Here is a 144,179-nt window from a genome sequence, read left to right as displayed (position 1 = left end):
CACAGACCTGAAGCAATAATGATCTATTTCTACTTACTTGTAATGCCTACTAAGAGTACAGAAGTGCAACATCAGTAGCAGGTATTAAAATGAAAACATAAATAAATCTTGATCCGTCCATTCATCAAAAACCCCCTCCGAGGGTGAAAAAGTGCATGTTCTGAGGACAAGTTTTTTGACAAATTTCCGGACCCTTCTCCAATGCAACGAGAAGGGTTAAATACTACTAACCGGCTAATTTTAATTACACAAATTCAGGGAACAACTTCAAATGACCGCCCTTTTACTAAAACAAATTTATTTCTAAAAACTGAATCTAATTTCTAACCATTTCTGTATCTGCTCCTTAGTGCTGTAAGCGATGCGTTGTTCACCGTGAAAGAGTCGGTTGCTTGTCCTTTCCTTTTGTTCAAGCTTGAAAATTAGAAATAACAAGAGCTGGCACCTCTTTCTGACAAACTAGAAGATATTTTTGAAAGTGTTCTTCTGGAGGAGTGTCTTCACGGCGTGTATACTTAGTACAACTCAGATTTCTTTCAAACTGATTGTGTTGTTGCTATTTTTGTTTCCGGCCGTGCGAATGACTCAATGAGCTAGGGATTTTGTTGCCTGAACGATTTTCTCAATTGAAACTTGTTTCCATTCTTTGTTCCAGGCTTTTCTGAGACGTCTTTCCCCTTAAGCGTTTTTCTTTTTGCTTTACCCAATTTGGGATTCAGGATTTTTCATAAACGGTTTGCTTTTGTGCGCCTTTGACTCTGAGTCCTAGATAGCCTATTTCCATCAGCATTTGTTGAGTGATACTCTGGGATCCGTGGTCCTTCTGTATGCGGTATCCATCTGCGAAGTCATCTCCTCTCTATTCTTCTAGTTCTGGCGCTTTTCCTTAGATGTTTCCTGCATATAGATTTATATCAGTTGTCGACTTATAGTTCACGTAAATGAAAAGAGACAGAAGAAAAGATTGACATGAAAGCAATTAAGTTCTAATGAATGCATAATCATGTCACCCATTATGAATTGACTCTTCGAAAAATGCAACATAATCATCTTTGGATACACAGGCGTACAATCATTAATTTCCCGTAAGGTGCGCGCCTAATTTTAGGCTCACAAATCATGCCGAGGAATGCCTGCGACGAATGGCTTCTGCGATTTGCATCACAGCATCGAAGATTGTGATGTAAATAGGTGGCATCGCAGCGATTGATAGTCTCATTTGTCGCACACCATAGATCGCAGGTCGCAGCTTTGCATGGTCGCAAATCGCATATCGCAATATCGCAAGGTTTTTCGCTTTGTCACTTTGTGCTGCTTATGCGACATTGCGACGTGCAACGTCGCATATTGACCGTCGGCGGTTCTTTAGGTTTTCCCCTTTTGAGCGCTTTTAATGCGCGCGATGCGATGAGTTCTCGCGTCGTTCCTCCTCAGTGTGTTTATGCGCTTTGGGAAAGCGCTCCTTTTTCCTTTGCGACGCGATATAGCTCTTAGGGAGTTAATACAAAAGATTTTTTAAACAAAAATATTTTTTCGATTTTTTTGGTTAAGGGTCCCCCTTTGCTTGATGTTATTACTAATATCAAACAAAGAGGGGGGTTGTTGGTGACCACAACAATGTCGATTCACTGTGAAGAACCAGTTATCTACGCATTTCTATTGACCGTTCACTTCCGAAACAACAAAATTTTTTATATGTCTAAATTTTGTTATGGACAGATAGAGTAGATTGCCCCTCACCTTGTCGACGATATTTTGTCTCAACCCTTTTTATATCCCAATTTCTTGCTTCCTCAGGTTTTTTCTTGCATTCGCATCAGACATTACTTGGTCTTGATAAAAGATAAAATAAGGTCTTCTCTGCGTACTGGCTTAAAAGTATGCTCATTTGTCGTAGGTAGAGCCTCTGCTGCCCGCAAGCGTCCATAGCCTCGACAGGGTTACCATGTTATCCAGTAATGATCCTTTTTCCTGCTTGAGGTTACTCGCAACATTCCAGAGAAAAATCCTTTTTGACACACTTTTCCTTTTTTAATTCTCTAAAGAACAATGTCTTGGTTTGGTGGCCAAATTATGACACAGTCATTCACCTGATTTACACTTTTGCTGAACAAGCCGGCTCGTGATGAGACCTCTTGTCTTTTGATTGCAACAATCTTAAGTCGTTGCCCTGTTTTGATAGACAGTATTGGCAAAGTCAGCAAGTTATAATATCTGTGATCATGATAAGCCGGCTCGTGATGAGACCTCTTATTCTTTGAGATATAGTGTTTTGTTTGGATTGTTTCTCTGAATGCTGTAATTTCCTTTTAGCAGGGAGGAAGTCATTGTTTTTCCTTAAGAAAGCTCCGGACGACAATAATAGAGTTTTTGAAAACAATAGTTTTGCAGAGAATGCTTATTTTATTATTGATGATACCTTTCATGGTGCTGATACAAAACAATTCTTTTACCAGAGGTTGCTTTTGTCAAAGTTTTTTTAGAGGTTGAAACGAGTATCGTAATCAAAGTGAAGTTAACTCTATTTGTCAATAATAAAATTCAGATTTTTCAAAAATTTTGCTATTTGTACAAGCGAAATCAAAATCTGATAGAGAATTGGTGTGCTCTTTCATGAATCCTTTTTAAATGATCATTTACAACGGGCTTTATTCATAAAAAGAGAAAAACAAAACAAAACAAAAACTAAAAACTAAATCTATCCTACAAAAAATAGAAGATTTCTCTTCTATGGAAAGTATAATTTAAGAATCAGTCCATTGACAGGTAAAGAATCTCTCCTTCCTGCCAGATCCTGCAACACGAATGTAGACGGGCCTACGACTTCTACAATCTGAAAAGGGCCAAGCCACAGCTTCTGAAATTTCGTATGTTTGCCCTTTTCTTCATGAGCCTTATCCCATTTCAAAACTAAATCACCCATCTGAAAGTTTTTTCTGGTTATGACGCTTGAGTCAAAAGAAGATTTTATTAGCGCTTGGTGATGAGCATGGGTTTTCCTAGCTTGTTCTCTTTGTTCTTCTAGTTTGATTATTTCCATTTGTCTTAATTGTAAAGAGGAAGTAGATATTTCATCGATATATTGCACTAAAGACAAAGAGGGAATGACTAGGCGAGTCGGAAGAACCACTTCTCTCCCATAAACTAAATTAAAGGGAGAAGTGCCGATTGAAGCTTTCTTTGTGATTCTATCAGCCCATAAAGCATTTACCAGCGCTTTGTGCCAATTCCTTTGGTTTTGGTCGACTGTTCTTTTGATAATTCTGATTAGGTTTTTGTTTGTTGATTCAGCCAATCGATTACCTTGCGGATAGTAGTTGGCAGAATATTTCAGTTTGAAACCTCTTTTAAGCGCAAACTCAGTCATAATATTTCCAGAAAAAATATGAAGCGTTATCAAACATTAATGCTGTTGGCAATCCAAACCTAGTGATGATAAATTGATCTATGAATTCAATAATATTTTCAGAATGAACTGTCTTGAGAGGAACTGATTCTACCCATTTGGTAAAATAATCAGTTGCCGTAAGGATATACTTATGCTACTTAGAAGAGTGAGGAACGATCTCACCTATTATGTCCAAGCCCCATTGACTGAATGGTTGGTCGATGATGACTGGTTGTAGCGGCATGGGCGATTTCCTTTGTTTTCCTGCAGTAGTCTGGCAGACTTGGCATCTCCTTACATGATTGTATGAGTCTTTGAACAGCGTGGGCCAATAATATCCTGCAAGCAAGATTTTATGTGCAGTCGCATCTCCGGCATAGTGTCCGCCCGCTGGTCCATCGTGGAGTTCCTGCAAAACCTTTTCGGCTTCAGTTTTATCAAGACACCTAAGAAGCACAGAATCGTAATTCCTTTTAAACAAGACATCATTTATGAGCTGGTATTGTTTAGCTTTTAATCTCAGAGCTCTTTCCTTGGTATGATCCAGAGATGATGGAGCATACCCGTTCTTAAGAAAATAAATGGTGTCAGCATATGATGATTCCGCATCGTTTAGGCTTACCTCATACGCTTGTACCTCTTCAGATGAGTTCTCTGGGATTTGTGATGCTCCGGCTAACATCTTGCAGAAGCCTTGACCTCTTACGATGTTTGCTGGTTTGATCTCGAGATCATATTCTTGTAAAGCGGTAATCCAATTAGCTCTCTTTTCGCCCATGTCTTTCTGCACCAAAAGATTTCTTACCGCTGGAAACGGTACTATGACTTTAGTGTGGGCTTTAAGCAAGAAAGGTCTGAAATATTTGATCGCTTTGAAAACAGCATATGCTTGTTTCTCTACGTCTGAGTAATTAATTTCAGCACCTTGTAAGTTTGAGCTAAAGAATGCGATTGGAGCCTCCGCTTTCTCTTGATTTGCTTGGGTCAAAATCGCGGCATAGGATTTCTCTGAGGCGAAAGTGTATAAGGTAAAAGATTCCGAAAAATTTGGGGTGGCCAAAGATGGAGCATTGATGATAGCTTGTTTGATTAAGTTGAACGCTTCGTGCTCATCTAGACCCCATTTGAAATTTGAATTCTTTTTTATCATATTTTGTAAGGGAGAAATAATACGTGAAAAATCCGGGACAAATGTTTTGACAAAATTGATCTGTCTAAGGAAGGATTGCATGGCTTTCTTGTTATGGGGTATGGATATTTCGGAAATTTCCTTGATTCTGTCGGGTTCTATATGAATACCAGATTTCGACACTATGAATCCGAGTAATTTCCCTTCGCTTAACGCAAAGAAAGATTTCTTTGGGTTGAGCGAAATCCCATACCTCAAGCATCTTTGAAAGATTTGCTTCAAATCTTTGAGATGGTTGTTTCATTTTTTGGAGTACACTGTTATATCATCCAGGTAAATCACTACTGATTTATTGACTAACTCTTTAAACGTGATGTCCATGGCTCTCTTAAAGGTAGCTCCGGCATTGATCAGACCAAATGACATCTTTCGATATGCATAAGTGCCCCATTTGGTTCGGAACGTATTCTTTAACTGATCATCGGGATGCACCAGTACTTGATTGTATCCTGAAAATCCATCCAGGAATGACATTAATTCTGAGCCTGCTAACGCATGTAATATTTGCTCCATAGGTGGGAGGGGAAAGTTATCTTTCTGACAGGCTTTGTTTAGATTTCGGAAATCGATACAGATTCTAATGTCTCCATTCTTCTTCCTAACGGGCACCATACTGGATACCCATTTAGAATGCCTGACGGGGAAGATTATTCTGGCTCTCAACAACTTATTAAGCTCAGTTTTTATCTGATTTTCTAGGTTAGGGTGTATTTTTCTGAGCTTCTGCTAGACAAGTTTTTCATTGTCAATCATAGGGATAACATGTTGAATGATAGAAGTGTTGTATGCTTTTAGCTCATCGTAATTCCAGGCAAAAACGTTTTTGTATTGTCTCAGAAGACGGATATATGCTGATTTCTCTTCAGGGGCTAGGCCGTGACCTAGGTTAACGTTTTGTGGCTTTTGATTGGTCCCTAGGTTTATTAATTCATAGTTCAGGGTAGAACTGCAAAGTTTAGCATTGGCAGACCTTTTAAACCGACTTTTCAAATCATATAAATCTTCTAACTTGACCACCGATTTCGGTATAGCATTGTCAGAGCCATTTTGTTGTATTTGATGATCATGATGGTCTTCGTTGATTATCTGATTTGAGTAGGATCCTTCAGAAGTAAGGAAATTTACGATGTTAGGGTTGTCGTTGAACACTCTCCAATTGGTGATATTGTCAGGGATGGATGGTCTAAAGATTAATTCTATTGAAAACGTATCAGGACTAAAAGCTTCAGAAGGGATAAGTCTAGAGGCTACTTTAGCTAACAGGTCTGCGCTCGCGTTTTGAATTCTTGGAATTGAAGAGATGTTGAATGCTACGAAATGTGCAGTGAGATCTTGAACTAATGATTGATAATGCTTTAAATGACTTGACAGGCAATGTATGGTGTTACGTACCTGTTTTACGACAATCTCCGAATCTACGAAGACTTGAAGATACTTAACATTTAATCTGATTGCTTTGTATATGCCTTGAACCAAGGCTTCATACTCCGCTGTGTTGTTCGTGCAATCGAACTCAAGTCTGCATGTGAGCATAATCTTGTTCCCGTCTGGGTTAATCAGAACGCATCCTGCTCCTGCTCCCTCATTGGAGTTAGATCCGTCAAAATATAATTTCCAAAATAAAGATGTATTTACAGAATTATCTAAAAAACTAAAACATTTTGAGTCATCAGTTTGGGATAAATTTTCAACTTGGGATAAAACTGAATTCTCTAAGTATTGTGAAATATGAGCATTGAAATTACCTAGGAAAGAATCTATTGCGTAATTGCCTACAATGTTGCTATTGTACGTTATGGCCTCATTTTCTCCTTCCAGTTCTGTCACTATGTATTTTTGGTGCAATTCTCGTTCAACCTTTATCTGATTTGGTTTACCATTGTATGGTAACCACATGTGCGACCAATCGGTTGAAAAATATCCGTGGAGTTTTTCCGACCAATCCCTGCTAAGAATTAAACCATAGAATTCAGGGATATCAGCTACTAGAATGTCGATAACCTGACACACTTTTGGGTTAGACGACAATCTTATGGTCACCTAATTAAGTTCACCAATCACTTCGAATTGGGATCGATCAAGTTGAACTATACGTACTGCGGATTTTTGAGGTTGCACATTCAATTTGGCACATATTGACCTGGCTAAAATATTCGTTGAAGCACCAGAATCGACCAAGCAATTGTGCACGTTTTTGTTGAATATTTCATATGTGAGAAGAAAAGGAGGAGTATGAGATCTTGATATTCCTCCAATCAAGGCGATGTCATTTGGATCAATTTTATTGATCGTGTTGGTTGGAGGCCTTCCCAGATTGTGAGAAGCTACAGCTGTAGGTAAAGATGTAGTAGGCACAGCATGTAATTCTTTCATCATTATTTTCTGCTGATGTTTCAATTTACTCAATTCGTACAGAGTGATATTAGCCCTAGTCTTCTTCATATCATCAATGATGTTATATTCCATTTCATCCAACACTATTAGTGTTCTTGATGGAGGCGTTTGATCAGATTGGACTGGGCTAATCTGGGTCACTTTAGCAGTTGTCCTTTTTGTTGCGACCTTTTCTTTTGTTGCAGGGCTTGCGCCCTTTTGTTTTGGGGTAGTTAGGGGAGGATCAAGTTGATTTTTGCTTCTCGTGCTAACATGAAATGCTTCCTGATCCTCTTCTTGTGGGAGGATGAAGTCCCACATTCCTTGTAGTTCTACGACCTCTTCCTCGTCGGTCTGCCCTTCAGTGGTATTCTCTTCTTCTTCGTCTTCTTCAGATTCAACGTTTGAGACAACACTATGTGGTCTTACCTCCATGGGAGGATTTCTTTTAAAAGTCCTAAAGGGCTTTTTGGAAGAAGTCTCTGCTACTTGTTTCTTAATATCAATCATCTCATTTGACATGGCTTTCAACACTTTTTGTAATCCTTCCAAATTGAAAGGATCTTTCGTTTGCTTCTTCTTAGTGTCTTCTTTGAAAGAGATCTTCTTAGATTTGCGTTCTTCTATAGCAGATCTCTTTTCTAGGGCTACCACGCGTTTTTCCACTGCTAACGCTTCTGTCAAGTTGTCGACTAAGGTGGTCTTGTTTGCCCTATCTACGAAGATAGCCAAGTTTTAGGTAAAGCCGTGATGTACCATTCACATCTTACTTCCTCGCTGGGTTGTGAGGCAGCGGGGATTTTGTTGAGGATCTTATTGAACCGTAAGTTAAAATCTTTAATGGTTTCTCTAGCCTCAGCCTTAATATTAGATAGGTCATTGATCAATGTCGTCGTGGATCTATCATCACCAAACTTGGAGAGGAATTGACTTTGAAAAATGTCCCAGCTTGTGATTGATCCAGAAGGTAACGAAAAGTACCATGACCCGGTTGTTCCTTGCGTTGTATAAGGGAAAATCCGGACAACAGCGTCTTCGTTAGTGACTCCGTTGAGATTAATAGAAAGCATGAAATTGTTGATATGTTCCTCGGCTAGCGTGTCTGCTTCCGGGTTGAATTTAGGCAGCCATTTCTCAGGATGGGCCGGTATAGGGCTCAGGGGTGGAGGCATTAAAACCGCCCCAGGATTGTTCCATGGAGACTGGGCCATCGTTGAGCTGCTAGTTAATGGAAGTGCAGAAGACGGTCCCTGATGCTGAGAAGATGAAGATATTAAGATCTTTGATGTTTGAAGAGGAAGGTTTGTAGAAGATGGGTGAGTGAGTTGGAATGAAAGAGTGGGTGGTTGACTTCGCGGTGAGGGAGTTGATATGGACGAAGTGGATGAAGGAGTCCGGCTGTCAGACTCTGGTGGTGTTTTCCTTGCTCTTTTCCTGGTAGGGAGAGGGAGTTCACTTGGTTGTATGCCAAATTTTTCACTCTTTGATCTGGTAAGGGGATGAGCAGGGTTGTACTGCGAAGTCACGATGCTTTTAGATTTATCAGACTTCTGGTTAAAAATAGAGAATCCCTGGAGTTTACGAATTAAAGTTTGAATTTCAGGGGGTTCAAAGATAGATTGGTCTGATATATTCGAATATGTAGTAGTGGTAGATACTCGAGCGACTTCAAATTTCGGGTTTAACCGTGTTGGAGAAGTCGAGGGAGTTGATGAGGGTGTATTACTCTCAGAATGGTATTTAGATGTTGCTTTAGGTGCCATTCATAGTTCGTGCCCTCCTTCTAGCGCCAAATATGTTGAGGGCCCTGAAATCGGGTCAACAACAAGGGGGATACCCACCCGGTTGGGAACCTGGTTGGCGGCTCCGTGCCCGTTTGGTGTAGCGGGTCCGACTGGGGATAACGGGACCAGCTTCCCTTTCTAAGGGGGTGTGTGTGTGTAGAGTTTGGTGATGTGTGTGTGTGTAGAATTTGATAATGAAAATATGGAATTATTTCTAATCTAATCTAGTTCTAAACTCTGAGACTGAATTTTATACTACTTTAATCTATCAAGAACAACACATCTAATCTACGCTAACCCGGGATAGAACTTTTTCCATTATGCGATCTAGAAAGATTTCACACAATAACTGGTAATGAAGATTATTCAGCTATTATGAGCATATAAATCAATTAAGATGAACCATCTTGCATAAAAAGTTAAGCAAAACGGTTGTGAACAGCATATCGCATAATCAGTTATTCATGTATTAAGCACAAATCAATGACTCTACCGTACAAAAGTGCCAAATGGTAGTCCACTCATTCATACGTTAACATATAAACAACATCAACTGTATATTACTCTAAGAATGCAAGCAGAAACTCGTCAAGAGATAAAAGTACCATTTATGACTGACTTTATACTCACAGACCTGAAGCAATAATGATCTATTTCTACTTACATCTAATGCCTACTAACAGTACAGAAGTGCAACATCAGTAGCAGGTATTAAAATGCAAACATAAATAAATCTTGATCCGTCCATTCATCAAAAACCCCCTCCGAGGGTGCAAAAGTGCATGTTCTGAGGACAAATTTTTTGACAAATTTCCGGACCCTTCTCCAATGCAACGAGAAGGGTTAAATACTACTAACCAGCTAATTTTAATTACACAAATTTAGGGAACGGCTTCAAATGAGCACCCTTTTACTAAAACAAATTTATTTCTAAAAACTGAATCTAATTTCTAACCATTTTTGTATCTGCTCCTTAGTGCTGTAAGCGATGCGTTGTTCGCCGTGAAAGAGTCGGCTGCTTGTCCTTTCCTTTTGTTCAAGCTTGAAAATTAGAAATAACAAGAGCTGGCACCTCTTTCTGACAAACTAGAAGATATTTTTGAAAGTGTTCTTCTGGAGGAGTGTCTTCACGACGTGTATACTTAGTACAACTCAGATTTCTTTCAAACTGATTGTGCTGTTGCTATTTCGGTTTCCGGCCGTGCGAATGACTCAATGAGCTGGGGATTTTGTTTCCTGAATGATTTTCTCAATTGAAACTTTTTTCCATTCTTTGTTCCAGGCTTTTCTGAGATGTCTTTCCCCTTAAGCATTTTTCTTTTTGCTTTACCCAATTTGGGATTCAGGATTTTTCATAAACGCTTCGCTTTTGTGCGCCTTTGACTTTGAGTCCTAGATAGCCTATTTCCATCAGCATTTTTGAGTGATACTCTGGGATCCGCGGTCCTGCTGTATGCGGTATCCATCTGCGAAGTCATCTCCTCTCTATTCTTCTAGTTCTGGCACTTTTCCTTAGATGTTTCCTGCATATAGATTTATATCAGTTGCCGACTTATAGTTCACGTAAATGAAAAGAGACAGAAGAAAAGATTGACATGAAAGCAATTAAGTTCTAATGAATGCATAATCATGTCACCCATTATGACTTGACTCTTCGAAAAACGCAACATAATCATCTTTGGATACACAGGCGTACAATCATTAATTTCCCGTAAGGTGCGTGCCTAATTTTAGGCTCACAAATCATGCCGAGGAATGCCTGCAACGAATGGCTTCTGCGATTTGCATCGCAGCATCGAAGATTGCGATGTAAATAGGTGGCATCGCAGCGATTGATAGTCTCATTTGTCACACACCATAGATCGCAGGTCGCAGCTTTGCATGGTCGCAGATCGCATATCGCAATATCGCAAGGTTTTTCGCTTTGTCACTTTGTGCTGCTTATGCGACATTGCGACGTGCGACGTCGCATATCGGCCGTCGGCGGTTCTTTAGGTTTTCCCCTTTTGAGTGCTTTTAATGCACGCGATGCGATGAGTTCTCGCATCGCTCCTCCTCAGTGTGTTTATGCGCTTTGGGAAAGCGCTCCTTTTTCCTTTGCGACGCGATATAGCTCTTAGGGAGTTAATACAGAAGATTTTTCAAACAAAAATATTTTTTGGATTTTTTTGGTTAAGGGTCCCCCTTTGCTTGATGTTATTACTAATATCAAACAAAGAGGGGGGTTGTTGGTGACCACAAAACTAGGGTAACCTGCAGTTTTTACAAACTCATAGCAATGTTTGTCAAGGTGGAAGCAATCGTCTACCCAGTTTGTTTGTTCATCTCAATTTGGTGAATTGGATGCACATCCTTCACATTGAACTCAAAATAAGTATGTTTTTGATATTGAGCAGCAGTTCTAGGTTGTGGAACTTGGGCTTGCAAGAAAGCCATCTGCATCTTCCACTTATCAGAATCAAAGACTGAAAGAAGCCTAGCTTGAGATCTGGATTAATGCTTCCAGAACTGGGTGTAGGTGTTCAATTTTAATTCTTCATTCTTCATTTTGATTTCACTGAAGAGAAGAAAAATGTCTTCCTCCTTATCTTTTGGAATGCCTCCACTAGTTTGAACTACCTGTTGTTCATGAGAAGTAGTGGAATGAGTTGGGGACTGTGTAGACTGTCCACTAGACTGTGTATAAATCATAGTCTCTCTGAGTCCATGAAATGATGTCTTATGAGGTTCATTTGTGGCACTGACAATCACAGAGATTCTAGGTCTCCTTTTCCTATGTACAATACTAGAGCCCTAGCTTGCTGCTTCAGTTGTAGGTGAAGATTGTTCTTCCCTCCCTCTCTTGGCTGTCTTCTCTTACGCAAGTGGAGGTTGCACATTAGATGTAGAAACTGGCTAGTCTTCAGCCTCTTGGAAGGTGGTCTCTGTCCATTCCAACTAATTTTTATATTGTTCTATCCGAGGCCTGGCTATGTGATGATATGATGTAAATTTTTTCTCCACCCTGAGTTTGGAAATCGCTCCCAATGGGTCATAAGACCAAGTGAAACTGAGACCAAAATTCATCCCTTTAGTAATTTATCTCCTTCTTCTCCTGCTGCCCTGGTGTTATAGATGAATGGACCAACTTGGGCTTTCAACTTGAATTTTGATTTCTTCTTAGTAGGCACAAAGTGTACATCATCTACATTTAACCTCTACATTAAGTATTCTAGTGCAAAGATTTTGATAGGGAGGTACTTGGGCAGTTTGTAGGGTGGAAGATCACAACCGTAAACCCTGATCTCTGTGTAGTTTTGGTATCAATACCAATTGACTGTTTTAGCTTGATCAACCAAATGTAATTCTTTAATAATCTGGTCACTGATCCTTGGTATTGGAGTGCTGCTCATAAGACTGATGGCTGGATGAATAAACAGTTCTATGAAATGTTTATATTTGAATTCTTGGTATTGAATTTTCGAATATCATTGATTTTTTATTTCCTTCCTCATCTAACTTATGTAAAGAAAATGGGAATTTTTCTCCCTGAAAATATATAAAAAGGTAAACAAGTACTGAAGCATACTTGAATACTTCTTCAATATTACACATGAGAAATTTCTGACGTGTGGCTTCAACAATGAAATTATTGAAATCATAAATAATAGTGGGTTTAGAATGAGTGGAAAACATAGATAAGAAACCAAGGATAGATTCATTGACAAACTGTTCAAAGTTATAACAAAGAAAATAGTACAAAATAGTGGTAATTTGCTTGGTTCTATCAGGAAACATGGATGAATCATAAGGAGGATTTCTTTTTGGCAGAGGACTATCAATAACTAGAAACAGTTCAAGGGTTTGGGATCTTTTAGTAAAGTCTAGTTTTTGATAAGCTTCTATTAGGTTTTCAAGGGAAAAAGGATGGGTTGGTGTAGCAGAAAGGGCCTGCAACATTCTCTCAATGGAACCAGAATTAATTGAATAGAGGATCTCCTTTGTAGGTGAAACAATTGCTCTCTGGCTGTGATCATAATATTCATGGCATTTTCTTAAAAAGTCAGGTGCTCTGTTAGGTCCCTATAATACTAGTGATTGCCCCATTACTATGGTAGTTGTATCCCTTATTATTACTTTTTTCCCCCTATTGTCCCAATATTTTTATTATTGTGCCCCATAGAATCCCTCTATTGTTAGTTTTGTGCCATTATATTATTATTGTTAGGTCGGCTGGGTTATATTGTGACACCTGAGCTTCCTATATATAGAAAGGAGGTTTTGTCATTTGAATCATCAAAGAATCATTCATTTGTGTAATGTAAAGGATGTTTCCCCCTTGAAGAGGTTGGATTCGAAGGCGTTGATTTATCTTTTCTATCTTTTTGTGAGCTGGTTTCATAACATTTGCTATCAAAGCTTTGAATTCTAGGGTTTCGCTGCTCCAAATAGGTCATCGTGGCATTTGCATTATAACTTTTTTCTGCAATGTTTTAGACGCTAAAAAAAACCCATTTGAGCTGAAATTGTTCTAAATCGCAGGTTAGAATTTTAGAGCTTTTCGCAATATATTTGCGGAGATATGATCTGAGGAAGTTGGCATTTTTGCAGACTCTCGAATTACATTCCAAACAGGTGACCTGGGGAAATTAGTCATAACTTTTGTTTTCAGTATCAGATTGAAATTTTGTAAGAAGTTACAGAAAGAGGACGGACTATAGTTTCCCATTTATATTTTTCAAATCCTAAGGTGGAAACAGTGACACGTGGCACTTCCTACAAGTTCGCTCTTCTAAAAAGGTCTATAATCAGGTCATCTTGGTAGATTGTACATAACTCTGCCTGGAGAATCTAAATTTGATTATACTAGTGGAATTGGAAAGAGGACACAGAGGGCTACCTCAGGTCATAATTTCAGAATTGGATGATCTGAAATTACAAAGATACATCAGAGGCAATATCGAGCTCCTACAAATTGAAAAAAGGTGTATAGATTTTTTTTTTTTAATTTTTGCTTAAGCTTGGTTTGAAAAATTGTTTTCAATGAATTCAAAGGGCATAGTAGAGCATTATTATCGGTAACTGATGCCCTGAGGGAAGAAAATGCAAACACTTAGTAAGTAACCTGAAAGCTCTAGCATGACTTATGAAGAAGAGGAAGAAATGCAATATGATATATCAAAATTACGGGACCAAGTGTAACAAATGTCACTCGAACAAAAAGTAACAAAATCTAAGATGGATGGTTTAAAGAAAGATGTAGAAGATAATATGAATGACGTGGAAGCTAAGATGGATGAATTGAAGATAGATTTGGGGACAGATTTGAAGACATGCATGACAGATTTGAAGACAAATTTGACAAATTTTCTACAAGAAATACTTACTAATGGTGAAAGGGTAGTAAAGGAAACTCATGATGAGAACAAAAGAAATATTAATCATGATTTCATAGACTCTAATGTTGGATCGAAGACCCACCATATTCCAAAAATCAATATGAGGAAGTTTGATGGCAAGGATCTTGCAACATGGATATTACAAATGGAGCAACTTTTCGATCTCAATAATGTGAAAAACAAACAAAAAGTACGTATTGCAACTTTATATTTGGAACCAAATCAGTTTGCATGGTATCAATGGCTTTGCGCTAGTAAACAAATTATCACTTGGGCAATTTTTATGGTAGAATTGATAGCACATTATTAGGATACAAAAAGCAGCACTTTTTTTAGCCAATTGATAAGTCTCAAACAAAAGGGTTCAATAATGGAGCACATTGAGGAGTTCCAAAAATTGAACATAAGGATAAGAAACATTCCAGAGGAGCATAGGATTGATGTGTTCATAGGGACTTTAAAGGATAATATCCAACATGATGTTCGCCTTTGGGAACCTGATTCATTAGAGAAGGCATTCAGGTTAGCAAGAAAAATGGAAAGCAAAATTATGGCAACTAGGAAGCATACCACTCACAACTATAATGATGGAAGTGTTGTTGCCCCTAGCCTTCCACAACCTATAAGCTTGACACCAAAACAATTGGAAGAGAAAAGAGCAAGAGGGCTTCGTTACAATTGTGATAGCAAATACACTAAAGGTCATAAGTGTGATGAGAAGAAATTATTCTACATAGATTGTGAAGAGGAAGAAGAACAGGAGAAGGAAAGGTCAAAAGAAGAGGATATACTCCAGGAACAAAGCCTATATAAATAAGAAATGAATCCAATCATATCTTGTAATGCAGTGGCTGGAATTACCATTCCTCAAACCATCAAGATAGAAGGACAAATCAAGAAGAAAAAGGTAATGGTGTTGATTGATTCAGGAAGTACCCACAATTTTATTCATTGTAAGATAGCAAAAGAATTGAATTGCTTCCTATATCCAGCACCAGAGTGTCAAGTGATGGTTGCAAATGGAGGAATGATAAATTGCTCTGGAAAGTGCCATAATATCAAGCTATCCATGGGAGAATATGTATTGACTAGCCCAATGCTTTCCATTCCAATGGGAGGTGTTGATGTTGTACTAGGAGTCCAAAGGCTACAATCCTTGGGTACAATAGCTTTTAATTTTCAAGAATGTTTCATGAAATTTTCTACAGAAGGAAGGGAATTTCGATTAAGTGGTATTGCAGGGAAATCGGGAAAGATAATCAGCTCTAACAGTATGACAAAGCTTTTAAAAAAGGAACAAAGAGGTGTAATTGCACAATTATGTTTCCTAGATGTTTCCACACCGAAATCATCTATTTCTCCAGATCTCCAAAAAGTCTTGGACAATCATTCCATGTTATTTGATACTCCCAAAGGTCTCTCACTTATTCGTGATCATGATCATGTTATTCATCTAATTCCAGGAAGTGTTTGTTGGGTCCCTATAATACTAGTGATTACTCCATTACTATTGTAGTTGTACCCCTTATTAATATTGTTGTGCCCCCATTGTCCCCATATTGTTATTATTGTGCCCCATAGAATCCCTCTATTGTTATTTTTGTGGCTTTATATTATTATTGTTAGGTCGAGTAGGTTATATTATGACTCCTTAGACTCCTATATATGGAAAGGAGGTTTTTTCATTTGAATCATCCAAGAATTGTTCATTTATGTAATGTAAAGGAGGTTGCCCCCTCGAAGAGGCTAAATTTTAAGGCATTGATCTATCTTTTCTATCTTTTTCTTGAGCTGGTTTCATAACATTTGGTATCAGAGCTTTGGATTCTAGGGTTTCGTTGCTCCAAATAGGTCATCGTGACATTTTCTCTATAACTTTTTTACTGCGATGTTTCAGAAGATTAAAAAAAAACCCATTTGAGAAGACATCATGCTGAAGCTTGGATCCAAAGTTCAGAGTTTTTTGCACTATATTTACGGAGATATGATCTGAGGAAGTTGGTAAATTTGTAGACTCGTGAATTACATTCCAAATAGGTGACCCGGGGAAAATCATCATAACTTTCTCTCTGAGCATCGAATTGAAATTTTGTAAGAAGGTACAGAAAGAGGACAGACTTTAGTTTCTTGTAGATATTTTTCAGAGCCAAAGGTCAAAATAAGGACACGTGGCATGTCGTACAAGTTCACTCTACTTAATTAGTCTATAATCAGGTCACTGTGGGAGATTTGGTATAACTCTTCATTGGAGAATCCAATTTGAGTCAGACTGGTGGTATTGGGAAGAGGACATAGAAAGCTACCACAGATCACAAGTTTAGAATTGGATGATCCGAAATTGTAGAGATACATCAGAGGCAATATCAAGCTCCTACAAAGTGAAAAAAGGTGTGTAGATTTTTTGAAGTTTTGCTTAAGCTTGGTTTGAAAAATTATTTTGAAAGAATTCAAAGGGCATAGTAGAGCATTAGTATCGGTAACTGATTCCCCCAGGAAAGAAAATGCGAACACCTAGTAAGCAATCTGAAAGCTCTATCATGACTCATGAAGAAGAGGAAGAAATGCTACATGATATATCAAAATTACAAGACCAAGTGCAACAAATTTCACTCTCACAAAAAATAACAGAAGCTAAGACAAACGGAGTGGAATCTAATATAAAGGGTGTGGAAGCCAAGATTGAAGATTTGAAGATAGATTTGAAGGCATATTTGACAAATTTTCTACAAGAAATACTCACTAATGGTGAAAGGGGAGGAAAGGAAACTCATGATGCAAACAAAGGAAATGTTAATCATGATTTCATAGACACTAATGTTGGATTGAAGACGCACCATATTCCAAAAATTGATATGAGGAAGTTTGATGGCAAGGATCCTGCAACACGGATATTACAGATGGAGCAATTTTTCAATCTCAATAATGTGCAAAACACACAAAAGGTACGTATTGCAACTTTGTATTTGGAATCAAATAAGTTTGTATGGTATCAATGGCTTTTCTCTCATAAACAATTTATCACTTGGGAAATTTTTACGGAAGAATTGATAGCACATTATGAGGATACAAAAAGTAACACCTTTTTTAGCCAATTGATAAGTCTCAAACAAAAGGGTTCAATAATGGAGCACATTGAGGGGTTCCAAAAATTGAACATAAGCGTAAAAAATATTCCAGAAGAGCATAGGATTGATGTGTTCATAAGGTCTTTAAAGGATAATATCCAACATGATGTTCGCCTTTGGGAACCTGATTCATTAGAGAAGGCATTCAGGTTAGCAAGAAAAATGAAAAGCAAAATTATGGCAACTAGGAAGCATACCACTCACAACTATAAAGATGGAAGTGTTGTTGCTGCTAGTATTCCACAACCTATAAGGTTGACACCACAACAATTGGAAGAAAAAAGAGCAAAAGGGATTTGTTACAGTTGTGATAGCAAATACACTAAAGGTCACAAGTGTGCTGAGAAGAAATTATTCTACATAGATTGTGAAGAGGAAGAAGAAAAGGAGCAAGAAAGGTCAAAAGAAGAGGATGAGAATTTTATACAGAAGCATCCAAAACTACTCAAGCATTGAGGACAACACTTTTTTGAAGGAGAGGGGCATGTTGGGTTCCTATAATACTAGTGATTACCCCATTACTATTGTAGTTATACCCCTTATTAATATTGTTGTGCCCCTATTGTCCCCATATTGTTATTATTGTGCCCCATAGAATCCCTCTATTGTTATTTTTGTGGCTTTATATTATTATTGTTAGGTCGGCTGGGTTATATTGTGATTCCTTAGACTCCTATATATAGAAAGGAGGTTTTGTCATTTGAATCATCCAAGAATTGTTCATTTATGTAATGTAAAGGAGGTTGCCCCCTCGAAGAGGCTGAATTTTAAGGCATTGATCTATCTTTTCTATCTTTTTCTTGAGCTGGTTTCATAATAGTGTTCCTCCAAACATCAGGCCATACAGATATCCCTATGCCCAAAAGAGTGAAATTGAATATATGGTTGCAGAAATGCTAAAGGCGGGTATAATTCAACCTAGTCAAAGTTCTTTCTCTGCTCCAGTAGTATTGGTGCACAAGAAGGATGGATCATGGCACATGTGTCCGTATTATAGGGAGCTCAACAAGCTCACTATTAAAGATACATTTCTCATTCATGTCATTGATGAATTACTGGATGAATTGCATGGATCAATTTACTTCACCAAGTTGGATCCTCATTAAGGATATCATCAAATTAGAATAAAGACTGAAGACATTTCAAAAAACAACATTTAGAACTCGTGAGGGTCATTATAAATTTTTGGTCATGCCTTTTGGACTTACCAATGCACCTTCTACATTTGAAGGTTTGATGAATTCCATTTTCAAACCCTTCCTTAGAAAATTTGTGTTAGTACTTTTTGATGATATACTGATCTCAGCAAGTCTTGGAAGGATCATGCTAAACATGTTGACAGGGTGCTACAACTATTGGAGGAGAAAAAATTATATGCAAAAAGATCCAAATGTTTCTTTGGAGTGCAAGAGGTGGAATATCTGGGTCATATTGTATCTCATGGAGGAGTTAAGGTAGACACTAGAAAAATTAAAGCCATTAAGGAATGGAAAATCCCCACATCCATAAAGCATTTGTGAGGATTTCTCTGGTTGATAGGGTATTATTGCAAGTTTGTTAAGAATTATGGGAGAATAGAAGCACCTCTAACAACATTATTGAAGAAAAATGCATTTTCATGGACTCCAGAAGGAACAAATGCCTTCAAACATCTTAAAGAGGCAATGTGCCAAGCAACGATTTTACCTGCACCAGACTTCACAAAAACCTTTATTGTTGAATGTGATGCTTCAAGAAATAGAATTGGTGTTGTTTTAATGCAAGAGGAAAGACCCATTGCTTTTGAAAGTCGTCCAATCAAGGGAAAGTTTTTACACAAAGCTATTTATGAGAAGGAAATGTTGGAAATACTACACGCACTTAAGAAATGGCGACCCTACCTAATGTGAAGACACTTCAAGGTAAAAACAGATCATGATAGCCTTAAATACTTTTTAGAATAAAGATTATCCTCTAAAGTGAAACAAAAGTGGGTCACAAATATGTTAGGTTATGACTTTGAAATCATCTACAAAAAATGGAAGCAAAATGTGGTGGCAGATGCACTCTCAAGAATGGATGAGGATGTGGAAGCATTGTTGTGCACCATTTCTATTATCCAACTAGATTGGATAAACGAAGCAAGGGATGAATGGAGGAATGATGAAGAAGTGTGGTCACTTATTCGAAAGTTACAACAAGATTCCAGTACATCTGATACATTTAGCTGGCAAAATGATTCATTATGGTACAAAGATCACTGATACCTCTGTAAGAATGCCCAACTCAAACAAAAGATTCTTATGGAATTGCACACTTCTTCCTCAGGACGGCACTCAAGATTTTTAAAAACTTACCATAGGGTTAAGAAGGAAATTTTTTGGGATGGCCTTAAATTGGATATTCAAAATTTTGTGGCAGAATGTTTGGTTTTCCAACAAAATAAAGTTGAAACAATTAATACCCTGGGTCTACTACAACCTTTATCCATTCCAAGCCAATGTTGGGAGGAGGTTTCAATGGATTTTATCACAGGTTTACCCAAGTCTAAGGGAAAGAGTGACATCATGGTGGTAGTTGACAAACATACCAAGTATGCACAATTTTGTGCATTATCACATCCATTTAAAGCCAGTACAATTTCTACTGCATCTATGGAAACAATTCGAAAGCTACATGGAAACCCAAAGATTATTGTAAGTGACAGAGATCCCATTTTCACTGGAAATTTTTGGACAAAATTATTTTCCTGTCTTGGTACTCAGTTAGCTCATAGCTCATCTTATCATCTTCAATCTGATGGGCAAACTGAAATAGTAAACAAATGTTTGGAAGGATATCTTCTTTGCTTTGTATCTAATAAACAGACACAATTGGTCAAATGGTTTCCTCTGGCTGAATGGTGGTATAAAACTTCCTTCCATACAACAAAAAAAATGACCCCATTTATGACACTTTATGGATATCAGCCACCATCCATCACATCATATTTAAGAGAAAATTCTAAGGTTCAAGTAGTGGAACATCACATCGAACATCAACAACTAGTCTTCCAACTCTTAAAGGATAACCTCGTGTTGGCGCAGAAAAGAATGAAACAATAGGTAGATCAACATCACAGCGAAAGAGGTTTTGATGTAGGTGATTGGGTATTCCTACAGCTACAACCATATAAACAAATGTCCCTCAAGCAAGCTAAGAAGGATAATAAATTATCACCAAAGTACTACGGTCCATACAAGGTGTTGCAAAAGATTAGTACTATGGCATACAAATTGGAGTTCCCTGCAGCTTCTTGAATGCACCCAGTTTTCCATGTTTCATGTTTAAAGAAGGTTATAGGCAACAAGCTCCCAGTTCAAACAATATTTCCCGAACTTGACGAGGAAGGAAAAATTATATTGGAACCGGAAACAGTCACAGAAACAAGAACTCGATAGCTACGAAATAGAACAATTTCAAAGTATCTCATGAAGTAGAAGAACTTATCCACTGAAGATTCCACATGGGAGGATGAAAATTTTATACAGAAGCATCTAGAACTACTCAAGCATTGAGGACAACACTTTTGTGAAAGAGAGGGGCATGTTAAGTCCCTATAATACTAGTGATTACCCCATTACTATGGTAGTTGTATCCCTTATTAATATTGTTGTGCCCCTATTGTCCCCATATTGTTATTATTGTGCCCCATAAAATCCTTCTATTGTTATTTTTGTTCCTTTATATTATTATTGTTAAGTCGATTGGGTTATATTATGACTCCTTAGACTCCTATATATAGAAAGGAGGTTTTGTCATTTGAATTATCAAAGAATCATTCATTTGTGTAATATAAAGGAGGTTGCCCCTTCGAAGAAGCTGAATTCTAAGGCGTTGATCTATCCTTTCTATCTTTTTGTGAGCTAGTTTCATAACATGCTCTGTGTATCTCAGGGAAAATATAGTGAGGCTATTGAGAATCCCAGAGCCGTATTTCATTTGTCTGGTCAATCCATTGATCTTCCATCCAGCAATAGATTTCATATAATCAAATTTAGAAGAAGTTTCTATGATTTTACAATCTTTGTCGTCCAATGGGTTATGATGGAAGTCGGCTTGTGGGTGAATCAAACGATTTGGGACTTCTAGGATTTCTTTTCACTTAGGAGGCATTTTGTCAAACAAATTGAAAACTATAAATGACAAAAATTGGTCTAAAAGAGAGTGATTATAGTAAAAACAGATAACTGACAAAGATGTTAGTGGACCTGGATGTCAGATTTGTGAATAGGACGAATGATTGCTTTAATGTCGGACAATGGTTGGGTTGTAAGCTAGAAAACTTCAATGATTAATCTGGTTGCAGGAATTCACTCTGTAACCATTCTCATGGATAATACAATGTTTATAAATGAAAAAGTTGAGCGGGGGTGGTACTGAATGTTTGAATTTACATTAATTATCCAACGGATTAATTAGTAGATGTTTGAGTCATAAATTCATGGGCGCTGAATTGAATGGCCAATGGATATATGATAGTTGATAGGATTAAAGACATGAGATGGAATGTGACATGGAGCATGATGTGGAGCAGCAGTAAACAGTCATTTAATATACCGTATTCAGGGGTAAGGTGAGGCAGTAAGTAGTTTCAGGATTTTATGTCCCGAAACAATAAAAGTGGAAAAGGTTGTTTATGTGGGTGGTATAGGAAACTGCCCATTTCGGACCGCCTCCCACCAATAAAGTTCAGACGATGTATGAGGGCTGAGGAGGACCGTGGGCCATCAGAGTATGGTAGAGTGTGTGGGATGAGAGGTGAGGTGGTGGGTATTTAACATATGAGCGTAAGTGATGGTGGGGTCACAACTTCGAGGGCGGATGTGACAGTTGTGGGCCACGATGATTAAATGAAATAACGTTGGCTTATAAAACTTTTGGTTAATTAAAACGAGTCATATATACTTTTTCCTAATGTTACAACGTAGGATTAAAACATTTAACATTTTCACTTATTTTTCAAAGTTCATATAACCTAGCAGCTCAACATTTTCTTTTTATGCCTAATCTACCACTATGCCATATTTCCACCATTGGTTTAGATTAAACTGTTGAACCAATTTTATTTTCTACCTATGACAATCAATTTAAATCAAATTCAATCATTATTAAACTGTATAATTGGATCAAATAAACTAGTGTGACATCTAAACAAACTGCACACAACTATTGTTTGTAAAACTGAATTAGACTAAAGTAGTGGCATTTAGATTTGCAGCACTTTCAGAGTTTATTATTTTTTGCTTTTATTTGTAACCTATCATTTTGTTTTTGCCTTCATTTTTTAGGGCATCTATTCTAACATTTGCTTTGATATGGACATATTTATGAAAATATTTCCTAACATTTTATTCAATTTTCCTCTTTCTCCATATCCTAGCTTAACATTTTTTTAAATATATTTTCATTTTTTGACCAATTAATTTTAACTTACCAAAACCAAAAATGATACAACACACACCATGCAATGTTTTGTACGAGGGGTTATAATTATTATAAGTAAATAGTTCTACAAAATCTCTTCCCAGAATTGGAACTTGGTGAAGAAATAAGTGGAACAGTTCATATTTTGGAAATTTCTACAAGCTGACGGTGCTAGGAACGCTCCTCGTAAGGGAGAATAGAGTGGCGGGCCCAGGAATAAAATCTCCCATCAAAAGGCCACTACATCTGTGAACCTGGAGCACAGGAAAAAACCAAAGAACAATAGCGAGGAAGAGAGGGTTTGACGAGGGAAACACAAGAAATAAATATATTTCCATCTGTGCGCAACCTGTCAACTAGCATTTTGCATTCAGCTCAGTATAATCGTTACCTAGAATCCTTATCAGCTAATCGTTTTCATTTAACCTCTGAATTCTTACCTACAGTGCTCAAGGTCAAAACAGTTACATTTCAGCTATCATATTTCAATGAACGTGTAAAAGTGATCCGGTGCTTTAGGACACATAATTTTCATTTAGGCTGCAATTTTTTACACTAGTGAGTAATTATTTCCATCTAATTTTGAGGATACATGTAACTTCTTCATTTAAACTGTGATTTATTTTGTGCTTAAACTTTTCATTCCACGTGTAAATATTCATATCCTGTGCTTACTGGAAGATATTTTTAAGAATTAGGTAGCGAAAAAACAAACATTCTTGTGCAGAGGACGAAAGAGGCAATCTGGAGCTCATCTTTGTCTACAAAGGACATAATACACGGTTCGACCGAAGACAAAACAATGTCACGATTTTTTCCAATGAAACTCTTCTTAAATTAACAAATATTCCTTGGTTGGTTCACGCTGAAGAAAAGATAAAATATCGTATCACAATTAAAAACCCTAGATTTCACAACAACTAGCCAACAAATATCTGTACTCTACTCGGAAAACATCGGACAGTGTAATATATCATCCACCTCCATCGTCTGACGATGCTGGGTACTAATACCCTAAGAAAAAACGTGGACTTGTCAGAGGCCATTGGTGTACGACGCAGTAAGTCCTTCCCAACTAACTCGTCACCTTGTACGCTGGTCAGTTTGGATTTCGTCAGGTATAGTAGTTCTAGAGGCAGTACGCAAGTCGGGTAGGATCAGGAGGTGGGAAAATAGGATTGGGTCGGAGAGACGGATAACAAGTTGGAGCATGTGGATGACATATGCATGAATAAGAAGTTGAACCCTCTCGCGGATGTTGGAGGAATAACGAATTACCAGTTTTGGTGTAACCTCAAACCTTTTATTTTGGGATCTTAGTTATATGTTTGGAAAATTTAACCACACTTACGGATTTTGATGTAACGTTAAATCTCTTCATAGTATCAGAGCCTGCATCCAAGTTTAATTCCGCAACGTACATCAAAGGAAATGTTCAAAAAATCAGGGCACCTTTTATGAAATCCATAATTTCCGGCTGCACCCAAGTTTACTTCCGCAATGTACATCAAAGGGAATGTTGAAAAACTCAGGACACCTTTTATGGCATCCATAATTTCCACTTTAAAAATCCTAGTCCGTTATCTAAACCTACTACTATCCCAATGGCATAGCGAACGAATGGTACTGATCACCTATAAAACTGATGACAATGCTTGTGACAAATACCCCAAGAAAAGTCACGGATGGCTCAAAGGCCAGTCCATTGCTGTTGAACGTAGAAACGTCTTCGAAACCAACTCATCACCTACTACGATAACCAGACTGGGTTCTTCCCTCAGGTATACGGCTTCTCCTCTAAGAGAGAGCAGGCAAATCAGATCCGATCAGATCGAATTGAACGGTACGAAAATAGGAATTGATCAGATCGAATTGAGGCAGATAGATCAGAGAGCCGGGGACAAGACGTTGAAGCATATAGCTGGCATGTCGTAGTCTGTAAATAGGTTGCATACAAATGGACGGATGTTAAGGATTGTGGATTTCAAAAGCTTAGTGTTCTACGACGAAATTGGGAAAGAAACCACACTGTTCATTGTCTATATATTGGGACATCTACATCAGCGACCGGTGGTAAATGTACATAGAGATTGATTGATTCTATAATTTCTTCCGACACGATATCCTTTTCTAAACCCAATTTGCTTCCGATGAAAGATTCCTTGAGTTCCCTTTGTAGTACTTCGATTTGACCTTTGACTCTGTTCAACTCTGTTGGATGTGAACTATCTACTACTGACTTCATAAGCCTTAACTCCTTGACTTCATCCTTCAGTTTATTAATTTCTCCTGTCTGAATAGACAGGTTCTAAACAACTACAACAAGTTGTTCATCTACTTCTGCTGCACCTGTAGTCACTGTCGTAGTTGAAGTGGAAACTTTGGTGGTGGGCATCGCTGTAAAGGGGACTATGTCCATTGGATTTTGAGCCTTGTTAACAGCTTCCTATTTTTTCTTTACCAGTTTCTCCATCTACTCCTCCATTTATTTGATCTGCAGATTTTGTTCTATGATGAGCTTCATCATATCAGACTTTTGAGTTCCTGCTTCTTCAATTCCTTTGGCCATTAGGTCCTCTAGAGTTGGCAATTTCAGCTGCTTCTTTAATGCTGCAACTTTAGCATTGTTTTTCTTAATAAGCTCTTCTGCAACGTTTATGTTTGAGGGATTACATCCCATATTCAGCACTAGATTCTCCAAGGATTGGATCATGGTATCCTTTGCTAATGAGGAGACTTTTTCCAACTTTAGCTGTGACTAAGTGTTGGCTAGGGTAAACTGCATTTTTGACAAACTCATGGCAGTGCTTGTCAAGGTGGAAGCAATCATCTGCCCAATTTGTTTGTGCATCTCAATTTGGTAAATTGGATGCACATCCTTCACATCGAACTAAAAAGAATTTTGTTTTTGATATTGAGCAGTAGTCCTAGGCTTTGGAACTTGCGCTTGCAAGAAAGCCATCTGCATCTTTCCCTTCTTAGAATCGAAGACTCGAAGAAGCCCAGCTTGAGAGGTGGAAGAATGCTTCCAGAACTAGGTGTACCTGTTCAATTTTAATTCTTCATTCTTCCTTTTGATCTTACTAAAGAAATGAAAAATGTTTTCCTCCTTATCTTTTGGAATGCCTCCACTAGTATGAACTACTTGTTGTTCATGGAAGTAGTGAAATGAGTTGGGAACCGTGTAGACTTTGTGTATAAGCATAGTCTCTCCCAGTCCATCAAATGATGTCTTTTGAGGTTCATTTGTGGCACCGACAATCATAGAGATTCTAGGTCTCTTTTTCCTCTCTAAAATCCTAAATCCCTAGCTTGTTGCTTCAGTTGTATGTCAAGACTGTTCTTCCCTCCCTCTCTTGGTTGTCTTTTCTTGTGCAAGTGGATTTTTCACATTAGATGTAGAAACTGCTTGCTCTTCAACCTCTTGGAGGGTGTTCTTTGTGCTTTCCAGCTCATTTTTATATTGTTCTATCTCAGGCCTAGTTGTGTGATGATATACTATAAATTTGTTCTCCACGCTGAGTTTGGAAATCACTCCTAATGAGTCATAAGACCAAGTGAAATTGAGACCAAACTTCATCTCCTTCAGTAATTTATCTGCTTCTTCTCATGCTTCCCTGGTGTTATAGATGAGTGGACGAACTTGGGTTTTCAGCTTGAATTTTGATTTCTTCTTGGCAGCCACAAGGTGTACATCATTGGCATTTAACCTCTACCTTAAGTATTCTAGTGCAAAGATTCTCATAGGGAGGTACTTGAGCAGTTTGTAGGGTGGAAGATCACAACCATAAACCCTGATCTCTATGTAGTTTTGGTAAGAATACCAATCCACTATTTTAGCTTGATCAACCAACTGTAATTCTTTAATAATACGCTCACTGATCCTTGGTACTAGAGTGTTCTCCTTCATCCCCATTAAAGTCCAGAATATCACTAATTATTGATTTCCTTCCTCATCTAACTTCTATAAAGAAAATGAGAATTTGTCTCCTTGAAAATATATAAAAATGTAAACAAGTACTGATGCATACTTGAATACTTCTTCAGTATTGAACTTGACAAATTGCTCATGTATGGCTTCAGTAATGAAATTACTGAAATCATAAATAACAGTGGGTTTAGAATCAGGCGAGAATATATATAAGAAACCAATGATAGCTTCTTTGACAAACTGATCAGAGTTATAACCAAGAAAATAGGACAAAATAGTGGTAATTTGCTTGGTTCTATCCAGAAACATGGATGAATCATAAGGAGGATTTCTTTTTGGCAGAGGACTATCAATAGCTAGAAACAATTCAAGGGTCTGGGATCTTTTAGTAAAGTCTAGTTTTTTATAAGCTTCTATAAGGTTTTCATGGGAAAAAGGATGGGTTGGTGTAGTAGAAGGGGCCTGCAACATTTTCTCAATGGAATCAAAATTAATGGAACATAGGATCTCTCTAGTGGGTGAAATAATTTCTCTCTCAGGGATCATAAGATTCATGGAATTTTCTTACAAATTCAGGTGCTCTATGTATCTGAGGGAAAATGTAGTGAGGCAATTGAGAATCCCAGAGCCCTATTTCATCTGTCTGGTCAATTAGCTGATCTTCCATCCAGAAATAGATTTCATATAAATCAAATTGAGAAGAAGTGTCAACGATTTTAGAATCTTTGTCGACTAATGGGGTATGATGGAAGTTGACTTGTTGGTGAATCAAAGGATTTGGGACTCCTACGATTTCTTTTCCCTTCGTAGGAATCTTGTCAAACAAATTACAGACTATAAATGAGAGAAATTGGTTTGAAAGAGAGTGATCACAGTAAAAACAATAACTGACAAAGAGGTAAGTGGACCTAGATGTCGGACTCACGAACAAGATGAATGATTGCTTTAATGTCGGACAATGGTTGGGTTGTAAGCGAGAAAACTTAGATGATTAATTTGGTTGTAGAAATTTACCGTGTAACCATTCTCATGGATAATAAAGTGCTTATAAATGAAAAAGTGGAGTGGGGTGGTACTGAACTTTTGAATTTACATTAATTATCTAATGGATTAATTAATGGATGTTTGAGTCATAAATTCATGGGAGCGGAATTGAATGGGCAAAGGATAGGCAGCAGTTGATTGGATGGCAGATATGAGATGGAGTGTGACATGGTGCATGACGTGGAGAGGTGGTAAATGGTCCTTTAATATACCGTGTTTGGGGGCAAGGTGAGGTGGCAAGTAGTTTAGGATATTAAGTCTTGAAACACTAAAAGCGAAAAAGGTTGTTTATGTGGGCGGTATAGGAAACTACCCATTTCAAACCTTACCCCAGCCGATAAGGTTAAGATGGTGTATGAGGGCCGACGAGGACCATGGGCCATCAAATCATGGTAAAGTGTGCGAGATGAGAGGTGAGGTGGGGGTATTTAACATATGAGCATAAGTGATGGCGGGCTCACAACTTCGAGGGCGGATGTGACAGCTGTGGGTCATGATGATTAAATGAAATAACATTGGCTTATAAAACTTTCAGTTAATTAAAAACCATCGTATATATGCTTTCCCAATGATACAACTTAGGATTAAAACATTTGATGCTTCAATTTGATTTCACATCTCTACCTACCCTTTTACTCCAAACATTTTTACTTATTTTTCACAGTGCATATAAGGTAGTAGCTCAACATTTTCTTTTTATGTGTAATCTACCTTTATGCCTCATTTCCACCATTGGCTCAGATTAAATTGTTGAACCAATTTTATTTTGTACCTATGATAGTCAATTTTAATCAAATCCAATCACGATTAAACTATATAATTGGATAAAATAAAGTAGTGTGGCATCTAAACAAACTACACACAACTATTGTTTGCAAAACTAAATTAGACTAAAGTAGTGGCATTTAGATTTGTAACACTTCCAGATTTTATTGTTTTTTTTCTTTTCTTTGTGACCTATCATTTTGTTTTTGTCTTCATTTTTTAGGGCATCTATTCTAACATTCTTTTTGATATGGACATATTTATCAAAATATTTCCTAACATTTTTAGTCAATTTTCCTCTTTGTCCATATACTAGCTTAACATTTTTTCAAATATGTTTTTCATTTTTTGACTAATTGATTCTAACTTACCAAAACCAAAAATGGGACAACAATGGCTCCAACTGGGGACTCATTGCTCCTGTAGAATGTTGATAACCTGTAGATGCATGTGCCTTCTCCTTGTGCTATGGAGTCTTTGCTCTAAAAAATCACACTAACAGCTTGAAAAGTAAAATAAACTAGATTTTTACAATGGTAGTAATGAACTCTACTTCAACTTCTTAGTACTGAATGTAATTTTTAAGAAACATTCCATTGATAGGATAAGTGGAATATAGTCCCTCACGATTTTTTAGTACAAAAGTGTTGTTTCCCTTTACTTCAGCAATTACTAAAGGTCCAAACCACACGTTGTCAAACTTGCCATGTTTTCCCTTATCTTCTCTTCTGGCATCCAACCTTAAAACTAGATCACCTTCCTTGAAGTCTCTTTCCCTGACTCTTCTGTCAAATAGGCTCTTCATCTTATTCTGATACTTTTCCAATTTGTATTGAACTTCATCTTTGTTTTCATTTAGTTCAATACTCTGATTTATTCTCCTTGAAAAATCATCAAGTTCATCTGTTGAATCTTGCAGGAATTTTAAAATAGGAAAGGCCAAATAATTCTGTATATATTTCGGTATATCTTTTTGGACTAATTCTGTTTTCCCATACTGCATAAATTAAATGAGAGTCCCAAAACTTTTTATGATCTGCTAGAGCCATTTTGATTACCTTTACCAAACTTTTATTTGAGGATTCTGCAAGGCCATTACGTTGAGGGTAATATGGAGTTGAATGATGTAGCAAAATCTCATATTTCTAGCAAAACTCAATCATTTTAACACTATAAAAAGTTGTTTCATTATCAGTGACAATTTGAGTTGGGCAACTAAACCTAGATAAGATATTTTCTTCAATGAACTTAATTACCACTGCATCAATAACATTTCTTACTGGAATTTCTTCTAGCCATTTAGTGAAATAGTCCATCACTGCGAGGATCCATCTATGATTATTACTTGAAGTGGGATGAATCTCTCCAACAAAATCTAATCCCCGTTGGATAAAAGGTGTTGAGAGCATTGATGGAATCAATGGAAGAGCTGCTAATTTTTGCTTACCAGCAAACATCTGACATGGAACACAACCTCTGACCTTTTCTCCTACTTGTAAGAACAATGTTGGCTAATAAAATCATGCCCTTAATATCTTATATGTTGTTGCTCTCCAAGCATAATGCCCTCCACAAAATCTTGTATGAAACTGATCAATGATTCCCTTAGTTTCTGATTCTGTTAAACACAATAACAAAATGTTTAGTGGATCTTTCTAGTACAAATTTTCATTTATGATACAGTACTTGACTTCTTTCAATTTGAGAGTTTTACACTAGCTTTTGGAGAAAGATGTTGGACATTCAAAATGAATCAATAAATTTACAATGTCTTGATACTGTTTGACAACAGAAATTTGTCATCAATGTGTAAAGGGCTGATCTGATCTAAAGGTAAAGGTTCTTATGGATTCTTTTCTTCAGGATGAAGGGAAGGTTCTTGTGGATTCTCCCCTTCTGGAAGGACTGAGGTTCTTGTGTATTCTTCCTGTCTGAACTTTGAGAAGGTTCTTGTGGATTCTTCCCTTATATTTCTAAAACAAAGTTTACTCCGAGCACTTTACAGTTGGATTCAGTTAGAAGCTTAGCTAATCCTTGACCTTTTACTAGTTTTTTAGTTTTGATAGTTAGATCAAACTCCAGTATTTGAGTGATCCATCTACCTCTCTTCCCATCAGTGTAAGGTTGGGTTAAAACAATTTTCACAACACTGTTAGGGACATAAGAAGTAATAGGTGAATGTAGGACATAAATCCTGAATGATTTCAGGGCTTGAATAAGGGCATAGGCTTACCTCTCAATGATGTCATACTTAAGCTCCACATCTCTCATTACCTTACTAAAAAAGGCTATGTGTTCATCATGAGAATCTTCATTATTTTGTAATGGAACAACAACAAGGGTTGTTTCAGAGGAAAAGGAAAAGATACTGGATGGTTTGGCATAAGCAGGGTTTGCCAAGGTGGGAGCTTCGGCGATAGCTTTCTCGATCTAATCAAATGCATGCCTAGAAGAGATAGTCCATTTGACCTATTGATCCTTTCAGAGCATATCAGTTATATCTTTTACAATCTCAGCATAATTTGAAATGAATCTCCTTAAAAAATTAATCTTGCCTAGAAAAGCTTGAATTTCCTTCTTGTTTCTAGGTAAGGTCAATGTTTACACACACTTGGGATCAATCACCACTCCTTCCTTTCAAATTATATGGCTCAATAGTTTTCCTCCTTTGATAGAAAACATAGAATTTTTAGGATTCAGTGATATTCCAAATTTTCTACACCTGTCAAAAACTTTGTCAAGTGCTTTAGATGTTTCTAATCAGATTTAGAACAAATAGTTATTTCGTCAAGATAAATAACCATAAATTTATTTACCTGACCCACAAAAGATGTGTCCACACCTCTGTAAAACGTTGCTCCAACATTGGCTAAGACAAAGGGCATTCTAGAATACATAAATGTACCCAAAGTGTAGTAAAGGTTGTTTTCTCTCTACCTGCTGGATCAACATTAAGTTGATTATAGCCTAAAAAACCATCAAGCATAGAATGCCTTTGTGCTCCTGAAACCATCTGAAGTAGTTGATCTATTTTGGGTAAAGTATATTTATCTTTCAATGATGCTTTATTCAAATTTCTAAAGTCCACACATAGTCTAATTTCTCCGTTCTTCTTTCTAACAGGAACTAGATTTGCAACCCAATTAGAATTCGTAAGAGGGAGAATAATCTGCGCATCCAACATTTTCTTAATTTCCTTTTATACAGTTGGTAGAAGAGCTGGATTTATCCTCAATTTCTGTTGATGAGGTTTTTCCTCTGCTTTTAAAGGAATCTTATGTTGTATCAATCAAGTGTCATAAGTATTTAGATCAACATAAGTCCATGCAAAAACATCCTTGTATTTTTCAAGTAACTTGAGGTATTGAGATTTGATCTCTGGATCTAAACATGCACATATTTTGATGTTTTTAATATCATCATTTGTTCCAATGTTAATTTCTTCTACGTCATCTTTTGAAGAAAGGGACTTAGGGTTTCTGAGGAGATCATTTCGGTCAAACAATTTATCTAAAGACATGAGACCTTTGAGAATAAAATTGTTGGATAGTTGAATGATATAATGATCAACAATTTATGAATTGAAATTTGAAGTATCATTTTCATTTGTATTTTCATTTATTTTTGTTTTATCTTCATCAATTTGTAGAATATAAAATTCATCTATAACCTGCAGAAAAGATTTCAACTATTCATCATCTTCAAATATCTACCAATATTTGAGATTATCTAGAATAGATGGTCTATATTTGACTTGTATTTGATAGAGTACATTAGTCTGATCATGAATTTTAAATGAAATTGTAGAAACAACTAAGGAATCTGCATGAATATTTTGATCTCTTGGAATATAAGTCAAATTAAAAGCATTAAAGAAATTTTCAACTGAATCCCAAACTTCATTTCAGTAAGACCTAAGCCTAGGATGCTTGGTCTGGAAAATATTTCTCACTTGTTTCACAATAAGTTATGAGTCAGTAAAAACACTTAAGTTTTGGAGCTTTAAGATTTTGCTAACTGCAGTCATAAAAGGAAAGATTCATATTCAACCACATTATTTGTAACTTCGAAGTCGAGTTTGCATGATTGGGTAGTATTTTTATTTTTCTGGTGAAATTAAAACTACCCCAACTCCTACTGTATCTTTTTTACAAGAATCATCAAAGAATAGTTTCCATACATCAGTTTGATTTGGTATAGGACTTTCAATTACATATTCAATTCTAACTTGAGTTTCATGAGTTTGGTTTGAAGAGAGTTGAAAACAACCAAAATATTGATCAATTTCATAAATGGTGTGGTTCCTTGGTTTGTATGTTCTTAAAACAGTGTGCACAAATCTTACCTCTCAATATAATCTTAGTTGTTCTCCCCCATTGTTAGTGTCAGTACTTGTAGCCTTCGACCAGTGACCAAACATGCTCTTCCAAAGTTGTCTTAGGGTGTCAAAGTGAATTTTCTACATTTTAGTGAGTTTTCAAGTAAAACTTTGGTCAATGGGTATTAGGCTAGGATTGTTTTCACTCCTTCCAAGGTTTTCCAAGTATTGTCCATGTCACCCATCGACTAGGTGTACCATCATTAAAATATTTGTCATCATTATTAGAGGTTCCAAATTATCATTTGTAAGTGAGTGGGTCATCTTATACCTTGTTGCCTCGGTTGTTCTTTCGAGGCTCATTTCCCTCTCCTAGGGTTTTGAGGTTATTTTTCTTGGTTCCATGAATCCCATGATAAAAAAATCAACAAAACTTATATCATAATCCTCATATACATTCCTCTAGCCTTCATACACATTCTTAAACACTTACCATCACTTATATCCCTCAAATTCAACATTTTCCCACAAACCCTAGCCTATTGTTGCAATTTGACACTTTTTTTAGGGTAGGCCTATGGTTCCCTTTTGGACCCCTTACCCTCACTCAATATTTGAAATTCCACTTTCCCCTATTTCCTAACATCCTCCCTACCTCCCAAAATTTTCCTAGGAATTTACAATCCCCCATCCCCTTCATTTCCCTTCATTCTACAAATCCCCTATTTTTCCTTCACTAAACCCTAATTTCCTCTCCCACTGAGATAGGGTTTGCTACGGAATCAAGGATATCTGAGTAGAGGATGCATAAGGGATATCAACAGGTATGAGGCCATTTCATATCATCAACATCATGTCTCCACCATTTTTCAGGAAGTCATTCCAAGGGACAGCTCATTTGCCACACATAGGGCTGGGTTTCCTTCAAACTATGTTTCAGACCAAACAGGGATGAATTTAGCAAAAGTGAGAGAGGGTTTTTTCCATCATAGGAAAAGGATAAAAAATCTCCTTCACTTTTTACATAGGTGTCATGTTTTTGGAGAAATGTAAAAAATACAGTTGCTACAAGAGATTTACTGCACTTCAGGATTGACTTTCGAGAAATCACTTTTTCTTCTATCTGGAGTGTCCCAATGAATTTCTTGATGAGTAAAATGGTAACTAGACAAAACTATCTTTACAATGAGCTATCATTCACCCAATTTGGAGTTGAGTAAGACATACAAAAGTTTCCTACAAAAGAACACTTCATTTTTTCACCCAGGTTGCTGCGCGTTTACTAGTGTTGGGATATTGGCATTTTGACAGGGAAAATGACCTTCAAAGTGAAAGTGAAAAGTATATCTAGAAATTAGACTCGAAGGGATTTCCAGCAAGCTATCGTGGAGCAAATTTGAACATAGGGAAGGCCTCCAAATGTAGCCCTGAAACGTTTGACACTATGAGGGCGCTCTTGACAGTGAAATGGTCAAACACACAACACCTAGGATGGTGCACTTTTGTTTGGGGCATCCAATGAGAAAATGGTTAGTATTTTTGGATTCAGAATGATGAGGAAATTTATCCTATACTTTTTCTAATAATTTGGAGAAGAACTGTTTAGCCAAAAGGATCTAAGCCTACCAAAAAATCACCTTTTTGCCTCTTGTCTGGCCTGGTCGCTGCGTGTTTGAGCAGTATTGGGAGATTGTAATTTTGGAGGGGTAAATGAAGCCCATTTTGAAAACCAAGTGTATTTTTGGAAACTAGATGGGATAAGATTTCCAATGGTCTATTCTGGGCTAGATTTGGACATCGGGAAGAAAGTAAAAAGTCATCTTGAAGAGGATGTTGCGCGTATGACGAGGGTCGCTACATGTTTGACATTTTTCCACAATTTTCACTGTTTCATTCCAGGTTGACTTTTATCTATGGTACATTCAAGTTTTATCTATGTAATTGATCTAGATGATTTAATTATCATGTTTTTACTTTACCTAGGGTAGATACATCAGTTATATGGCTTATGTGGCATGTAATGAATCGGTTTGCTAGAGTGAGGGATGAGTCACTTTGGCCACCCTACACTTCAACTATCAATTCATAATTTCAAGCAACTTCACCTCCAATCATGGATTGAACCCATGATGCCTAGGATGAGTTAGTTTTTGGCCTGTATTATGTATTTTCTTAGTCATTTTACAGGTTGGACTTATTTGGATGCTTAGGTTTTGAATTAGACATCATTTTGTATCAATTTTCAGTAGGAGATTAATGAAACGTTGCAGTTATTTCTTTGGGATCCATGTACTATGATTCTCAGTTCAGTTTTCTCTATTTTGATCATATGTTAATTTTTTTTTGTAATTAATCAGTCATTTCATTGCTTTTAAGTGGATTTTTTCAAGTTGATAGGCAAAACCTAAAATATTTATGCTCTGTTTTGGGAAAATATTCATAGTTTATTTTTTCTTCAGTTTAGGAAGAATCCATGTTGCTCACATGCTATTTCTAGTTCCTCACCTATCTTGAATCACCTCACCCATCAAACCCTAGAGCGTTGAACCTTGTGCCTACCTTGGCCCATTGAACACCCTGCAATTTTGACATAATTTCCTTGCCCTAAACTGTTTGGCTCCTCCTGATCCAACAAAACCCTTCAATTAAATCAAACCTTGTGCTACAATACCTAGCCTAATATCATTTTCTCAATCCAGTCATCTTGGCAGAGATCCTTACGGAGAGAGGTCTCTCCTGGCCTAGTAGGGCTAGCTACTTGGATAAGCATGGTTTGTGGTTACCCTGGCATTGCCTTCCTTCGGCCTGAGGTTCAATCTAGGTGATAACGCCCACAAACTTGAATATTGGCATAAGGCATATCCATCTGAAGAGTTCCCCCTAATTTGGCACAACAAGACCTATAAAGGATAATTACAAATTTGGGAGGGATATCTGTGACAACTATATCAAGCACCACACTTTTCACTGGAATCTGGGCAAGGGTGACTACTAAATCCTTAATCAATCCTAAGCAAGGCACCCTTTTGGAATCAAAGGTGTACAAGTCATGATAGGATCTAGTTATGCCAAGTTTCAAATGGCCCATAATAGTTTTTTTCCCGAGGTTATGTGATGCTCCATAATCAAGAATACAATTGTATCACATGAAATCATTTGTCTTAAGAGTTACATAGAAACGAGGGACTATTTCATCTATCATATCTGATCTTGGACCAAAGAAAACTGATGGTTTTTCATCTTGCAGACCAATGATATTACTTTCAACATCAACTGAGGTGTTTTGTATTCATTTGGAGACTTGTTTTTTATACCCAGGGTTTTTGGAAAGTTTTGAAATTGGAATTGGGATTTTAACTCTTTCTAGCTCTTTTTCAACATTAAATGTTGTCAAAACATTATTTTCATTTTGAGCAGTATCAATTGACTGATTTAATGGTCGAATAATAATTGTTTAAGTTTCAACAGCCTTGGTTCAAGGTTGAATTATTGGAGGTTCCTTGGGAGGTCTTCTAGGGCCAGGTCTAGGCCTAAGTTCATACCTCTTATTTAACTCTACAATTATAAATTTAGAGAAGGCATGGTATTTAGAAACCTATGAGAATTCTTGATCTTCTTGAACCTGATTTTGCTGTGAGAGAGGAATAATGATTGTTTGACCAGAGGAAGTATCCATATTATTAATGTCTTCAGTGATAGTCATAGTATTTTCATCAGGTTGTTGATCATCTATAAGTAGAGGAGATGGAACCTGCTAATCATTACAAGGTCTTTGAAGAATTTGTAACTGTGGATTTCTTTGGTACTGACCTTCATTTTGATTGTGGGGTCTCTTTACTATTTTTTGAATTGTCCTAGGTTGAGTCTTAGTCTTGGAAATCCTATTCGACAAATTTCTAAGAAGTGGAGTTATTTCATCTATTTTAGAATCTTCATTTTTAGTTTTAGAGGAAGTAGAGGCCTCTTGACTAGTTTTAAGTTTTCTCTGTGTCTTTTCCTCTTTAGCCTTTAAAGTGGCTGAAGTAGCTCTATTTGCTTCTACCTCTATAGCATTAGTTTTCATATCTTCAAGAGTTCTTAAAGTTCTTTCTCTTAACATAACAACAAAATCATCTTCAAAAGCTTTTGAAAATCTTCATTTGGTTGCTGCTACAGGGGGTTTACAATCAACAAGCACCTTATGGTAAAGTTTGTTGAACCTTTTGATAAAATCAGAGACAGGTTCACCATACTTTCTTTTAAGTTCATAAAGCTCATTTAAAAAGTAAACAACATCTTTCTTCACTCCCCATTGATTCTTAAATATATTTGTTAGTTCTTCCCAGTTTCTAATGGAATTTGCAGGTAACTACCTAAACCAAGTTTTTACATTTCCTTCAAGAGACTGAACAAACAACCTCATGCAAACATTTTGTTGTTCTATGTTCATTTGTCTACAAAGTCTAGGAATGCTTGAAGATGGTCTCAGCTGAAGGACCAGTTTCTCCATTATACCTAGGGAGATGTTTCAAGTATCTATAAGGGAAAGCATCAAGAACTTGTGGTAAAACTAAAGATACATATTTTTCCTGTACAATGGGTTGGAATGCCATAGTAGAAGATGATATATGATATTTTTGTGAGGATAATGAAAAAGAAGGCTAAGATGGTCATAAAGAAGGGGAAGATGGTTAAAGAGGCAGTGAACTACTATGTGGAGGTGAATTAAGAGGAGATAAAGAAGGTGGAGACTTCCTGAATGATTTTAAAGGAGTTTTAATTACAAGCTTGTGGATCTGAGATTGAATATCCTCTTTTGTTTCAAAAAGTGGATTTGAATATATAGAAAAGGTCCCTTCAGGTTGTCTAGAGGTGGAAGATTCGGGTTGTTCAGAAGTGTAATGAAATGAATAAGTGGTAGGGGAAATAAAGTCTATAGGTGTGTATTCAAGTAAGTGAACACCCAGGTCAGACTTAGATTTAGGAGATCTCGGTGGAAGTGGGGGTTCTGGATGAGATTCAAGAGAATGAATAAGGAAAGCTGATTTGAAATCAACTACCCTATCTAACAATTCAGCAACCCTAGGTGATAAATGAGTGGTATCTGGATTAGATGGAATGTTACTATAGGGATCAAAATGTATAGTATCTTCAGTGTGTAAAGCTGAAGTGGAAGAATATGGTTGATGTCTTCTTTTGGAACCTGTCCTTTTCAAAATTTTCTCTGGATTTGATAGAGGATTAACTTTGTCAGACTCAAAATGGGATTTTGTGTGCTTAAAGGTGCTAGTTTTCCATAGTGGAGTTGTCGAGTGAAGGATTTTGACCTATCTAAACCTTTAGTCACCTTAAAGGAATAGAATTAATATCGTTGTCTAGGGAAAACTTAATGAAATTCGAATCCCAGGTAATAGCGCAATATTTATGTTGTATCTCTAGGATGATAATGGTTATTTGTCATGCTAGGGCATCTAAGATGATTGTTTTGGAGGTTTCATTTTAATTTGGAGGACCAATGTATGCAAAAAATGTGACACTGTAATGCCTACCCTTTTGAATAATTTTAATATTAAAAGAGAAGGCTACTATTAAAATTCACACAGTGACATAGCTTGTATGGTAATGAATAGAAACAGAGAAATGATATTATTATCATAGTCTTCAGATTGAAAATTAGATAATCATAACTATGAAATCTTTAAATGATGTTCAGAAGGTTTAACAAAATACGGTTAAAACTTGAAAAAGATGTTGATGATTTGTTGAGTTAGAGGGAATTAATTAAACAAACAATTCATTAATTCATTCTCTTTATAAATTATCACTTCAAAATCTTATAGGAATATATTGAAACCAAAATATTCCTACCTAGTTATCTTTGCAAGACATAAGAATATGAAGAAAAACATAATGAATAATGCTAGAAAAACTTGCAGCAAAAACAAAACTGGGTAAATCAGAATTCAAAAACCTTTGCTTTTATATTAATGATGCAAAAAAGTCAAGTACATCAAATGCTTAAAAATGCATCTTCAAAGGTCAACCTATAATAACTTATGAAGGGAGTTATTTATACAATAATAGAATTGAGAAAATATCCTAAACTACTTTTACAAAAATAGATTATTACAAAATCAAAATAAAAACTACTAGTTGATCTAGCACTATTTTGGTGTTGATGTGTTGATGACTGTTGTTGGAAAAATTAAAAACTGTTGAAGCTAGCTGAGAGTTCCTCCAAAAACTGAATGTTGTTAGATCACCCTTCAGTGAAGTAAACCTTTCAACTCTTCCCAGCATTTCTTTTTTGCAATAAATGTCTTAATTACTCTTCTGTAGATTTCATCCATCTCTGTATATTTAGTAAAAGTTGGTTTTACTAAAAATATGTGTCTGATTTCATTCAAGATAAAGAAAGTATCCCTGAGTGTATTTAGTATTAGTGTTGGTGTTGTTGAACCTCTGATGTTTGAAACTAAAGCTATATGTTTTCCCACCTATGTCATGTTATGAACATAATCCTCAGTTTCCATCAATTTGTCATTGATCAGAAGCATAGAGGGTAAACCATTGCTGGTCAAGAGTTCTATTTTACTGAAAAACCTCTGAACTATGGTATTGACAATGGTGCAATTTTCTTGTAGCTTAAGGATGAGGTTTTTCTTAGTGATGATCTTCTTTATCTCTGATATAGTTGTTGTTCTGTCACTTATGCCTAATTCCTCAAGCTCATAACTGTCTTTCGAATTTAGGAACTTGATTATATCAGAGGAAATTTTTGGCATATCCTCAATTTGTTTGGTAATGGTTTCAACTATTTCCTGAGCTTTCTCTAAGATATCTTTCTAATCAAGCCCTATCTTGATAAAGGGCCAAATATCCTTGATTAGTTCTATAATTTCTCCCCACAGGATTTCCTTTGGTAAACCCAATTTGTTTCCAATTAAATATTCATTCACTTCCCTTTGTAGTACTTCGATATGACCTTGACTCTATTCAACTCAACTACATGTGAACTATCTTCTAGTGACGTCATAAGCCTTAACTCCTTGACTTCATCCTTCACTTGATTAATTTCTCATGTCTGAATAGACAGGTTCTAAACAACTTCACCTCTTTCTACTGCACCTGTAGTGGATGTCATATCTGAAGTGTAAACTTTGGTGGTGGGAATTTCTATAAAGGGGACTATATCCATCAGAGTTTGAGCCTTGTTAACAACTTCCTCCTTTTCCTTTACTAGTTTCTCCGTCAGCTCCTCCATTTATTTGATCTGCAGATTTTTTCTATGATGATCTTCATCATATCAGACTTTTGAGTTTCTGTCTCCTCAATTTCTTTAGCCATTGGGTCCTCCGAAGCTGGCAATTTCAACTACTTCTTTAATGTTGCAAGTTTACAATTCTTTTTCTTAATAAGCTCTTCTGCAATGTTTATGTTTGAGGGACTCTATCCCATATTCAACACTAGATTCTCCAGGGATTGGATCTCGGTATCCTTTGCTAATGAGGAGAATTTTTCCAACTTTAGCTATGACTGAGTGCTAGTTAGGGTAACCTGCAGTTTTGACAAACTCATAGCAATCTTTGTCAAGGTGGACGCAATCATCTGCCCAATTTGTTTGTTCATCTCAATTTGGCGAATTGGATGCACATCCTTCACATTGAAATCAAAAGAAGTTTGTTTTTTATATTGAGCAGTAGTGCTAGGTTGTGGAACTTGGGCTTGCAAGAAAGCCATCTGTACCTTTCCATTATCAGAATCGAAGACTGAAAGAGGCCTAGCTTTAGAGCTAGATGAATGCTTCCAGAACTGGGTGTAGGTGTTCAATTTTAATTCTTCATTCTTGATTTTGATTCCACTGAAGAGAGAAAAATGTCTTCCTCCTTATCTTTCGGAATGCCTCCACTAGTCTGAACTACCTGTTGTTCATGAGAAGTAGTGGAATGAGTTGGGGACTGTGTAGACTGTCCACTAGACTGTGTATAAATCATAGTCTCTCCGAGTCCATCAAATGATGTCTTATGAGGTTCATTTGTGGCACCGACAATCATAGAGATTCTAGGTATCTTTTTACTATGTACAATACTAAAGCCCTAGCTTGTTGCTTCAGTTGTAGGTGAAGATTGTTCTTCCCTCCCTCTCTTGGCTATCTTTTCTTATGCAAAATGAGCTTACACATTAGATGTAGAAACTGGCTGCTCCTCAACCTCTTGGAGGGTGTTCTCTATCCATTCCAACTAATTTTTATATTATTCTATCTGAGGCCTGGCTGTGTGATGATATGATGTAAATTTGTTCTCCACCCTGAGTTTGGAAATCACTCCCAATGGGTCATAAGACCAAGCGAAACTGAGACCAAACTTCATCCCTTTAGTAATTTATCTGCTTCTTCTCCTGTTACCCTGGTGTTACAGATGAATGGATGAACTTGGGATTTCGACTTGAATTGTGATTTCTTCTACATTTAACCTCTTCCTTAAGTACTCCAGTGCAAAGATTCTGATAGGGAGGTACTTGGGTAGTTTGTATGGTGGAAGCTCATAACCATAAACCCTGATCTCTGTGTAGTTTTGGTAACAATACCAATCGATTGTTTTAGCTTGATCAACCAACTGTAACTCTTTAATAATCTGGTCACTGATCGTTGGTACTGGAGTGTTGCTCATAAGACTCATAGCTGGATGAATAAACAGTTCTATGAACTGTTTATATGTGAATTCTTGATATTGATGTTTAGAATATCACTGATTGTTGATTTCCTTCCTCATCTAACTTATGTAAAGAAAATGGGAATTTGTCTCCCTTAAAATATATAAAAAGGTAAACAAGTACTGAAGCATACTTGAATACTTCTTCAATATTGAACATGAGAAATTTCTCACATGTGCCTTCAACAATGAAATTATTGAAATCATCAGTAATAGTGGGTTTAGAATCAGTGGAAAACATAGATAAGAAACCAAGGATAGCTTCATTGACAAACTGTTCAAAGTTATAACTAAGAAAATAGGACAAAGTAGTGGTAATTTTCTTGGTTCTATTAGGAAACATGGATGAATCATAAGGAGGATTTCTTTTTGCCATAGGACTATCAATAGCTAGAAACAGTTCAAGGGTCTGGGATCTTTTAGTAAAGTCTAGTTTTTGATAAGCTTCTATTAAGTTTTCATGGGAAAAAGGATGGGTTGGTGTAGTAGAAGGGGCGTGTAACATTTTCTCAATGGAATCATAATTAATTGAATAGAGGATCTCCTCTCCAGGTGAAACAATTGCTCTCTGTCTAGTATCATAATATTCATGGCATTTTCTTACAAATTCAGGTGCTCTGTTAGGTCCCTATAATACTAGTGGTTACCCCATTACTATGGTAGTTGTATCCCTTATTAATATTGTTGTGCCCCTGTTGTCCCCATATTTTTATTACTGTGCCCCATAGAATCCCTCTATTGTTAGTTTTGTGCCATTATATTATTAATATTAGGTCGGCTGGGTTATATTGTGACACCTTAGACTCCTATATATAGAAAGAAGGTTTTGTCATTTGAATCATCAAAGAATCATTCATTTGTGTAATGTGAAGGAGGTTTCCCCCTCAAAGAGGTTGAATTCTAAGGCATTGATTTATTTTTTCTATCTTTTTGTGAGCTGGTTTCATAACATTTGTTATCAAAGCTTTGAATTCTAGGGTTTCCCTGCTCCAAACAGGTCATCGTGGCATTTGCGCTATAACATTTTTTCTACGACGTTTCAGATGCTAAAAAAAGAACCCCATTTGGACCAAAATCGCTTTGAACCATAGGTCTAAATTTTAGAGCTTTTTGCATTATATTTGTGCAGATATGATCTGAGGAAGTTGGCATTTTTGCAGACTCTCGAACTACATTCCAAATAGGTGACCTGGAGAAATTAGTCATAACTTTTGTTTTGGGCATCAGATTGAAATTTTGTAAGAAGTTACAGAAAGAGGATGGACTATAGTTTCCTAGATATATTGTTCAGATCCTAAGGTCGAGACAGTGACATGTGGCACTTCCTACAAGTTTGATCTTCTGGAAAGGTCTATAATCAGGTCATCTTGGGAGATTGTGCATAACTCTGCCTGGAGAATCTAAATTTGATTAGACTGGTGGCATTGAAAAGAGGACACAGAGGGCTACCTTAGGTCGCAATTTCAGAACTAGATGATCTGAAATTACAGAGATACATCAGAGGCAATATCGAGCTCCTACATAGTGAAAAAAGGTGTGTAGATTTTTTAAAATTTTTTGCTTAAGCTTGGCTTGAAAAATTATTTTGAAGGAATTCAAAGGGCATAGTAGAGAATTATTATCGGTAACTGATGCCCTGAGGGAAGACAATGCAAACACCTAGTAAGCAACCTGAAAGCTCTAGCATGACTTATGAAAAAGAGGAAGAAATGCAACATGATATATCAAAATTATGAGACCAAGTGCAACAAATGTCACTCACACAAAAAGTAACAGAATATAAGATGGATGCTTTAAAGAAAGATGTATAAGCTAAGATGAATGACGTGGAAGCTAAGATGGACGAATTGAAGATAGATTTGACGACAGATTTGAAGACAGGCATGAAAATTTGAAGATAGGTTTGACAAATTTTCTACAAGAAATACTTACTAATGGTGAAAGGGTAGTAAAGGAAACTCATGATGAGAACAAAAGAAATGTTAATCATGATTACACATACTCTAATGTCAGATCGAAGACCCACCATATTCCAAAAATCGATATGAGGAAGTTTGATGGCAAGGATCCTGCAACATGGATATTACAGATGGAGCAATTTTTCGATCTCAATAATGTGCAAAACACACAAAAGGTACATATTGAAACTTTATATTTGGAACCAAATTAGTTTGTATAGTATCAATGGCTTTGCTCTCGTAAACAAACTATCACTTGGGAAATTTTGACAATAGAATTGACAACACATTATCAGGATACAAAAAGAAACACTTTTTTTAGCCAATTGATAAGTCTCAAACAAAAGGGTTCAATAATGAAGCACATTGAGGAGTTCCAAAAATTGAACATAAGGGTAAAAAATATTCCAGAGGAGCATAGGATTGATGTGTTCATAGGGACTTTAAAGGATAATATCCAACATGATGTTCGCTTTTGAGAACCTGATTCATAAGAGAAGGCATTCTGGTTAGCAAGAAAAATGGAAAGCAAAATTATGGCAACTAGGAAGCATACCACTCACAACTATAAAGATGGAAGTGTTGTTTCCCTAGCCTTCCACAACCTATAAGGTTGACACCACAACAATTGGAAGAAAAAAGAGCAAAAGGGCTTTGTTACAGTTGTGTTAGCAAATACACTAAAGGTCATAAGTGTGCTGAGAAGAAATTATTCTACATAGATTGTGAAGAGGAAGAAGAAAAGGAGAAAGAAAGGTCAAAAGAAGAGGATATACTCCAGGAACAAAGCCTAGATAAATAAGAAATGAATTCAATCATATCTTGTAATGCATTGGCTAGAATTACCACTCCTCAAACCATCAAGATAGAAGGACAAATCAAGAAGAAAAAGGTAATAGTGTTTATTGATTTACAAAGTACCCACAATTTTATTCATTGTAGGATAGCAAAAGAATTGAATTGCTTCCTATATCCAGCACCAGAGTGTCAAGTGATGGCTGCAAATGGAGGAACGATAAATTGCTCTGGAAAGTGCCATAATATCAAGCTATCCATGGGAGAATATGTATTGACTAGCCCAATGCTTTCCATTCCAATGGGAGGTGTTGATGTTGTACTAGGAGTCCAATGGCTACAATCCTTGGGTACAATAGTTTTTAATTTTCAAGAACGTTTCATGAAATTTTCTGCAGAAGGAAAGGAAGTTCAATTAAGGGGTATTATAGGGAAACTCGGAAAGATAATCAGCTCTAACAGTATGACAAAGCTTCTTTAAAAGGAACAAAGAGTTGTAATTGCACAATTATGTTTGCTAGATGTTTCCACATCGAAATCATCTATTTCTCCAGATCTCCAAAAATTCCTGGACAATCATTCCAAGGTATTTGAGACTCCCAAAGGTATCCCACCTATTTGTGACAATGATCACGCTATTGATCTGATTCCAGGAAGTGTTCCTCAAAAAGTCAGGCCGTACAAATATCCCTATGCCCAAAAGAGTGAAATTGAACGTATGGTTGTAGAAATGCTAGAGGCGGGTATAATTCAACCTAGTCAAAGTTCTTTCTCTGCTCCAGTAGTATTGGTGCACAAGAATGATGGATCATGGCGCATGTGTCCAGATTATAGGGAGCTCAACAAGCTCACTATTAAAGATATGTTTCCCATTCCTGTCATTGATGAATTACTGGATGAATTGCATGGATCAATTTACTTCACCAAGTTGGATCTTCGTTAAGGATATCATCAAATCAGAATGAAGACTGAAGACATTCTGAAACAACATTTAGAACTCATGAGGGTCATTATGAATTTTTGGTCATGCCTTTTGGCCTAACCAATGCACCTTCTACATTTCAAGGTTTGATGAATTCTATTTTCAAGCCCTTCCTTAGAAAATTTGTGTTAGTATTTTTTGATGATATACTAATCTACAGCAAGTCTTGGAAGGATCATGTTGAACATGTTGACAGGTTGCTACAACTATTGGAGGAGAAACAATTATATGAAAAATATCTGAATGTTTCTTTGAAGTACAAGAGGTGGAATATCTGGGTCATGTTGTATCTCATGAAGGAGTTAAGGTAGACCCTAGCAAAATTAAAGCCATTAAGGAATGGAAAATCCTCACATCCATAAAGAATTTGTGAGGATTTCTTGGGTTGACAGGGTATTATTGCAAGTTTGTTAAGAATTATGGGAGAATAGCAACACCTCTAACAACATTATTGAAGAAAGATGCATTTTCATGGACTCCAGAAGCAACAAAGGCCTTCGAACATCTTAAAAAGGAAATGTGCCAAGCACCGGTCTTAGCTACACCGGACTTCACAAAAGCCTTTATTGTTGAATGTGATGCTTCAGGAAATGGAATTGGTGTTGTTTTAATGCAAGATGAAAGACCCATTGCTTTTGAAAGTCGTCCAATCAATGGAAAGTTTTTACACAAAGCTATTTATGAGAAGGAAATGTTGGCAATACTACATGCACTTAAGAAATGGAAACCCTACCTAATGGGAAGACACTTCAAGGTAAAAAGAGATCATGATAGCCTTAAATACTTTTTAGAACAAAGATTATCCTATGAAGAGAAACAAAAGTGGGTCACAAAGATGTTGGGTTATGACTTTGAAATCATCTACAAAAGAGGGAAGCAAAATGTGGTGGCAGATGCACTCTCAAGAAAGGATGAGGATGTGGAAGCATTGTTGTGCACCATTTCTATTATCCAACCATATTGGATAAATGAAGCAAGGGAGGAATGGAAGAATGATGAAGAAGTGTGGGCACTTATTCGAAATTTACAACAAAATTCCTATATATCTGATACATTTAGCTGGCAAAATGATTCATTATGGTACAAAGATCATTGATACCTATGTAAGAATTCCCAACTCAAACAAAAGATTCTTATGGAATTGCACGCTTCTTCCTTAGGAGGGCACTCAAGATTTTTAAAAACTTACCATAGGGTTAAGAAGGAATTTTTTTGGGATGGCCTTAAATCGGATATTCAAAATTTTGTGGCAGAATGTTTGGTTTGCCAACAAAATAAGGTTGAAACAATTAAGACCCCGGGGCTATTACAACCCTTATCCATTCCAAGCCAATGTTGGGAGGAGGTTTCAATGCATTTGATCACAGGTTTACCCAAGATAGAGGGAAAGAGTGCCATCATGGTGGTAGTTGACAAACTTACCAAGTATGCACACTTTTGTGCATTATCACATCCATTTAAAGCCAATACAATTTCTACTGCATCTATGGAAACAATTCAAAAGCTACATGGAAACCCAAAGATTATTGTAAGTGACAGAGATCCCATTTTCACTGGAAATTTTTGGACAAAGTTATTTTATTGTCTTGGTACTCAATTAGCTCATAGCTCATCTTATCATCCTCAATCTGAGGGGCAAACTGAGATAGTAAACAAATGTTTGGAAGGATATCTTCGTTGCTTTGTATCTGATAAACAGACACAATGGGTCAAATGGTTGCCTCTGGCTGAATGGTGGTATAACACTTCCTTCCATACAGCAACAAAAATGACCCCATTTATGGCACTTTATGGATATCAGCCACCATCCATCACAATGTATTTAAGAGAAAATTCTAAGGTTCAAGCAGTGGAACATCACATCGAACATCAACAACAAGTCCTCCAACTCTTAAAGGATAATGTCGTGTTGGCGCAGGATAGAATGAAAAACAGGTAGATCAACATCGCAGCGAAAGAAGTTTTGATGTAGGTGATTGGGTATTCTTACAACTACAACCATATAAACAAATGTCCCTCAAGCAAGCTAAGAAGGATAATAAATTATCACCAAAGTATTATGGTTCGTACAAGGTGTTGCAAAAGATTAGTACTATGGCATACAAATTGGAGCTTCCTGCAGCTTCTTGAGTGCACCCACTTTTCCATGTTTCATGTTTAAAGAAGGTTATAGGCGACAAGCTCCCAATTCAAATAATATTGCCAGAACTTGACGAGAAAGGAAAAATTATATTGGAATGGGAAGCAGTCACAGAAACAAGAACTCGCAACTATAAAATCGATCAATTTTGGAGTATCTCATCAAGTGGAAGAACTTATCCGTTGAAGATTCCACATGGGAGAATGAAAAATTTATACAGAAGCATCCAAAACTACTCAAGCATTGAGGACAACACTTTTTTGAAGGAGAGGGGCATGTTAGGTCCCTATAATACTAGTGATTACCCCATTACTATGGTAGTTGTATCCCCTATTAATATTGTTGTGCCCCTATTGTCCCCATATTGTTATTACTGTGCCCCATAGAATCCCTCTATTGTTATTTTTGTGCCTTTATATTATTATTGTTAGGTCGGTTGGGTTATATTGTGACTCCTTATACTCCTATATATAGAAAGGAGGTTTTTTCATTTGAATCCTCAAAGAATCATTCATTTGTGTAATGTAAAGGAGGTTTCCCCATCGAAGAGGCTGAATTCTAAGGCATTGGTCTATCATTTCTATCTTTTTGTGAGTTGGTTTCATAACAAGCTTTGTGTATCTCAGAGAAAATATAGTGAGGCTATTGAGAATCCTAGAGCCGTATTTCATTTTTCTGGTCAATCAGTTGATCTTCCATCCAGCAATAGATTTCATATAATCGAATTGAGAAGAAGTCTCAATGATTTTACAATCTTTGTCAACCAATGGGTTATGATGGAAGTTAGCCTGTGGGTGAATCAAAGGATTTGGGACTTCTAGGATTTCTTTTCACTTAGGAGGCATTTTGTGAAACAAATTGCAAACTATAAATGACAAAAATTGGTTTGAAAGAGAGTGATCAAAGTAAGAATAGATAACTTACAAAGATGTAAGTGGACCTAGATGTCGGATTTGCAAACAGGGCGAATGATTGCTTTAATGCCGGAAAATGGTTGGGTTGTAAGCCGGAAATATTCAATGATTAATATGGTTGCAGAAATTCACTCTGTAACCATTCTCATGGATAATACAGTGTTTATAAATGAAAAAGTGGAGCGGGGGTGGTATTGAACATTTGAATTTACATTAATTATCCAACGGATTAATTAGTAGATGTTTGAGTCATAAATTCGCGAGAGCCGAATTGAATGGCCAATGGATATACAATAGTTGATTGGATGAAAGACAGGAGATGGAATGTGACATGCAGCATGATGTGGAGTAGCAGTAAACAGTCCTTTAATATAACGCGTTCGGGGGTAAGGTGAGGCAGTAAGTAGTTTCAGGATTTTAAGTCTCGAAACAATAAAAGTAGAAAATGTTGTTTATGTGGGTGGTATAGGAAACTACCCATTTCGGACCACCCCCACCAATAAAGTTCAGATGATGTATGTGGGCTGAAGAGGACCGTGGGCCATCAGAGTATGGTAGAGTGTGCGGGATGAGAGGTGAGGTGGTGGGTATTTAACATATGAGCGTAAGTGATGGTGGGGTCATGACTTCGAGGGCGAATGTGACAGTTGTGGGCCACAACGATTAAATGAAATAACATTGGCTTATAAAACTTTCGGTTAATTAAAACCCGTCATATATACTTTTTACTAATGTTACAACTTAGGATTGAAACATTTGATGCTTCAATTTGATTTCACATGTCTATCCACCCTTTTACTCCTAACATTTTCACTTATTTTTCAGAGTGCATATAACCTAGCAACTGAACATTTTCCTTTTATGCCTAATCTACCACTATGCCTTATTTCCACCATTGGCTCAGATTAAACTGTTGAACCAATTTTATTTTCTACCTATTACAATCAATTTAAATCAAATTCAATCATGATTAAATTGTATAATTGGATCAAATAAACTAGTGTGACATCTAAACAAACTGCAGACAACTATTGTTTGCAAAAGTGAATTAGATTAAAGTAGTGGCATTTAGATTTGCAGCACTTTCAAAGTTTATTATTTTTTTCTTTTATTTGTAACCTATCATTTTGTTTTTTCTTTCAATTTTTAGGGCATTTGTTCTAACATTTTCTTTGATAGGGACATATTTATCAAAATATTTCCTAACATTTTAATTCAATTTTCCTCTTTCTCCATATCCTAGCTTATCATTTTTTAAAATATATTTTATTTTTTGACCAATTGATTTTGATTTACCAAAAGCAAAAATGCTACAACACACCCCATGTAATATTTTCTACCAGGGGTTAAAATTATTATAAGTAAATAGTTTTACAAAATCTCTTCTCAAATTGGAACTTGGTGAACAAATAACTGGAACAGTTCATATTTTGGAAATTTCTACAAGCTGACGGTGCTAGGAACGCTCCTCGTAAGGGAGAATAGAGTGGCGGGCCCAGGAATAAAATCTCCCATCAAACGGCCACTACATCTGTGAACCTGGAGCATAGGAAAAAACCAAAGAACAATAGCGAGGAAGAGAGGGTTTGACGAGGGAAACACAAGAAATAATTATATTTCTATCTGTGCGCAACCTGTCAACTAGCATTTTGCATTCAGCTCAATATAATCGTTATCAAGAATCCTTATCAGCTAATCGTTTTCATTTAACCTCTAAATTCTTACCTACAGTGCTCAAGGTCAAAACAGTTACATTTCAGCTATCATATTTCAATGAACGTGTAAAAGTGATCCGGTGCTTTAGGACACACAATTTTCATTTAGGCTGCAATTTTTTTAACTAGTGAGTAATTATTTCCATCTAATTTTGAGGATACATGTAACTTCTTCATTTAAACTGTGATTTATTTTGTGCTTAAACTTTTCATTCCACGTGTAAATATTTATATCGTGTGCTTACTGGAAGATATTTTTAAGAATTAGGTAGCGAAAAAACAAACCTTCTTGTGCAGAGGACGAAAGAGGCAATCTGGAGCTGATCTTTGTGTACAAAGGACATGATGCCAGCATAATAAACCGTTCGACCGAAGAACAAACAATAGCACGATTTTTGCCAATGAAACTCTTCTTTAATTAACAAATATTCCTTCACGCTGAAGAAAAGATAAAATATCCTATCATAATTAAAAACCCTAGATTTCACAACAACTAGCCAACAAATATCTGTACTGTACTCGGAAAACATCTGACAGTGTAATATATCCTCATCGACCTCCATCGTCTGACGATGCTGGGTACTAATACCCTAAGAAAAAACATGGACTTGTCAGAGGCCATTGGTGTACGACGCAGTAAGTCCTTCCCATCCAACTCGTCACCTTGTACGCTGGTCAATTTGGATTTCGTCAGGTATAGTAGTTCTAGAGGCAGTTCGCAAATCGGGTAGGATCAGGAGGTGGGAAAATAGGATTGGGTCGGAGAGACGGATAACAAGTTGGAGCATGTGGATGACATATGCATGAATAAGAAGTTGAACCCTCTCGAGGATGTTGGGGGAATAACGAATTACCAGTTTTGGTGTAACCTGGTTTTGGGATCTTAGTTATATGTTAGGGAAATTTAACCACACTTACCAATTTTGATGTAACGTTAAATCTCTTCATAGTATCAGAGCCTGCACCCAAGTTTAATTCCGCAATGTACATCAAAGGAAATATTGAAAAAATCAGGGCACCTTTTATGAAATCCATAATATCCGGCTGCACCCAAGTTTACTTCCGCAATGTACATCAAAGGGAATGTTGAAAAACTCAGGACACCTTTTATGACATCCATAATTTCCACTTTAAAAATCCTAGTCCATTATCTAAACCTACTACTATCCCAATGGCATAGCAAATGAATGGTACTGATCACCTATAAAACTGATGACAATGCTGGTGACAAATACCCCAAGAAAAGTCACGGATGGCTCAAAGGCCATTCCATTGCCGTTGAACGTAGAAACGTCTTCGAAACCAACTCATCACCTACTACGATAACCAGATTGGGTTCTTCCCTCAGTTATACGGCTTCTCCTCTTAAGAGAGAGCAGGCAAATCAGATACGATCAGATCGAATTGAACGGTACGAAAATAGGAATTGATCAGAACGAATTGAGACAGATAGATCAGAGAGCCGGGGATAAGACGTTGAAGCATATAGCTGGCATGTCGTAGTCTGTAAATAGGTTGCATACAAATGGACGGATGTTAAGTATTGTGGATTTCAAAAGCTTAGTGTTCTACGACGAAATTGGGAAGGAAACCACACTGTTCATTTTCTATATACTGGGACATCTACATCAGCAACCGATGGTAAATGTACATAGAGATCACTATTTTGAGAGTTTTTTTTTTTATTCAATTAAAAGTTCATTTCATCGATGTCTTTAATGTTATAATTAATAATAACACAGTTCAATTATTGAACGTTGAGAATAAAGCAAAATATGATGGGCTGATATGTACATGGCTATTTGTGCTTCTTCATTCCCTAGGTATTCAAGTATGAGGGCTATTTGTGTTTCTTTATTCCCAGGTATTCAAGGTGGACTATAAATAAATATATTTTTAATTAGAAAAACAATGTTTTATAGTGAAATATATATAGAGATAAATTTAATTAAAATTAGAATAAAACATTAATTTTAATTTCATTATGGCAACTTGATTTGTTGTTAGTATTATAACTAAATATTATATAAAAAAATTACTCATTCTCAATTATAATATCATTTTACATAATGTTTTAAAAAATATAAAATAATTGAAAGTTAAATAAGATTTAAGTAAGATACTTAAATTTTATATTTTTCAAATAGAATATTTATATTAATTAATTTATCTCAATATAAACTTTATATATATTTATATATACAAAAAAATGTTAAAAAAATATTTTAATGTTTTATATGATAAAATGTTAAATATCCAAAAAAAATTAGAAGTAAAAAATAAAATAAAAAATATCAAGTACTTTCTAATGGTTAATAGTATGTGTTTGCTGGTAAGAGGTCACAGGCTCAAAGCTAAAGGGGGTAGTGTATTTATGCCTTCGTAGACTTAGCAGTCAAATAGTTGGGTGGAGGTGGGTCCCTTGTCCCACAAACAAGGGGGTCTCATGCACAAATTTGGTGTCTGGCTTGACCGTCACCTTAAAAATGGATAATACTAATAATAATAATAATAATAACAAAAGAGAAATATGCAATTAATCCAATTTTTAATATAAAACATTTTAATATAGACTATGTGCCTATTATATATTGTTTAAATACTTTTATGTCATATGATATAAAGCTATTAAAAAAATAATTATACTTAGTTTCACTATTTTATATTTCTATATTTTTATTTTTTTAATCAATTTTCTATAAAATCTAACAAATATTTTTTTGAAATCTAATCTATCTCACATTTAAAAATACAAATAAAAAAAAATCAAAAAATAATTACTTTCAAAAATTTAATCCGAATAAAAAACATACTAAATTCATACCTAAAATGAATCTAGAATAATTATTATTGATTTTAAAGAACGTAGCCCTTAAATATACTCAAGCATTCATCCTCTCACTCAATTCCACACTTTCAATATTATTTCTAAGGAAGAGACACGTAAGGGCGTAATAGCTAAATAATCCAGATAATTAGAAAATTTTATAAATAGTAAGCGTCCGTTATAACATGATCAACAATATGCTCTGTTAAAACACGTCCTCAGCAAACAATGATTGGATAAAAAAACCATTTTAAAATTTGAAATGATAAATAAAACGGGAAATACTTTAATCTGCAGTTAGTAATGATAAAGCCTGTCATTACAAGTTTGAACATTATATATATCTAATTCTCAATTATATTAAAATTAGACAAATAAAACAATATTAAATTATATTCACGTTTGAAAGTGGAGGTCATCTGAGTTTACAATGATTTAAGAATAGGAATATCTAAACGAAAACTTTATGAAGTTTTTTGCTCAAATTTCTCCTTGAAACTTAAGATTTTGAATTAAGCATATAATATATGTAAAAATTAGGGGATTTAAAATATTTCCAAATATTAATGATTATTCTAAAATATGTTATTTTAATAATAAAATAACTATAAATATAACTGTTTTTAAATATTTAAAATTTAATAATATATGATTTGGTAATTAGGGGTTAGTATGTCTGTTTAAAATATATATGCATAAACATAATGAGTACTTTAATTTAACGATGCGTATGGATATAGGTAAGTAAATGGAGAAGAAATCATGATTGAGTGTAACCGTAGTTTGAGTAATGAAAGTCACACAAGTGAAATAAAGTAAGATGAATATTGGTAGGAAATAACTAGATGGAATGAGTACTTTTTGTATTATTTAATAATATCACAATTATTAATATTATAATTAGTTTTTTTAATTTTAGAAATGGTAACAAATATTTATAGTTTCTGGAGAGAAGCTCAATTAATGATGGTTGTGGAAATGAAGTCTTATGTGTGAGGATGTTTGAGGTTCAAATCTCTTCGATTCACTTATTTTTGTAGAAGGAGAATATGTAAGCACTTACAAGTTATAGTGGCAGTGGTTGGAATCAAACCTCGTTTGGTGCGAGTATGAGACCAACATAACCTATTATTGTAGAAGGGGAATATGTAGGAACTTAGAGGTTATAGTGGTAGTGGTTGGAATCAACCACTCATGTGAGTACGAGACCAACACAGTTGCCCATTCCTCTAGATACAAGAAGGAGAATTTAAAAAAGTGGTTGGAAACAACCTCATTTCATGCTAGTACGAGACCAACACAGCTGCCCATTCCTCTAGATATAAGACGGAAAAATTAAAAAATAAAATAAAAACAATAAAGATTACTTATATTCATTTAGAATCTAATATTTATGATAAAAAAGTAATGAATAAAGCATTCAAAAATTATCATGTTTATGGCGACATAAGGTTTAGAAGGACGATATTATAATAGATATTTTGAAACTGAGTTTTAATTTGGATATATGTACTTTTTTGTAGGAGAAAGTATCCTTTGTATTCAACCCTCTTAGTGTCACAAAGATGATAGATTATTGCATCCCATGGTGTTTTTGGGTGTCTTGGTTTATATTTTATCAATGTTCATTTCTTTTATTTGCTAGTCAGAGTCTAAAGATAGTTTTGGTCTTCTATACTATGATTAGCCACCTCCTTTTACTATATTAGCTCCCTTTATAACTCTTTTAAATTGAACCAGAAATTCTCTTTATATTCAGATTTAATAATACTTTAAATATTGTTCGCATCTTCCATGATAACATTTTTTAATTCTCTAATGATTTAGCTAAGACATGGTGACTTGAAACAAGATTTTATTAAGCCACTAGTCATTATAGTAGGAATCTATTTTGGGAAGCCTCTTTACATCCATGTTGTTTATCTTGTGAATGTACATCAATCATGGACTCAATGGATCACTTTTATGATGAGGATAGTATAGGGTTCATTAAATTTAATATTAAGATTTTGAATTATAAAATTATTTTGGATTCGTTCTATCCTTCAATAATATTCACTTGAAATACTATATCAATGGAATTCACACTAATATATGATAATAGGAGTGATGAGGCTATCAAATAGAAGGATTTTTCTTGTCCCATTATGAAAGGTCTACTAATTTATAATTATTTTCAATCCCATAAAAAGTGCTCCACCATCCATTTATCCTTTTATCAAAAATATAATTCCAATTGAGATTATGATGAATATTGGGTCCAAGATAATTTTATGAATCCTCTTCTTTAAAACACTACTTATTATATATGCAAGTGTTATAAGCGATGTTATGCTAGCTTATGATCACATCCTCTTTTTTCTATATTCACCATAATTCCCATACAAGAGAAAATGTCCCTAAGGAGTATTATATGATTATTAAGGTCATAGGATTTCTTTGATCAAATAACAATATCATCAACGTTGAAGAAGAACTGTGATGACCATGCTAGTGAGAGCTAGGCCGGTACAACCAACTTCTTCTAACCAACATTTTAATTTGTCAATGTAAATCCCAAATAAGATGGGATAGAGGACAACCTTAAATGATTCCTATATTAAAATTTCTCCCATCCATCCCTCAATTTTCCTATATTTGGAAATGATGCTCATATAGCCTTGCAATAGCAACTCTTATCTCATATGGAAGTTTAGCTCTTCTAACCTATTCCAATGGTTAGTTTTGAGCACAATGTCAAAGTATCTACTAAAATAAATGAAACGACAAAGAAAATTGATTTTATTACTATGGAAATATTTGATAATAATCCTTAGTGTAATGAAATGGTCCATAAATGATATGATATTCCCCAAAGATGGTTTGTTTTTAGCACTTTTTTCAGTGACTTTCAATCCATAAACTTATCATTTTTCCAAAAATACCTTTGTAAATATTGGCTAAGAGGTCGCTAATTATAATGGTCAAATAATTAGAGGGATTACTTGTATCCCCACTTAAAATAAAAAAGAATAATAATGATTTGAGTAAATGGTTTAAGGTATCTCTACTTAATTATCGAATTGAAGAGTTTTTATATAGGAGGAATAAGGATAACCCTTCAATTTTTAGCATTTCACCTTGGTATCCCTTGTTTTCCTTAAATTTCATTTTTCTAGTAGCAAAACACCAAAACTTATGTCCTTTATATAAATAATTTCATTCTCTGTATGAAAGTTTGGAATGTTGTTGACAAGAATAGGGTATTCATAAAAGAATGTGACATAGGAGCTCCATTCCTTTCAAGGAATCCTATTATTTCATTTAGTTTTATGAGTCAAAATTTTCCTCCAAGATATGCTAGGATTAATCTTTGGTAGAAGGAGAAGCTTCTTTTGCCATCTATTTTTGTAGTGCCTTTTCATTATCTTCTAAGATCTCTATATATTTATATCTTATCCAATTTAAAGAACTCATTAGAAGCATTTATGATGGATTTTGTAGGAATTTTTCACTCATTGTCATACCAAGGGTCACTTATCCTATTTTTCTTTTCTCGTAATACCTTGATAAACAATATTTTAATGGAAGTAGAGAGGGTGGTCACAGATTTATGATACATGCCATAAATATTACCTTTAGACGATAGAATATTTAATTCATTATTTATGTCCTTTAAGAAAATATAATCTTTCTTAAAGGGAACGTTCCTTCGGTTACTAGAATTTCCTTAATGGAGTTTCTTTACAAGAAAGTTTTTAGGGCTAAGCATAAAGACTTATGATCGAAGTCAATATCATCATAATTTAAAAGCTTAAAATTTAATATTGTGTTGTATATAAGGTATGTAAAATCACATAATCTATGACACAATCACTCAACCCTTATAAGTCAGTCATCTAGTAAAAATTTGGCCATTTCATTAAACCATTGAAAATTATAAGATTTTTAGAGCTATAGAGCTTGATTTGTGGAATAATAAATAAATTATTGGAAAGGTATTCAAATTTATTATATAAATGTTAGTTGAAGAATGACCCTTGTTTAGTATGAGGGGATTAAGATTAGAGTCATTTCTTAGAAAATAGCTTGATTAGTTGTACATCTATCATTAAGGTCCCCTAGTAGGAGGAAACTACCTTCATCTCTTAGGATGTAAATATAATGTTCCATGTAACTCCCTCCTTCCACATCTACCCAAGTAATTGGCCAACCGAGGTAAACATGTCACAAAGAGTTACTATTGTATGATTCTGCTACGTATGTATCCATTAAGGAAGCAGAACTAATGGAACACAATCAACCTGCCATTCTACACATGCAACTGAACCACCACGACCCATCCAACCCTTCGAGGTGACCAGCCCCTTAGACAGGCTGACATTTTATTGCAGTAAAGCTTTAGTCGCTCCCACGAAATAGGTATGCATGCAACTGGGACCCTGTCATTGAGACTTTTCGAGGTAGTTTTGTGCCAATGATGTAACAACCTTGGTCAAAAATAAATGTAAAATATATAAGACCACGATCATCGGACAAATATTCCAAGTTGAATGGTCGACAAAAAATCCTAGTGGGTGTTCACATCGGTTATTATGGCTTAATGAATTTGGCAAAGGCAATGGAAATGGATTTGGAAAGGCAACATGTCATTTTTGGCACATTTATCTATGAAAATAATGGAAATTAGGAGAAAAGGAAGGTGAAAGTCCCAGGTTGCATGTGAAGAGGAAAATAAAGGAAAACAATGGAAAATGAAGAAAATAGAGGCATCATTGGTAAAAGGATTCTGAGGATCAGATGGTAAGTTTTTTCTTAGGGTTGGTCAGTGTAACCTTTTGTCAGTTCAGTTTTGCACTTCTCTCATTATTTTCTCTCTCTTACTCTTAGACACGGAGTTTTCTGGGAGCACTTTGGTATTGGATCAAGAAAGGCAAAGAAGGTAAGAGGAAGGAAGGTGAAAACAAGGAAAAGAAGGATGAAGAAACTACAACAAGATTATTTGCATGTATCGATTTGCATGTGTGGCTTCCTTGCTATATTTGGAATGAATGATATTGCATGTGGTTCTTTGTTTTTATGGCACATGTGTTTCTAGGTGTGGCAACGTTTTCATCCTATCCTTTCCATTTCCAGATATCTGTGGTGATGTGGTTCTCATGTTTTGGTTTAGTTGGATTGCCATATGGATTCGAAGGTGACTGAGGTGGATGTCCAAAATAAAGGACACATGGCCTAGTGATCCTTGAACCAGACTGTGGATCGCGGTAATTCCATTGGCCTAGTGATCCATGAACCGGGTTGTGGGTTGTTGTAAATCTAGGGATTGTGTGCCTTGGTGGCCCTACATATCCTCAACCAATTAATGATAGGATATAAGGTAAAGCTTAGAGGTGGTTTCCCTTTATTAGGCCTAAGAATCCTTGCTGGTGAATGGCATGAAATACGGTAAAGCCTAGAAGGTGGAGTTTCGTTTTAGGCCCTAGTGATCCCTGAATTGAACTGTGGATTGTGTTAAATCATAAGAGACTAGGAGATAGGAGAATTCCTCACGGTTTATGTAGAAAAATCAATGGCATCCATGCTTGTTTTGTCCTAGTGATTTTGTGGAGATCATGGTAAAGCCTGTTATTACATGTTTACTGTGATTGCTCAGTGATCAGGTGTGGATTACTGTAAAGCCTAGTTCATATTGATGACCGTAAGGTGGTTTAGCCTCGAGATGTCCTGGTTGGTTCTTTTGGTTTGAGTCCCACATTCAATCTTGGAATATGGCATGGGGGTGATTGGATGAAGAGATATTTGTCTTAACCAATCTATGCTTAGGTGGAATGTGGTAGTCCCATACCAGGTTGGCTTTTGCATTCATTAATAAGAGGTTCTCTTCTTGATATCTTAAGTGTAAATGTACTGGTTTATATGCGAATTATATAGTTGATGCATCCTTCATATTTCTATTGTTATTATGCTAGTTATAAGCATGTATTATGATAGTGATGATGTATGGCTCTCCTCATGTTTTGATTTTTTAATGAATGAATAATGTATCTATGACATACTAGATGATAATGCAACTAATGATATAAGGTAACAATTCTTATTAGAAATTCTCAGATAAGTATGCGACCATTATGCACTGATCTATTTTTTAAACATTTAGATTGCATATTTGTGACGTGTTTGAAGAAATTCTTGTCATGGCTAGTAGCGTTCTAGTATATAAATTATCATTGTTTTTGCAAATTCATCATTTCTATGTTGTGTAAATTCGCTTCTGGAAGTGTCATTGAGTTATGGGCAGTGATCTGGGCTCCGGGCCTATAAAAGTGGCACAAATCCTGGAGATGCAGGCGTAGGTATGAAGAGAAAAGTCCATGGACACTTGCATATCGATGATGTGGGAGCATACAAAGCCTCCTGAATGCATTCATTCCCATATCAAGGAAGCGTCTAGGGGTTTAATGTTCTCAGACTTCAGTTGGTCTCACGGGTTGGTTACCTGAGTGGTTGGGATGGCTCCTAGGAGTTCTGTTGTTGATGTGGAAGGTCTGTATGGTGTGTTTCCATCTATTCCACTTTATTAAGGTGAATTAATAGGTTGAATCCTATTATAGTTGCCTATCGTCGCATATTTACCCTTGTTGGCTGGTTACTTGGGTAGATATGAGATGAGGGTGTTACAAGCAACTCTAGATTGTCTACCACATTTTCAGGGTTCGGACTCAAGCCACTGCCCAAAACTCCATGAAACTTCAAGAAATCAAAAGAAACATCAAAAAATGATACAAATGCAAATACTTGAAAAAGGACTTGACTAGATTGCTACTACCCATGACAGGCATTTCGTCAAACATGTCACAAATATCCATTCTATAGGTTGAAACAACATATCTAAGCATAGGGGTCTCACACTTATCTGAAAACCACTATGAACCATTGGTTTCTCATCACAATATATTCATTACGATCTGTCAAGTGATATATTAATTGTACATTCAAGGATTAATCAAAACATGATGAGAGCCCAACATTATCACTGTCGGTAAAACTCACTCATAACCAACATATAACCAACAGAAATATCAAGGATATAACAATGATATAAGTCACATATAAAAAGGTATATTTACTCATAAAATACCAAGGAGAAATTTTTTTTTTTGATAACTGCATCGACTGACTAGATATGGGGCTTACGTGAACCACCTGATCATAGACTAGGCTGAACCATATCATGAATGTAGGATATCATAAAAAAAAATCAATCAAAACAAAACCAGGGCTTTCATAGGTTAGAACACCTCAACCCTCAACCAGTGATTCCACCTCATGGCCAAACATCACTAACCATCATCAGATTGGTCTCTACCCAAGTTGTCTAGGGCTCTAGAGTGTTTGTTCCAACCTCGGCTTCTGGGACTAGAAACTCAATCCACAACTTCCGTTAGGCTTCCAGATAATTTTTCCAACCAGGGCTTCCAGGACTAGTAACTCAACCCAGCAAGGGCTTCTAGAGCGTTTGTCCAACTAAGGCTTCTAGGGCTAGTAACTCCACTGAAGTTGTTACATGTATTCTGGAGTGCTTATCCAACCAAGGCTTCGAGGAACTAATAACTCAACCCATAGCTAAAGGAACAATAAAAGCAATAAGAAAATAAAATTAAAACCCATAACACGATGGCTATCTAGGAAATGGAAAGGCTAGGAAAGACCACTATCAATCAAGGCAATCCTCCATGCCAATCAAAGATCATAAACAAATAACCACATGCATATGTCGTGCATGCCAAAACTAGTGAGGAAGTCATACATGCAACTTGGTACCTGCAAGAAAAACTCATTGTAGATGCTGATCCTGATTTCCTCTAGCACTTCCCCACTTTTCCTTCATCTTCTTGCTCCATATCCCATGTATGCAACAGTCCTCCAAGAGTGCTTGAAAAAAAATCTATGTCCAAGAGTATGAGAGAGAGAGAGAATATAATGAGAGCTCTAAAACTGAAATCACAAAAGTCTGTGAACGAATCCTTAGAAGCCTTTTTATCAATGGGGCATCTAATTTCTTCAATTTTGCATTAGTTTCCTTCAGTTTCCTCCTCACATGCAACATGTGACCTTTGACTTCCCTTTCCTCTTATTTTCCATTAATTTCATAAATAAATGCCAATAAATGCTATTTTGCTTTCCAAAACCCTTGTCATTTCATTTGCCAATTTCCATAGCCACAATAAACCACATTAACACCCACACTAAGATGTTTTTCTCAACATTCACCTTGGAATACGTGTCCCATGAACATGGTCATATTTTTCCTTTTATTAAATATCACATGGATTTTTGACCAGGGATATTACAGAACCCTTCCTCTTGGGGGAACACCATCCTCGATTTTCAATGACACCTATAACCAACAAGACTGATGAAATCAAAACATACCACCCATGGAGCTTTATAAATTATCTCATTGCAATATTTACAATTAACACCTGCTAAAAATAAAACCAACATGAAAATTTAACATCATGACAATCATAATGACATAATGCACATATCGCTTATTGGAGATTTATAACATAGATCCTAGCGGTATTTACATCTATATAGATATGTACATAAACCAAAAAATCGCACCAAAATATATAGAAAAACATTCACTAAAAGAGAAAATAAAGAAGGATACATGGTCTGCATCTAATTCACCATCTCCCATGTAGCTTCATCGGTCCCAAAGTTCTTCCACTACACTTTAACTTGCTCAATTGCTCAGTTCTACAGCATGAGCATATTTCTCTACAAATTGCATTGCAGTTTCAACTGGAATTCTCCTTGTGGCTCCACTTGCAATATAGACCAATCAATCACATGATCAAAATATTTAACATATGTTTTAAATAAGGACACACGGAAAACATCATGGAATTTCATTGTTAGAGGTAATGCAAGTTGATAGACTACTAGTCCAATCCTTTCAAGAATTTTGAAAGTTCCAAAAAACCAAGGTGCCAACTTGGTACATGATCAAATCCTAAAGGAGCTCTTCATGGGCTTGATGTGAAAGTACACTTGTTCCCCAACATGAAACTCCTTGAAAAACATGTTCCGATCTACATAAATTTTCTGTCTATCCTTTGTTGCATTTAAATTTTGCTTAATAACTTACATTTCCTATTCCATTTTTTCCAACATATCTAGACCTATCAATACCTTGTTAACTGGACCAATCCAACTAACGAGAGTATTACAACTTGGACCATAGAGTTCCTGAAACAAACTCATCCTCACTAGCTCCTGATAACCATTGTTGTAAGAGAACTCAACCGATGAATGGTTCTCTTCCCACTTTCATTGTTGATGCATCACGTACATCCTCACCAAGTCATCCAATAACCCAAACCTGCAAATAACTCTTTCCAAAATATAAAATTGAACTTTTCATCCCTATCTGACACAATATTCCTTAGAACACCATGAAACCTCACTACATCTATGATGAATACCTGTGCTACACCATTAGATGAATAAGTAGACTTCATGTGAATGAAATATGCTACCTTTTTCAACCTATCAACCACAACCATAATCGAGTCATGTTGTCAAGATGTCCTTGACAAACCTGTGATGAAGTCCATGGAAATTACCTCCCATTTCCATTCTGGGATTGATATCAACTGTAGTAACCCACCTGGAGTCTTACACTCTACCTTTACATGTTGAAAATCCAAGAATCTTGCCACAAAATATGCCACTTCTTTCTTCAAGTTCATGCAATAGTATAACTACTTCACCATTGTGAATGTCGTCTGATGCCTCTACCTATACTCTGTTATAACTTGTTCCTAATCTCCATGTACCTATTATCCTATTGACCTTCCTATAGGATCTGAGCTTGTAAATGTGTCCCGTAAGAAACAATAACTGCCATGTGGTTTACCTGTACCCGTATGCTAATAGAATCTGTAACCCTCTTCTCTTTACCTTTAATGTAATTGATCTATAAGTTGAACTCACTAATTGTGCCAACCATCTAGCTTACCTCGTGTTCAAATTTTGTTGGTCACATAGATACCTCAATCCACTATGATAGCTCATAAGTACAAACATCCTTCCAAGAAGATAGCTCCTCCACATCTGCAATGTATGAATGATTCCTTCCAACTCAAGATCATGTGTCACAAAATTCTACTCATTTTCATTCAATTTCCATGACTCATGGCACACTAAGTATCCTTCCTGCAAAATAACTCCACTAAGTCCTCTCTTGCAAGCAATTGTGCAGAACACAAATACTTTGTCTGGATCTGCAATCTTTAGTATATGAGCATTTTTCAACAGCTGTTTCAACTTCTCAAAACTTGTTGCACATTCCTTTGTCCATTCAAACTTCTTACCTTTCCTTTGGAATGATGTGATAGGATGTGCAATCTGAGAGAAGTTCTTGATGAACCTCCTATAATAGCTTTCTAGCCCCATAAATGATTTTACATAATCCATGTTTCTAGGAGCTTCCCACTCCGTCATAGCCCTTATCTTCTCTCGATCCACTGCTACGCCTTCCTTGGAAACCACACTCCCCAAGTAGTGTACCTCTATGTGAAAGAAATTTCACTTTCTAAGCTTAACATACAATTGATTCTCTCTTAGAAATATAAATACTGTTGCTAAATGTCCAGCATGATCTTCCTCATTATTAGAAGATACCGATATATCATCAATTAATACAATAAAAAACTTGTCCAGATAAGAGCACAACACACTATTAATCAAGCACATAGAAGTAGCTGAAGAATTACTCAAACCAAAAGGAACTACAACAAACTCATAATGTTTGTTCTTGGTTCAGAAAGTTGTCTTGTAAATGTCCTCTTCTTTAATGCATACCTGATAATATCTTGATCTCAGATCAATCTTTTAGAACATTGTTTCTCCCTTCAACTAGTTGAACAAATCTCAAATCCTCAGAAATGGATACCTATTCTTGATGGTCACCTTGTTCAGCTATCAATAATGAGTTCATAACTTGATGGTACCATCCTTCTTCTTCAGAAACAATACTAGTGAACCCCATAGTGATACACTTCGCCTAATGTAACCTTTGTCAAGCATTTCCTTCAACTACATCATCAACTCTACCAACTCTAGAGTGCTCATCCTGTATAGTGCCTTTGATGCTGGTGTTGCCCTTAGTACCATCTCAATAGAAAAGTCTACTTCCCTATGAGGTAGTAATTTTGAAATCTTTGCTGGAAACACATCTTGAAACTGTTGTAAAACTAGGTACCTACTCAAGACATCCACATCATGAAATTCCTTACCTTTGTCACTATAAATATGCACTGCAAATAACACACACTATTTCATGCAACTATGCATTGCCTCCATAGTTGTTACCATTGTAATTGATGTTTCTGTTTTATTACCTTACAAGATTCTTTGTTCTCCATTGTCATCGAAGCACTGAACAAATTTGTCATAGAAATCCACTTTGGTCCTATGAATATAAAACCAGTCAATACCCAAAAACATGCTATATGAACCAAACAACAATGCATTCAATTGTGTTGATGTAGACATACCATTCAACTCAAATCCCATTGATGATTTCACTTCTTTGTACTTCTAGCCAACTACACTAACCAAGACTCTGTATGCACCTCTTTATTCAAACCACACTTATCCATCAGGTCAAGATTAATAGAACTATAATTAGATATAGTGTCAATCAAAATATAAAAACTTGAACACAAATCTTACTATCCATCTCAATAATAGAACATTGATGATCTACCTTCTTTTCATTTAGCACGACATAAATCCGGGGAACACTTTGTCCAACATCCCCCACTATTTGTGCTTCCTTAACACTATAGATTTGTGGTCTACCAACCTGATGTTGTGGAAAATCTCTCCTGCAGTGATCTTTACGACAATTCCAAAACTATATAGGTTTCTAGACTGCACCATTTTTCTGCTCCTCAAACTGAAATCCCTGCCCTTTGTCAGACGCATTGAACTTCTTGTAGTTCTACATTCTCTTTTCTACCCATCGCTTGAGGCCTTGCTCCATTATTATCTCATTTCCTTTTATTCTTATCATTTCCTTTACAATCCTGCTTAGTCTCTAATTTTCCCTTAGATTTCTCATAACATTACTTTAGCTTCCGGACAACCTCCTCCAATGATCTAAGATCATCAAACTCAATCCTGTCTCTGAATGCTAATGAAAATCCACTGATGAATCTCTGAATCTTGGCCTTCTCCTCATTGAGGTAAGGCACATACCTCTATAACTTTAGAAGTTTGCTAGTGTACTCCTCATTAGTCATAGACCCCATATTCAACTTATAAAATTCTTTTTCCCTGTCATCATAGTATCTTTCTAATAGATACTTCTTCCTGAATAGTCTCTTGAATTCAATCCAAGTCAACTCCTACTCATAAATATCTCTATCACTCTCTACATCTTCCCATAATATATCTTCTTTAGCTTTAATACTGAACATAGATATTATGGCCTTCATGTTATATGAGTAATCATGTAACTTGAATAACTTATTCATTCGAGGAAACCATGCTTCTAAATCCTATGATTTCTACATTTTCCCATCGAATATAGGTGGATTTTATTTCTTAAATGCATTAAGTAAATATGCCCTATCACTTCCTGTGTAGAGATGATAATGATGATGATCACGATACCTGTCAGAACCAGCACTAGAATAAAACATGTGTTCATCACCTCTCCTATCCAGAGTATCCAATAACCTACCATATTTAATGGTGCCATCTCTATTTGACATGAGCCCACTATGGGATCTACTGCCATATGCCCCATTAGTCCTATCCTCCTATCCATAACTGATCCGAAGCAGTCCCTGTCTCTGCCATTCTGAAAAAATCTAAAGAATTATTGCATTGAATTCTACTTATTTGTCATGTTCCTACATGATTATGTGATTATCTTCTTTGGAACTCCTTATTTCTTCCTTCAAACTCCAGAATGTTTCTAAATCATAAGTGTTCCCAACACCATGCTCCTCATCTAATTCATGGGGAGAATCTATGTACTCTACCAGCTTGTTATTCATATTTATCTCTTTTTCCTACGAGGTATATTATGTTAGCTAAACCAAATCATAAACAAGCCAGTGTAACTTAATATAATTCGAGGAGGATATCTCATCTACAAGATCGATGATATTAACACAACACATATATAAACATAATCGGATCAAAATATAAGAATCTTTTCAGCAATTATCCAATTATCAATGCATGTACATATGACAACAAATTCATCCAAGGAGAACAGAAACGAGACATCACCCAAGTAAAGCAAAACCATGCTCTAATAACACTTTGTAATATCCTCTTGTCACATCTACCCAAGTAACTGGCCAACTAGGGTAAACATGTGATGAAGAGTTACTGTGATATGACTCAACTCCCTATGTATTAGTTAAGGAAGTGGAATCGATGGAACACAACAAACTTGACCTTCTACCCATGAAGCAAAACCCCCAGGAGCCATCCAACCCTTCGAGGTGACCAGCCCCTGAGAGAACGTGACATTTTGCTGCATTGAAGCCTTAATTGCTCCCATTACATGGGCATGCATGTGACTGGAACCTCGCTACCACATCATTGCATGCTTGTGACTCAGGGCTTTTCTATGTAGTTTTGTGCCAACAAATCTGCATTTTGTGCCATATTTTCAGGGCCAAGACTCAGGTCACTACCTAAAACTCCATGAAATTTACATAAATAAAAAGTAACATCAAAACAATGATACAAATGAAAATACTTGAACAAGAACATGATTGGACCCCTATTAGCCATGACATACCTTTTGTCAAACATGTCACATATATGCATTCTATAGGTTTGAACAACAGATCTGAGCATAGGGGTATCACACTTATATGAAAATCACTAAGAATCATTGATGCCTCATGAAAATAACCGCATTACCATCTATTAAGCCATATATTTATTATACATTCAGGGGTTAATCAAAACATGACGAGAGACATACATTATCATTGTCATAAAACTCACTGATAACGAGAATATAACCAACATAAATATCAAGGATATAACAACCATATAAGCCACTTATAAGCAAGTATATTTACCCATAAAATACCAAGGTGAAAGATATCTTATTGATGATTGTGTAGGCTAACTAGGTATGGGATTTCCATGAACCACCCAACAATAGACTAGGATGAGCCAAATATTTCTTTCAGCTATTCACCCCCCTGCCATATCCCAAGCATGAATGTGCGATATCATAAAAAAAATCAAAACCAAACTAGCGCTTCTAGAGGCCAGAACACCTTAACCCTCAACCAGTCATTACACCTCATGGTCATACATGATTAACCATCACCAGATTGGTCTCTACACAAGTTGTCCAGGACTCCAAAGTGTTTGTTCAAACTAGGGCTTCCAGGACTAGTAACTCAACCCATAGTTGTCTCCAGGCTTCCAGAGAATTTGTCCAGCCATATATTCCAAGACTAGGAACTCAACCCACCTACAACTTCCAGAATGTTTTTCCAACCAAGGCTTACAAGACTAGTAACTCAACCCAAGTTGTTACAGGGCTTCGAGAGCATTTCTCCAACCAAGGCTTCCAAGAACTAATAACTAAACCCATAACCAAAGGCACAAGAAAACCAGCTAGAAAAAAGGAAGTAAAATCCACAACACCATGGCCATCAAGGAAATTGAAATGCTAGACAAAACCACTACCAATTAAGGAAATACTCCATGCCAATGATAAATCATAAACAAATAACCACATGCATATGCCATACATACCTAAACTAGTGAGGAAATCATACATGTAACTTCTTACCTACAAGAAAAACTTGTTATAGATGTTTATCCCAATGTCCTATTGCTTTTTCCTACTTTTCCTTTTCCGTCTTTCTCCAAATCCCAAGTATTCCCTACTCCTCCAAGAGTGCTCCAAGAAAACTTTAAGTTCCCAAGAGTAGGAGAGAGAGAAGAGAATGAAAGCTCTAAAACTAAACAGACAAAAGTCTGTGAAGTGACCCTCATAATATTTTTTATTAATGAGGCCTATAATTTCTTCAATTTTCCATTATTTTTCTTTATGTTCCTTGGTCCTTTCAGAGTGCACCAGTGTGCTCTCTCTTTCTCTCTGATTGAGCACATGGGTGCAATGTGAAGGCCTAAAGGCCCTACAACCCACTCTTACAACCCTTCAGAGTATGCCAGTGTGCCCTTGATGATTTCCTTCCCCTGCTTGAGTGCATGAGTGCACTTGGAAGCCTTGAATGACCCTTGACCTTCCTTCGTGCTTTCAAAGTGCACCCTCCTAGTTTGCATGCCACTTTTCTCATGCACATATGTGATTTTTTACCTTTGTTGATATATTTTCATTTTCAATTACATGTGATTACACTTTGTACATGATTTATGATATATTGTTGTACAAGTAGATTGCATTAAGCTAATCTAGTCATTGTGATTGTGTTGCTGCAAACATGTGTTGGAGCTACAAGTATTATCATCCTATCATCATTTATTTTATCCATGTCTCCATGTAAAGTGAACTCCAAGGAAGTCTTAGAAGCAAGCACTCAGGAACCTGTTGAATTTACCAATCCAACCATCCCCATTTATATATACACATAGTACTTCATTGATAAATCTACTGAGGTCACATGGAGCGATATATACAACACATTAATGTAGAAATGTTTTTGTTGGAAACTTGGAAGACTTGGAAGTATATATCAACATTAATAAATCTGGGATGCATAATATCATATGTAAATTCATGGTCATACCTTTTGCAGAAGTGATTGAGTGGATCGTTACACATATGGATGAATCTCATGTAGTACTTCAGAGTGAGAGTGGTGGTTAGATCGAAATTTATTATGGAAAAGACATGCAAACATACTACAAGATGATTAGGCCCACAAAATATGTGAATGATAATTTGTACATGAGATGTACCAACCTCGACAAAAGTGACATTATTAAATCATGGTGTGAAGATCCTGCAAAGTTTCACCATCACCCATCCATAGTCTATCCAACTAATATTCTAAGATACATATATCATTATTTGATATCGATGTGCTTTTGGTTGCATCGGTGCAAGAATGCTGATGGGTTTGAGGAGAATTCGATATATATGCCCAATATGGTGGTAACCCATGGTAGAGTCTTCAATTGGGAAAATATATTATCGTTTGAGTTGTAAAGTCACATTAGGAAAGAAAAAGAATCTTTGAGGGTGAACAAGGCACCATAATTCTACATGTCTATGTTTCATTTTAACGTAATTTGTGCACAATATACTTTTCTAGCATTGTACTAGAACTCCACTCCTTAGGAGAAGCTTCCAGTTTACTTCCACTGTAGAGTATTATTATAATCAAGCCTCCTAGGTGCATATGAAAAATTGGTTGAGCACTTTTTCACAGTTATCTTTTAGATGATATTCGATATCGATACTCCTTGTCTGACTGATTAGGTGAAAGAGTCAGTACGAGATATCACAGATTGGTTTGAAAATACTGAGGGTACATACATAAGATGTTTTGGTTATTATATATCCCCTCATATCGTGTCGTGATATGTAACCAATAAGGTGGCCATGGAGGAACTAGCAAATCAATTGGACCACGGATTGTCATGAGTTCTTCAAAGGAGGAAGAAATCCCCTTGGTCCAGCTTCCCTTTGAGCATCGGGCTATATGAGTCAAATATCCACAAGGAAGAAAAGACAAAAATACACATGCTTGACCACTTACACTTCACCACTAAGGACTTTCATGGATATCATCCTTGGAGTGTGTGCTGGAAACATTGTGTAAGTATCGGTTTCAATACGGGGTACTCATCAATTTCCACAACATAAGATGAGAAGATAAAGAATTGGTACAATGCAAACATGAAGGAAAATCCAGGGATGAAAACCATTTCAGACCAATATCCACTAGTTCAAGACTTGTAGCTACAGGAGGAAAAATATATAACCACTCAAGCAAGGGAAATAACTCCTAAGGAGAAGATTAGGTATAATGCAATAAGCGAGAGTAGCAGGAAATGGAAAGTTAGTCCTTTGAACACAGGAGTCCTTCAAGTGGAACAAGAAAGGATAGAATTAGAGGAAGAGAAGAAGAGGAAGCAAGATGCGTTGCTTGAGAAGAAACAAGAATAAGAAGAGGACAATAGAACAATAGAATAGAAGAGCAAAGGATGTCCTAGGAGGAAGAAGCAATAGATAAACTGGAAGAAGAGAAGTTGAGTTAGGAGATTAAATAGGAAGAGTTGGAGGAGGAAGATACCATCCAACCCGTAGATGGTGAATCAGGTTCTCCAGAGGAAACTCCCCTCATGGATGGTCATCTTCCATTAAGAGAAATGGGGAAAACACCTCCACCAGCAGCTAGAGTCATGGATGTGTGAAATTTAACATTTTATTGAATTAAGAAGAGGATCATGCAATAGATGCATAGATACTTCCTGAAGGATCCTTAGGATTCATTCTTAGTTTCTATAGAGAAGGTGATAATCTCTAACACCAGAAGGAATCTGGAAACAACCATGGAAGAAAATGTTACTTTTACTATAGCAGAACATGAAAAATTTGAATACTTGTTGAATGAGAATGGAAGATTGAGAACATAACTTGTTGCAGTGAAGCAACAGGAAGAAAATCCTGTGATAGAGAATCAATGGTTATCATCACTGACCTTCAACACTTCTGAATGGAAATCATCCAGGCAGAAGGAACTGGAGCCAATGGATGACACCATGGAGCGGTTATATGACGAGATGATATTCTACAATAGGTGGTGGCTCCTCTCGTTGGAAAATAGAAGAAAGAACAAGAAGTTGTGAAACTCCTGAAGGTAAAAATTAAAGAAATTGATCATATTCAAGAGTGGGTTGCCAAGTATTCGGATGCTCCCTAACATCTGGAAAACAAAGATAAGATTTCATCCATGATAGATAGAGTTCAGTTGAAACTCCACCATTAGAACTACATTCTTCTTGGAGAAGAGTTTATTAGTACCATTTTTTCTTATAGTCCACTAGATAATGGTTTTCAGTTTCTAACAAAGAAGAATGGGATGCCTTCAGTAGGGACACTTGAAGCAATCCGAAGCATAAAAATTAACTTCTAGGAGATCAGGTAATACATTGAACATGTCAAGAAAGGAAAAGAATAAGAAGGCTTGGAGGTTAGCAAAGACATTATTCTACTTTATGCCATCACACTAGTCAAACCTCATATGAGACTTCCATGGCTATGGAATAATGTACATTCAAACTACAACAAAGCATTGATGGATGCACTAGAGGTGAATATGCACTACATAGGAGTCTTTCTTGTTCAGGTCAAATCGATCTCAACAGAGTTCAGGGCATGGAATGCTTACATTACAAACAAGCTCCATGAAGAATCCAATGACTTATTAATTTGATTAGAATTTGACCCATTATCAATTTTGTCTTATATAGCCATCGTCTCATGTGTAATTTTCCTTATGTAATAACTGGTATGTAAATAAGTCCTAGGGACACATGTGGAATGTAAATAGCCACATATGGAATGTAATAAGTCATGCGTAGAATATGAACAATTATAGGAGTTGAAGTGTCATTAGGAAGACCAAATTTTTTTGTTATTTGTACAAAATATCTCCTCATAACTCCAGAAAAGGGTCTTGGATTCTTGGAGTCTTTCCTTGGCTTCTCTTGTAATACATAGGAGATAGATCATTCTTTGGAGAAGAAATTTGTGGCTTTATGTTCGACTATTTTATATACTATTTCATTTGTGTAATAATGTACTTGGGATATTTCATCCTTAATCAGAATCTCAATGAGTTCGCACTTCTTCATACATGTATCATAGATATATTAGCACTATTCTTATTATTTTTATGGTATATGTTACTTTTATCACATACTAATTTAATGAACTAATTCATTTTTTAGTGATGGTTATTATTGATTGGGTGTTGTTATTCTTTAATGATTTTTTTTATTATGTGGAATAATATGTAGGTAATCACAAGCCCTTCTCTTCCTTTCCCACATCCCCCTTTAGGATAGTAGTATTAATTTTCTAACTAGTGGTTCGTTCTACTTACTAGACATGGAAGTCTCCCTCGTACACCTTACATTGGGTGTCTCACAAAACTCATATTCTTGCAGCCCTAAAGAGGTGTTGCATTATCATGTGTGTAATAATAACCAAGTAATATATTTGAAACCTTTTCAATGGTGGCCAGAGCATATGACCGAATGGGACTACTGCACCAAACGAAGTGAGCTCTAGTTGGTACTTCATATTGGGGAGATCCCCTTACAATGTTGCTGGCATTCGAAACGGTCAACATTTTTTTGGCACTAGAAGGAGGGGCAAATTACAACCTAAGCTTGTGAAGTAAATTCAAATCTCTTATCTTTAATGGCTTCATCCTAAATCGTAATCCCGAGGTTTTTTTCCAAAGCTTTATATATTTTAATCCACGTACATATTTTATATAACTTATCACATTTTAAATTTGATGGAAATAGTACGACAATTGTCCTTGATAAAGTAATCTAATTCATTCAATTTTTTTCCAAGTGGCATTTATTCTGAAGAAATTCTTGTGCGGTTGATTACCCTTACATTGGATGGTTGGGCAGAACAATGGTGATATTCTCTACTCACTTCTTATCTTTTATCTTTCAAGAATTTGGTTAATGAAATTCATCTCATTTTCAACAATTATGAATATGATGACATTATAAATGAAATTGATCGAATTAAAATGGAATCGAATGGATTGAATGAATATTTCGCTGATTGATTTATCCATATTTGTTATGAATTTCTAGATGAGGATGTGGACAGGAAGTTCCTAGATGAAATTTTTTCTTTCATAGTTCAAAATTTAAAGAAAATATTTTGAATCAGATTCATTATGTCCTCCTGATCAAGAAACATTTCAATATATTGATGAAGAAGTGGACATGCCTTTTGTCCCATGCCCCCCTCCTTGTGATGTCCCATGTATTAAACTTCAACTGATCATTAAATCAGAAGATCAGTTTTCTCATGAAGAAATATTTTATCCTTCATATATATCCCCTGATGTTCATTTATTAGATCATATCAATCAAACATCCTCAAATATTGATATCTCACCAGTCGATCCTTTACCCGTTAATCGAATTGAATCCTTAGATAACCTTGACCCTAATGATTTCCTTTTCTCTTACATATACGGTAATGAGTGTTTAAGTAACATGGATTAATCCTTGTTCCTACAATCATATTTAGATTTGATGAAATTTGAAATGGAGTCTGTTGTGATTATCAAATATCTTATTTTAGATATAACTCTTTTTGGCCAAGAATATACGATGCTTGTCATTGAATATTTTTGCAGTAAACTTAAGAATCTATCTAATCAACCTCAAGTCTCATTTGAATCTCATGATCTAAATAACGACTATTGTTTTGATAAGAAATTGGGCGTGATTTCTCTAAATTCAAAGTTAAGTTAGGTTAGTAGGACACTTCAACCTACGCTGATGGTTATGTCAAGTTCGTGGCACCATGACATTATTTGTGATTTCAGTCAATTCATGATTCTTTTGCACAACTTTTTCGTCAATCTCATCATGTAGGTTGTCAACCCTCTCTTGAGGGATTCTTATTTTCTTCACATAAAATTTATCAACCCTCAAGGAAGAAATTTTAGTTTGATTATTGAAATTCCACTGTTACATCCCACCTGAAGCAAATCTTTGATTTGTGATGTGTAAACAGAGACAAATATTAATGAATATTTTACATCATCCATGAAAGAATCTCACTCACATGACAACATGGATTGTGTTCAATGTGTTAATGTCACTTACGACGAAGATCTACCTTTGTTTAGTGTCACTTGACAAAGTTTCCAAAAAGTTTGTTTCCATCATCTAATTGCAGACTCTTTAGAAGAATATTATATTTTTGGACCCATGTCTCATGGCCTGTACTTGCATGCACCCTATTGAGTCTTGTATGGTCATAGGCCTAGTGATTATAGTTTTTCATTTTCATTGCAATGCAGTTTATTTTGGTGATACAAAATCATATCCTTCAACCCAAAGGCCAGGAGAAGCATCTATAGTTGCATTGGGAGTTCCATTTCACATAACCCAACCCTATGTTGTTTAGTTTTAGAATAGGATATGTTGCATTTAGGTAAATGCATTGCATGCATTGTTATAGGCCATTTTTTCACATTTGATTAGTGAGCCTCCAAATGGTATGAATCAACATATTATTCCCCCTACAACCATCTTGCAGCAATCCCTAAGCATGTTCCCTTCATTCGCCATAATTTCAGCCCTAAACGGCATCATTTAAGCCAGTTTTAGGACTAACGCTCCTTGTATGACTACTAGGATGGAATCACCTACATGTTGCTCCACTGTGGTTTGTGTTAGTCACCAATATGTTGCTCCCTTTTCACCTCTGTTTGTTCTAGAAATCTAGGAGAATGATCGGGATTCTGGAATCTTCCCATTCTAGGAGTTTCCATAACTTGTAACTATTTACCTTTTGATAAAACATTTAGAACCTATCCTACCCTACTTTGGAATTTTCATCGCTAACCTTTGATCTCATCCATTCATCAAAGGTGGATTTTAAACCCTATATTGGTAATAGGACAGGAACTCTGAACTTACTCTACTTCTCTATATATTCCTATCCTTCTATGTGGTTGGGGGTTAGCTTTTGGAGAGTGAATTTGCCCTTATGCTATTGTAATGAGTGGTTATTATCTCATGCACTTAAGGTGATTGGAGGTACATATTGTGACAAGGAAAGGACAAGTAGACAACTTGGAAGAGCTCTTCTACAAGATCAACTACTACTTATGGTTGTAATCTCCTTTCATTTATATTAATGCAAAGAATTTATTGTTTTCTTATATGTGATGTTGTTATTTCATATATCTCAATACCATGTTGATCTATTGAATTTAGATGATACTTCATAGATCTCATAGTTTCATGGCTTTTGTTATCTAACTGTGCAGGTTATAATTTGGCATTCAGAGCTGAAATTGGAGCCTCCATGCTAAAGGAGTGAAGTGTGGAAAGGATTCTAGGTAGGCCTCACCCCGTCATCTATTTATTTTAAGGAAAAACCATTGGGTTCCTTGTCCCTCTGTTGTTATATGTTATCCACCGACCTAGGGGAGATACTTTTATCTGCAATCATAAATCCTGTATAATAAATTGGTAGCCATAATGGGGAACAAAGTATTTCCTTGGTTATTTTCTTGTCCATTTTGTTTGATTACCTCCTTGATATACCTTTGTTATATCACCCAACCAAGAACATACCTAGGAAGTGATTCCATTGAGTTTTTTTTTAAATTTTTGTGCTGAAATCCTCTTTCCCAGGCCCAACACTCCCCAAGTACCTCTCATAGAGTGTTCCGCCTCACCAAAGCCCTGTCTATACTAGCATTGCAATGAAATGGTGCCTCTTTTTCACCCTTGTCGATCTCTATTTTTTCACATACTTTGTCTTGGTTCTTGAGCTTTTGTTCGGTTAGCGTACTTCCAGCTAAAATTCCCTGAGTCTTGAATATCTTATGGCCTATCTAAATCCTCCATTTGGTTTTCATTTATTTATTTTCCTTTGGTAAGAATTGGTTTTCATTTTCATTTGTTATTATCATTTGGTCGCTTGCAAAATTTTTTCATTTTATTGTTGATCACTTTGATGAATTTTTGTTTTATTCCTCATTGTGAAAAGAGTAATTGAATTAGTAATTGAACATTTTCATCTTAGGTTTCTTCATTTTAAAAAATTAATTGGTTTGAAAAGAAATATCTTCGCAATTACATATAGGGTGTGAAATTTGAATTCCCTAGTGTGAAATTAAATACTTTTGCTTTCATTTTTGTAAACAAAATACCCCCTCATTTGCTGGGGGGGGGGGGGGGGGGAATTGTGTATGAGTGTTAACCACCATTGAGTGAAATTTCTTCTCATTTTTGAATTTTTCACCAAATTTCAGTTTGAGTCCCCTGTTCATGAAAACAGGGGTTATGTTTGATTTCATTGGAATCCTATTATGTTTGTTTAGAATAATTCTCTTGCATACATCACATTTCCATAGTTAGAATTCTCATTTTCACAACATGAAAGGAAATTGTGTATAGATTACATTTTCATAGTTTTCAGGGGAATCATCCATAGATTATATTGCATGGTTTGGCACCCTTTAATGCTTTGAATAGGATTGGAATAGTGAAATTGAAATATCTAGTTAGGAAGCTCTTGTTTGTTGCATATTTTATTGTTGCATCATTGCATGTACCTCTTCCCTACACTAGATAATTTCATCAAAAGGGAAAATAGTTATTTTTGTCATATTAGTTGCATCATAGGCGTGTTCAGGTGACATTGAGTTTTGAGCCTTCAAACTTAAATTTAATTCAAGCTCAGTTCTAAAATTCATCTCAATTAACCTAAGGAGCATTTGAAACTTAACGCAAACACATAGAGGTCTAGGCTAGAGATGTGTTCCGATGTCATTAAATGTAGGAATTGTCTTTGTTTGTCAACATTGCATCTTTGGGTTGAAATACACTTGTAGGTACGCAAGTGTATAGGACTGTTATCCATGTACCATCGTGTATTTCAGACGATGGTCCATGCTTGAAAAGTATATGGGAACACTCTCATCGAATGGTTATGCATTAGACAACACTAATACAAACTACACTATCACATACTATCAAGTATATTTTTTGGAATCCCCTATAGGTTTCCATCCAATCATAGGTAACTCAGTCGGTTGACTCGGATATTATGATACATTGAACACAACATTCAGGGATATTTTTTGCATGCATTTTAAGTCCTTGGTTCACCAAGGTATATATTTCAGTTCAAGGTTGCTTGGTAAACATTTTTCCTAGTTTATCCCTTTGTTTTATTTTGTGTTGTTAATTTCTAAAATCAATTAACTGATCGCATAATAGCATCGTCCCTGTGGGACAACTCCTTAGTGGACCTTAGGTTGAGACTAATGGCAATAGTTTCGGAGTCTACCAGTCAAGGGAACCCCTGTAAGAAGAATTCTAGTCTTTTTCCTTCTTTTGGAAATATTGGTGCTCCTTATATGGAAATGTTGTCCCTTCCTGGATTCACCATTGGTTTGCCAGTTTTTTTATTTTCAACCCCTATGGTTCTGAATGTCAAAACTGCTTCTCAACCAGGTTCTCCTACACGTGAACAATATCAATGTCATGTTGATCCTAAAGTTGACCCTTTTACTTCTTCATCTATTGGCTCTTCATCCCTTTCTTCCTCTTTTCCTGGTGAAATTCTTGATTCTACTAACCAGGAAGCTAAGAACAAGAAGAAAAGGATGAAGAAGAAGAAGGAAAATAAGCGAGGGGGCAACCAAGCAACCATTGCTACAGATGTAACTACTATGGAAAATCTTCCAATTGCCCCCACAAAGTTAAATTCCCTTGCATGTTATGCAAGGGTGACCACCTTCTTATATATTTTCCTTGTATTCCCAAGGTCTTAGAAGTGTGGTCCACAGGCTCACATTGACTGTTTTCGTCAGCCTCTAGAGATCATCCTAAGGATAAAACCTAAAACAGTGATAGTAAGGTCCATGGGAAAAAGGGTAAAGTGAAATTTCCCTGTAATGTATGTGAATGAAATCATCCTGTTCACCCTTTTTATTATATGGATAAAGCCTAAAAAATGTTGGAAAACCTTACAACTTCTTAGCCATGACTTTCGGTTGGTTACTAGACGCCTTCTTGCAATCCTCCACTAGTTGATATAGTGATAGATGAGAATATGAATCCAATCAATCCCACTCTTTCTAAAAATGAATACAATGAGTCCATTCCTGACCAACCATTGGTTGAGAAAATGGTTAACCTGATTCCACCTTCAGTCGATTGTACTTTCCCTGTAGAGAGTGAACTTCATACCAATTGGGTTCTTCTCATTTCTTTAGATTCCAATGAACTCGGGGATAGTTCTTCCATTCCCACAGCACATCACATAAATGATCCCATTCCCACAACACTAGAGAGAAGTTATCTTATTCCCATAACACAAGAGGGTAGTCCCATTACCACAACAACCCCTCCAAGTATTATTGTCACTTCCTTTGGTTCAAGTCGATTGACAGGATATCATCTTCCCCCTTACGTGCTCTTCTAGATCATAATACAATTTTATAATGTGGTCATACCTATAAAGATCATAGATGAAGGTGCATATGTTAGTATTTTGTCCTCAACTACTTGGAAAAATTTAGGTTCTCCACATCCTGTGATTGTTACTAGAAATATGGTGGCTTTTAATAGAGGAACCAATAAACCGTTAGGTATCCTTCCTAAGCTTCCTATTACTTTGGGAGGAAATACTATATATATCAATGCGATGGCAGTCCAGGGCCCTTTGGATTTTAATTTACTCCTTGGGGATGACTGATTATGTAATGGGAGCTCTGATCTCTTCACTCTTTTGTGTGATGTGTTTCCCACGTGAAGGAATAATTGTCACCATTTACCAGATTTCATTCATTGGTCCTAATTTGACTCCCAATCAAACAACTTCCCTAAATGGTCCTTATATGCAAGTGGTATCTCCTCCACCATAGGTTAATTATGTGCCAACCTATCCCATTCACATACCTACTATTGAAGATGATGCTTTCACTATCTACTCAATGTCTTTCGACGTAGATCTGGTAGGTGATATGGTGAATGATTTACTGGGGGAATTGGAGTGTGATCTTTCCATTGGATCCTTCGATCCCTTCGAGAGCGTTATTCTCGCATCTGATGGGAATCTCTTGAGAGCCATGGTCCCTTGGAGGTCATGATCTGATTTTGGAGAAAATTTCTTTGTCTCATCGCAAGCTCCTTAAAAAATGAAAGAAGCTTCCATAACAAAGTTCATTTTCTTGTGTCAAGCTCGTAAAAGATGAAACAAGGTCTTGGAGCAAAGTTCATTCTCTTGTGTCAAGATCCTTACAAAATGAAACAAGGTTCCCTGACCAGATTTCCTTGTCTTATGTCAACCTCATTAAGAAATGAAACAAGGTGTCATGATCATAGTTCTTTTCCTGTGTCAATATTATTAAAAAGTGAAACAAATCCCCTTCCAATTCATGTCTTTTGTTAGATCTCGTAAATTACCAGTTGAATCTTTCACTTGATCTCATAAATTAACCTCCATTTCATCCACCCGTTAGTAACTGATAGTTTACTTAGTTGAAAGAAATGAATTTTGTGGGGGAATGTACCTCGAATTGAGTCATTATTCTTGGGGCATGGAAACTTATTTAAAGCATATTTTTTTCTGTATTTCAAGCTTCTGCAAAAATGAAACCTTTCTCATTTTATCCCAATTGATTTCCATTTTTACTAGCTTGTTTTTTCCAAATGAGCCCTCATTTTTTAATTCCATTTTCACGTTTTTCTTGGCCAATGATACAATTTGACGTGGTTGTTTTACCCTTTCCTGGGGAACAACTACAATGAGTGGTCTTATTAGCCAACCTCTTGAACTTTACATGTTTTGAGAAGTTCCACCATGTCTGTAACTAGTTGATACCCTTTATTGTTTGCATTATGGTTCAAGTGTTGTCCTTGATGGCAACTCACTCAGTGGATGGTACAGGTGCTCAAAGGTTAGTACAGGTAATGGCAACTCAATCAGAAGACAGATCTCAGTACAGCATGGCAAGAAAGCTCATACACGCTCTTTCGTTAAGCCCAAGTCGCGTGTACACGCAAGTTAGATTCAGAAAAAGCGCGTGTATGTGGAAAGGTTCCTTTGGTTCATGGTGGTTAGACCTTGGAAGTTGTGCCTATGATTTCGGACCATTATGTCTCGACGGGCGTGTCGATCCCTAGTTTTAAAAGTTGATGGTATTGTGTTACTATGGTTTTGGCTCTTGGTATTGAGAAAGGCCTAAGGCTATATAAGGAGAAGAAGATCATTAGGCAAATATCTTTTTTCGACAAGGCATGAATATCTAAGAGAGAAAGAGATCTGATATGCAGGTTCTGAGTTGGTTGATCTGAGCTAAGGAGAGATCTCATCGGGTGATGGTGAACTAGATCTAAGGAGAGATCGGGATCAAATGGTTTGAAATGCACTATCATGTTGATTATGCGTATTTCTAGATCTGCATATTGTCGCAATGTTACGTTCTAAGTCTAACTAATATCTGGTACAGCTGCAAGTTGAGAAAGTTTATTTTTAGATCTGTACGCAGGTTGGCTTCGGTAAAAGCGCGTGTATACGCGGTTTCTGCTCATTAAAGTAGCGTATATCTTTTGAAGCTTGATTTGGGTTTACAGTGGGATCTGACTGTTATTACAGAGTTCTGTAGTCTGCTCTGTGTTCTGGTAACTGGTGATTGACAGGGTTCAGTGGTTCAGTGATTCAAAGTTGGTTGTTTTATGCTTCAATGATCTGTTGTGAAAATTGAATGAATTGTGGTCTTCAGATTGTAATGTTGTGCTTCAGGAATATCCAAGTCTGAAAATGTATGAAAAGTGATACCTGGAAGAAGTAAGATTGTAGGTCAGCACCTACATACTAGTATTTTGGCTAGTACAAAAGAAAAGGGGGTTGGAGCTCCCTTCCAAGGAAGTTTGGAGAACGAGAGAAGGTTGAAGCCTTCTGCAGGTTGTAGCCTGCGTACTGGTATAAGGCTGCACCAGTACAAAAGATTGTAAACTGAAGTTTCATATTAAGAAAGATAGAGACAACTTGCAGCAGGTGGTTTTCACCCACATTGGGTTTCCACCTTATATCTTGGTGTTCATGTGTGTGGCTTTTTTATCTGTTCTGTTATACTGCACATGTTTACTGTTAATATGATGAATAATGTCCTGATGCACTTAATTGAAGAATAAGCCAACTAAATTGTGAGTTTTCTGCTTATACGCTGTTTTACTTCGTCACAGTAGCGTGTACACGCTGGTTCACTTAACTGAAGTAGCGTATATGTTTTGGGCATTTGAAAAGTTTGATTAATCTGATAATACTGATTCACCCCCCCTCTCAGTATTATTTCCAACAATTGGTATCAGAGCAGGTCCTTCAGAGAAGCTTGATCGCTTGAAGGAAGATCATTCATCATGAGCAACTACGAGAAAGAAGCATCAATCAGGCCACCGGTTTTTGATGGAACAAATTTCAATTATTGGAAGGTAAGAGTTACTGCATATCTTCAATCTCTTGGTACAGAAGTTTGGGACATTGTAGAAAAAGGTTATGCTTTTCCTTCAGCTACTCCTACAGATCCAGATGGAAAAAAGGCATATGAAACAAATGCAAAAGCAGTTGCTACCCTATTAGGAAGTATATCTCAAACAGAATTCATGAAGGTCATGCACTTCAAATCAGCAAAAGAAATATGGGACAAAATGATCACTAGCTATGAAGGAGATGAACAGGTAAAGGAAGCTAAACTTCAAACACTCAGGATTCAATATGAGACTCTCAGGATGTATAATGATGAAAGTGTGGCTAATTATTTTCTCCGGGTAGATGAGATTGTTAATTGTATGAAAAACTTGGGTGAAGAAATAAGAGAAACTATAGTAGTTCAAAAGGTTCTAAGATCTTTATCCCCCAAGTTTGAATCTAAAGTATCTGCAATAGAAGAAAAAGAAAATCTCCGTGTTCTCACTATGTCTCAGCTACATGGAATTCTAACCGCTTATGAAATGAGAAAGGGAGGTCCATCTGACAGAAGGGAAGCTGCTTTTAAGGCATCAGGAAAAGAAGATTACTATGAAGCAAGCCATGTTCCAGAAGAAGAGGAAGAAGAATCAAATTTTGTCAGAAATCTTCAAAGGGGTTCTGGAAGGTTCAGAGGTAAGCTCCCTTTCAAATGTTTTGCTTGTGGGAAAGTAGGTCATTATGCTGCAAAATGTCCTTATAAGGATAAAGGAAAAGAACCTGCTAGATGGAACAAGAAACAAAGTGCAAATAGGAAAAGCTACTACACCCATGAAGACAGTGATGGCTTATCAAACAGTGATGAAGATGAACAAGGTAATAAATATAAGCTGTTAATGGCATTTGAAGATGATGATTATGAGGATGCTATAGATGTGGATAATCTCTATAATGAAATCACTAGACTCAAGAGAAGCATAGAAGAAAGGAATGTGATTATTGATACTTTGCAATTTCAAATTGATGAAAAGGAAAAACATCTTGAAAAACTAGAAGGTGAAATTGTTGGTCTCAGAAAAGAAATTGAGAAAACAAAAACTATTAATCTTAAATTTGTCAAAGGATCTGAAACCTTGGATGAGATTATTAGTGTGCAGCGGTCTCCTCTAAACAAAACAGGTTTGGGCTATAATGGAGAAACCTCTCAAGCATCCACCTCAAAAAGTTATCTTGATGCAGCAAAAGGAAATGAGCGGAAGAACAATGAAGATAATCAGGTAAAGCAGGGACGAGTTACAAACAGAAACTATCAGGGACAATCCTCCTTAAGGATGAACAAAAGCTACAACCAACCACAGGTAAAATCTTCTCAGTTTGGCTCAAGAATAGATGAAAATAGAAATTACAATCAGTTGGCTGGTAGATTCAATAACCGCAGAAGCTTCTTCAATGGACAATGCTTTTCTTGCCACAACTTTGGTCACAGAGCAGCTCAATGTGTTGCATATAAAACAATCATGACTAGGGAAGCTCAAAAACAAAGAAGTATGACAGGGATTACAAAAAGGACCTATAACAACTTTTCGGTGCTTGAAAATGAAGTTGAATGTTCTATTTGCAATAATTTTGGTCATAAAGACTCTGAATGCAGGAGCAGGTTTCAGGAGAAAAAGGAACAAGCCACAAGCACCAAAACATGGAGAATAAAGGAACCTCAAACAGAAAGATGTGGGATAGCATTTTATGCAGAAGGACAGGAAAATCTATGGTACATTGACAGTGGATGTTCGAAACATATGACAGGTGATAAAGAAAAACTTGAATCTTATTCTACTTTAGAAAAGGGAAAGAAAGTCTCTTTTGGAAATGATACTCCTGCTACTATAAAAGGAAAAGGTATTGCTCCTTTAAAAGAAAAGGTCAAGGCTGGAAATGTTTTGTATGTTGATGGATTGAAACATAATCTTCTAAGTGTCAGCCAGATGTGTGATAAAAAAACAGAGGTTATTTTCAGATCGAATGGATGTCTTGTTCGTGATCTTGATACAGGTAAAACAGTTCTCAAAGGCAAAAGAACTCCAAATAATCTGTACATATTTGAAGAAGAACAACAACAATGCTATCTTAGCAAGGATGAAGAGCACTGGTTATGGCATCGAAGGTTGGGACATCTAAGCTTCTCACAAATAAGGAAAGCATGCAAATATCAGGCAGTTCGCGATCTTCCAGATATCAAAATTCCAGAGAACACCATATGCAAATCTTGTCAGTTTGGAAAACAGACCAGAACTAACTTTCCAGAGAAGGAAGGGTCAGCTAGCTTGCCTCTTGAGCTAGTCCATACAGATGTATGTGGTCCATTTAGGAAAAGGTCACCTCGAGGAGAAGAATATCTGATATTATTCATTGATGATTTCTCAAGGTTTGTTTGGTTAGGGCTTATGAAGCACAAAGATGAAGCATTCGAAAAATTCAAATCCTTCAAAGCATTGGCCGAAAATGAATCAGGACACAAAATCAAGTGCCTCAGATCTGACAGAGGTGGGGAGTTCACATCAAATGAATTTTTTGATTTCTGCGATGAACATGGGATAAGAAGAGAATTCTCTACAGCTAGAACTCCTCAGCAAAATGGGGTTGTGGAAAGAATGAACAGAACTATCCAACAAATGGCTCGTGCTATGCTCGATGAATCAGGTACTCCTGCAACCTTCTGGGGAGAAGCCGCACATGCTGCTGTTATCATTCTTAACAAAACAAATGTCCGAGTAAACAGCACTCAAACACCTCATGAGCTTTGGAGTGGTAAAACTCCTTCCGTGAAGCATTTCAAAATCTTTGGGAGCAAATGTTATATTAAGAACACTGATGAGCAACTTGGCAAACTTGAACCTAGAGCAGATGAGGGCATTCTTCTTGGTTATTCTCCACATAGCAAAGCATACAAGTGCTACAATAAAAGACTTGGCAGAATTGTTGACAGTATTGATATAGTGGTTGATGAGAAGGGATATATTCCTAGGCAAGTTCATCATGAAGAAGATGAAGGTTACTCTCAAAGGCGAAATGATGAAGAAGAAGAACCTCAAGAAGGAGAAGAATCTCAAGAAGAACCAGAGGAGCAGACAAGAATAGAAGAGAAGACTCCATCCAGATATGTCCAAAAGAATCATCCAGAAACTCAGATTGTGGGGCAGAAAGAAGCAGGAGTACAAACAAGAAGGACACTTGCAGAAGCTTCAAGCTACTTGGCTCTACTTTCCTCCATTGAACCACAAAATGTGAAAGAAGCATGCAAAGATGAATGTTGGGTCAAAGCAATGGATGAAGAACTTGAGCAAATCGAAAGGAACAACACTTGGGAATTGGTTCCTAGACCAAAAGATAAGAATGTAATAGGAACAAAATGGGTCTTCAAGAATAAGTTAAATGAAAATGGAGAAGTAATTAGAAACAAGGCCAGACTTGTTTGTAAAGGGTATGCACAGCAAGAAGGAATAGATTTTGAAGAGACCTTTGCTCCTGTGGCAAGACTAGAGGCCATCCGAATGTTCCTTGCTCTCTCAAGCTTTCAAAACTTCAAGGTATTTCAAATGGACGTGAAATCAGCCTTCCTGAATGGAGACTTAGAAGAAGAAGTATATATTGAGCAGCCAGATGGGTTCATTCTTGGGAATGATCCAAACCTTGTATGCAGACTGAAAAAGGCTCTTTATGGGCTCAAACAAGCCCCAAGGGCTTGGTACTATCGGTTGGACAAATATCTTCACCAACAAGGCTTTTCAAAAGGATCAGCAGATAGCAATCTCTATATAAAAATTGAAAATAACAAATTGCTAATTCTTGTTGTTTATGTAGATGATATTATTTTTGGCAGCAATGAAGAGACTATGAGTCAAAACTTTGCCTTGGTTATGCAGAAAGAATTCGAAATGTCACTTCTTGGAGAATTGACATATTTTCTTGGATTGCAAATCCAACAAAATGAAGGAGGTATCTTCTTGTCTCAAACCAAATACCTCAAGCAGATCTTGAAGAAGTATGGCATGGAAGAGTCAAAACCAGTATGTACACCCATGGTTACAGGATGCAGCCTCAGTGCAAATGATGAATCAGCAGCAGTCCACCAACCCACTTATAGATCCATGATTGGGAGTTTGCTTTATTTGACAGGTACTCGACCAGATATTACACATGCAGTAGGAATGGTTGGAAGATTTCAAGCCAACCCAAAGGAAACTCATCTTCAGGCAGTCAAAAGAATCTTCAAATATCTTCAAGGGACCCAAAACTATGGCTTATGGTATCCTAGGAATACTGATCTCACTCTTCATGCTTACACAGATGCAGATTGGGCTGGAAGTGTGGATGATAGGAAAAGCACAAGTGGAGGTGCTTTCTTCATGGGTTCCAGATTAGTATCTTGGTTCAGCAAGAAACAAAGTTCGATTGCCTTATCTACAGCTGAAGCAGAATATGTAGCTGCAGCATCTTGTTGTACACAACTTCTTTGGATGATGTAGACCTTGCAGGACTTTCAAATCACTTGCACTCCACCTGTCTCTATCTTATGTGATAATACAAGTGCAATCAGCATTTCAAAGAATCCAGTCATGCACTCAAAGACCAAGCACATACCAATCAAGTACCATTTTCTTCGGGAACAAGTGCTTGAACAGAAGGTCAAGTTGGAGTATGTTCCTTCTAAGGAACAAGTTGCTGATATTCTCACAAAACCACTGCCCAGGGAAACTTTTGAATATCTCAGACAAAAGCTGGGAGTAGTTAATGCTTCATCCTGTTGTTGAAATTTGTTTGTTCTACAGAAAAGTTGGTATACGCAGGTTACGGGAGTAATAGGAGCGTATACACGCGGATTCATGGTGGGAAAGTCGCGTGTATGCTGGACGCTTGTTGCAGAAAGAATATCCGCGTACATACGCTGTTTTATACAGGAGAAAACGCGTATGTAAAGTTCTGAACAGCAAGGGAAAACTCTGAAGTTCTGAACAGCAATAGGAATGTCAGAATTATTCAGGCACAGTTTCAGGGAGTGCAACAGGCACAGGTTCAGGGGGAGCAGCTCAAAAGTCTCATAAAGCATTGTTGGCATTCAGATGTTTTTGGTTGTTGGTTTCAGGAGAAGGAGCTCAGAAAGAAATTCTAGTTGCTGATCTAACAAGATGTTTATCAGATGCTGCTGATGTCTTTCCTAAGTCTTGGTCTAGATCTGTTGTCTCTATGTCATGTATCTCTCTTGTCTCTTTTATGGTGTCAAGGTCATGTAACGGCCTTTGTTGGTTTCCCCACTATGCCTGGGATGAATGATGAAATGTTCATGTATTATCATGGTTAGGTGGATGAGTCAATATTGATGTATCCCCACTTGGTTGGGTGGATGAGTCATTTTTTTTTGTATATCCTCACTTAGTTGAGAAATGGATGTATGTATGAGTCTTTGGTGATAGGAAGGTCTTTTATGATGTATAGAGTCATGTTCTTCTTGAAGAACATCTTTTGCAGATCTTGCCTACAGTCAAGGGGAGCATGAACAGCACTTGGTGAGCAGGATGGATAGATTGGTACTCTTCAGCATGTACACAGGGGGAGTATGGACAGCAGTATGGACAGCAGAAGGATTACCAAGGAAGAGAATATCTTGGTCCTCCCTTTGCCCTTGATGTCAAAGGGGGAGAGTGACACTTGGTGTGGTGTGTGGTGGTTGCCATCAAGTCCAAAGGGGGAGATTGTTGGCATTATGGTTCAAGTGTTGTCCTTGATGGCAACTCACTCAGTGGATGGTACAGGTGCTCAAAGGTTAGTACAGGTAATGGCAACTCAATCAGAAGACAGATCTCAGTACAGCATGGCAAGAAAGCTCATACACGCTCTTTCGTTAAGCCCAAGTCGCGTGTACACGCAAGTTAGATTCAGAAAAAGCGCGTGTATGTGGAAAGGTTCCTTTGGTTCATGGTGGTTAGACCTTGGAAGTTGTGCCTATGATTTCGGACCATTATGTCTCGACGGGCGTGTCGATCCCTAGTTTTAAAAGTTGATGGTATTGTGTTACTATGGTTTTGGCTCTTGGTATTGAGAAAGGCCTAAGGCTATATAAGGAGAAGAAGATCATTAGGCAAATATCTTTTTTCGACAAGGCATGAATATCTAAGAGAGAAAGAGATCTGATATGCAGGTTCTGAGTTGGTTGATCTGAGCTAAGGAGAGATCTCATCGGGTGATGGTGAACTAGATCTAAGGAGAGATCGGGATCAAATGGTTTGAAATGCACAATCATGTTGATTATGCGTATTTCTAGATCTGCATATTGTCGCAATGTTACGTTCTAAGTCTAACTAATATCTGGTACAGCTGCAAGTTGAGAAAGTTTATTTTTAGATCTGTACGCAGGTTGGCTTCGGTAAAAGCGCGTGTATACGCGGTTTCTGCTCATTAAAGTAGCGTATATCTTTTGAAGCTTGATTTGGGTTTACAGTGGGATCTGACTGTTATTACAGAGTTCTGTAGTCTGCTCTGTGTTCTGGTAACTGGTGATTGACAGGGTTCAGTGGTTCAGTGATTCAAAGTTGGTTGTTTTATGCTTCAATGATCTGTTGTGAAAATTGAATGAATTGTGGTCTTCAGATTGTAATGTTGTGCTTCAGGAATATCCAAGTCTGAAAATGTATGAAAAGTGATACCTGGAAGAAGTAAGATTGTAGGTCAGCACCTACATACTAGTATTTTGGCTAGTACAAAAGAAAAGGGGGTTGGAGCTCCCTTCCAAGGAAGTTTGGAGAACGAGAGAAGGTTGAAGCCTTCTGCAGGTTGTAGCCTGCGTACTGGTATAAGGCTGCACCAGTACAAAAGATTGTAAACTGAAGTTTCATATTAAGAAAGATAGAGACAACTTGCAGCAGGTGGTTTTCACCCACATTGGGTTTCCACCTTATATCTTGGTGTTCATGTGTGTGGCTTTTTTATCTGTTCTGTTATACTGCACATGTTTACTGTTAATATGATGAATAATGTCCTGATGCACTTAATTGAAGAATAAGCCAACTAAATTGTGAGTTTTCTGCTTATACGCTGTTTTACTTCGTCACAGTAGCGTGTACACGCTGGTTCACTTAACTGAAGTAGCGTATATGTTTTGGGCATTTGAAAAGTTTGATTAATCTGATAATACTGATTCACCCCCCCTCTCAGTATTATTTCCAACATTTATACCACTTATTCCTCTAGGAGGAGTTCTATTTCAACTCTTTTCAGACTCTCAAAATACGAAAAGATTGCTGAGAACTTGTCTTTTCAAACTCGTAAAAGTAAATGAAATTATGTCTACTCAATATAAGTTTGACCCTTTTCTAGAATGAGATGGACTATTTAAGGAAAAGGAATACCTTATTCAAACATGGCTAAAAGTTTCTCTTAGGTATTATTTTATACCTTTTGGACCTAAGGGACTACCTACAAAAAGGGACATTTGGAGTTTTCTTTTTTTCCTCTTTTTGAAACTCTCTAAACAAGAAAAATATGTCGAGCTTTACCTTTACTAGACACGTTAAAACATAAAACAGTGATGGACTCATTGATCATGGTGGGGCTGAACAACTCCTTCTCAGGGCTCATTAAATGTACTTAGAGGGATTCATCTAAAGGATGAACTTACAGATAAAGCATATGTTATCCTCCTCGAGCATGTTAAAAAGTAAAGAGTTATTGACCAATATGGTTGGGGAAACTGGGAAAAAAAGGGATTCCATTCTTCTAATGGGAGTGAGTCACTCTTGAACATGACACTCTTCCACTTCATCTCTATGGCTATTGGGTTGGGAAATATGCTTGTATTTTGGTTATCATATCATTTTTGGAGCCTCCATTTCCGTTTTGGGTCAATGCTACCAACTCCATTTAGTGTCACCGATGTGTTCAAGAGAATTCATTTAGATCATATCTACTACAATAACTCATAAGCCTCCATTTTGTGTCTTCCTTTCCTGATCCAATTCCATGTTAGCATCATTTTATCTCAATCATGATACCCTTTTCATGTCATTGATGGGGGATACATCAAGACCCTCCTATGACAGGTCGTTTCCTATCTGTTGAGTGTGTGTTATATTCTTTCCACGACTATCCCACGAGTGGGGGGTGGTAGCTCCTCTTGTACGTTGTGCCAACCACAAAAGGGGGGTCACACGGGGGGCAGTTTGGCCCCCCCATCGGGGGTATGCAAGGGGGCGGAAGCCCACCTAGACAGGGTGCGGGGTAGCATGCCAGGATTTTTTTTTAGACACTATATTAGGTGGGCAGACTTACCTATGGCTTTGTGCATGGATTTCACCCATGGTTTTGGGTATGGTGATTTTCTTTCCATGGTATTTTGTAGATCCGGTCAAGGGAGATATGGTTATGTTCTAATCCAGGGTTAATGGATTGGGGTTTATGGCTTCTTAAGAATATATATATATATATATATATATATATATATCTATATATATATATATATATATATATATATATATATATATATATATATATATATATATATATATATATATGTATTGTCAGATTTAAAGGAATATAATGAAAAATAAATCTGGTAGTCCCAGTTTTGGGATCTAGGGTAAAATACTTGTGTATATCTGTTTTATGTTTTATTCTCTTGCCATTGTTTGTTTTCTACTTTTAAGAATTCATTTGCAGGTAATTTCTATACGGGGTTAAAACATACACTGTCGACATCAACACGTCATCCAGGAAGTTGACTTAGAGACACACCTTTGGTACCTTGGTAGTTGCATACATCAATGGAAAATTTCCTCTCTCTCAACTAGATGTTTACATCAATGGCCTTCAACCGAAAGGTTTTGTGTGGTGTTCGAGATCAACTCATTTACTCACACCATACAAATTGTACCATAGTACTTTAAGATCCATTAACATCATTGCTGGTTTCTCTCACATCTATTAACAACTTACATCATTGGCCAGTAATCAAATGGTGTCTACCATGTTCGACTCTAGCTCATTGATTCACATGGTTAGACTCATACATTGGTTGGTCGTGTGAATGAGATAGAAGAACCCACATCTAGTTTCATCCATTAGGGTTGCAATTTCAAGAGTTATACAAAGGTCACAATGTATGATGGTCATGATCATATAAACAATTATCTAGTCATGGGTTCACCAGTAGCATCTGTGGATGCATATTTTGATCATTATACATGGTATGTGATCTTATGAGCTGAGGATGGGTATGCCTACCTAAAAAAACAAATATGTCATGTTGTAAATGTGTTTTAATAGATGAAGCTCATTGGTTGTCCTTGATCCTGACTTGTCACAATGTAAAGCACTTCATTCATCAATCACCATCTCTGATTTTTCACTTTAGGGTGCATTCTGTTATAGGCCATTTGCTCACATTAGATCAGTGAGCCTCCTAATGGGATCAATCAACATCCTATTCCCCCTTGTCACCATATTACAAGAAACCCTAAGAATGTCCCCCAAAATTTTAACCCTAAACTACATCATCTGATCCAGTTTTAGGACCAACTCTCCCTGTATGCCTACTAGGGTGCGATCACCTACATCTTTCTCCACTATGGCCTACGTTGGTCACCAGCAGGTTCTCCACATTTCACTTGCGTTCGTTCTAGAAATATTAGAGAATGATCGAGATTTTCCAAGATTCCCCTTCTAATATTTTCTAGAAGTTATTTTAACTACTTACTTTTGATAAAACATTCGGATCCAATCCTACCCTAATTTGGAGTTTTCACCACTTATCATTTGATCCTATCCCTCCATCAATGGTGAAGCTCAAACCCTAGATTCTTTATTGGATAAGAACTCTCAACTTACCCTACTTCTCTATATAATCCCCACCTTCTATGTGGTTGGGCATTGGATTTTTGAGAATGATTATTCCCTTGTGCTGCTGCAGTGAGTGGTTATTATCTCATGCACATAGGGTCATTGGAGATGCATATTGTGAAAAGGAAAGGACAAATCAACAACTTGGAGGAGCTCTTCTACAAGATCAACTATTATTTATGGTTCAATCTCCTTCCATTTAAATTAATACAAATAATTCATTATTTTCCTATACGTTATGTTACTATTTCATATATTTCAATATCATGTTGATCTATTGAATGAAGTATTTAGATGATACTGCATAGATTTCGTAATTTCTTGTCTTGTGTTATATGATTATGCAGGTTGTAATTTTGGCATTCAGAGTTGGAATTGGAGCTTCCAAGATAAAGAAGGAGGGAAGTGTGCAAAGTATTCTAAGTAGGACTCACTCCATCATCTATTTACTTTAAGGAAAATCATTGGGTTCCTTGTCTCTCTATTGTTCTAGGTTAGCCACTGACCTATGGGAGATACTTTTATCCACAACTGTAAATCCCATATAGCATGCATGTTTTATGTTTTCATTTTCTTTGTTTTGTTTCTTTTTGTTTTGTTTGTTCTTGAATAAAATTGTTTTATAACTTCAAGATGATGTGGCTAATTTTTTGTAGTAACATGCAACCCTTGGCTTATTTTTTACTCTATTCTTTGTTTTGGTTTACATCCCTCAAGTCGATGACTTTACGATGGAGAACACAATCCTTTATGGTAGATGTTGTAAGAAAATAATGATGCCCACATCTATTCAAGATTCTCATTCCTACACTCATTCCTATTTATAATAGTGTGTTATTTCTTATCTATCTAAGAAGAGTAAGATATGGGGAATTCTTTTATCGATTAAAGCATCAGATGTCTAAAACTTGTCTCTGAAGGAATAACCTCCTCTGCTCTCAATCATTCAGGATCCCTGCTTTTCCTATTGAGAAAAATAATTAGTGCATATGCACAGTCCTATATAAAAGAATGAAAAATAAAGGGTGAAAATAAGAGAGAGGCTTCTTACACACAGAGATGAAGCAAGCAACTTCACCGGGGTACTGTCTAGGCTCACTTGTAGTGAAGCAACATTTTTGTTCCTGAAGAAACTACATCGAGGTACTCTCCAGGTCTGGTATTAGTGGAGAAATTCTAAAGATGTAAAAATAACATTCATATTTTAATTCACCATGCTATATTACCATTGCTTACACCGATAAGATAATTCTATGGCATGCTTTACATTGTGTCACGATGAGTAACAGAACATCGAATACTATATATTTAACTAGGTATGAGTGGGGAGCTAAGGTAAATCACTAATTGATTCAATACTTCATAGAGAATAGAGACTTTATGCCTAATTGGAACCATTTTAGAGAAGAATCAATTCTCCAGAGTGTGTCGTGAAACGTTGTCCCTGCGACAATGACCCTCCAAAATTTTTTCCTAAGTCAATTTTGGAGCCTACATTTATCATCACTTCAATCCCCCTTGTGTTTTCATGTTGTTTGATTTTCTATTTTTGTGCTCTATCCTATTATCGCATCCTCCTAAGTCTATGTTTCCTAAGTTTCATCACCTAACGCTTAAAAGTGCTTGACTTATCTAGTCAATGGCTAGGTGAACTCATGTATTTTCCTGACTTAGAAACTAGCCTTTTTTCCATCCACGCATTCAAAAAGCACTCAAAATCATATAAAATCTAACAAAATGCAAGAAAATCACAATTTAAGGAAAAAACGCATTCCAAGTTGATGAAGATATGTGCTTGAGTTGACCGTACTCCTTCGAGCTGAAGAAGTGTGCCCTCCTTGAGGGAACTCCTTCATGATGAGAAAGTGCACCCCCCTTGAATGCACTATTTTTTGCTAAAGACATGTGCTCTTTCTGGATGCATGCATATGCCTCTTGGTTGCACATGGTCAGACTCCTAGAAAATAGGAGCCAACTTAACATCCCTCAACTAATACTTTCACTTACCAACAAGTGGTGATCACGTGTCAAACAATTTTTCATGTAAAGTATTTTAAATCAACTTATTTAATCATTAATTTACATAATCATTCTTATCTGAGTTGCGCACACATATGTGAAACAAGAAACTCTTCATTAGCCTACGTTACAAGTAAGTTTTTCATGTTGAATCTATTCATTTCCTTTCATCATTTCACTATAGTTATTTCTTTTCTTGCTTGCATTTATTCATTTTTCAACTTATTTGTTGGAATTTCTATTCAATTATCATTATGAAAGTGTTATGATACTATTTCATGATGAAACCCTTCAGATTCCTCAACCTTCCACATTCTACCATGATTATGAAACCATCCATATAATCTTGTAGATCATTCTTCTTCTCATTCAGATCATGAAATATTGCTGTCAAATTTGTTCTTAAGGTTTTCACAAATGGAGTGCACATCTCGAACTTGAAGCTCGATTAGCCTTTGAAACTATTCCCCAAACAATCAAGTTTCCCTCATGAGTGCATTTGTTCAACACAAATAGTTGTGTGATCGCTTGAGTGAATGAGCACACCACAAAGACCTAAATGGATTTCCTTCATCCCTTGAGCATGCGCTAATGCATTGTAATTTAGTTTGAGTGCATGAGTGCACCTTGAAGTTTTGAAGGAATATAGAAATGTTCCTTCATCCTTTCAAAGAGCGCCAATATGCCCTCTCTCTCTCCTTGAGCACATGAGAATATTGTGAAGTCCTGAAGGAAAAATGACCCACTCCTTCGACCCTTAGCATTGCGTAAGTGCACCCTTGATGATTTCCTTCCCTAGCTTGAGTGCATGAGTGCACTACAATGTCCTGAACGACCCTTGACCTTCCTCATTCTTTGAATGTGTGGCCTCCTAGTTTTCATACCTATTTTCTCATGCATGGAAGTGACTTTCTGTTGTCATTGATATATGTTCATGTCGAGTTAAATGTGATGGCTCATTGTACATGATTATGGGATATTTTTGCATAGGTAGATTACATTAAACTAATATTTTATTATTTGTGTGCTACCATAAACATGTGTTCGAGCTACAAGTATTGTCACCTTGTCATCATTTTTTGGAGCCATGCCTTTGTTAGAAAATTATATATTACAAGCAATGGAACACATGAAATATATCGCAAAATTATAAACAGAGAAAACACATAAAACAAGAGAGGCACATAAATATGTGCATCACCCAATTTGGGCTACATCCACAGAGAAACAACCAGTCCTTCCTTCTATATTATCCAACAAATCGAATAGATACAACCTACAATAGATCTGTTGTAACTCCCTCTTCACTCTCACACAATCTCCTCTCTCTTTCACACTCAGAATACAGATCTACATAAATGCAGTACAATTCCCTCATATATAGCAAGCGGTTGCCTTCTAAGGGGAAGAACCATAAATTAAACATAACTTCTACTGTTAGATCTCCACCTAATGAACGACCCAGATTGACTACGAAATTACAACATTTTACAAGGTAATTTTACATTTATTTTTAGCTTTGGGGGTGCTGCCCCTGATCCCCCATAAGGGTGGGGGGGGGCGGGCTCCAAATGATCGTAGCTGCCCCCCCTTGGACCCCCCTTGTAACACAAATATTATGGACAACATTGCCACCACATTACAAACTGGGGTCCAATGTGGTGATACCTCTGAATAAAGAAGATAATCAGACTCCACACCCAGCAATCTCCCACTTGGATACTAATTATAGTAACTCCACCGTTGCTTCATTTGCTGGATAATGACTACACTTTGGACTTGGCTATTTCTCGTCGTCATCATTATACTTGAAGACTAATTGAAACCGAGCAATATCTCTGTTTATCCCTGGCTACAACTTCTGTTAACATATCTGCAGTATTCTGGCTAGTGTGTACCTTTTCCAGCTTCAATTGTCAATCTTCCAATACTGACTGTATGAAATGATACTTGATATGTATATGTTTTTTCTTTGAATGAAATACAAATTTCTTTCCAAGATGTATGGCACTCTGGCTATCACTGTATAACCTTCCCAACTCCTGCTTCTTACCCAATTCATCCAGAAACCTTTGTAACAACAACATACTCTACTCCATTGTTGAGAGTGCAACAACACTTTTCAGTTTTGAAACCCAACTGATAGTTTTTCCACCTATATTAAACACATACCCTGTGGTGCTCCTCCTGTTATCTCTATCACCTGCCATATATGCATCAACATATCCTTATAGAACAATGTTTGAACCACCAAATCATAATTCTTGATTTGCAGTACCTCTCAAATACATGAGAATACACTTCACCACCATCCAATGTTCTTTTCCTGGATAGTTCATGCACCTTCTTACAACTCCCACTGCATGTGCAATATCAAGCCTTATGCTGACCGTTGCATACATTAAGCTTCCAACTACTGATGCATATGGAACTTTAGACATACCATCCATTTCTTCCTGAGCCTTGGGACATATCTCCTTACTTAGTTTCAAATGGCTAGCCAAAGGTATACTAAATCATTTTGCATTCTACATATTAAATCTTTTCAACACCTTTTCTATGTACTCACTCTAAGAAAATGTTAATTTTCGATTCTTCCTATCTCTAGTTATTCTCACACCAAGGATTTGTTTTGCAACACCCAGATCCTTCATTGCAAATGAGTTTGCCAATTTTCTTTTGAGCACATTTATTTCCTGCATGTTAGAACCTGCAACAAGCATGTCATATACATACAATAACAATATAATCTAGTTGCCATCATTTTTCCTTTTGAGATAAACACAATGATCAGAGTGACATCTAGTATAACCTTGTTCAGACACAAACCTATCAGATTTTACATACCACTACCTTGGAGCCGTTTTTAAGCCATACAAGCTCTTCTTCAACCTGCACACTAGTTTCTCCTTCCCTTTTATCTCATATCTTTGTGGTTGTTGCATATATATCTCTTCCTCCAAATCCCCACGGAGAAAGGATGTCTTTACATCTAACTGCTCAAGATGCAAACCTTCAGTTGCTTCTAGACTTAAAATAGTTCTGATTGAAGTTATTTTAACAACAGGAGAAAATATCTCATCAAATTTTATACCCTTTTATGTGCAAACCCCTTTACCACAAGTCTAGATTTATACCTTTTTCTACCTCCATCTCCTTCCTTCAACCTGTAAACCCATTTATTCTGCAATGTTGTTTTACCTGTAGGCAACCTGACTATGTCCCAAGTCTGGGTATTTGCTAAGGAGTCCATCCCTTCTTTCATGGCTTGCTCCCAGTTCTTCCTAGTTTGTACACGCACTACTTCTTCATAACATTATGGTTCACCAAAATCAGTCAACAATACATAATATAATGAAAGAGAGTATTGTCCAGGGGATCTACTTATCCTGGTAGATATTCTGAAAACACTTTAAGGTGTTTAAGGTTCTTTTTGTTGTTGTGGTTGTTTTTATTGTTTTGGCTGTTGATGATTATGATTTTCAAGCACCTTTACTTTTTCTGTGATCTCACCAAGCACTATGTATTCTCTGTTTTCTTTTTCCTGTTCCTTTTCTTGCAGCCGATCCTTATAGAAAACCTTTTCATTGAATATGACATCTTTGTTTCTAATGATTTTGTGTTTTTCATAATCATAAAAGTGATAACCAAAATCATTAACACCATATCCAATAAAGGTATATTTCTTTCATTTTTCCTCAAGATTTATTCTATTTTCTTTAATAATGTGGACAAAGGCTTCACAACCAAAAGTCCTTAAAAATGAGTAGTTTACCTTTTTACCTGTCCATGTGTCCTCTAGAATACCACCATCCAAGGAACTTGAAGGACTTCTGTTTATTAGATAAACAACAATAACTACATCATCTACCCAAAATTGTAAAGGCAATCTTGCATGCAATCTCATGCACCTTGCACGCTCCATGATTGTCATGTTCATCCTTTCTAACACACTATTTTCTTGTGGCATTCCTAGAACTATCTTCTCTCCACCAATTTCGTTCTCTGAACAATACCTATCAAACTCTTTACTGCAATATTCACCTCCATTATCTAATCTGAGACATTTCAACCTTTTTCCTTTCTCATTTTCAACCAAAGATTTCCATTTCTTGAAAGTATCAAATACATGATATTTATTTCGAATAGAATAAATCTAGGTTTTTCTGGTTGCATCATTAATAAAAGTAACATAATAACGAGATCCACCAAGAGATGATACCTGAGCAAGTCCCCATACATCTGTATGCACAAGCTCTAATTTTTCGCTCTTCTTTTCTTTCCCAACTCTGAGGAATCTGACTCTCTTTTGTTTTCCATAAACACAATTCTCATAGAATTTTAAATCAACATGCTTCAAACCTAGCAAAAAATTTCTTGAGTGAAGAATCTACATCCCCTTCTCACTCATGTGCCCAAGCCTATGATGACATAATGTTGTATCTTATCCTTTAGAGGTTAAAGAATTAACAAAATTAGAAATACGATTGCATAAATAAAATGTACCGACCTTTTTTCCTTTTCCTATTACATGGGATCCTTTAGTGACCTTCCAGGTTTTATCTGTAAAGGTAGTCACACAGCCTTCACCTCCCAACTTCCCCGTTGAAATCATATTTTTCTTCAAATCTGGAACATGCATTACCTCCTTCAATAACCATTGATTCCAGTCTGTTGTTTATGAAAACTGTACCCATTCCAATGATTTTATAGGGTTTATCATCACCCAATCAAACGTGTCCAAAATCTCCTTGAACATAATCATGAAAATGTTTCCTATTAGGTCTGGCATGGAATTAGGCCCCTAAATCTACCACCCAAGCATCCATAATATTTTCTAATGAAAGAATCAAAGAATCTTGCAACACATCACCTGTCACATTTGCTTCATGATTGTTTTCGTGTTGCGGGTATCCTCCTTTTCCCTTTTGAGATCTGAAGTCTTTCTTTAGGTGTCCTTTCTTCCCACATTTTCAGCACACTATCCCTGATCTGGACTTGGATCTGCCTTTCCTTGACTTACTGCAATATCTTGGGCTCTATCCTCTTTCCATTTTTCTTCCCCTAGTCTCTGTAGTCAAATCATTACCTGATGTCTCACTGGAGCTTTTCCATCGCATTTCCTTTCTCAGGATTCCACTGACAACATCATCAAACTTTAAAGTAATAGATCCAGAGACAGAGTTACTGATCACCATAACTAAACCATTCCAACTTTCTGGCAATGAACATAGAAATAACAGAGCCCTAACTTCATCATCAAAAGTTACGCCTACAAAACTTAACTGATTGGTAACTGCATTTAATTCATTTAAATGATCAGCAACAGATCCACCTTCTGACATCTTCATATTAAATAAATGCTTCATAAGAAATACCTTATCTGAGGTCGACGGTTTTTCATATATTTTGGCCAATGCCTTCATTAAACCCTGTGTTGTCGTTTACTTTGAAATACTAGATGCTATCGATGCCGCTAGGCACAGCCGTATTGTTCCAAGTTCCTTTCTGTCGAGAATATCCCATTCTATTTATTTCATACTCATTGACTTCTTTGCCTTTCCTCTCAACGATTGGTATAGATCTTTCTGGTACAAATAAAATTCCATCTGGATCTTCCACAACTGGTAGTTTTTGCCATTAAATTTTTCGACCCTATACCTACCATCTTCTTCCATTTCTCCCACTCGAACTAGGAACCCTTCTCTCCTGCAATTTTATCTGCCAAATCGACCTTTGGCTCTAATACCAGTTGTTCGAAAATTATATATTACAGAGAAATCGAAAACATAAAATATATTGCAGAAATATCAACACAGAAAACACATAAAACAAGAAAGACACAGATATATGTGGTTCACCCAATTTGGGCTACGTCCATGGAGAAACACCCAATACTTCCTTTTATATTATCCAACAAACAAAAGAGATACAACCTACAACAGATCCGCTGTAATTCCCTCTTCTCATTCACACAATCTCCTCCCTCTTTCTCACTCAGAATACATATCTACATAGACGCAATACAATTCCCTCATATATAGCGAGAGGTTTCCTTCTAGGGAAAAAAAACATAAATTAAACATAACTACTACTGTCAGATCTTCGTCTTATGAAGGGCCCAGTTTGACTATGAAATTACAACATTTTACAAGGCAATTTTACATCTATTTTTAGCTTCGATGGCACTGCTCCTGATCCATCGGGGGGGCTCCCAAAGATCATAGAACCCTCCCCTGGACCCGCCTTGCAGGGAAAATATTACGGCTGGCACTGCCGCCACATTACAAACTGGGATCCAATGCGGTGATACCTTTTAATAAAGAAGATAATTAGGCTCCACACCCAACGACCTCCTTGTAATGTGGCCTCCAAATAAGTCTCAGTAGAAAACATTGAGAAACTTGTTGATGTTACCAAGCCAAACATTCCCATTTATGCAAACACACTATGCTTGATTGATAAGTCTACTGAGGTAACATGGAGTGGTATATATAACATATTCATGCAGAAAAGTTTTGTTGAGAACTTGGAAGACTAGGAAGTATACATCAACATTAAGAAGAATAGGATGCATATAATTGTATGCAGTTTCTTGGTAATCCCTTGTGTAAAAGTGATTGAGTGGATCATTGCACATATGGATGACTCTCATTTAGTTCTTCACAATGATAGTGGCATTAAATTCACCACTTGTTATGAGGAAGACATGCATACAGACTACAAGGTGCTAAAGCCCAAAAAATATGCAAATGATAATTTTTACATGAGATGGGCTAACCTCGACACAAGTGACATTATCAAATCATGATGTTGAGAGATTTCTAAGTTTCACCATTGCCCATCTACAATGTATCTAACTAAGACTTTTAGATACATGTATAAGTATTTGATAGTCATGTGTTGTTAGTTTCATGGGTGCAAGAACGCTAAGGTGTTTGAGGAGAATTGGATACGTGTATAAGTATTTGACGGTCATGTGTTGATAGTTTCATGGGTGCAAGTACGCTAAGGTGTTTGAGGAGATTTGAATATATATGCTTAATATGGTGATAACCCATGATAAAGTCTTCAAATGGGAAGATATATTATCATTTGAGTTGCAACATCATGTGGGGCACGAAAAAGCATCTTTAAGGGCGAACTAGGGATCACAATGCCCACATTTGTTTTAGATGAAAGTTGTGCACAGTATACTTTTCCAATATTTTATTGTAACTAGACTCATTAGGAGAAGCATCTAGTTTACTTCCATTGTAGAGTTTTATCAGAATAAAGCTTCAAAGGCGCATAGGAAAAATTGGTTGAGAACTTTTTTGTAGTTACCTTACCTTTTAGATGATATTCTATATTGATCCTCCTTGCACAACAAATCATGTGAAGGATTCACTACTGGATATCATGGATTGGTTTGTAAATCTCAAGGGTACATACATTTTATGTGTTGGTTGTCATATATACCTTCATCTCATTCCGTGATATGTGACCAATAAGGTGTTCATGCAAGAAGTAAAAAATCAATTGGATAATGGCTTGTTAGGAGTTCTTCACAGGAGGAAGAAATCCCCTTGAGCCACCTTCCATTCGAGGATTAGGTTATATGAGTTAAAGAGCCACAAGAAGATATAACCATAAATACATGAGATAAACCACCTACAATTTTTCACTAAGGAATTTCATGGAAATGATCTCAAGAGAGTGTGCAAGAAACATTGTGAAAGGATTAGTTCCAATATGGGGTACTCATTAATGTCCACAACAGAAGATCAGAAGGTATAGAACTGGGACAATGAAAACATGAAGACACATCCATGGATAGAGGCTAGTTCAACTGAAGATCCACCAACTCAAGACTTATAGGTGCACGAAGTAGAACAGAAAACCCATCTAACAAGTAAAGTAGCTCCTAAGAAGAGGATCACATATCTCTCGAAAAGTGAGAACAACATGAAAATGAAAGTTCATCCTTTGAACACATGAGATATTCAAGAAAAATAGAAAAGGATAGAAGTAGAAGAAGAGGTCAATATTAAACAAGATGAGCTTCTTGAGAAGCAATAGGAAGAATAAGAGGAGAGGAGAAGAATAAAATAGGAAGAGCAAAGGAAGTCCTAGGAGAAAGAAGCAACACAAAGACTAGAATAAGAGTACCTAACTCAGAAGATTGAAGAGGAAGAGTTGGAAGAGGAAGATACCATCTAACCTACAGATGAATAAAGAGGTCATCTAAAGGAACCTCCCATCATAAGTAGTCATCTTTCATTTAGAGAAATAACAATTTCACCTCCACCCATAAAAAGAGTCATGGATGTATGCAGTGTAATGTTTGATCGACTTAAGAAGATGACCATGCAATAGAGGCATAGATACCTTCGAAAAGGATCCTCATAATCTAGTCTTAGTTTCTACAGAGAAGGTGATAACCTCTAACACTAGAAGGAATCCTAGATAAATCATGGTGGAAAATGTTTCTTTCGCTACAACAACACATGAGAACTCCGAATACTTGTTGAATTAGAATGCAATATTGAGAAGAGACCTTGATGTGTAGGGAAAACATCTTGCAGTGGAGAATCAATGGTTATCATCATAGAGCTTCAACATTGTCAAACGAAAATAAACCATTCAGGAGGAAGTGGGGCCAATGGATAACACCATGGTGTATTTACATGAGGAGATGATACTTCTACAACAGGTGGTGGATCTTCTCATTAGAATTGAAAACAAAGCACAGGATGTGGTGAAACTTCTGAAGGTAACAAACAATGGAATTGACCATCTTTGGGAGTGGGCTTCCAAGTATTTGGATGCTCTGCTGAGATAGATATAGGATTTTCACTGAGATAGATATAGCTTAGTTGAGACCCACTATAAAAAAACTACATGCATGTTAGAGAATCGTTGATTAGTACCATTGTTTCCTATAATTGACTGCATAATGGTTTTGAGACTATAACATAGAAGCATGGAATTCCTTCAATAGGAACACTTGAAGCAATCAAAGGCAAATAAATCATCTTCTAGGATATCAGGCAATACATTGAACATATCAAGCAACCAACACCACACGAAGGCTTAGATCTTACCAAAGACATTATTATATAGTGTGCCATCACGCTAGTCAAATCTCATATGAAACATACATGGATATGGAATAATGTATAGTTAAAATCCAAGAACATATTGATAAAGGCACTAGAGGTGAAGATGTGCTACGTAGGGGAGTTTCTAGTTTGGGTCAAAGCCATCTCAATGGAGTTTAGGGCACGACACACTTACATTACGAATGAGCTCCATCACATTATAAATTTTTTCTATAAAGCCATTGTCTTATGTGTAATTTGTCCTATGTAATAAATAGTATGTAATGAATTCCTAAGGACACAAGGGGAATGTGAATAGCCACATGTGGAATGTAATAAATCTGCATAGAATATGAATAGTCATAGGAGTTGAAGAGTGATAAATAATCTCAAAGTTCATTGTTATTTGTTATAAATAACTCCTTATAACTCGAGCAAAGGGGTTTAGATTCTTAGATTCTTTCCTTGGCTTCTCTTATAGTACATAGGAGATAGATCAATCTTTGGATAAGCAAGTTGTGTCTTCATGTTCCACTATTGGATATAGTGTTTCATATGTGTAATAATGTACTTAGTATATTTCATTCTTAATAAGAAGTTCAATGAGCTTACACTTATTTATACATGTATTATACATATAGTAGGACTATTATTGTTATGTTTATGGTATATGTTAGTTTTATCACATACTAAGTTAATGAACTAATCTGTTTCTTAGATATGGTTATTATTGAATGAGTGTTTTTATGCTTTAATTATTGTTTTTTATTATGTCGACTAATATACAGGTAATTAATAGAAATTTCTCCTCCTTTCCCTGATTCCCCTTTAGCATAGTACTATTACTTTTCTAACCGGTGGCTCATTCTCCTTACCATTAGTGGAGGTATCTCTCATACAACTTACATTGCGGGTCTCACAAATCTTACATTCTTACAACCCCAAAGAGATGTTTCATTCTCTTGTGTGTAATCGTAACTAAGGCATAGCTTTGAAGCCTTCCAACGATGGATCGACTGGATGGGACTCCTACACCAAATGGTGTGAGGTCTAGTTGGGACTTCATATCTAGGGGATCCGCCTACAATGTTGGAAGCATCCAACACTCTCAACGCATCCATAGTAAAATCACCACAACATGGGGGACGTTAGATTCTTCATGTTGAAAAAGTTGAACCTGAAATATAATATCAATTTTTAGGTGCATCGATATTAATATACAGTCTTTTCTCCATGGCGAACCATCAAAATTTCATCTGTTATCACTTAGAACTAAAATTGATATATGTAACTTTTCATCCTAGCCCGATGATAAAGGTCAGTGCTAGTTTATTTTTGTTTTAATTTTCTTCCCTTAGAATCTGAAGTTTTGAAGAGTTTTTGAGTCAAGTTGTTCTCAGCTCCCATTGGTTCTCCTCCATCTACCATTGTTTTATAGCCACCTGTTATCTTATATCAGCCACCGTGTCTTTTTGTAATTTCGCAGCGCAATCATGATTAGGCAGTTTCGCAGCGCATCATTCAAATTTAAAACTGACCGCGCTGCGAAATCATGGATTCGTACCTTTCGCAACGAATCTTTCCCGAAATGTCAAGTCCATTAGGTGAGTCATAGGCCGTGTCTTCTCATGTCAGCTCATGTACCTCTCTTACCACATTTTACCACTCATTGCCACTATCACCACCACTAGATCTGTTGATACGCACGAATTATCATTCCCAAGAAAGACAACCGTGCATAAATCTTGATGATGGCCGTAAGTCTTTCATGAATGACAAATCTGCAAGGTTACATCTTGAAAGATTTTAAATGGAAAAATTTAAAATTCAAGCGAGGCTAATAATCAAGCGAGGCTGAATTCAAATAGAAGCTGAAACACAATTCCAACCAGAGCTGGTAGTTATTGTTTGCAAGGATTTGGAAGAATCAATGGAGAAAAAGGAGCACAGATCCGGAAAACCTCTAAGGACTGAGCCTGAAGGCCTGGATATAACGCTGAGAAATGAAGAGGTGAAGAAAGCATTTAAAAAGGCTGGGTGCTGGAAGTTTTGCAAAAAGTTACAAGGAGGACACGCACAGGTAACTAAAGATTTTGCACTTAACTTCACAGGCTTGAATTCAAAAGTAGCCATGTTAGAATTGCAGGTTTCGCCAGAAGTGATATCTACTGTGACAGAGATCCCACGAGGACAAGAGGAATGGTTTAAAAACTTCAAATTTGACATGAATCCTTCTAAGGAGTTTTTGAAGGATGAATTTGTAAATGAAGATTTAAGTAAGGCAGTGCCCAGGAATTATGTCAAAGAATATTATGCTCACTTACTCACCTGCATACAGAAATATCTGACTTGTGAAGGAAGGTATAACAAGGTTTACTCTTACCATTTTAAACTCCTTTTGCATTTCACCGGGAAGGTCTCCATAGACTTACCTTTTTATCTGTTCCATAGTTTGAGTAAGATGTGTGATAAGGTACAGCTGAGGAAAGAGGATTGTGAAACCTCTTTGTTTCATCATGGTTTGATCAAACTACTGGTTTTAGATGGGCTCCAAAAGGTAGACAGAGATTGGAATTCATTTATTTTTATGGCTGGCTTCAAAAGCCAGACTGGCCTCACTCCTCAACCTGCTAGAGATTCTACAATAGCTGAGCTCCAAACAGAAGTAAGAGCTAAAAGAGTTCCAAAGTCACAAGTAAGAAAACAAGTGAAGCCACTCGTCATCCAAGATCAACCTCAACAATCAACTAAGGAAAAAGCTCATGGTAAAAAGACTGTACCTGAAACAAGCACATCTGAAGTAGTCTCAAGGATAAGAACAAGAAGCCAGATGAATAAGGAAAAAGGTAAAGCAATAGCAGTCGAAGAAAGTCCAGTGTCCAAGGCAAGTTTAAATGACTTATTACAGGCTATTGAATTTGAGCAGTCTCTACCAGTTCAAATCGAGTTAATACAGTCAGAACAAGAAAGCACCAAGAAATCCAAGGCCTCAAAAAGGCTTAAATTTGATGAGCCAGCTGAAGAGTTCGTTTTTAAACCTAGAAGACCTATGACAAGGAGATTCCAGCAAGTACAGGAAGCACTGCCAAGAACAGAGGAAACAGGGGAAGAGACACAGAAAAACGCATGCAAAACTGTCATCACATCTCAAGAAGATAATATAGCAGCTATAAAGAGCCAATTAGAATCAGCCAAGCATGAGATCGCCAAATTGAAGAAAGCTGCTAGAAGACATGCAGTCATACACGCAAAGTATTATAAAGCTCTATGGAAAGGGAATGAAACTGTAGAAGCCCAGTTGAATTCAGTGGTTGATGGCCATTCACAATTTCACACCTGGACAGTACCAGCGATCAAAGAAGCCAAGTACATCAGAAGGATCAATATGCAACTGAGAGCTGGGAATAAGGCTATGAAGAAACAAATTGAAGATCTGAAGGCACAACTAAGCCAGCTTAAAGGACCTGCTAAATGAGTTTTCATTTCAAGTAAGATTTTGCTTCAAAAATTTTGACAAGTTTGCTTGATCTTATCTTTCTGAAGAAATATAAATTCCTATTCGACCTATGGAAAGTCTAAAGAAGTTTTTGGAAATCAAGCACTTGGCTAATAAAGGTCTCAGGTTAAAAACAAGCTGTTTTGAATAACTCAGCAGTTTCGTAGCGCGCAACGAAACTGCTGAAAGTGATGATTTCAACATAAATCAAGCAGTTTTGAATTATAAGCGGGAATTTTGAAAGGGAAACGTCTAAAAGGCATACAAGGCATCATCTGAAGCTATCAACAATCAACCAGGTCAAGACACGTGGATATAATATGCATTCAAATCCAACTTTAGATTTTTGTCATAAAGTGAGCATATTTCATATTTACCACACTTCAGGATATGTGAAACAGTTTGCAAGAATTTTGGCTTTCACGCATGCAAACGATGGACAGCACATCAAAGACGTGGCAGTCTGCTCCATTTTGGGGTAATTAAAAGATAAAGGATATACTTCGTTGGATCCGGACATGTTAAGGCAGACTAAAGACTGGTACACAGGGGCAGTTTCATATGTTTCAGGGTATTGGAAAGGATGTGTCATTAAAGATCAAACATGGAGCCTTGAACATCCATTACAACCAAACTAAAGGGGAGCAGATGTCAAAGAACAAGAACCATTGTAATTAAAGCCATCATGCATGTAATATGGAGTTAGAGTCATAGTTGATTTAGATCTCTAAAAAAACTCCAGTCAACACTTTGTTGTATTTATTAGTTAGTTAAAGGGTTAATAGGTGTCATTAGAAGTAGTTTTCGAATTCCCCTCATGCTGGAGGAGGAATCTCGATCAGTTAGAATAAGAGCTCTATATATAGCTGAAACAGAAATGTAATCAGGGTTGGAAAACTTTATAACAAAGCTTGTATTTGGCTTATGTAAGACTCATTTTCAGTAATATAATTTTGACTTTACTTCTCAGGATTCATGAAGGATTTCTTATGTTCAAAATATGTGATGTTGTCCTTTTCTTAATTCTTACAGTGGTATAGATGTATAATCACTCAGAATTCACTGAATGTGCTCTGATTTCCTGTATACATTTATAAACTGTGTGGTCCCATATGAGTTGATGTTCTGAATGTCTAAATGCTGAATGCCCTGACTTCCATGTAAGGTTAAGTTCACTGTTATATTGAGGTGTTGTTGACTCCATAAGCCCAATGGATAGTTGTTTAATGTGTTTCCAGCATTCATATTTTTCACAGTTGTTCTATAAGAGTTAGCCATCTTATCTTTAATCAAAATCATTAATCCATCAAGAGAGAGCCCTCTCAGGTTGAGGAGGCTAAGCCTCAGCCTAAATTAGGTTTGAAATAGTTACTTAGAGTCAACCTGACCAGCAGCCTATCAGGATCTGATTTTGAGATAACACCATCCATGGATCTAGATGTATTGAATTTATATATATCATTATATCTTTGGTTTTTATCCCTATTAATATATTTTTTATTCCTAATTGTTACTCATTTTTCTTCCTTCCTAGCTTAATTTACCTTTTCAAACTCCTCATGTATTTTTTGTTGATCTTCTAGAATGAGGTGTTCAATTATAAATTTTGTTGACGATTCTAAATTTTTGTTGAGTATGCTATATTTATGGTCATTAGAGAGTATATTTATATTAATCAACCTATATTTATGTTCAATCATTTTTCCCAGACTCATTTCCTCTGTGATGTAAGTTGTTTTAATTTTTTATTTACTTCTTCCTTCAATATTTCTATCATGTATTCATTTTTCTACTCTTTAATACCAAAATTGATGAGATTAAAGGATATTTTATTATGGTAATGATAGGTATTATGAAAAATATATTAAGGGTACATATAAAAGGTTTATATGGGAAAATGTGTACCTATAAGACTTAGTAAACCTGAAAGAGTTTTTTAGCGGAAAGGGTGTATTATAAGGTAGAATAAAATGAGTTTTTGGAGAGAGAAAAGGAAATAAAACTATTATTTCAAAATATCATAGGTAAACTATTATTCTTTAAGCTTAGATATTGAGACTCTATGAAACAATAATTCCATATATATAATGTTAATATATATTAGTTAAAATAATACAACTAATGCACACAACAGAAAAACATAACAAAATGATCATGTAAATCCCATTGCTAAGAAAACAATATTTTTTTCGTCCTCTTGAACATTTCTTATAGCATCTAGCTCACAACTATCCTAATATCTTCAAGGGTTAACAAATTCATTCTAATTATCTTAACTTCTCTGTAAGCATAATATATGTGCTTTTTTTTATCTAACAATATTGAAATATAGTTGGTTGATTATCCTAACCATTAACAAATTGTCACACCAATAAATTTATAACATTATTCTTATGATACATCCATAATCATTATGAATTATTCAACATTCGTATAACATGTCATTCATGACATAATTTAAAGTCTCTTGATTGCAAACTTATACTCTTATTTGTCATTTATTCCAACATTCCTTACTTGATCAAATCCCATTTAATGTTTAATGATATCATAAGAAGGTCCTTGCTTTCTCTTACAAGATTAGGGCTGGAACCATTTTTCAAAATAATAGCTATATTGATGTAGATATATCATTAAAGTATCATAGTAGGAGGACACTACCTTCATTTCTTAAGGTGTAAATATCTTGTTCACGTTTTTTTTATAGGGGTATTTTTTGATCTAGATTATTTTTCTTTTAAAAGTAAGTTGATATGTGTAAAGTGAAATATTTCTATGCTTATCTTTTCAAAATTAATATCATAAATATCCATACATATAAAAAATGCTTGATTTTAAGTAAGAATTTATGCCTCAAATTCCCCTATGCGAGGATTCCTTAATCAAATTTTAATACAAATCTCCTAGTGGGAGGGGGCTTGGATTCTTCATGCACCAAAATTTAAGAAAAAATATATTCTCAATTTGTATGAGGATCTAACTTATTAGTAGAGGATCTTTTCTCCATAAAAAACCATGGAAATTCCATGCAAGGATCTAGGGTGTATTTGATTTCTATTTATCTTTCATTTTTGGTCTCTCTACTTATTAATAACTTTTCACTCCTAATTATTGCTCATTGTCCTTCCTTCATAACTTGTTTAACCTTTTGAACATGCTTCCTTATTGTTTATAGGTCTCTTGGGGTGAAGTCTTCATTTGTAAATATTTCAGACACTCATAAGATTTTGTTGAGTATGTTATGTTTATGGTAATTAGAGGTTGTCTTATGATATATCAACTTTTCCTTATCTTTAATATTTTTTCCTTGACTCATTGCCTCTGTGAAGTAAGTTCTTTTGACTTATGATTTCATGTTCACTTCTTCTTTCACTATTGATAGCTTGTATTCATCTTTCTACTATTTAATATTAAAAATGATGAGGTTTAGGGATCTTTTCATCTATTTTTTTTTGTAGATATCAGGAAAATAATATTAGGCTAACATATAACAGGTTTATATGGTAAAATGTGTACATAACGTATCTAAAAAAAAAATGAAATATATTTCTAATTAAAAGTGTGTATTTCAAGGGAGGAAAAAATGTGGTTTTGAAGATATAAAAGGAATTAAGAGTATTATTTGAGAATCCCACATGTAAAGTGTTATTCTATAGGTTTATATAATGAAACTAAATGAAATAAACATTCCATATCTATAAAATTTTAAAATGCATCAACTAAAAAGATACAACTAATTTACATTATAGGATAACACAACAATAAGTTAGTGTAAATGTTGTGGATGACACAATAACATTTATATCATATTATTCAACATAACTTACACCATCTAGATGATAACTATCCTCACAGCTCCAATGTGTTCAAAAGCCATTATAATGAACTTACTTTCTCCATAAGCATAATAAATATGATTTGTTTATATAAAAATAATGAAATATTCTTAATCAATTATCCTAACCCTCAGTAAAGGACCACACCCAAACATTTGTAAATTTAATATTATAATACAACCATAACCTATTTGATTTATTTAACTTTCATATAAGATATCATTTATGACATAATTTAAATTTTCTTGATTTTAGTCTTATACTTGTATTCCTCAATTTTTCCAAAATTCTTTACTTCATGAAATCCCATATAATGATGTCAAGTGCAATGATCATAGTTTTGATCCCTAAAATGCTAATGTATATGTGTATATAATAAATAGATAAAATCTAAGTCATGTGATATGCAATGTGGTACATGAAATGACAGTAAATATTTACGTTGTAGGACACAAAAGGAGAGGGGAAAAATAATCATGGATATAACCTCACAAGTTAGAAAATAAAGGGTTCTTATGGGCGTCAAGGTGACCTAGGAAAATCAATATTATTTTATTCATAAGCTTGAGTCCTATAACCTTGATATCATTAAGTATTTTTCTTATGTATTCCTATTTTCCCTATGTCTTCCTATGTCTTTTGACCTTGAAATTAGTACGAATGAGTGAAATGTGTGCCTCCCATGAGGGCATGTGGTATGTAATTAGCATGAAAATATGTTCCATAATTTTTGGCATGCCAATGGGATTTTAGAATTCATTCTTCCTAGGAGGTTTTATCTCATAGTGCAATAGTTGTACAAATGAAAGCAAGATTCGCATTAACTCTCTTGTGAGGTTTCTTCCTATGATCCTAAGTTTCCCTAGAGTGGCATATAATAGAGTTATGGAGATTACTACTATGAAACTATGTGGGAATTATTTGGATGTGTAAGGGAAACTATTGTCATTTATTAAAGTCAATTTAACTTTAGAATCTGTAGAGTCATAATATTGTGATTTCCTGCTAGGTCTTTTCCATATCCCTAGAAGGAAAAGGGATAGTCTTAAGGACTGCCACAAGGGCCTCGCTAGGAGAGCATTACCATACCACATGAACTTATATTGGGGTATATATATTGAGGGGAAAATGAAATAATATATTGAACATATAATAAGGGGTAAAGGGGTTTTCTATTGGAAGGTATAAATAATGGACCTCAAAGTTAATGAAAACATATAAAGGGATATAAAAAAATGTTAATGAAAAAGTAGATACCTACAATATCTACTAAAATTAGGGTTTTTGAATTGGGAAGGTGTATTGGTATCATATTGGTGTTGGGTCAATGTTATATTATTTCAGTGACTAGTCACACACATTGAGGGGACAACCCCCTCTTATCAAGGGGTTTCAGGGGGGCAGTATCCCCACTATATGGGGTTCGGGGCAATGCCTTAGGAATTTGTGTTTGGACTCTATATTAGTTCAGCAGACCTACCTATGGTTTTGTGCATGGGTTTTGCACATCGTTTTGAGCATGATGGATTTTTTCCATGGTATCTTTTAGATCTGAGAATGGAACTATGATTATGTTTTAATCTAGTGTTAATGGATTGGGGTTTATGAAAGATTTGGCATGTATATATATGTATTGTAACATTGAAAGGAACATAATGCAAAAACAAAATCTCTCAGTCCTAGTTTTGGGATCCAAGGGAAAATCTCTATGTATTTTCTTTTGTGTTTCTGGCCATTGTATATTTTTTGTTTCTAAGAATTCGTTTGCATGTAATTTATGTACAAGGTTAAAACCTACATTTTGTATCATGGTTATTTCAACTTCAATTGGACATCCTTTCTCCTGATGTTGGGTGTGTCTTATATTCTTTCTACGACTAGCTTTACGCGTAAGCAGGGGGTTAGAGGGGGGGTGGAAGCCCCCCCTTCATTGCACCATCCACAGCAGGGGGTAATAAGGGGGGTGACAACCCCTCCCCCCCCACAGGGTCTAAGGCAATGCACCAAGAAATTTTTTTTAGGACCCTATATTAGGTGGGTGGACCCACCTATGGTTTTGTGCATGGATTTCGCACATGGTTATGGACATGATGGTTTTCTACGCATGGTATTTTGTAGATCTGGTCAAGGGAACTGCGGTTACGTTCTAATCCAGGGTTAATGGATTGGGGTTTATGGATGCTTCAGAGTGTATATATGTATTGTAACATTGAAAGTAATATAATGAAAAGTCAACCTGGTAGTACCGGATTTGGGATCCAAGGGAAAATCTTTGTGTATTTGTTTTTTGTTTCTCACCATTGTATATTTTTTGTTTTTTAGTAATTAGTTTGTAGGTTATTTTTGTACAAGGTTTAAACATACATTTGGTATTGGAGTTGTTTCAGCTTCAAGGGGACACCTTTGTTACTAAGGGGTATTTCTCAGACCTATGGTAGACCTTGTTCAGTGAGAGATCTACAGGACCAACTCTTACAGTGAAAGAAGATGGCAAGTAGGGGAAAGATGGTGGATAAAGGTCAGTGGATCATAGTAGATTTGTGTACTAAACAAATGAAAATGTCAGATGAGGACTAGATGAAGTTGGATCAAAAAGAAAAGAGAACAATGCAATTGTGTATCTCATATTTAGTGTTGTTGAATGTATCGGGGTGAGCTACCGTGAAGGCTTGTGGGAAAAGTATAGGGGTGAGCTACCTACAAAGAGAGATGCATAACCCGAGGATGAAGGACGAAGACTTGGTGGCAGAGAATACAAATGCCTTTAATAATGTTGTATGTAAGTTGTTATCTATTGATATAAAAATTTCATATCAAGATAAGTACGTCAATTTGTTGTGTTCTTTATCAGATTCATGGGATATTCTGGTTTTTTCAACATGTATAAATACAACTTCCTTGGATTTTGATGAAATGGTCTCATCCTTGTTATCGAAGGAGATGAGACAGAAAAATATGGAGGGCTAAAATGGAGATTCCTTGTCTGTACAAGGATGGTACTGAATAAAAATAAAATATTCCTCGAGTGGGAGATCAAAATCTATACGGAGATCTAGATCTCTAGTAGAACCTGTAAAAGTATGTTAGAAATGTGGAAAGGGAACTAGAAAAAGGATTTTAGATCTAAAGCTCTTGAGAAAGGAAGGGATATGATGATGCTCCTTCTGTAGAGGCATAAAACACTTTAGGTGAAGTTGGGGAAGTGTACTTTCCTTCTTCTTCAAGTACACATGTAGATCATGAGGCATGGCTGATTGACTTAGCTTCATCCTTTCACTTCACTCCCCATAGGGAGTTGTTATATGAGTATGAGAAATATGATGGTGGTGATGTCTTGTTAGGGGATGAAATGAAGGCTATAATCTTTGCATGTGGAAAATTCACGCTGACGTTGATGTCTTGTTAGGGGATGAAATGAAGGCTATAATCTTTGCATGTGGAAAATTCACGCTGACGTTGTAAGGTGGAAGGATTAAAACACTTCTGAGTGTTTTGCATATTCTTGTATTCACTAAAAATTGGATTTCTGTAAGCAACATGGATGATGGAGGTGTAAAAATAGTGTTCTAAAAATATACCTGCAAGATGGTTCAGGGATTATTGGTATTGATGCGAGGAGTTCAGATTTGAACTCTTTACAAGCTTCTCGGTAGTATTGTTATTGATTGATGCAACAATTATGTGGTTCTAGAAAGTGGAGAAGAAAACCTTGTGGTATCTGGAGAAAATACCATGCTATGGCATCAAAGGTTTGGATATATTGGAGACAGGGACCTTCGAATAATTCATGGTAATTGTATGGTAAAAGGTATTTCTAATTTCTCTCTAAATTTTTATTTCTATGAACATTGTGTATATGGGAAGTAGAATCAGGTGAGTTTCGCATCTCGTGCTAAGAGGGCGAAAGGGGTATCAGAGCTTTTGCATAGTGATGTGTTGGGACTTGTGTCAGTTCCATCAATAGGTTATTTTGTGTACTATGTATTATTTATAGATGACTTCTCAATGAATACATGGATATATTTCCACAAGATGAAATCTGAAGTCTTTGACAGGTTTAAATAATATAAGGCTCCAGTGGAAAACTAGACAGAGAAGAGGATAAAGGTGTTGAGCACAGATAATGATGGAGAGTTCTGCAAGAAGGAATTTGAAGAGTTATATAACAAGTGTGGTATAGCGTACAAAAGGCTACTCCATACACACCTCTGAAAAAGGGAGATGCAAAAAGAATGAACATGATGTTGGTGGAAAAGGAAAGAATCATGCCTAGTGGTGTCGGGTTAGGAGAAGAATTTTTGGTAGAGGTGGTGGAGACTTCATGTTACCTACTTAATAGATCACCTTCATCAACATTGGAGGATATGTCTCCACATGCGGTATGGACTAGTAAGATATCCTCTCTTTCACATCTGAGGGTGTTTGGTTGTGATACATATGTACATGTTCCAAAGGAGAAAAGCACCAAGTTGGATAGTAAATATGAAAGGTGCACCTTTATTGGGTATAAGGATGATTTAAAATGTTATAAGCTTCGGAACTTAGAAATAAGGAAGGTTGTGTACAACTGAGATGTGTTGTTTAGAGAGGTAAAAGGTGTTATTAAACATGAATTCCTACCAAAGGAACCTAAGAAGATAGTGTTTTGTATAAAGGAGGAAGAATCAGAATCTACAGAAGGACATGAATCAGAATATCAGGAACCACAAACTCGAGTTGTGAAAACATTAGTTCGAGAAAGATGGCAGCTAGAAATGTATAGTGCATCTTGATTCTATTCAAATTTTTCTTTATCTATTACTAACGATGATCCAAGAACTGTGGGGAGGAAGTAGATTTAGAGGATGGGAAATTATGGAAAGATGCCATGGTTGATGAAATGGCATCTTTTGAAAAAAATGAGTCTTTGCATCTAGCAGAGTTGTCGGCTGGAAGGTAGCCAATTGGAAGAAAATGGGTGTTTAAGAAGAATTTGAATGCATAAGGTAAGGTGGAGAAATAAAAAGCTCTGTTGGTAGTAAAAGGTTATTCCCAGGTGCCAGGAATTTATTTTGGTGATATTTTCTCTACTCTTGCAAAGGTAGCTTCTATTAGATTACTTTTATATGTTGTTGTTGCTTTTGATTTTGAGGTAGAACATATGGACTTGAAGACACAATTTATTCATGGGGATCTGGAAGAAGAGATCTATATGAAGCAACCTGAAGGCTTTGTGATGAAGGGAAAGAAATAACTCATATGCAGGTCAAAAAATTCTTTGCATGGGTTAAAACAGTCACCAAGGATGTGGTATCAAAAATTCGATACATTTATACACGGACTTGGCTTCACTAGAAGCAAAGAAGATCACTCTATGTATTTTAAATTAATTTGTGACTATGTTATTTAGTTGGTAGTGTATGTGGATGATATGTTGTTGATTGGAAATAATAAAAAAATATCGAGGATTGGAGGACCCAATTGTTCTCTAAATTCGACATGAAGGATATTGGGGCTGCAAACTATATTTTGGGCATGGAAATTAAATGAGATCAGGAAAATAGGAAGCTTTCGTTAAACGAGAGGAAGTATGTTGACACAATACTACATAGGTTTAATATGTAGGAGAGTAAAGCAATGAAGGTTCCTATTTCTGTAGGTGTAAAGTTATCTATTGAACAATGTTCCAAGAGACAAGAGAGGAAGAGGACATGTCCCATGTTCCATACACAAGTGCAGTTAGTAGCCTAGCATATGCAATGGTCTGTACTCAACCAAACGTTAAACATGTATTGGGACTATTGAGCAAGTTTATGTCAAAAACAAGGAAGGAGCATTGGACAACAATGAAGCAGGTTTTCAGGTATTTGTGTTCACTAGTTATTATGGTTTGTTCTACGAAGCAAGACCAAGATTGGATAGAGTTTTGGACATTCATGGCTTTGTTGATGAAGACTAGGTTGGAGATCTAGATCAAAGAAGATCTACAAGTGACTATGTGCTTAACCCATTTGGAGTTGTAGTTAGTTAGATGAGAAAGAGAGTCTGTAGTGGCACTTTCGACTATAGAGAGAGAATACATGCCAACCACTCATGCAAGTAAGGAAGCTGGCATGTTGCTAAGATTGTGTTCAAGTATGGGGTTAATACATCGAGCTGTTAGGATAGATTGTGACAGCTAAAGTGATATTATCTTCGAAAATAACCCTGCTTATCATTCAAGGACAAAGAAAATTGATGTTTACTATCACATTGTGGGGGATATGGTTGAGGACAAAAAAGTGTTTCAAGTAAAGGTGATACTTTGAAGAATAATGCAGATGTATTGACGAAGTCTGTGAGCACTGACAAGTTTTCTTCGTGTAGACAAATAGTGGCCATTACAAGGATGGACTAATGAATCAAGCAAACCATGCTTCATTCCACCAAGTGTAGCGGGGGGGTATCAAGAGGGGATGGGAACTACCCTTGTCAAGGGGTTTGAGGGGTGGTAGCTCCCTTCTACAAGATCTGGGGCAGTGCCCCGAGAATTTTTTTTATATCTCGTATATTACGTGGGAAAACCTACCTATGGTTTCATGCGTGGATTTTGCACATGGTTTTGGGCATGATGGTTTTATGCCCATGGTATTTTGTAGATCCGTTCAAGGGAACTACAGTTATATTCTAATCTAGTGTTTATGGATGATTCAACATGTATATATATGTATTGTAACATTGAAAGGAACATAATGGAAAATCAATCTGGTAGTCCCAGTTTTGGGATCCAGGGGAAAATATCTGTGTATTCATTTTTTGTTTGTCTCCATTTTATATTTTCTTTTTTTTAATAATTCATTTGTAGCTAATTTATGTATAGGGTTAAAACCTACACCTAAGGTGTTTTTCTCGAGCCTGTGGTAGACCCTATTTAGTGGGAGATCTGCGAGATCGATTCTTGCAGTGAAAGAAGATGACGAGCAGTGGAAAGATAAAGAACAAGAAATTTAATTGTCAGAGTTTTGAGTTGCAGAAGATCCATATGGAGGATCTTCTTGTGGATAAATATCAATGGATCGTAGTAGATCCAGGTACTAAACCAACAACAATGTCAGTAGAAGACTAGGAAAAGTTAGATCAGAAGGCAAAGAGCACAATACGGTTGTGTATCTCAGATTCAATATTGTTGAATGTATCAAGGGAAGCTATGGTGAAGGATTTGTGTGTAAATTTAGGGACTTTGTACCAATCTAAGTCTCTAGTGAATAAATTTTTCCTATGAAGAAATTTGTATAACCAGAGGATAAAGGATGGATACTCAATGAGAGAGAATCTAAATGCCTTTAATATTATTATAAGCCAGGTGTTATCTATTCATACAAAATATTCATATGAAGATAAGTTGATCAATTTTTTGTGTTTTCTACCAGAGTCATTGGATATTCTGGTTGTTGCAATAGGTAGAAATACAACTACCTTCAATTTTGTTGAAATAATCTCATCATTGTTGTAGGAGGAGATGAGGTGGAAAAATATGGAGAGCTAAAATGGAGATGCCTTGTCTGTATGAGGATGATCCTAGAAGAAAATACAAAACTAAGTCCTCGAGTGGGAGATCTAAATCTAGAGATATATCTAAATCTCCAAGAAAACCTGTAAAGGAATGTTGGAAATGTGGAAAATAAGGGTACTACAAAAAGGATTGTAGATCTAAAGCTCCTGAGAAAGGAAAGGGATATGATGACTCTCCTTCTAGAGAGGAAAACGCCACCTCGGATGAAGGTGAGGATGTGTACTTGGCTTCTTCTTCAAGTACACATGTATATCATGACTCATGGTTCATTGACTCAGGTGCATCCTTTCACGTAACTCCCCATAAGGAGTGGTTCTATGAGAATGAGAAATATGATGGTGGTGTGTCTTCTTAGGGGATGAGAGGAAAGCTATAATCATCGAACGTGGAAAATTCAAATTGAAGTTGCAAAGTGGAAGGGTTAGAACATTTCTGGGTGTTCTGCATATTCCTCCGTTGGCCAGAAAGCTAATTTACGTAAGCACGATGGATGATGCAGGTGTAAAAACAATGTTTAAAAAAGATATCTGCAAGATGGTTTGGGGATCACTAGTATTGATGTTGGGAGTTTGAACTGGAACTCTATAAAAGATTCTGGGTAGTATTTTTATTGATGGGTGCAACAGTTTTGTGGTTCCTGAAGGTGGAGCAAAAAATCTAGTGGTCTCTGGAGAAAAGACCATGTTATGGCATCAAAGGCTTGGACATATGGTAAAGAAGGGCCTTTGAATACTTCGTGGTAATGGTATGGTAGAAGGTATGTATAATTTCTCTTGATTTCAATTTCTATGAATATTGTGTACATGGGAAGAATAACCGGGTGAAATTCCCCTCTAGTGCTAAGAGGGTGAAAGGGATATTAGAGCTTGTGCATAGTGATGTTTTTGGACCTGTGTCTGTTCCATCACTGGTTAAGTATATATACTATGTACCATTTATAGATGTCAACTTATCAAGGAATACATGGATGCATTTACTCAAGAAGAAATATAAATTATTTTATAGGTTTAAAAAATTTGAGGTTCTGGTGGAAAACCAAATAGAGAAGAAGATAAAGGTGTTGAGGAGAGATAATGGTGGAGAGTTCTATAAGAAGGAATTCGAAGATTTCTTTAAGAAGTGTTGTAAAACATGGAAAAATACTACATAAACAACTCAGCAAAATAGAGTTGCAGAAAGAATGAACAAGAAGTTGATGGAAAAGGAAAGACGCGTGCTCAATGGTGTCAAAGTTAGGATAGGAATTCTCAGCATAGATAGTGGAGGCTGCATGTTACCTAGTTAATAGATCACCTTCATCAGTGTTGGAGGATAAATATCCACATGAGGTAGGGACTGGTAAGAAACCCTCTCTCTTCATGTCTAAGGGTATTTGGCTGTGATGCATATGTACATGTTCCAAAGGAGAAAAAAAGCACCTTGGATAGTAAATTTGAAAGTTGCATCATGTTAGGTCCCTATAATACTAGTGATTACCCCATTACTATTGTAGTTGTGTCCCTTATTAATATTCTTGTGCCCCTATTGTCCCCATATGGTTATTACTGTGCCCCATAGAATCCCTCTATTGTTATTTTTGTGCCTTTATATTATTACTGTTAGGTATGCTGAGTTATATTGTGACTCCTTAAACTCCTATATATAGAAAGGAGGTCTTGTCATTTGAATCATCAAAGAATCATTCATTTGCATAATGTAAAGGAGGTTGCCCCCTCAAAGAGGCTGAATTATAAGGTGTTGATCTATCTTTTCTATCTTTTTGTGAGCTAGTTTCATAACATTTGGTATTAGAGCTTTGGATTCTAGGGTTTCGCTGCTCCAAATAGGTCATCGTGGAATTTTCGCTATAACTTCTTTTCTGCCACGTTTCAGAAGAAAAAAAAAAACCCATTTGATATGAAATCGTATTGAACCTCGAGTCTAAATTTCATAGCTTTTTGCACTATATTTGCGAAGATATGATCTGAGGAATTTGGTCTTTATGTAGACTCCTGAATTACATTCCAAATAGGTGACCTGGGGAAGATCATCATAACTTTCTCTCTAAGCATCGGATTGAAATTTAGTAAGAAGATAAAGAAATAGGATGGATTTTAGTTTCTTGTATATATTTTTTAGAGCCAAAGGTCAAAACAGGGACACGTGGCATGTCATTAAATTTTGCTCTACTGAACTAGTCTATAATTAGGTCATTGTGGGAGATTTGGCATAACTCTTCCTTGGAGAATCCAATTTGGATCAGACTGGTGGCATTGGAAAGACAACAGGAAGGGCTACAATAGATCACAATTTTAGAACTGGATGTTCTAAAATTACAGAGATATATCTGAGGCAATATCGAGCTCCTACAAAGTGAAAAAAGATGTGTAGATTTTTTAAAATTTTTTCTTAAGCTTGGATTGAAAAATTATTTTGAAGGAATTCAAAGGGCATAGTAGAACATTATTATCGGTAACTAATGCCCTGAGGAAAGAAAATGGAAACACCTAGTAGGCAACCTAAAAGCTCTAGCATGACTTATGAAGAAGAGGAAGAAATGCAACATGATATATCAAAATTAAGAGACCAAGTGCAACAAATGTCACTCGCACAAAAAGTAACAGAATCTAAGATGGATGGTTTAAAGAAATATGTCGAAGCTAAGATGAATGACGTGGAAGCTAAGACAGATGATCTGAAGATATATTTGAAGAAAGATTTGAAGACAGGCATGGCAGATTTGAAGACAGATTTGATAAATTTTCTACAAGAAATACTTACTAATGGTGAAAGGGTAGTAAAGGAAACTGATGATGCGAACAAAAGAAATGTTAATCATGATTTCATAGACTCTGATGTTGGATCGAAGACCCACCATATTCCAAAAATCGATATGAGGAAGTTTGATGGCAAGGATCCCGCAACATGGATATTACAAATGGAGCAATTTTTCGATCTCAGTAATGTGCAAAACACACAAAAGGTGCATATTACAACTTTATATTTGGAACCAAAGCAGTTAGTATGGTATCAATGGTTTTTTTCCCGTAAAAAAAATTATCATTTGGGAAATTTTTACGGAAGAATTGACAGCACATTATGATGATACAAAAAGAAACACTTTTTTTAGCCAATTGATAAGTCTCAAACAAAAGGGTTCAATAATTGAGCACATTGAGGAGTTCCAAATATTGAACATAAGGGTAAAAAATATTCCAGAGGAGCATAGGATTGATGTGTTCATAGGAAATTTAAAGGATAATATCCAACATGATGTTTGCCTTTGGGAACCTGATTCGTTAGAGAAGGCATCCATGTTAGCAAGAAAAATATAAAGCAAAATTATGGCAACCAGGAAGCATACCACTCACAACTATAAAGATGGAAGTGTTGTTGCCCCTAGTCTTCCACAACCTATAAGGTTGACACCACAACAATTGGAAGAAAAAAGAGCAAAACGACTTTGTTACAGTTGTGATAGCAAATACACTAAAGGTCATAAATGTGCTGAGAATAAATTATTCTACATAGATTGTGAAGAGGAAGAAGAAAAGGAGCAAGACAGGTCAAAAGAAGAGGATATACTCTAGGAACAAAGCCTATATAAAGAAAAAATGAATCCAACCATGTCTTGTAATGCATTGGCTGGAATTACCACTCCTCAAACCATCAAGATAGAAGGACAAATCAAGAAGAAAAAGGTAATAGTGTTGATTGATTCAGGAAGTACCCACAATTTTATTCATTGTAAGATAGCAAAAGAATTGGATTGCTTCCTATATCTAGCACTAGAGTGTCAAGTAATGGTTGCAAATGGAGGAACGATAAATTGCTCCAGAAAGTGCCAAAATATCAAGCTATCCATGGGAGAATATGTATTGACTAGCCCAATGCTTTCCATTCCAACGGGAGGTGCTGATGTTGTACTAGGAGTCCAATGGCTACAATCATTGGGTACAATAGCTTTAAATCTTCAAGAACTTTTCATGAAATTTTCTGGCGAAGGAAAGGAAGTTGAATTAAGGGGTATTGTATGGAAACCAAGAAAGATAATCAGCTCTAACGGTATGACAAAGCTTCTAAAAAAGTAACAAGCGGTGTAATTTCACAATTATGTTCGCTAGATGTTTCCACATCGAAATCATCTATTTCTCTAGATCTCCAAAAAGTCTTGGACAATCATTCCAAGGTATTTGAGACTCCCAAAGGTCTCCCACCTATCTGTGATCATGACCATGCTATTCATTTGATTCCAGGAAATGCTCCTCCAAACATCAGGCCGTACAGATATCCCTATGCCCAAAAGAGAGAAATTGAATGTATGGTTGCAGAAATGCTAAAGGCCGGTATAATTCAACATAGTCAAAGTTCTTTCTTTGCTCCAGTAGTATTGGTGCACAAGAAGGATGGATCATGGCACATGTGTCCGGATTATAGGGAGCTCAACAAGCTCACTATTAAAGATAACTTTCACATTCCTGTCATTGATGAGTTACTGGATGAATTGCATGGATCAATTTAGTTCACCAAGTTGGATCTTCGTTTAGGATATCATCAAATCAGAATGAAGACTGAAGACATTCTGAAATCAACATTTAGAACTCATGAGGGTCATTCTGAATTTTTGGTCATGCCTTTTGGCTTTACCAATGCACCTTCTACATTACAAGGTTTGATGGATTCCATTTTCAAACCCTTCCTTAGAAAATTTGTGTTGGTATTTTTTGATGATATACTAATCTACAACAAGTCTTTGAAGGATCATGTTGAACATGTTGACAGGGTGTTACAACTATTGGAGGAGAAACAATTATATGCAAAAATATCCAAATGTTTCTTTGGAGTACAAGAGGTGGAATATCTGGGTCATATTGTATCTCATGAAGGAGTTAAGGTAGACCCTAGCAAAATTAAAGCCATTAAGGAATGGAAAATCCCCACATCTATAAAGAATATGTGAGGATTTCTCGGGTTGACAGGGTATTATTGCAAGTTTGTTAAGAATTATGAGAGAATAGCAGCACCTCTAACAACATTATTGAAGAAAGATGCATTTTCATGGACTCCAAAAGCAACAAGGGCCTTCGAACATCTTGAAGAGGCAATGTGTGAAGCACCGGTCTTAGCTACACTAGACTTCATAAAAACCTTTATTATGGAATTTGATGCTTCAGGAAATGGAATTTGTGCTATTTTAATGCAAGATGAAAGACCCATTGCTTTTGAAAGTCATCCAATCAAGGCAAAGTTTTTAAACAAAGCTATTTATGAGAAGGAAATGTTGGCAATACTACATGCACTTAAGAAATGGCGACCCTACCTAATGGGAAGACACTTCAAGGTAAAAATAGATCATGATAGCGTTAAATACTTTTTAGAACAAAAATTATCCTATGAAGAGCAACAAAAGTGGGTCACAAAGATGTTGGGTTATGACTTTGAAATTGTCTACAAAAAAGGGTAGCAAAATGTGGTGGAAAATTCACTCTCAAGAAAGGATGACGATGTGGAAGCATTGTTGTGTGCCATTTCTATTATCCAACCCGATTGGATAAACGAAGCAAGGGAGGAATGGAAGAATGATGAAGAAGTGTTGGCACTTATTCGAAAGTTACAACAAGATTCCAGTACATCTGATACATTTAGCTGGAAAAATGATTTGTTATGGTACAAACATCGCTTATACCTCTGTAAGAATTCCCAACTCAAGCAAAAGATTCTTATGGAATTGCACACTTCTCCCTTAGGAGGGCACTCAGGATTTTTAAAAACTTACCACAGGGTTAAGAAGGAATTTTTTTGGGATGGCCCTAAATCGGATATTCAAAGTTTGTGGCGGAATGTTTGGTTTTCCAACAGAATAAAGTTGAAACAATTAAGACCCCGGGTCTATACAACCTTTATCCATTCCAAGCCAACATTGGGAGGATGTTTCAATGGATTTTATCATAGGTTTACCCAAGTATGAGGGAAAGAGTTCCATCATGGTGGTAGTTGACAAACTTACCAAGTATGCACACTTTTGTGCATTATCACATCCATTTAAAACCAGTACAATTTCTACTGCATTTATGGAAACAATTCAAAAGCTACATGGAAACCCAAAGATTATTGTAAGTGACAGAGATCCCATTTTCACTGGAAATTTTTGGACAAAATTATTTTCTTGTCTTGGTACTCAATTAGCCCATAGCTCATCTTATCATCCTCAATCTGATGGGAAAACTGAGATAGTAAACAAATGTTTGGAAGGATATCTTTGTTGCTTTGTATCTTATAAATAGACACAATGGGTCAAATGGTTGCCTCTCGTGGAATGGTGGTATAATACTTCCTTCCATACAACAACAAAAATGACCCCATTTATGGCACTTTATGGATATCAACCACCATCCATCACATCATATTTAAGAGAAAATTCTAAGTTTCAAGCAGCGGAACATCACATCGAGCATAAAAAACAAGTCCTCCAACTCTTAAAGGATAACCTCATGTTGGTGCAGAATAGAATGAAACAACAGGCAGATCGACATCATAGTGAAAGAAATTTTGATGTAGGTGATTGGGTATTCCTACAACCATATAAACGAATGTCCCTCAAGCAAGCTAAGAAGGATAATAAATTATCATCAAAGTATTATGGTCTGTACAAGGTGTTGCAAAAGATTGGTACTATGGCATACAAATTGGAGCTTCCTGCAGCTTCTTGAGTGCACCCAGTTTTCCATGTTTCATGTTTAAAGAAGGCTATAGGCAACAAGCTCTGAGTACAAACAATATTGCCAAAACTTGACGAGGAAGGAAAAATTATATTAGAACCAGAAGTAGTCACAGAAACAAGAACTCGATAGCTACAAAATCGATCAATTTCGGATTATCTTATCAAGTGGAATAACTTATCCACAGAAGATTCCCCATGGGAGGCTGGGAATTTTATACAGAAGCATCCATAACTACATAAGTGTTGAGGACAACAATTTTTTGAAGGAGAGGGGCATGCTAGGTCCCTATAATACTAGTGATTACCCCATTACTATTGTAGTTGTATCCCTTATTAAAATTGTTGTGCCCCTATTATCCCCTTATTGTTATTACTATGCCCCATAGAATCCCTCTATTGTTATTTTTGTGCCTTTATATTATTATTGTTAGGTAGGCTGGGTTATATTGTGACTCCTTAGACTCCTATATATAGAAAGGAGGTTTTGTCATTTGAATCATCAAAGAATCATTCATTTGTGTAATGTAAAGGAGGTTTCCCCCTCGAAGAGGCTGAATTCTAAGGCGTTGATCTATCTTTTCTATCTTTTTGTGAGCTGGTTTCATAACACATCATTATTGGGTATAACGATGAATTAAAATGTTATAATATTTGCAACGAGAAATAAGAAAGTTGATGTAGAGCCGAGATGTGTTGTTTAGAGAGGTGAAATATGTTATTAAACCTGAAGTCCTACCAAAGGAACCTGAGAAGATAGAGTTTAATCTAAGGGAAGAAGAATAAGACTCTACAAAAGAATAGGAATCAAAAGATGAAGAGCCACAAACTCCAGTTGTGAAAAAACCAGTTTGAGAAAGAAGGTAGCCAAAAAGGTATAATCCATCTACTTTTTGTTCATTTTTTCCTTTATCTATTACTGGTGATGATCCTAGAACTTTTAGGGACATAATAGATTTAGAGGATGAAATGGCATCTTTGGAAAAAATGAGGCTTGGGATCTGATGGAGTTGTGGGTTGGAAGGAAACCCATTGGAAGAAAATGGGTGTTTAAGAAGAATATGAATGTAAAAGGAAAGGTGGATAAATACAAATCGCGAGTGGTAGAAAAGGTTTATTCCCAGGTGTCGGGAATTGATTTTGGTGATATTTTTTCTCCTGTTTCCAAGGTAGATTGTATTAGATTACATTTATCTATTTTTTCTACTTTTGATTTTGAGGTAGAACAAATGGATGTGAATACAACATTTCTTTATGGCATTTGGAAGATGAGATATACATGAAGCAACTAGAATGATTTCCTCTAAAGAAAAAGAAAGATCTGGTATGGAGGTTAAAAAAGACTTTGTATGGGTTTAAACAATCACCAAGGATGTGGTATTAGAAATTTAATACATTTATACAGGAAATTGGCTTCACCAGAAGAAACGTGGATTACTATGTGTATTTTAAATTAATTGGTGACCGTGTTATTTATCTAGTCTTGTATGTAGATGATATGTTGCTAATTGGAAATGATAAAGAAATTATCCAAAATTTTAAGACCCAATTTTCCTCCAAATTGAACATGAAGGATCTTGGTGCTACAAACTATATTTTGGGCATGGAAATTAAACAAGATTGGCAATAGAGGAAGATTTACTTAAACTAGAGGAAGTATGTTGAGACAATACTACAAAGATTTAATATGTAGGATAGTAAAGTACTGAAGGTTCCTATTCCTATAGGTGTAAAGTTATATGTTGAACAATATCTGAAGACACAATAAGATGAAGAGGAAATGTCTCATGTTCCATATGGAAGTGTAATCAGTAGGTTGATGTATGTAATGGTATGTACTAGACCATACATTACATATGGAGTGGGAGTACTGAGCAGGTTTATGTCAAAAATACGGAAGGAACATTGGACAACAGTGAAACAGGTTTTCCGGTATTTGTATGAAATTAGTTATTATGGTCTGTGCTACCATGGAAGACCAATATTGGATATATTTTTGGACATCTGTGGCTTTGTTGATGAAGAATCTTCCAGAGGTCTGGATCAATGAAGGTCTACAAGTGGGTATGTGTTTACTCTATTTATCGGTGCTATTAGTTGGATGATCAAGAGACAATCTTGAGTGGCACTTTCAACTACAGAGGCAGAATACATGGAAGCCACTCATACAAGCAAGGAAGAGATTTGGTTGTAAATATTGTGTTCAAGTATGGGTCAATACACTGAGCTATAACGATGGACCATGACATCTAAAGTGAAATCTTATTGGTAAGGAACCCTTCTTATCATTCAATGACAAAGTACATTGATGTTCAATATCACTTTGTGAGGGATATGGTTGGGTGTTGTTTGTAAAGGTCGACACTATGAAGAATGTTACAGATGCACTGAAAAAGTTTGTGAGCACTGAGAAGCTTTCTTGGTGTAGAGAAACAATGGGTTTTGTTGGGCTAGAACAAGGACTAAGCTGTCATGTGACCCCCTGTGTGGAAAATAAAACAACAAGTGGGAGAATGTTTGGTGTGTGTTATATTCTTCCACAACTAGTAGCACGTGTGGGAGGTCATTGCAGGGGCGAAAAATTTCTCTATTCATTGCATCGAGCGCAACATGGGGGTTAGAAGGGGGTGTAGCCCCCCCTTTCTGGGAGTTTCAAGGGGGTTGTAGCCCCCTATATAGGGTTCAGGGAAGCGCCCAACCAAAATATTTTTGGACCCTGTATTAGCTAGGCATACCTACTTATGGTTTTGTGCATGGGTTTTTCACATGGTTTTGGCCATGATACTTTTCTACCCATGGTATTTTGTAGATCTGGGTAAGGGAACTATGGTTATGTTCTAATCCAGGGTTAACGAATTAGGGTTTATGAATGCTTCGAATTGTATGTATATGTATTGTAACATTGACAGGAGCATAATGAAAGAATAAATCTTGTATTCTCAATTTTGGGATCAAGGGGAATATATTTGTATTTATTTTGGTGTTTCTCTCCATTGTATATTTTCGTCTTTTAAGAATTTGTTTTCATGTAATTTTTGTACAATGTTAAAACTAGAATTGGTAGGAGGTTAAATAATGTGTTTTTTAGAGGTATTTTCCAATATGGAGTCAAATTAAGGGTATTAAGTTAGTATGCCACAAACACACATGATATGTCAAAGTTTCATTAGTGGAGCCCTCGTGTGGTCGGCATGGTAAAGAATTGAATCCTGTTTATTGGATTGTATAGGATAAACAAATAGAGGTAATATTTATTGGTAAAAATGTATGAGATTATAAAATATGAATTGTGATTTTTATTTAGGATATCATTTTCATTAAGGAAGCTAATTATAGTTGATAATCATTATAGCCCCTGACAAAGGTATTTCTAGGATAATTTTTGTTGGATTCCTTGAAGGATGTTATATGGCCTAAGAGAATGTGCTGAAAATAATGTAATACCACTCATATTCTGTAGATGATGAGGAAACACGGATGGTGAATTGGGATCTTATAGATTGTGAATTATAGGAACTAGGCTACGTAAGAGGATTAGAGCTAGCCATTAGCTATTTCACCATTGTTGATTTATAACCTTAGCTTGGGGGTGACTCTATTGTAAATATGTTAAGTGAAATTGCAATGTACTCAACCACCATTGTGCGTGTTGGGATGACAAGGAACTAGAAAATTTCACAATATCCCTGTAAATTATAGAATTACTTCCTCACTCTCATACCATACAAATAACATGTTGTGCATATCATACATTATGTGAGAATATTGATATGAATTATTATGTATCATAACATAAGAAAATAAAAATCTAATTGTACATATGGTAACAAAAATTAATAAAGTAAATACACATAGTACCTAGCATATAAATAGACACATTATCTAACACATACATTTTTTGAATAATTTATAAAACACCTAACCCCCCATGTAACCTTAAGGAGGTGGGAGATATGATTTTTTTTTTTTTTTTTTTCTCATTGCAAACCCAAATTGTCAAGTGCCCAACATGTTCATCTCATTAAGATATTTTTAATGATATAAATCTCATCCCATTATGAGTTCAAGGTACACATATATTTTCCTTAGAAAATTTCCTATAATTTCTCCAAGTCAACATGTATACATGTGACATGTGAAAAATGACATGTCACTTTGGTTTCATGTGTCCCTTTAGTTTCACTTCATTTTTAGCACTAGGAAATTATCCCTTCTTCGTCAAGTTTGACTTCTCTAAGGAAATCCCTTTCAAATTAAATTTAATTCAACTATGCATTAATTTAATTAGCTCTTTTTGTTATCTCATCAAACATGGTCACCTAGCCATAACTAATTAGGTGGATTGAAATGCACCATGTGGTATGAGATTTTTCTCGTAAAAAACCCACTTTAACATAAGGAAACAACCTAAGGAACCACTTTTCATAACTTATTTCCATTAATTAGTTTAACTGCATGATAATAACCCATAAATAAATCTGTTAATTTTATGTTATTATTATATTTTCACCCATTAAAGTGAAAATAATTCAAAATATTTTCACTACATTTTCCATTTGCATATGAATAATTCAATATATCATTTATTTATTGATTATCCCTTAATACATTCAACATTCCCATATAAATAATTCATTAAATCATTTGTAGACTATTTCTAACTTATTTTATCATTTCACCTAGATGTAATTTAATAAACCCATTTGTTTATTAAATATTTCTTAACATTTCACTCATTTTTATTAATTAAATCAATAAAACATTGTCACATCAAGAGTTATCACCCTCACTCTCTTATTATATGTGTGTGTGTGTAAAATTTATATTCAAATGCACATGTACATATGGAATAAACATTCCTATGGTATAACTCCCTCAACAATTGAGACAATTATGATACCCAAATGCAAGGTCAAATAAGCCAATCATGTGACACACTCTTGTATATTGCGATGAGATAAAAATTGAGAATTTCATATTAGTTCAGGATGGAATAACTCCTTCAAATGTCTCAATAGAGGTGTCTTTTATCCTGAACCACTAATTGGGTATAATGCATTATTAGACTCGCATTAGGATTTTTTTCTGTATTAGTCAGAAAACTTGGTCAAAGTCACAATGTGAAGAATTTGAGTATGGAATGACATGTTTTTTCTCCCCATTTTTAATTTCTCATTCCTTTCTCTAAAATTCAACACTCAATCACGTCCATGAAAGATTCCCACTCTAGCTAAAATGAACATCAAAGTTTGATGCAAAATAATGGGTTTGAATCTCTAGTTCTTGCTAGTGTGGTATCACAAACAATTTGGCATGCATGCTAACGTGATTGAATTTTATAAGGATTTCATAAGGGTGGAATTCATTACAGAGGTTGCAAATACGTCCGATTTCATAATCAAAGCATACACACACCAACACCTAATAAATCATCAGCTTAGTTTGTACCGATGTTGTGATATACCCAATGAATGGTTAGTGATGCTTTGGAATGCATATACAACTTTGTTTTCATGAATACACTACCACATTATTATTGTTAATATTATTTTTTTGTGTCCATGAAGTAGGATGCACTTGGAGCAATGGATTTGGGTGTTTATTTTAAACATGTATGAATATTTCAACCTATAAACCCAATGTACGAGATCCATATTTTTTTTTTTAATGTTTACTCTCTTTACAATGTTACAATTAGATATGTATATCTCGTCACTTTCATAGAATAGTAATCCATTAACTCTATAATACAATTATTCTTCCTTAATCAAATTACAAAGCCATGGGTTGAACCACCATGCACCACAAAATGGTAAAAGTGAAAGTCATGTGCTAAAAACAACAAAAAAAGGATGGAAAAATCACCCAATTCTTTTTTAGGGATGCTTGCTCCAAAAAAATGCATAAGGTGGATTATTGTTCCCCTTACAATCCTCTCGCTGAAACCAGTCCAATAAATCACACATGGTGTTAGTTATGTTAAAAACATAACACATAGCCAAAATATGGTAGGGCATAGGCGTGCATCCTATGATGATATGTTTATGTTGGTAATTGTGTGCATACCACACACCATGACATATCCCACTTGTACACCATACTAAAATTTTGTTATGCTATGTGATTTTGGGTGAAACACATGTATATAAAGTGATCCAATATGAACTATTATATAGTTTATCATCAACCTCAATGCATACAGAGAGTAAATTGAAAGGAATCAACTTGTAAGGGGAGTTTTATTGGTGAAACCTAGCTTGGGGAATTAGGGTCTGCGAGATAATTTGAGAGCTTAATTGATGTTTTCATTGGGTAAATATTTATTTCCTAGGCATCAGGTCATATGATGATATTATACATATTAGGGAATTTCAAATGGTGCAATAATTGCATCAGTTGGATTTCGTGTTCAAAATTTATGCCCTCAAAAGTTGACTGATCATTATTGACCACTATAATTTGAAAGGATGCCCTGTTAACGCTCATTACTTTTGGAAGATTATATAGTCACATGAGGAATTTGAACAATAATCTAGAAGTTTCACATTATAATTCATTTTTAGGGTTCATTGGGTTAAATATAACCCATACTTGGTTATCATACCATGTTATAACTAGGCCATTAAGAGGAGAAAGGTCTTTATTCTATCTGTTTTCATTCTTTTCCATAATAGATTTGAGTACCTTCAGGTGGATAGAGAGAGAGAGAGATAATATAAGAGGGGTTTTGTGTTCTTTAGTATCCCACATGCCATAGGCCCCATGACACTTCATAGAGACTTCATTCTCCTTTGTACTTGCATTATTTTCATTCTAGACAAAAGGGAGCAAATAAGCCTCACGATCTAGCTAGGTTATCCCCCTTAAGGGTACCTCATAGCATACCTAGCTATTCAATGTGGTTTGTGAGTGATTTCATTTACATATTCTGTACTTTTTACATATTTTATATTGCATGCATAAACAATAATACAAAAAATAGAGTCTAAAAGGAATTATATCTTCATAGTATATATTTTAGTTTATTTTCAAAGATTTGTTGCAACAAAATATTCAATGGAATATCCACGAAAGTTTATAGATCATAATGATTAAGTATGTTTCTTTTGGTATTTTGTAGGAGGTTGCAAGTGATTATATAATTTTAATAATAAATTCATCAAACACAATCCATGGCTAACAAATTGGTCTATGATAACCTTCTACATCTTGTAGAGGATAGGTTTATGAGGATAGACGCACAAGTCATAAAAATAATGCATATTATGAACCTCCTCATGGTGAACCTAGTCAATCATCCTAGGATGATTAAAGAAGATGGATGTTCCAAATAAAAGGTCAATCAAGAAGGAAAAATTAGGAAATGAAGAGGAATCAAAGAGGGAGTGTCATTGACAATTTTAAGTATGAAAGTTTATCTTAAATTTTAGAAACCTTGGCAATTCTTATTAGTGCCTAATATGAAAATTGTAAAACAATCGACAATCATTTGTAAAAGTATTTACATTTCTAATTATTTTATATTGTTATATATGAAATGTTGTCACTTTTTAAGGTAACATAATTTTATAATATGAAATTTATGAAAATTATATTTAAAAAAATGGAAAGTGGAGAATTGTTTTTTTAAGCATAGAAAATTATCCCACTTGTGAAAATTAGCCCCCAAAATATTCCCCGAGGAATACAAGAAACTTGAAAAAGAGAAATCAAGTTCAAGAATTGTGAATCATTCACAATATCTTTTCAAGATGAAAGAGAATGTGGATATCAAATTATATCAAGGATAGATATATGATTTGTAATTAAATGATTGGTTATTATAGGGTAATTTTAGTGTTTTCCATATAGATTAGAAACATAAAATTTCATTTGTTCATTTGAAATTAGAGTGTGATTCTCTAAGCTACTGAGAAATAAAACTAGAAACCCTTAATTTGGACTGATATCTTCTAGTAACTTGGTGAGACGATTTAAAAACTCTTATCAAGTCCCACATATACCCTATCAGGAATATAGAGGATTAGTAGATTTTATCAAATTTCTTTAGGGAAAGATAGAAGTAGAGTGTGAAATAGTACACCATATAATTTATGAAGATGGAAATAATGATGGGTATCATTCCCAGGAACATAGATGTACTCCTCAAGTGTCTAGGTTCTCTACATAGAGATTTTTGAAATAAAGTGATGATTCTCAAACCAAGAATACTAGTATATGAGGCTCATCTGTAGATATGGTACCTAGAAATTATAAGCTAGAAGAAAGGGTATTCAAGTGGTTTAATTTAGAAGGAACACAAAGAAGATTCCAAATAGGGGAAGGTGAAGAAAAAAGGGAGAAATGCAAGGAATATAGTAGCCATACCACACTAATGGAAGCAAGGAAAATTTAAGGATGGAACTTTGTCTTAAATTTTATGAACCTTGGAGAATATCACTAATCCCTAATATGAAAAATATAAAATGTTTGCTGATATCGTTGTAAAAATATTAAAAATTCTAATTTTTTTATATATAGGATCTATAATTTCTTGACGATTTCAAAGGTTAAATATTTCTATGATATAAAATTTGGGCATATAATTTTAGAAAAAATGGAAATTTGTGAATATTTTTTTGAAAAGTCATGGAAAATTAGCCCAATTACAAATATTTGTCCCTAATGTTTTTATTGAATTATGCAAGGATCCTAGAAATGACTAAAACCACTATAATATTGATGGTCACATGGAGAGAAGCGTTGGAAATAATATCTAGAGATAATCCTTAAGAACTGAAAGGACATGAGAAGAAAAATATCATAACCATATATTCAATTAGTCAAGTGAAAGGAAACATAGATGTGGACGAGAATATTGTGTTCACATTAGTCCAAAATGAAATAAATATCAATATTCTTCAACAACATGAAGACAAGGAGTTTATCAAACTCTCCCATATAAACATATAGCTCATAAAGACAAATATTAATGTTGTATATGACTTAGGTTCATAGGCGAATCTCGTAGTAGTAGATATGGTCAACAAAATTGGACTGGAGGTTCATTACCATTCTATCCCATATCTACTGGGATGGGTGATTAAGGAGGCAAAGACAAAGGTAACCAAATAGTGTGAAATTAAATGCTCTATTAGTGTTAATTTTATTGATAAAGTAGAATTGGATGTCGTTCAACTTTATGTATGTAGAATTGTGCTTTGGGGTCCTTATATATACATGTGAGATGAACTATTAATGTGGAGAGACAACTAGTAGTACCTCATTAAGTACATAAATCCCTTCATCATTAATGCACCCTGGTAAGTGTCAACCAAGATAAGAGTTGACAAATTATAGAAAGAAGTGTGTGTTATTATTGTTAAGAGGAAATTAGTCTATAGAAGGGTTATTGAGATGATAGGAATAGATGCAGGGGTGCACTATGGAATAAATTCAAGAAATACAGGAGCTCTTACATGCATATAGGGGAATTTTCTATGAGTTTAAAGGGATACCACCTAAGAGGGAACTAGAGCACAAGATCCAATTATTTTCAGACTCTCCATTGATAGACATCAAGCTATCTAAGTATTTTATTATGCAATCAAACAAGGTGAAGAATTAGTTGCACCAACACCTAGAGAAAGGTTTTATTACCTTAATAATCTCACCATGTGGGTAACCCATCATAATTATTCTAAAGAAGGATTGGACTTGGTGAAAGAGATATGATTATGAGTTGCTAAACAAAATTTTTCTTAAGAATATATACCCCCTTCCTAGTGTAGATGATCTCTAATTACAACAAGAAAAATACCATCTTATTGATTCTAGTTAGAAATTATTTTTATGATTATATTATAATGATTGCCAAGCATGTGCAAACATATCAAGAATAATCTTATGACCATACTCTACTAATGAATATTTAAGTGTGGGAACATGCCACCTAGACATAAATGCATGTGATGGGTCAATGCCTTGCTATTTGATCATTTTCATACTATTGATACTAGAATTTGGTGGTTGAATAATGCTCTACTATGATTAATAATGTCATGTTAGTGGTTGGAGGAAGAGGTTGGATCTTTCGCTGAATGAATCACACATCGGTCATTAGACTATATAGGATAGATGAAATGTATTTCGAAAGGTAGGACAACATCCCTAATTTCACCCGCTAGCACTACTACCATGGATTTGGTTGGAAGACGTTAGTATTCCTCCTCCTTGAAGATCATGATGTCAGGACAGTTGACTCCATATTGGTTTTCTCAGAAACATTAGTATCATAATAGAAACTGAGATAGGAGATGACAATGTTCTCCATTGTCATGCCAATGTTCCCCTCCTTAATCGTGGATGCTTGAAGGGAAAGTAGTGTGGAAATTTTGGAATTTTAGTAGGAAGTACTTGAAGGGAAAGGAAAAACTTGGAACCTTTGGGATCGCAATAATATTGAAGGTAAATAATGGTTCATCCATGTTTATTAAATCACTAAAGTAAGAAAGATAAATAAAATGGTATTTGAGTAAAACTTAATTGTGAAATAAAATAATGGGGAACAAAAGGATAGGTGTAGATGTAAATGTTTAACCTAATATATAATCCTACCAACAATAATTAGTCCTAGAAAATATTTTAAAAATAAATTAACTCCTAAGTATATAAATTTTCATAATACGAAAGGAGGAGGGGGCAGATAAAGTACAAATAGAAACATTAAATTTTTGACAATTTACTCTTAACAAGAAAAGGGGGTTATGCATGAAAATGGAGAATATTAACATAAAATTAGGGAAAATGAATTTCATGAGATAAAAAACATGTGGCCAAAATCATAACTCAAAATATATAATTAATATTTTATCCTAAGAAAAATAAGGGAGTAGTTGGGAGACAAAAAATAGAAACCCAACTATTGACTTAAGTTTGTGGACACAAAATGGGGAGTCTAAATTGTGATCAAGTGCCATCTGGGAGAAGACGAAATAGTGCAACAAATGTTGTTGAAGGAACTTTATTATTTAAAAAAAAAATCAAGAAAATAATTTTGATGGGAAATTTGGTGAGGGGCTAACACATGGATGAATGAATAATTGAAATATTGGAAAGGAGGAAATGATTATTTTGCAAGATGTGCCAACTTTTACTACTGAAACTCTTGATAAAAGGAGGAGAAAGATACAAGAAAAGGATCTTTGGGCAGAAACTTATTGTCAGATGAATTTCCTAATGAACATTTCCATTTTGAGTGACCATTGTTATATGTGGTGAGTTTATGAGAGTGGAGGTCTTGTGAGTGGGAGCCTCTTGAGATTGATGTCTCTTCTTATTAAAATTATAAACTAGGGCCAAATTAAACCTCAAGAAAACTCATATGATGGTTATGATTATTGCATTGGATTCCTATTTTTGAGAGGTCCAATTTTGATATAAAGATCATCTCATTTTGACAAGCAGAAATGGAATTTTGAATTTATTCTCTTTCATGCATAAGTTGGTAAGGTTGGCCTCTCCCAAATGTAGGCTCATGAATCCAAATAGATGTGTATCCTCACCCTCAATGAAGTGTATAAATATAAGTGACATCTCTCTCATTTTTACATCACTCATCTCATCGCATATCTCTTTATCTCCTCTCTTGATTGGTCCGTACAACTTGGAGGTAGCCTTCGCACGTGTGAAAGGAGGGAGAATTTCAGGATAGTTTTGGAGCCCAAAAATTTTAAGAAACAAGGCATTGTAGACTATCGTTGACTACGGTAATTTTTCCTAGTGTTGAGTTTGATATTGAAGGAAGAATTTCAATTTTTCTAGGTTGCATTGATTAACACAGTTTTGAAGGTGATTGGGACAATTTTACTAATTTGATTTCAGTGTTCACTTCAACCTTTCACTGTAAAAATTACAAAAGCGTTTGATTGGGTTGATTGAACTATTTTTGGTCTGACTTCGAACCTATTGGAAGGCTGAGTTATTATTTTGTTGACTAAGATTCTTGGAGGATATTTTGGAGCTGCATTGACCACCGTCGAATTTCATGTTAGGATTGCAGTTAACTGTTGTTGACTATTGATTTTACAATATTGTTTTGGGCAAGTTCATTTCATGTTTTTACTCTCTCTCTCTGCTAAACTATTGAATGATATTAAGAATATTTGATCAAATGGTTTCCCCACATTGGGGTTTGTCCTTGGCATCTTCCATATCTTGCGTCCTCTTATCTTGGCTTGTCTTGTTCACATGTTTTTATATTCTATCTACATTTACTGTCAATGTGTTTAAGCTAATGTGATTTCTACTGAATATAATTAGAAATTGTCATTGGGAATATAATGAACGTTGGATTAGGTTATGTTAAAGCATAGAACATATAATTGTTATATAAAATTGACATGGTATTAGAGCTCAAGTGAATACAAAGCCCCATCAAGGGTGAAGAAAATAAATCATTAAGGGAAGTTGTTGGACAAGAACATGGAACTAGTCCCAATGAAGACTATATCTTACTTCAAATCCGAGGACAAGCTTAACAAAAAATCTTACTATCATGCACATAATATGTCTCTAGATTTGACACTAGAAGAAAATAATATTATGGACTATGTCAAAGGAAGAGTAGTGGAGCCTCCTTCAAATGCATCCGCAGATGCACAAGAAAAGTACAAGAAAGGTGAGGTTAAATTTAAGAAAAATATTTTTGATTCTATTAAGAAGCCTTTGGTCGCCTATATTTCTGACATGGAAACATCTAAGGAGATGCATGATAAGCTGGTTGGGATGTTCAACGTAAATAATTCAAATCAGGTTCTCTTTCTCTAGAACAAGTTGAAAGATATCAATATGGATAGAGGAGAATGCATCCAATCCTACTTCATGATGATTACCGAGATGAAGGATGATATCCTATCTATTGGAAAAGACATTGGTGATAGGGATCTCACTCTTATTACACTTAGAGGCCTTACAAGAGAATGAGATTTGTTCAAGAATACTATCCTCAATAATGTGAGGATTCAAGGATTTGATGAATTATTGGCTAGATGCACTCAAGAAAAACTAAGGAAGATGGAAAGATACAAGCACTCAAATTGAAACAATCCTACCACCTTCCTCTCTCATTCTAAGAGGAATAACAATGATGGTCCAAGAAATCAAGGTCAAGGGTTCAAGCTAGGATTCAAAGAAGAAAAGGAAGATGCTTCAATTGTAATAGGTTTGCCCACTTCACTAGAGAGTGTCCTCACAAGAAGGATACTCCAAGAGATGATGAAAATAATAAAAACAATTTCAAAGGCAATGGCAATGAAAGGAATAATAGGTTCAACAAAAAAGCAAATAGAAATGCTCCCATTGCTCGTAATGAGAATGGTCGTCCTCCCAAGAAGTCAAGAAATTCTATGTATGAAGAAGTTAATGTTGTAAAGCAAAAAATAATTTTATTTTATTTCTTCCCTCACCACTGCCTCTCCTCAAGATACATTGGATCATTGGTTAATTGATAGTGGTGCCTCAAGGCACCTCATTGGGTACAAAGAAGCTCTCTTAAACTTGACTGAAAAGAATATGAACATGGAGATTATACTTGGGGATAATGCTATTTATCCCATGAAAGGAATTGAGATTGTTACTCTTCACTTAAATAAAATGTCAAACCCTCCACTTACAAGAAGTACTATATGTCCTTGATTTGAAAAAGAACTTGGCCTCTATTTCTGTGATGGAAGACAAAGGTTTCAAGGTGACATTCATTGATGGTAAAGTTCATGTTTGAAAAATGAACCCAAGAGATTCATTCACTCTTGGATTTAGGGTTAAAGGTCTCTATGAGGTTGGAGGAAGTCCGTTGGGAGGAATTACTTGTGATACTCCTCTACAATCTGAATTATGGCACCGTAGATTTTATCACCTTCATTTCAAAGCCTTATTTGATATAAGGAATACGGTGATAGGTATGGGCAAATTCATCTTAAATAATGAAGGTTTTTTTCAAGGACATGAAGCTAGAAAAACATAAAAGGGGACCATTCCATTCAAATGAAACTCAAGCCACTGATATTCTTCAATTGGTCCATTCTAATCTATCAGGTATGTCGGTTGTGACATATTTGGGTGGATCTTTGTACTATGCTATTTTTGTGGCTGACTTCTCTCGCAAAACATGGATCTATTTCCTAAAGAAGAAGGATGAATTTTTCAAATGGTTATCCTCTTTCAAAGCCTCGGTCATGAATCAAACAGGCAAAAAGATCAAAATATTGAGGACTGATAATGGGACTGAATATGAGTCAAATGGATTCAAAGACTATTTTAGACAAGTTGGAATTAAGACGGAGACCACTACCACATATACTCCTCAACAAAATGGTGTTGTTGAAAGGAAGAATCGTACTATAATAGAATCCATCCATGTCATGCTTGATGTGAAAGGTCTACCAAAGTTATTATGGGAGGAGGTTGCCAACATCATTGTGTATGTTCAAAATAGATTCCCATGTCAATATTTGGACTTCAAGGCACCCGAAGTTTTCACCAGTAAGAAACCTGATGTTTCTCATTTTGGAAGTTTTGGTTTTCCCATGGCTTTTCATGTGCTGAAAGAGAAAAGAAACAAACTAGATGCATCTGGGAAGAAAGGAACATTTGTAGGGTTCAATGAAACTTCGAAGGCATGTAGAATCTATGTGTCTGATCAAAGGGAAGTGGAATTAAGTCACGAAGTAACTTTTGATGAAGATTCTTCTCTCAGAAAGATTTGAAATATTCCTATCCCTAGGAAGGACAATTATGATGTTGATGTGGAAAAGGAGGATGAACCTCTGTTTGATGAACCAATGGCCGATGTTGAAGGTCTATGGATCCCATTGATCCATCTCCTAGTGAGGCCTCTACTTTAATAAAAAGGCATTGGTAGCTCAAGAATACTCTTGAAGATGTTGAGAAACATATTGGACCGAGGGGGCCATTTCATGAAAGCAAGAATCTGAATATGTACCAAGGGTACTTAGTTTCCATGAGTGCCATTATACAATATGAGCCTTTCGCATTTGAAGAAAACATGACGCAACAAGTTTGGAAGGATGCGATGAATGAGGAGGATGAGTCAATCATGAAGAATGATGCGTGGCATGTGGTTCATAGATCTAAGGAAAAGTCAGTGGCCACTTGAAAATGGATCCACAAGATCACATATGGAGCTAATGGGAGTGCTAAAAAGTCCAAGGCCAGATTTATTTCTCGAGGCTTCTCTTGAAAGGAAGGAGTACACTATTATGATATATTTTCACCGGTTACCCGATATACCACCATCCATTTGAATATAGCCCTTATTGCATCGTAAGGATGGAACCTATTATAACTCTGTAAAATCCCTTTAGGCCAAGAAAAGGGCTATAGAGGTAACCGCAAACCATTTTAGGATAGAAAATCTTCTTTTCTAGTCAGAGGGAGCTCCCTCACTAAAAATTGTAAGGACTTTACAACAAAAATTTATAGCAGAGACTAGTTCTAACAAAGGAATTCTGAAATTATTTGGTTGAAGTGTGAATGGCTAGATAGATAATGACACATGATCAATTTAGTCTTTTACTCATTTACTTATGCAAATAAACCAACAACTATTACAAGGGATTGTAAGCATGAATTTGGGATAAAATGATAGGTTCTAGTATAGAGGAGATAAAATAAAACAAAACAAATTCTTCCTCTGTAATAAGGTAATGTTGTTTATATAGGAGAAAGAAAGACTAAACAAAGAAGATAACATGCATGAGTATATAGAATTTTATTTGAAACTGAAATGTGAAGCCAGTTGAAAAAGAGCAGCTAAACTGAATTCTAAATAAACTCACATCAAATACTCATAAAAAATAGAGAGGAAATAAAATAACTCAACAATAAATAGAACAAATCCCATACGACATACTGTAAGAATCCTTGTACAATGAAATTGATAACCCTCAATACATAAGCAACATGCACCATGAATTAATCACACAAGCATGAATTTCAGAAAAATAACACTAACACATCATTGAACCATCAACAACCTCTTTTGTATTCATTCATCAAAATATATAATCAATACATACGATCAAAATATTCTTAGGTTCACTGTATCTTTGATCCAACAGAGGATTGGTCTAAAACTGAAACAAAGATAGTAAATTGTTGTTTTCATACCGCCTTTCCTCAAGACATAAATCATGAAACATCTTTTTCCCTTAAAAAAGAAAAACCTTTTTAATACAAATTAACTTAATAAGTATTTGAATTCATCATCATGACTGAAATAGAAAGAAACAAAAAAATATATATTTTTTGATTGTTCAAAAACCCTGCGTAGCAGTTGCACAAATCTCAAAACTTTATCCTTCTAGAAATGACACGTGGCAAGCTTTTAAGGAGATGATATGGATACCACACATACCCCATGTTAGCCTCTTTAAAACTTGAAAGCTGGCTATCATCCAACATGCATGTGATGGTTTGGGCATGGTCTGCATAGCGAGTGCACAACGCTTGTGCAACAAAATTTTTGAAAATCTTCTCTAAGTACCTTCTAGTCCTCCTAAATGATACCATGATACTATATTCCACTCCAAATATCAAATTCAACCTATTAGAATACTAGAAATGGAAGAAAAAACTTGAAAATAAGAAATGAGGCTTGGTCACTTCCTTTTTCTCTAGCTTGACACTTTATTGCTAGAAGCCTTCGTGTTGGGAGTTTTAGTCGTGGAATTTGGAGTGGTGAAGTCATGTTGCTCAATAGGTGGTGAGAACGTCGGTGTCACCTTAACCATGAGCTTAGGATCCAATTTAGGCATCTTCATGAGAGGAGGTATGTTATACAAAATTTATACCTAAGGATAAGTATATCTTCCCTAAGTGGGTAGTTACACTTAGAACAACTGAAGTAAATATGCTTAACCTTTTCCTACAATAAATAGATAAGATAAAATAACCTACTTATGATCCTTTGCTTCCTTTGATCTCCATTGAGTTGCTCTTGTCGCTCCCACTCAAACTGAATCCACTTAATTGGTACCTACCAACATAAATACAAGACGAAAACAATCAAAGCATATGATCTATTTATTGTAAACAAATGGAATCAACAACATTTCAACATACATTCATCATAGATATAGACAAAAGTATTGGAAAAGGAACAAACAACCTTATTGATTGATAGAAGCAAAATTTACACCAATGTGGTTCGATCTCTTGTCACTCATCCAACTTAGTCCAAGCCCTCATCACACCAATAGCAACATTGATCTAGTAGCATAACATTACTTTAACAATGATTTCATGTCTCTAAACCAACAATATTTCTCTATAATATCCAAGCCCCTTGGCTCTATGATGGGAGGCCAATTTATATATGAATGCAAGTGGTTTTGCCATTAATATGGGATTGATTAGTTTCCCATAATTGGATGATAAGTTTCCATGTTCAAAGGGATAAGAGAATAGAGGATTAGATGATCCAAGGCTATCCTAAGTTGAGCTCATCTTGATAGGATAGGAGCTGGATTCCTTCTAGAAGGATCTATAAAGCAGGAATATACTCAAGATCAAATGAAAATTTCGAGGACTCGTGCCTAGTGTAGGCTTGAGTGGGCTTAGGTGCTCTACAACATAGCTTTGAATGGGGCTACCTGCTCTGCAGAGCACTTACCCCTGACCAGGGGTGCGCTGGTGACCCAAGGAAGCACTTCAACAGGGTTTGAAGTTAGGAAACTCTCATGGATGAAAGCACCCAATGAGGTGGCATGTCTAGGGAATGTAGCAACTAAATTAGGGTTTGATAGACCCTGTTTACACTGATCTAATCATCAAGAGTGATGTGCGCAAATAGACCTGTAACAAGTTATCACATCTTCTCCTTCATATCTCTTTAACAATATTTGTGTGTCATCCAAGTCTTGCCTCATACTTGTCAGCTGGGCATTCAATACCACGTTTCTAACATATTAAAAATTTTGTTTCCTCCTAACCATATGGGAACATTTGACAAAGTGTTTTCTTCTATTGAGGGCTCTAGATGCTTCTATAACTTCATGATCATAGTTCTCAAGAATGTGTTCTATTGAGTTTTTATAATCTTGATTCTTCTTTCTGAACTAGTTCACCTGGTCCTTGCTTTCATCCAACTCCTCCAAACACCTTTGATATTCTTTCCACTGGATGAAAGGGGGTTTTCCATGAGCTTGAACTATCTGCTTCATTTGCTGCACATATTTAAACTTAGATTCGAAAACCTGGACTAATGGCTGACTAGGCCACACTGTAACATTCTTCACTTGTTCAAAAAAATCAACATGTTTTTTCTTTCCTTTGGTGACCATTGTAGGTGACTTTGACATGTCCTCTTCTAGTTTAATAGCTTCCTTTAAATATTTTTTCTTCTTCTTCATAAATGCCATCGTCATCTGATATTTGGATAGTTCCTCTTCCATCTTTGTCATCCTATGGTCCTCTTCTTCATACTGCATAGCACCTTTTTGGGTGGTGCTATGCCCTCCTCATGGTATGGCTATAATATTTATGGGCCCTTGACTTCATCCACTTTGTCTTCAACCCATACATCTACTTGCTTGTCTTCAGAAATTTCTACTACTACTTGAGGGTCTTCCTCTTCCTAGTTATTTTTTACTCCAGACATTGTTCTAGGTCTCATCACAAACTCATCTTGCACTGTGTCTTCAATTTGGGTTTTAACTTTTGCATGTTGAGATGATGTCACCTACTCTTATGTTTCTTTGTCTACCTTGTCATCCTTCATGCTTTGCAATTTAGCTTGCTTTCTTAATTTTCCTACAAGTTTCTTGCTTGAATTATCACCTTCCTTCTTTATGGGTTTCATCTTCATGATTGAACAGATGTTCTCCATTTTGGGTTTTTCCTACTTCGGCTCTTCCTTATCTATCTTCATTGACAGTGACCCCATTTGTGGAAACAGATCAATACTTGCAAGAAAATCAGACCAAATCATTTTCTTCCTCTCAACCACATTCTTAACTAAGTTTTTCATTAATGAAAAATGAAACAAACATGAAGCATGATTGCCTTTTTCAATATGTACTCTGTAGCCATTCTTTCTAAACTCTTGAGAAAAAAATAAGGGAGGTTCATTGGCTTGTTCTATGTGAAATTCCATAATAACCTCGGATGGTATTGATATATTCTACTCAACCTGCCCTCACAAGTGAAGTAACTTTTAATAACCTTTAGAAGGTAAACATACTATTCTTGAAGATAAATACTGGGGAAAGTGGGCGCAAACGTTCTTGAAAACTCTGGCTTCACAAATTGTTTGTAAGATAAAATTTCTAATTCATCCCCTATAAACCACTTCTCCCTTGATGTAGGGAGGTTGGTTGCATAAACAAGAAATTTCTCAGTTAATACAATCTCCAGGTCCCCTAGTTTAACCTGCCATTTTGGAAATTAAGAGCAAACAAACTAGAAAACCTAGGGTTGTGACCTATTTTCTTGATCTTTTGACGAAAATGAATGCACCTTGCATTTTCAAAGGCCACCCTAATGGCAGGGGATGAGTTTAGCAGGCTCAAGGTGTTGATTTTAGTACACACAAGGTATCCACCCTTTTTACTGGTAGCAGAGGCCATCCTATATCAATACTTGGCAAACTAAAGTTGACTTTAAGCTAGGGTTGTGTGTACAAACCCAAAGAAATGGATATGATCAAGGGTGACAACACAATTCTGCTTCAACAGTTGTGATAATGAGATGATGACAACGACGTTTTATGGGGTTGAATACAAGCAAGACAATTTGAGAATTATAAAAAAAATGACATGGACCCTTCAAGAAACATCAATCAACATAACTTCAAATGTAAAGCAATGTGACAATAAATTCAGAAGTGAAAATGTATTTGTCAAGCGAACCAAAGTGTGTGCAACAAAATTTTTTAGTAGGAACAGATGCGGTTTTGACAAAAGTAACTAGGATATATAGCAGTGAGAATTTAGGAAAATTGACTGACTTCCTAGTTGTCCAATCCTTGCATTCAAATTGTGTGATGATAGCTAGCCCAAGACACAATCCCTCTCTATGTAGAAAAACGTAGCACAGCGATTTAATTTCTTTGTGACCTGTAAACTTCTCTACGATCTCTAAACTTCTTTATGATCTCTACTTCGGAATATGACCACTTATCTCATTCCCTGCATGAAGAACGATCCCATCACCTGTGATCAATGACAAAGGAAATTGGTGGCGTTTACAATGATTTCAAATAATTTTGTTGATGTAACGAGTTTGACATTTAACTCGTGCTCCACTTGAAATTCAAATGTTAAGGTGATGATTGATTGAGTATTTTGTGCTGGCGAAAAGTTTAGACATGATGGACTTGTAATAAAAGTTTGTTGGGGGTGAAAAAATGACACGAGTCAATCATGGTATGTGATGATGCTTAGGGAAGGGGTATTTAGGCCTAGGGATTTGTAGTTAGGTTAAAATGGGGGTGAAGGGTTTAGGCCTAAAATAATAAATATGAATAATCTAAACATTGGGGAATAAGGGAAAGTAATGTAATGAGGGAAAAAGGGGATAGTAAGATGGTTACATATGATTCCTAACAAGGGAATAGATCAAAACATTTATGATTAGGATCCCTTTGATATC

The sequence above is a fragment of the Pinus tabuliformis genome, chromosome 5_2 (assembly GCF_031772625.1).
Source record: "Pinus tabuliformis cultivar Carrire ecotype Pingquan chromosome 5_2, CPIR1, whole genome shotgun sequence".
Classification (NCBI taxonomy): domain Eukaryota; kingdom Viridiplantae; phylum Streptophyta; class Pinopsida; order Pinales; family Pinaceae; genus Pinus; species Pinus tabuliformis.
The sequence above is the reverse complement of the archived record's forward strand: the minus strand, read 5'-3'. Positions refer to the sequence as shown.